Raw genomic sequence first — 144,179 nt, forward strand, 5'->3', positions numbered from 1 at the left:
TTTCCTCTATTTCTTTGTATTGATCACTAATGAAGCCTTTCTTATCACTCCTTGTTATTCTTTGGAGCTCTGCATTCAGATGGGTATATCTTTCCTTTTCTCCTTTGCCTTTAACTTCTCTTCTTTTGGAACTTCTCTTCATTAAGCACTTGCTATGTGCCAAATACTGTCTTAAGCACTCAGGATACAGCAGAAAACAACAACAACAACAAAAAAGACAAAAAATCCCCATGATGTTTGTTGAAGTTCAAATTTTCAGAGGTAAAGAAAGTGCATATGTTGCCATGGGTATGGGTGACAAGTATTGTGAAGGTATGGGAGTTTAGGATAACGTGAAACTGTAAGGAGAATGTATTCCTCAAGTCATAAACATGGGTAGGCAATTAGTCAAGGCATTTGTTAGCGCTTGGGTGGTAAGACAAAAAGCCAGGTGCAAGTCTTCAATCAATGTGAAGGAGTAAATAGGAGGTTGCTATGTTGTTGAGATGAAAATGGGCAAAGGAAGGTGGGGTCAGATGCAAACGTTTCACTGGAGTAGGAATGTTTAACTTAAAAGGAGATGGAGAGAAGCTGTAGCTGAGAGGAAAAAAAAAAAAAAAGGCATGCCCTACCTTCTACCCCAGTGGTATATACATAAAATGAGAAGCATTAGGTTTTAGTTAAGGTAGTGGGAAAGGTGTTATATGAACGCATTAAGGACTGTGTTTACCATGGAGTGAGTGTTCCACAATCCTGGTAAAAAGGGCAAAGAGAAAGATTATCAGTTGGAAGTTGGTTCAGAAAAGAAAAAGCACAGAAAATTATGAGGATGAATATATGGTAGGTGATAAATGATTTGAGGAAATTACATTTTGGGCAGCAATCAAGAAATGGAGTTGGCTGACTCGAATGTTACAAAAAAGTATAGGTGCATCAGGTTGAGTCCAGATTCTAGAGAGGCCTCCTAAGTTAGAGGCTCTATGACTTTGGAATTTATATAAATTACTTCATGTAGAGCTTGCACATACCAGCTCTTAGTTATAAGCTGAGAGTCCCTTGGACTGCAAGGCGATCAAACCAGTCCATCCTAAAGGAACTCAGTCCTGAATATTCTTGGAAGGACTTATGCTGAAGCTGAAACTCCAATAACTTTGGCCACCTGATGCGGAGAGCTGACTCATTTGAAAAAACCCTGATGCTGGGGAAGATTGAGGGCAGGAGAAGAAGGGATGACAGAGGATGAGATGGTTGGATGGTATCACCAACTCAATGGACATGGGTTTGGGTGGACTCCGGGAGTTGGTGATGGACAGAGAGGCCTGGCGTGCTGCGGTTCATGGGGTTGCAAAGAGTTGGACATGACTGAGTGACTGAACTGAACTGAAAGTCCAGGGGAGTGCTGCCAAGTTGAATGGAGCCAGTTACCAATTATAGGCTGATATCCTGGGAGGTCTAATCTGTGGATATTGAAGCCAGGGCAAGAGTAGGTCCCTGGTGGAAATGGAGGCCAGTGTACTGAGAAAGTCAGAATGGATTGAGGTCTCAGTGCATTAATGTCAATAAAAACAGAAATGCCCAACTTAAAAGACTCAATAGCAAAGAATACCCTCACCTGCTGTCTGATAACACACCTCCACCAGAAAGTGAGGCTAGTTTTGTTTGTCTCATCACTTGGCTCTAAAGCCTAGAGGCTGGGGTAGGCAGGAAGAACGGATAAAGAACATTCCAGTCAAAAGAAAACTATGCATTTTTATGGAGGTATCTGATAAAATGTTATCTCTAAAGGTCTGTGGGCTGAAATGATAGTGGGATTAGTTTTTAAAGCATGGGCTCAGGCTTTGCTGTGTACCATGCAACTTTGGTAGTAACACCTCCTGAGCCTCGTTCTCTAGTATGGAAATAATGTGTGCCTCACACTGTTGCTAGGCTTCCCGGGTAGTGCTAGTGATGAACAACCAGCCTACCAATTCAGGACACATAAAAGACACGGTTTGATCCCTGGTTCAGGAAGATCCCCTGGAGGAGAGCATGGCAACCTACTCCAGTATTCTTGCCTGGAGAATTCCATGGACAGAGGAGCCTGGCAGGCTGTGGTCCATAAGGTCACAAAGAGTTGGACACAACTGAAGTGACTGAGTCTGCACATACTCTGTTGCCACAGGAATTAAGTATGTAACTGTATACAAGATTCAGCATTGTGTTACTATCAAATGCTCTTCAAGTTCTAGCTATTATAATACATAATACAGGACCACAACTGTAAATCCAGACCCATAGGACATGAGATTTGTGTTTCCTGTTGTCACTGCTCCAACATGTGTCATTTCCTAAAGCTTTATTAAAACCACACACCCCCACCCCACCCCCACTATATGAAAAAGGAGACAAGATGTTTTCATGATCATCCTTCCTTTAGGAGAAAGATGGAATACAGCAGGAAGTTCTGGCTTTCCTGTGCAAAAATGCACTAAAAAGATATGATAAAAATGTACAAGCTTTACATCGAAAGGACAGAAGAAATGTTACATATGTAAAATTACAGGGATAAAAGTTCTATAGAGAAGCAACCAGGACCAAGAATAAAAAAAGATCTTTTATTCATCTTCCTTTGACTGAAGGGCGTGGATAGTTTGCTTTTAGTACTGGTTGCATAGACAAATTAAAGGAATGTGTCTCCTTCAGCACTGCAAATCTAACAAAGCTAGATTAGGTCCATGATTGATTTTGATCACGTCTTTATCTGTCAAAAAGCATTTAACAGGAGGCTCCCTGTGTACTGTTTTGGATCTGTCAGGAATCCTCTGTTCCTTACTAATTCCTGAATATTCAGGAATTAAGAGGAGAGGCAAGCCTCTCCCAGGGCTGAGGAATCCAGGCATTTCCTTCCTTAGTTTTTCAATACCATGATAAGTACCCTCTTCCTTTTTGTGAACCATACAGTAAAAGTGATTGTTTACAACTCTCTCTCTATTAAATATGGCTCACCTATGTTTTGTAAGTCTGGAATTTTAATATTTATTTTTGCTGAGAATAACTACCTTGTAATAGTCAACATGGGAAATAGATGGGGAAACAGTGGAAACAGTGTCAGACTTTATTTTGGGGGGCTCCAAAATCACTGCAGATGGTGACTGCAGCCATGAAATTAAAAGACACTTACTCCTTGGAAACAAAGTTATGACCAACCCAGATAGCATATTCAAAAGCAGAGACATTACTTTGCCAACAAAGGTCCGTCTAGTCAAGGCTATGGTTTTTCCAGTGGTCATGTATGGATGTGAGATACATGCTTTTGATGCTTTTGAAGAATTGATGCTTTTGAACTGTGGTGTTGGAGAAGACTCTTGAGAGTCCCTTGGACTGCAAGGAGATCCAAGCAGTCCATTCTAAAGGAGATTAGCCCTGGGTGTTCTTTGGAAGGACTGATGCTAAAGCTGAAACTCCAATACTTGGGCCACTTCATGAGAAGAGTTGACTCATTGGAAAAGACTCTGATGCTGGGAGGGATTGGGGGCAGGAGGAGAAGGGGACGACAGAGGATGAGTTGGCTGAATGGCATCACTGACTCGATGGACGTGAGTTTGAGTGAACTCCAGGAGATGGTGATGGACAGGGAGGCCTGATGTGCTGCAATTCATGGGGTTGCAAAGAGTTGGACATGACTGAGCAGCTGAACTGAACTGAAGTGAACTGAATGGTCAACACGGAAATCAGACTGATTACATTCTTTGCAGCCAAAGATGGAGAAGCTCTATACAGGCAGCAAAAACGAGATCAGGAACTGACTGTGGCTCAGATAATGAACTCCTTATTGCCAGACTTAAATTGAAGAAAGTAGAGAAAACCACTAGACCATTCAGGTATGACCTAAATGAAATTCCTTATGATTATACAGTGGAAGTAAGAAACAGATTTAATGGACTAGATCTGATAGATAGAGTGCCTGATGAACTATGGAATGAGGTTCGTGACATTGTACAGGAGACAGGGATCAAGACCATCCCCATGGAAAAGAAATGCAAAAAAGCAAAATGGCTGTCTGGGAAGGCCTTACAAGTAGCTGTGAAAAGAAGAGAAGCGAAAAGCAAAGCAGAAAAGGAAAGATATAAGCATCTGAATGCAGAGTTCCAAAGAATAGCAAGGAGGGATAAGAAAGCCTTCCTCAGTGATTAATGCAAAGAAATAGAGGAAAACAACAGAATGGGAAAGACTAGAGATCTCTTCAAGAAAATCAGAGATACCAAGGGAACATTTCATGCAAAGATGGGCTCTATAAAGGTCAGAAATGGTATGGACTAACAGAAGCAGAAGATATTAAGAAGAGGTGGCAAGAATACGCAGAAGAACTTTACAAAAAAGAGCTTCACAACCCTGATAATCACGATGGTGTGATCACTCACCTAGAGCCAGACATCCTGGAATGTGAAGTCAAATGGGCCTTAGAAAGCATCACTACGAACAAAGCTAGTGGAGGTGATGGAATTCCAGTTGAGCTATTTCAAATCCTGGAAGATGATGCTGTGAAAGTGCTACACTCAATATGCCAGCCAATTTGGAAAACTCAGCAGTGGCCACAGGACTGGAAAAGGTCAGTTTTCATTCCAATCCCAAAGCAAGGCAATGCCAAGGAATGCTCAAACTACCGCACAATTGCACTCATCTCACATGCTAGTAAAGTGAAGCTTGAAATTCTCCAAGCCAGGTTTCAGCTATACGTGAACCATGAACTTCCAGATGTTCAAGCTGGTTTTAGAAAAGGCAGAGGACCCAGAGATCAAATTGCCAACATCCGCTGGATCATGGAAAAAGCAAGAGAGTTCCAGAAAAACATCTATTTCTGCTTTATTGACTATGCCAAAGCCTTTGACCGTGTGGATCACAATAAACTGTGGAAGATTCTGAAAGATGGGCATACCAGACCACCTGACCTGCCTCTTGAGAAACCTATATGCAGGTCAGGAAGCAACAGTTAGAACTGACCGTGGAACAAAAGACTGGTTCCAAATAGGAAAAGGAGTACATCAAGGCTGTATATTGTCACCCTGCTTATTTAACTTATATGCAGAGTACATCATGAGAAACGCTGGACTGGAAGAAACACAAGCTGGAATCAAGATTGCCAGGAGAAATATCAATCACCTCAGATATGCAGATGACACCACCCTTATGGCAGAAAGTGAAGAGGAACTAAAAGGCCTCTTGATGAAACTGAAAGTGGAGGGTGAAAAAGTTGGCTTAAAGCTCAACATTCAGAAAACTAAGACCATGGCATCTGGTCCCATCACTTCATGGGTAATAGATGAGGAAACAGTGTCATTTTGGGGGGCTCCAAAATCACTGCAGATGATGACTGCAGCCATGAAATTAAAAGACACTTACTCCTTGGAAGAAAAGTTATGACCAACCTAGATAGCATATTGAAAAGCAGACATTTCTTTGCCAACAAAGGTCTATCTAGTCAAAGCTATGGTTTTTCCAGTGGTCATGTATGGATTTGAGAGTTGGACTGTGAAGAAAGCTGAGTGCCGAAGAACTGATGCTTTTGAACTGTGGTGTTGGAGAAGATTCTTGTGAGTCCCTTGGACTGCAAGGAGATCCAACCAGTCCATTCTAAAGATCAGTCCTGGGTGTTTTTTGGAAGGACTGATGCTAAAGCTGAAACTCTAATACTTTGGCCACCTCATGCGAAGAGTTGACTCATTGGAAAAGACTGATGCTGGAAGGGATTGGGGGCAGGAGAAGTGAACAACAGAGGATGAGATGGCAGGATGGCATCCCCGACTCAATGCATGTGAGTTTGAGTGAACTCCAGGAGTTGGTGATGGACAGGGAGGCCTGGCGTGCTGCAATTCATGGGGTCACAGAGTTGGGCACGACTGAGCGACTGAACTGAACTGAAGACAGTATATATGCCCATAGCATGTTGATTAAAACACCTTTGCTCCATCAGCACTTTGGTCCCCGTGTCTTGTCTCTCCCACTCTTTCTTTCTCTCTCTCTCAGGCTATTTCTTTGGAGTGCGGAGGCCCTCTGGGTTCACTTTCCTGCCTGGGCTTCTAAGACCCTCTTGAGAAGGTGCTCTGTGCCTTCACCCCATCGAGAGGGCACCTGAGGCCTTCGTGAACAGAGCAAGCCCCGTGTCAAGGAGTTTATTGGTTTTCTGCATAAACCAAGGAATATCAGCTTCTTTCTCTCTCCTTTACTTACTTATCGTCAACTCCAGACCACCAGGTTCTGGTCCATTAAAGGGCCTCAATATTTATCATAGCAAATAAAACTATAAATTTAGGTTTTTAGAGAACACATAATACTTTCCCCCCACTCAGACAGGGAAAGAAAGGGTACACCTGACTCCAGACCTCTATATTCAAAAATGGTGTAGAGTATAAATACAAAGAAGAAAAGGATGCATCTAACCTCGCGTTCTTTCAAAAATCCTGTTACAATATTGTATGACTGCTGCTTTCTGTGTCTTGTTCAAATCATCTGAATTGTCTCTTATCTCTTGCTTCAACAAATCTACAAGGAACCACATACTTAAGCTCTCCTTCCCTAATAGAAAAAAACTCTTTTTAACTGGTATACCAGTACTTGTGTATACATGTTCAGATTAAGAATTCATTAAAAATAGACGGCAAATGAAAACAAAATTTGGATTAATTTTGCCAAGTATTTTGCATTTATTACACCATGAGTTAGACCAAGATGGTATGGAATTTATGAAATAAATACATTAAATATAGACCAATGAGTCCTTTGATCTCCTTAGGCCAAACACTATTAAACTAATTAAAACTTTTCAAAAAATTGACAGCCTTTAGAATTTTTAAAGTGGGTTTTGACCTAAAAACAAATACGAGACACAGAAAGAAAATATAGAGGGAGACAATATATTGGTAAGGAACTTCTAGAATTCTAGTGATTTAGTGATCAGACAGAAAGCAAATGCCCATAAATATTGTTGGCAATTCTATTTATTATAAAAACTCAATATTCCCAAAGCCATCTTATTTGACTTCAAGTGTCAGTAATTCTCATTAAACTCAAATATATCTGGCTTTTGTGTACAGAATGATAAGCTGAGGTAAAGAGCAAATTTAGAATCTCAGATGGTGAAGAAAACTATGTTGAATTTTCAGTCAAGCTGGTTATGAGTGTGACTGTAAACTCAAGAATACATTGCATGTGTGATTCTGCTTGAATCAAACTAAAAATATGGTTGATATATTTATTTGGCAAGTAATATTTAAACTTATGGTGGGACTTGAAACTATTTTTAAAGGTTAAAACATTTTTATGGAGGGGGTCTTTGCTCTTTTACATTAATCCTTTTGACTCAACAAAATAATTATTTCAGATTTAAAATTTCTGTGTTATGTAAAAACAGTGATTCTATTGTAGAATTCTCAAGCCAAAAGAGTACCATGAACTGCTTAGGAGGGCAAACCAATATTCCTAGGGAAATCTGAGGCAGTCTAAAATGGTCCTAAAAGTACAGTGACTAAAATGGGTCTGAAATTTCATTTTAAATTGTTTGTTGTAATTGCTTTGTTTCCCATTCTTCCCATGTCTATGTTTTAGTGGGAAAATATTCTTAAATTACCATATAAAAAGACAATCCAAAATCATGTATCATGTTTTGTTTCATGAATTTCTCTAATCCTTTTCATATAATTAGAATAGGATGGCAATGGCATTTAAATCATCCGAGGATAATGCAGCCTTAGAGTAAGGGTCTTCCTTTTAATGGCACCCAACAGGGTATTTTTAGAAGTCTTAATTTTATATTTGTTAAAATAATTTAAAATCAAGTTGAGTTTCTTGTAACGACAGGTTTAAATAAATTTAATACTTGTTTGATATTTTACAATTAGGAACAAAGAGCTTTACATTTAAGAGAGAGATTTTAATAAGCAGGATAAATTGATCAGTTTTGTCACTCCAACTCAGACCCTTCTCTTAAAGGGTCATTTTACTCATAATTGTTTGAAAACACTGATCTTGAGCCCAAATGCTTTAGCCTGGCCCATAATTTGAACTTTTCATACCAAAATACATTTCTCTACTGCTTCCTTGTGTCATCTCTGTATGACCTAGCAATGTTGAACTTTTAGTTTCTCCAGGGTGCCATCATCTTGATTCAGTACTATTTTTTTTTTAACAAACTATTCAGTCTTCAACACTTCCCTTCCTCACCCCTCCCTCTAACCCAGCTTTCAATTATAACTAGTTTACCCTTGGACAACACAGGTTTGGCCTACACGGGTCCACTTATACATGGGTTTTTTTCAATAAATTCATATTGTAGTACTACAGGATCCTCAGTTGAATCCCCACATGCAGAACCAAGGGTACAGAGGAAGGACTATAAAACTTGATAAGCACCTGACCCCCACGTTGTTCAAGTTTCAATGTACCTGTGGGAATCCTAACAGATAAAAAAGATACATATATTCTAATAGCACCCTACTGTTCTTTAACTGTTGTGTCCAACTCCTTTGCAATCCCATAAACTGTAGTCCACCAGGCTCCTCTGTCCACGATGTCCCAGGCAAGAATACTGGAGTAGGTTGCCATCTCTCAGGGGATCTTCCCTACCCAGGGATCGAACCCAGGTCTCCTGCAGTGGCTGTCAGATTCTTTATCACAGAGCCACCTGGGAAGCCAATAGTACCCAGTCATTTCTCCATAAAACTTTTTCAACTATACAACTGCTATTATTTCACACCAGACTGAAAGCCCCTTGATAAGAATGAACTGTGTTTCATGCTTATTCACAGCATCTAGTTAGCATGTAATATTATTTGTTCAAGCAGATGTTAACAGGTCAGTATGGTTTATGTTTCTGGTTAGAAATTCAGGTTTAGAAGTTAGTGGTTCATCCATAATACTGGATGTTTTATACTGACAATCTTTTAAAACTGAAATCTACTTCTTCAGGTGCTCTCCTGTAATTTTATAAATGTGGACAAATAATTAAACTCAATTACTATCTAACAAAAAAAGAAAAGGAAAAAACTAACAATAAATAATCTATATCATTGTGGTGGACAGAGGAAACAGCCATGGACTTTGAGGTTAAAAAAAAACCTCCATTTGTTCAGAAAAATATTACAACCGTCTCACCCTAAAATTGATTCAAAAGGTGATTTTTAAAAATATTACTAGATATTTCCAAAGCTGTGTTTCTACAGAAGTTGATATTTTTAAAAGTGCTTGTATGAATTATTGTTTAAAACTAAAAATAATCCTTTTTATTTTGAAAATATTTTAACATTTGCCATGTTTTATTGCCGGTGCTGTTAATCTATATATAGATTTAGCAATAAATACACCACTGTTACATAGAGTGTAATATTTTTAGTATTCATGACTGGTTGAAATTAATGCTGCTATTATTTCAAGAAAGATAAATACCATGCCAAAATTCGAAACTCATGCTCAAAAGAGTAAGATTAACAAAAACTATAAAATAAACTATTGGGCATTATCTTTTTAAGCATGATTCCTTTGAAACTCCATGGACGGTAGTCTGCCAAGGCTCCACTGCCCATGGGATTTCCCAGATAAGAATACTGGAGTGGGTTGCCATTTCCTTTTCCAGGGGATCTTTCTATAATGAGGTAGATATTATCTCTATTTTACAGATGAGAAAATCAAGGCTTTGAAAGGTCTTGTAACTACTGGGTGGCAGAGAAAGGTCTTTGAATAGTCTAATGTCAATGCCTATGCTTTTTCCAGAAGAAAAAAGTTATAATTTAATGCGTTTATAATTATAAAACGCCAAACTTAGGCAAGAGACAACTACTGCAATGTAACTATGCTCTTCATGGAGCCGTTTTACTTATATCTTTGAGAAACAACAGTAATTATTCCTTTGAACATATGTAGTTTTAACTTCTATGAATTGTGATTCAATGAATTGGAACCACCATTTAGAACTTTACAAGTGTACTTATAGGGAGCTCTTTAACCCCAATTCTTTGACAAATTCTCCTCCACTAGAACTGAACACACTAGTGATAAATACATTAATACTTGAGATTTCCGGATATTTTGGTGGTTTCTACCACCTGGAATTGTTATAATACCACAAGTTAAAAAACAAAATTTTTAAAAAGGATTTTAAGCTGAACTAGACAAAAACAGCACATTTGAATATTACATACAATGCATTATCATTTATCAGTTCATTAACCAGTTGAAAAGACTTTAATTGGTTATGGTTATAAAAATATAAGTCACAGGAGCAAGAAATTAGCTGCAAGGAAGACAGATGAAAGGTGAAGAGAAAGATAAATGTAAGTGACAGCTGAAGTGGTACCAAGGTTTAGAGAGCAATGGGAGTGGTTAAGCAGGAAATACTCAGCAAGACAATAGAGAAAACTGTTAGTCACAAGAACATGAAAAATTATGTTAAGGGTGTGGGTAATAGCCCCTGAAGGCATAGTATGGCACAGCTGAATCTATATATCACAGCTCTAACTCAGAGTATCAGCAGCATCACTCAATAAAGCTTAGGTATTCCAACTATAAAACTGTGCTATTCATTGGAGTGGAGAAAGGAACTGAAGCAGTACTCAATGAATCCAGGGAAGCCCAATGAATAGGCAAGTTGTCCATTTACCAAAATGACTCAAGGGTCATTTTATTATACCATATGATGTAACAGATGGAATCAAGATAGCTGGGAGAATTATCAATGACCTCAGATATGCAGATGACACCACCCTTATGGCAGAAAGTAAAGAACTAAAGAGTCTCTTGATGAGTGAGTGAAAAAGTTGGCTTAAAGCTCAACATTCAGAAAATTAAGATCATAGCATCCAGTCCTATCACTTCATGTCAAATAGATGGGGAAACAGTGGCTGACTTTATTTTTCTGGGCTCCAAAATCACTGCAGATGGAGATTGCAGCCATGAAATTAAAAGACGCTTACTCGTTCAAAGGAAACTTATGACCTAGACAGCATATTCAAAAGCAGAGACATTACTTTGCCAACAAAGGTCCGTCTAGTCAAGGCTATGGTTTTTCCAGTGGTCATGTATGGATGTGAGATACATGCTTTTGAAGAATTGATGCTTTTGAACTGTGGTATTGGAGAAGACTCTTGAGAGTCCCTTGGACTCCAATAAGATCCAACCAGTCCATCCCAAAGGAGATCAGTCCTGGGTGTTCATTGGAAGGACTGATGTTGAAGTTGAAACTCCAATACTTTGGCTACCTGCTGCGAAGAGCTGACTCATTTGAAAAGACCCTGATGCTGGGAAAGATTGATGGCAGGAGGAGAAGGGGACAACAGAGGATGAGATGGTTGGATGGCATCACTGACTCAATGGACACGGGTTTGGTTAGACTCCAGCAGCTGGTGGACAGGGAGGCCTGGCATGCTGCAATTGATGGGGTAGCAAAGAGTCGGACATGACTGAGTGACTGAACTGAACTGAATGATGTAATAGGGGCTTTCAACGTGGCTCAGTGGTAAAGAATCCACTGGCCCATGCAGGAGAGAGAGAAGACTCAGCTTCGATCCCTGGGTCAGGAAGATCCCCTGGAGAAAGAAATGGCAACCAACTCCAGTATTTTTGCCTGGGAAATCCATGGATAGAGATGCCTGGCAGGCTGCAGTCCACAGGGTTACACAGAGTCGGACACGACTGAGGGAGCACACACATATGCAAGCATGATGTAATACAGACAGGGCTGAAGAGTGTTAATTTCAAATCATTCAACAAAATCAATTCATGTGGACGATCTTTCATGAACTTGGTATTTATTACTAAATAAAAAAAATCACTGATTACTATTATTAGCTATTTACCTATTAACTTGCACACTGAATTCCAGTAGTTTTAATTTATGAATAACAGCAGGTCTCTATTTGCTTTACACATTACAGGTCTGAACTGGAAACCCAGGGACCTGTATTCTAATTACAGATAAGTCAATACAAATGTGTTGCTAAACTATTCCTTTGACCTACCTCAACTACAGGTTAAAACCATATACCTAGGGTCCTTTTCAGCTCTACAGTTATTCCTTAGTGCTATTAACAGTACAGATCTTTCAAATAACTTGTTACATTTTCTTGGTAATTTTTTCACAAGAAGGAAAAAAGCTGATTTTCACTGAACTGAAAAGAACGTTCTACTAGCATAGAACTTTAATGTCCAGATGGGTCACACCTGCCAATCTTGTAAAAATGAAAATTCAGTAAGTCACAGACAAGGCTGGAGCATTTGAGTTTCTAATAAGCTCCCAAGTGATACTAACTGCCCTCGGTACGGGGACACCATTTTGAGTAGCAAAGTTCTAAGATCTGAAGAAATTGTAATGCTGACGAGCTTGGCTAGCCCCGATATTCTTATACAATTGCAACTATGAGCAGGAGTAAAACATGACATGGAAAATATCCCAGAAAGTCTGATGATGTTATGTGTCTGGGATTTGTGCTAATATGGGCAGTAAGTAGACAGAAGAACAAGAAAGATTAAGTTGGTAACCGAAGCTGAATGATGGAGCACTAACTAAGCACTAACACCAATTAAGGGGAATACTCTTTCTGTTCACTGAAATGAGAGGGAGGCATTAAGTTGCACCAAGGGTGGCTATAATCTAAAACTAGAAAGGGTAATGTCTGTATTTGAGGATCTCACACATAAAAATTTCTCATTTACTTTTCACAACTTTGCCTTAGAAGAAACTTGAGACTCAAAAAACTTAAACAATATTCACTGAAAAGGAATTGATTTAAAAACCTTAAAACTGGTTAAATGTCATGAGATTTGGTAAGGAGCCATTAATGTTCAGACACCCTAATCTTCAAACAATTACAAAGTGTGTTGAACAAAATATTCTACCATTTAAACATAAATTTTGCAGTATTTTTTTTAAAGCCATAGACTATAGCACAAATTCCCTTTGAAAAACAACCAGTGAGTTTAAAACATACTAAATTCAAGGCAATGATTACCTGTAGAAGGGGTATACAGGGGTTCAGATCAGGGAGAGTACAAAAATGTCAGTTCAATCTGTTTTAAGTCATATATTAAAATTACACAAAGTATGGAAAGTATTAGGCAGCGAGAGTAAATGTGTACAGGTGTTTATTATATGCTCTTCATATTTTTCTGCATATTTGAATACTTCATTTTGTCTTTAATGTGGGGCAACCTCTTTTTGTCTTTAACATTTATACTTTATTTGTAAAATATAAAACAAAAAAAAAGATAAAGGGAATAAGTGTATTTAGGAAAATAAAGAATAACTCCAAAATTAAAGGTTTTGATAACTGGTACACATACTCTAATCCTGTGGCTTAAAATTGAGATTTTTCTCCTGAATATGTCTTGAAACAGATATTTAGCCAAAATAGAAACCCATGTATGTTCAATTTCCCTAAACAGTTCCATATCCTTGTCTCCTGAATGAAAAACATGTTTTCAGATTTATGCTATTTAAAAATATTAAGGCAGTGAGGAAATCTTGATGTCCCAGGCTGTTCATGAGACAATCTTTTCTTTTCATAGCATTCCAGGACTTTAAGTGTTAGAATTATCTCCAAGTTGCACTGCAACCTTAAAAGGTATGTATATATAAAATTTTTAATGAAGTTCATAATTATGTATCTATGTTTTATTACTGGGCTATCAAATAATTCAAACAGAAAATCTAAGGCTAAATCCAGTCTTTTATTTGGCTTTGGGATGCATTATAGACTTGCTTTCTACATCTTTTTGCTTTACCAGATGCAACACTTTTTAAAAACATGAAAAGAAAATATTCCTCTGTAGCAAAAAGACATGAGGGTGTTATTTATTGCTGATAACTAAGATCTGGCAGACATGAAACTGGCATTGCAACTTTTCCTCCTACACAGCAATTTATCAATTGCATAGCATTTCTTCATTCGTACTATTTGAGCTTCACAGTACCTTGTGAGGTGGAAGAGCAGAATTTATTGCTTACATTTTGTATAAATACATAAGGGATACTGAGGCTTAGAAAAGTTAACATGTCCTTTCCCTTCAAACTGTATGGTGATCCAAAATAGAACTAATGAACCAATTAACCACCACATAATTAATAAAATTAATAAGGTTAATATTAAAATTATATTTTGAAGTTAAAATACCTCTAAAGTATTAATATATCTCTAATGTTATCTAAATATAATGATTCCTTATTATCCCTTGTTAAGCTAGGGTGTTCTTAGCTGCTTTCAAATACTGAATTAGATTTCTAACATTAAGTATACATGAATCCATTCCTTAAGTAGGTATTTAAAAAATTTTTGATGTCAAAAAAATCAGTTTTTCTCTGTTGAAGAAAAAAAAAAAGTTATCTCTTAACATTCAAGGTAAGGCCTCTACAAACAAGCAGCTGTGTCTTAAGAACACGTCACTGTTAGCTAGTTCACTCCTCTTATCTTAGAGATATCTAAGAGAGAAGACAGAGGCATCTAAGTGCTAATAATGACATAGACAAAGTTGTTTTCACATTAACACTTAAAACAATTTACTATATGCTGAAGGACTGAGTAAATGTATGAAAATATTCTAGAATGTCAAAACTCCCACTTCATGGGCTTGAACTTTGGAAGGAAGGTTGCACTGGAGTGCACTGCAGAAAAGTGAAGAATCTGTTACTCCTAGGCAGGAAAAACTTGGGTTTCTGGTCACTCCCCCAACAGAGACACTGGGAACTCTTCTCAGCTCAGTAACGAAGCAACCTCAGTTCCCACACATATTTCAGGACCTCTGTTTTCTTCTTACAAGCCAATCCCCGCCATAAGGGACTATCTGAAAAGGGATAGCACCCACTTGATTCCTGGTGGTTCAGATGCTAAAGAATCTGTCTGCAATGCACGAGACCAGGGTTCGATCCCTAGGTTGGGAAGATTCCCTAGAGAAGGGAATGGCAGCTCACTCCAGTATTTTTGCCTGGAAAATTCCATGGACAGAGGAGTCTGGAGGGGTACAGTCCAGGGGGTTGCAAAGAGTCGGACACAACAGATCAACTTTCACTTCACTTCAGATATTTCAACTACCCCCCAATCATCCTGAGAAAAACTTCACTTGAAGAAACTGCTCAGTTACTAGTCATTCATGGTACAGGTTTTTTTTTTTTAAATAGATATTAGGCACATCTGCTGTTGCTAGAGTTCTTCTGTACTACAGTGATACTTAAAAAAAAAATTGAGATTACTTACCTTTAAAATCACCCTCATGTTAACTCAAACGTACACAATTATTTTTATTTACTAGACTCTTTCTTTTCTGGAGATTACTAATTATTGCATTAATATAGCACACTGAAAGGTATTGCATACTCCTTCATTTGTTTTTAATTTCCCTAATGTGTGAGTTCTGCATACTTGTCAGTTATAACAGAACAAACTTCAGGAACATGAGTAACTGCAAAGTTATCTGACACCAATATGCCTAAATGCTGACAAAAGTGAACCCCCCCTCAAAAAATGTTTTAATACAAACAGTACTCTAACTGAAACCATTTAAAAAGTGAAAACTGTAATTACCCTTAAGTTTTTAAATACCCTAATGTGCATCTTCCCTCCCACCCAAAGCAAAAGCAGATGGTGTGATTCTGTTTCTTCCCAGTAACATCAAGTATCCTTTGTTAAAACTCACAAAGTAGGAAATCTTTAGCAGACACAAAAGATGAAAGATGAAACTGCAGCAAGAGAGCATGGCAAATCCAAAAGATCTATTAGTGCAGAAGTCTACTGGAAAAAAAACAACAACAACGAAAGAGATAGATAGAATTAACAAGATACAATAAAAGTTATGTCTTTAAAGCAGTAGATTGTAACAGGGTGGGAAATGTTTAATATGTGTCCTCCTGAAAAGCAGTTACCATCTTTCAAATTAAAAAAAAAAAAAAAAAAAAAACAGCTGGTATATTTTCACAGCATCTAGATTTATTTATGGTATAAAGTCATAGAATTGTATTATTATTATTCCTTTCCCACCCTGGCAGAGAATAAACATGAATTCAGAAGCACAGTGGAGTGAAAACAAAGGAGAGAGAGAAAAGGCAGCAGAGAAAGACAGAAAAGGTGAATACAGAGCTACAGAAGTGTTTATTGAGCATGCTACAGAGGTAAGCAGAGTACACACAAAAGGAAATTAAACAACCATCAAACCTCCCAACTTTGTTAGAAAATTAATTTTTAATTGTGCCGCTTTCAAACTATACTGAATTTTACATTTCTAAAGATGTAAAAACTCAACTAATAGAAAATATACATGACCATTCTGTCTACATAGATAACAGAATCTATGAATCTTGAAACTAAGTACATCAATTTCAAAAAAGTATTGGTCATTTAAACAGAATCAACAATTCAGATTGACAAGAACTGTTCAAATTAATTTGACCTGTAGATTCTGAGCCATGTTTTTATTAAAGTCAGATCTATTCCTAAATACAAAATATTTTGAAGATTTATTAAAACTGAATATTACAATGCAAGGTAAATTAAGACTAAAGGCACATAAACTTTGGTCCCACCTGGTTGTCAGTTTTAGAAAACTGCCACAAAATTAATCTTCCTGCAAATTTTCGCAGTACACTTTCTTTTATCTTTGAAAAATACATGCACCAGTTCCTGAACTAGCTAGACCGGTCTGCACATGCTCAGAAATCCACAACCATATTCCAAATCTTAATTACAAACTAAGGATGGCAATATATATTTAAATGCACATAAGTCATGTCAACTTCAAAACATCTACGAAAAATATTCAGCCACAAACAAGACATTACTTAGTGCTGACATTTATATGATACGTCCCACAAGAGTGTGTACAAAAAGGTTAAGATTCCACAATGCTTTTCCACATAGGGCTCAAACTTACAGAAATCACTTTGTTGTCTTAAGAAAGTAATACTCTGCATCTTGTTAATTTTAACTAATGCCTACATTCATAACTGAATCTAGACCAGAATTGTGAGATACAAAAGGCCAATGTTTTTTTTAAAGCAATAAAGCCTAAGGTAGTAAAAACTGGAAAAAAAAAAAAAAAAAAAAAAGCTGCTTTATTCTTTCAGTATCATGTATCTTATTTGATTAAATAAAAAAATATGACAAGCCGATAATTCAAAATAAGTTCCAAGCAGGAGGAAAAAAAAACTTAACCTTTTTACACACCCCTGCCTAAACATATTGTTAATTCCCATTTAACAATGTGCCCTAGACAACCAATTCCTTTTTTCTAGTAAATGCACAATAGCAACACTAGTTTCCTTTTTAAGGCACGTATGTCAACTAAGTTGAAAAAGGAAAGTAAAATTAAACTAAAAGTTCAAACAGACAAAAATGGCTTCCCTACAGAACAGATGAAAGAGAGCAGTTAATAACTCTGCCTTTACATACGCCATTTCATTTTATAACCAAGGAATGATAACAGCATGGAAAAAAACAAAAACAAAAACAAAAAATCAAACTCTGGTCCCCACTTTTCTGAACAGTCAATAGGTGATGACACCAAACAATGTGATTCACCCTCAATCTTCATCTCCCCCCTTTTTTAAATTGTTGACTTGGAGAAAGACACTCTCAGATGATGGTTTTCACCAAGGTTATAATTATGAAGATCAATCAAGGCCTGAATAGCTTCTTCCACTGTTGCCATCTGAAGAAGGGCCATTTTGTGATCTCTTCTGAAACAAAATTATGAAATTAGATACTTCATAAAAATCAGAATGGCTTAAATACTTTTGCTCATTTCAGGATCAAAAGATATCTAGAAACGAAAACAACTATTTGGAGAAAACTTTTACTTCTATCAAGTCACTAATTTAAAGACAAGAAAGCTTGCTTACTGAAAAAACTTAAATGCTTTCACAGTGCCCCCAGTGTTAGCAAACAGTGTTCGGAGATCTTCTTCTGCTACTGAAGGACTGGGAAATTAGATGGAAAAAAAAGAGTAAAAACATTATTAAAAAAATTTTATATTTTATTCCTAAAATGTATATCCTTAATAAACTACTCCATCTTTAATACTTACGGGATATTGGATAGGTGAAGGGTTGCAGAAGGAGGGAAAATATTCTGAAAATTTTTGGATCCAGGTTTCTTAAAACGATGCAATGGGGAATTACCAAAATCTTTTGTTAGCCCTTGATCATCAAGTCCCTCTCGAGGTAGTTGTACAGTCTGATGTTTAGACAGAGTAACACGAATAATTTTTCCATACATCTTCTGTCCATTAAGATGATTCATGGCTATAAAGAGGAAGAATGCCTATTAATAAACAATATCAACATCCAAAGCAAAAATATTACAATAACTCTTAGAATAGTTGAAATACCTAATTTTGCTATGGTTTTAAAATAAATCATGAATTTACAATAGCCACTGGTGACAAAACAAATTCATTTGCACTCAACAAGGCACTGAGGCAAAGAAGCCAGCTTCTTTCATAGAATGAAAACCCAGAATGAGTTTCTTGACAGTCCTGCTGATAATGCCCAAGAAACTTTAGAAACTTTAACTTTTTCTCCCTTCTGCTCCACATCCTAATTACCAAGTCCTATGTAACCCTTTCTCCTAATTATCCCTCAAATTCATCTATTTCTACACTTTTCACTGCCATTACTTTTTATCTGTATAACTCAAATCAGTTTCCCAATTCATCTTGCTAGATTGTTCTCTATGTTCCTCCGTTCTATACAAATCTATGTCACTACCTGCTTAAAATCCTTAGGGATGAAGCCTCAACTTATTCTTCAACATGTCTTCTACATTTCTCAGTCTGACCCTAACATCTTTCTCAAGCCTCCCTGAATAAATATTTTATTGATGATTTATAATACTAGTAACTTTGTTAGTGTTGAGAATCAAATGGTAATATAAAAACCATCCTGACCCTCATGGAACTTACATTATCTTAGTACTATCCTCCTTGTACTTAAGTTTTCAGGTGTACAAAACATTTTTTTTTTAAACAAATGCTAGTATTTAACCTTTAGCCTGGTGCATGCTTTTCTATTTATAACAATTTCCTCTCTCCTTCACAATCTTTCCTAAGCTATTTGTCAGTGTTATTTCCTAAAGAGGACCCTTTCTGCACTCTTCAGAAAAGGTTCAGAACCTTAGTAGATAGTCCCCATACAGTTCTATTTCTTTTTATAAATTCATCACTTTTTAATTATCATCCTCCTTCAGACTGTAAAATACATGAAAGCAGGAACCAGTGTCTCTACCCCAGCACACAGCACAGTGCCTAAACACAGAACATCACATGCCTACTTCTTGAGGCAGCAGTTGGGTTACTTTTGAACTAAATGAACTGGTCTGAGATTAGAGAACAGTTATACAGTTTTATGTTTTATTCAAGTAGTCACAACTGAAGAAAACCATGTCATAAGTCATATAGTTTAGCTAAACTGAACGTCTATTTGACTACTCAAATCAAAGTATTAGAGTATTAACAACAGAGAGGTAAAGACAATATGGAAGAGCAGGGAACTGAGAACAAAATCCCTACTCTCAAATGTTTTTAATTTGATTAGTACACTACAGTACACAGTCTGACACAGGAGATACCCAGAACTTGTTAAATCCATGCATCTTGTCATACTTACTTGTATAGAACAAACCAGTTAAATATAAAACAGGTCTGAAAAGGAAAATGCTATAAAAGTATAAGGTACCATTCTGAAAAATCTTTTTCATTTATAGCTTCCCTAATTTGTAAAATCAAATTTACTCTTCCAGTTATAAGATAAAGAGGTACTAAGGATGTAATGTACAACATAACAAATATATTTAACACTGCTGCATGTTATAAATACTCCCTCTACAGCACATTTTGCTAGAGAGTAGGTAAAGATCTATTATGAAAAACTATACTTTTAAGATGGCAGCTACATATGAAATAAAAACAGTTGAGGCTCTTTTGTAAGTAGTTCTTGAAAATACAAATTGGAGAAATAAGATAATTATTTTAACAAAGAACTACTCTTTGGTACTTCCTGAGAATTCATTTAATCACTGAAGATCAGTACACTATTTCAAACATAATTTACAAATTCTGTTATTCCTAAACTACCTAATTTAAGAAAATTCTAGTATATTAATTAAATAGGCTATAGTAGAAATGGAAACATCTTTAATGTCTGCAAATTTAAAAATTCTGGTCTAAAATAATTTAACATGGCCTCTAAGATTTGCAATAATTCCATTCACACTTGACTACTACTGACTATACCTTGCCATTTATTTCTCCCATACTACTTTCTGAACAAAAAAATATTTGCTTATACAACAACTGAGTATTTCCCAAATAGAGTCCCATGAAAACCAAGAAGAACAGAGTTCATAAACAAAGTATATTAAAAAAAGTTTCACTTATTTTTTTCAATAGCACATCCTAGTTTTGCATAGGATTTGTGTGTGTTTTAAAGGCATTAATGCTGTGAGTCCATATTTTTATGGAGATATACTTCAAGAAAGCAAAATCTAACCTATCAGCAATGAGAAATTTGCCACTACATATAGTCCAAAAACTACGTCATGCTACGTAAGCAAAGCTTTAGTGAAAAGATAAAAATTTTATCTTTTTAATTTATAAAAATTAGGGATAAAACATTTTAAAATGTAAATAAATACTGTTAGGCAGTGAATTGCATTATCCCAAACTTCATATACTGAAGCTTTAACCTCTCAATGTGACTATTTGGAGGCAGGGCCTTTACGGAGGGAATTTAGGTTAAAAGAGGTCATAAGGGTGAGGCCCTAATCCAGTAAGACTGATGTCCTTGTAAGTACAGGAAAAGCTATCAGCACCTTAGAGGCTGAGGAAGGCTCCCAGGAAAGGCAGTGTGAGGACATATGGAGAAGGGAGCTGGTCTGCAAGCCAGGAAGAAAGTCCTCTCCAGAAACCAAATCTGTTGTCACCTAACTACTAGTCTCCAGAACTTAAGAAAATAAATTTCTGTTGTTTTAGTCGCTCAGTTTGTTGTATTTTGCTATGGCAGCCCAAGCAGACTAATACAAGTATAGTAAAAATTAAAGCATCATTTAAACAGTCCATATATAAGAAACCAAAAAGCATCCAGAAGAATTTGATTGAACAGGTACTTTCAACCATAATGACTGTGTATCCCTTATTTATAAGGGTAATGTGGAAAGACTGAAAGCAAAAGGAGAAGGGGGTGACAGAGGATGAGATCATTAGATAGCATCACTGATTTAAAGGATGTGAATTTGAGCAAACTCTGGTAGATAGTGGAAGACAGAGGAGCCTGGCATGCAGAGAATCGAACATGACTTAGCGACTGAACAACAGACACCACCCACAGTTCACACAATGAGAAAAAAGAAATCAAACATTTGAGACTGCTTTGTCAACTATGAAACACTGTAAAAGGCTTCTTATAAAGTACATAAAAATAATGACAATGACTATCCCTAACCAGAGTACAGAAGGGTACATAAGCAGAAAAAGAAAAGAATAATGAGCATCTATGACATAATCAAGGAGCTTCCCTGGTGGCTCAGATGGTAAAAAATCTGCCTGCAATGCAGGAGGAGACCTGCCTTTGATCCCCGGGTCAGAAATATCCCTTGAGAAGGGAATGGTAACCCACTCTAGTATTCTTGCCTGGAACATTTCATGGACAGAGGAGCCTGTCAGGCTATAGTCCATGGAGCTGCAAAGAGTCATATAGGACTGAATGACTAACACACACACAAACACACAATGACACAATCAGCACTTTTATATAACTTCCACTAAAGACAGACATCTCCATTTTTTAAAATGGAAAGCCAGATATATAAAATTTTACACATTGCCTGATGCTGCTAAGTCCCTTCAGTTGTGTCCGACTCTGTGCGACCCCACAGACGGCAGCCCACCAGGCTCCTCCGTCCCTGAGTTTCTCCAGGCAAGAATAGTGGAGTGGGTTGCCATTTCCTTCTCCGATGCATGAAAGTGAAAAGTGAAAATGAAGTCACTCAGTCATGTCTGACTCTTAGCAACACCATGGACCATAGCCTACCAGGTTCCTCCGTCCACGGGATTTCCCAGGCAAGAGTACTGGTGTGGGCTGCCGACAATACATTGCCTGGGCTACCCTAATAGCTGGTAAGAAACTGAATTTCAAACTTCTATCTGATGCCAAAGGCTAAAAGGTCTGGTTTATCATGTTGTTAGTCTGTGAATCTCACTGGATATAATAGCACAAATACACTAGTTTTTACACCAAAAATGGCAAATTTCAAAATTAATGATGTGAGTACACACGGTCTGGGGTACCATCATCCCCACATCTTAATGAACAGAATTATAAGCTAACATCATACTGACATTTACAGTCAATCACACTGTGAATATGCAACTACCTTCTGGATTTATGTGATTTGACTTTATGCATGAAGTTGAATGAGACGCTAATTAAGTGATCATTTATCTAATAATGTAAGTGCAACTTGTTGAAGTACATTTTAAGGTTCCAAAAAGGATTAAAGTGGGGCATTTGGTTTAAGTTTTTCATTTTATAGTAACCTGCTATCTCTAAAATACATTCATGTAACTCTTTACTAAGTTCAAATACTTTCAAATGACCTTAGAAGAATTAAATTAACATGGCGTTAATCAGGATCCCATGGACTATATGAACAGTTAACTTCAATTATAGGGAGTAACCAAAAATGAAAAATGCTAAGAATCTTTTAATATATATATCATAATTCTTAGGTGAAACTGTTATTTCAATCTTGAAGCCAAAACCTTTTTCCATTAAACTCTGAGCAAGAAATGGTAAGAGAATAGCACAAAAATACAAATATGTTCATCATGTACAACTATACACATGAAAATATGAAAATTAACAAGACACTGTGAACCCTGGCTATTAATAAACAGTTTCTTACTGATATAAAGGAATTTGTTTTTATTCACAGGTTTACATTATACATTTGAAATCAGATTGAAGCCGTATAGATGACACATAGTTTATTCTTACCCAGTTGTGACTGGTTTCCATCAGCCATCTGTATTAGAGCACTGTCTTTCTTATTGTACAAAATCTTCACACGCTGCACATCTCCATAAACACCTTTTTTGGAGCCACAGAGAGGTAATCCAAAAATGGAATTAATTTTTATGTGCAAGTCAGCTAAAGATTATCTTTCTGACATATTAATGAAACATTCAGACATCAACATGATCACTCATTCAAACTCATCATTCTCACAAATGAATAAAGAAGATCAAGATTTTGAACAGTGAATTTTGAAAAGAATAATTTCTGATAAACCCTCAAAGCTATGTGAATGATATTAAATTAAAGACCATGCAAAATAAATCAGCATGCATTAAAACAAATTTTGTGTCTATGGAAAGTTTTAAATAGCAAAGAAAAATAGCAAAAGATTTACTATTCAACTTTAAGCCAAAGTGCTAGCTACAAATAAGAATTAAGGTGAAACAAAAAATCAAATCAATAATAAAAGTATAGTGCTAACAATAACATACCGAAGAGGGTAAACAGACTTTGGGGCGTAACCATCTTTAGAAGGAGAGAAGAGCAAGCAGCGTAAGACAAGAAGAGAGAAGAGTCGAGGAAGAGCGGAGATGAACAGATCATCCATAACGAAGGGTGGTTCCCGCAGAATGGTGAGGTGGTCATGGATCATGGTTCAAGGCGGTTAATTGGGGCAAGTTGGTCCGAGGAACATTTGTTCAAGCACAGAAGCATGAACATAGGGAATGGAGACAGGGAATGAAGACAAGGACAAGGAAAATAAAGGATAAGACAGGGAAGGGAATGGGCATTTGGGAAAAGACAAGGAAAGGGAAGGTGAACACACAGGGAAAAGGATGAAATGGGGAAGGGAAACAGCAATGCAGAAGAAAAAAATAAGGAATCGGGGAACAAAAAAAAAAATAAAATATAGGTCAGTACATAGGAAATGCAGGATTTGGTCAGAAAATGGTTGGTTTATGTACTGTACAAGAAAAACTGAGTAAAATGTAGTCATCCAAGACAAATATGGGTAAAGTACATCTATATCAAAGAGTAAATTACAGCATTTCATCTCAACATAGGGAAGGAAAGCATGCATAGGAATTTTAAACTTTGAACTTTTAACTGCATAAGCATGGCTGGTTATGAAATGCAGGCAAAATTCTTAAAAGAAAATCAAAGGCACTCTGATTCAAACATTTTAGCATGCACAACTGTGAATGACTATAGTATTAAATGATAAAATAGCTTAATGTTCGTATTAACAGAGGCCAATTAAAAATGAAATATTCAAATTAGACATCATAAACTGATACACTGAGCTTCCCACATTTCATACCAGCTTCCATAGCAATCAAAATAAAATATACCAGACATAAAATGTACAACTAAAGAAAATAACTCAGCAATAAATTTTATTTAACAGGGTGGGAGGGGTTTGGGGAGAGGTAAAGTTGAAAAATATTTTTAGAAGACAATGACTAATAACTGCAAAGAAAAAATTACTAAGAAAGACTGGAAGAGTGCCTCGTCAAGATCTTTGGAAGAACCTTCAAAGAAAAATGTATTAGAGTAGTTCACATAAAATAAGATTTAAAAAAATGCAATGACACATAAGCATGAAATGAACAAGCAAATAATTAGAAAAGGCAAAGAGCAAAATTGTTTTACAGTTACATCTGCAAATTAGATATTTGCCTTTGAGAACAACAAAAAGATAAAAAGCCAAACTATAGTACTTCACCATATTTTTCTTAGGAAAAATAGGTAGTTAGGTTAAAAATATATATATATATATATTAAAAGAGATATGACTAGCTACAGAAATAAAGTATTACCTAAACAAGTACATAGATTTTATTTGGAAGTAGAAACACACAGAAAATACTTTGACTAATGAATGTACATAAAAAGAAAGGCAAGTGCAAAATGAAATAAACATGAAAAACTTTCACAAATGAAATGGAGTTAAAAAATAGACATTAGAAAATTATTTTACTAACCTCTTCATTTAAATTGCTAACCAACAGGACTGTATTGCCACCAGCTGAGACTCCAGGCATACCCACTCGGCCAGCAGCAGCTGCAGCAGCTGCTGCAGCAGCGTTTGGAATGGCCAAAGGACTCAGAGCTCCTGGAACAGCTGCAACAGGAAGCCCTAATTTTAAAATAAAGCATATTTTACGAAACACACACAAGTCGTTTACAAAAACCAATTTAAGCACGATGGCTGATGGCTTGGGGCCGACCGTTCCAAATGGTTCCTGAAAGTTAATTTTTGTAACATTTAGAAAAATTGTTTGTTGTAAGTAGCAGAGAAAATTCACTGGTTTCAATGAAATCATTAAGTATTAGAACCAAGGTACATACCTGTATTATGTCACAAATTAAATATATAACATTCCATTTCCTATGGAAAAGCAAACAAAGCAAAAACAATGTACTTCCAAGTCAGAGACTTATAAAATTCACTTCCATGGTTCACATAGTGAGGAGTCAAATCTAAAAAAAAATAACAAGTGCTATCTTCTTCAGAAACTTACTTGAAATGAGACAATTATAGCTCACAAAACATATATAGCAAATCCTTCATTCTTAGAAACAAATCACCCTGAACATACATTATATAATGTATTCAACTGACCTAAAGAAAATCTTACCAAAATTTGTTTTCCTTAATTCCATACTCAGGTAGGTGTAATATAAGTCTTTCAAACACAACATTTGCCCCACAGAAAGAATAAGAGAAAGTCAATATAGCACACTAGTATTTTCCTATCCTTTACCTACCAGTTTGAACATTTCCTTCTTATTTCTACTGTTCTACTTTCCAGTCTTACTATTGCTCTGTCATCTTCAGGATTCTTCATTTATTCCACAGAATTCCCTTTGTCTCAGCATCTTTAATCTACTTTTCAACAATTAATAAACTTTGATTCCTTTCATTCCTTATATTCTTACATACTAACTTATTTCTTAATAAATATTAGTTCACTAAAAAAAAAAAAAATTACGTGTTTTTTTTTTCTTCCCATGATAAAGGAGATAAACATTCAACCTATATAAAATTAATTCATGACATACCTGGGTAGAACTGGCCCTTAGTACTGTTGTCCCATAAGTTCATGTTTTATTTCTTCTTTTCAGCTTTCTTGTACATGTCATAAGGATGTACTGTTAACTCTGGTGTCAGATCTTACTCTTTTAGCCACGTTTATGTTTTTACTTTACAGAAACTACTATGACCTTTTATTGGCAGGCTGAAGCTTCTTCAGGATTGACAATTCTTAACCTCTTTAGTTTTCGACTTGTAAAAATTTTCCCTCAGATTTCCTTTGATCTTTACTGAGTACCTTTCATCAGTGGAATGGTGTTTCTCATATATGTTCAAGCTCTGGGTGAGTTTACAGGTTTTTCTCCCCCAATACAATATTTTGGGAGTCCCCCCCTTTTTATTATTTCTTCACTTTTATTTTTTATATTTTTCAGTCTTTGTTTTGGAAAATTTCCAACATATACACAAGTACAGAGACTAGAATAATGAGCCCCATGTATCCATCATAACTGTTTAACAATTACTAACTCAAGGCCAATCTTGTTTCATCTATTCATCAATTTCATTTTTAAAGTAAGTGCAGAAATAAGGATCTAATTTTAACACAGAAACTCCTCATGTCTAATCATTACTATACATACTAAGTCATCTTTAGCTCCTTTTAGGATCTACCACTTTATTCTATGGTATTACTAACTTCTCCACGTTAAATGCCATAGATCCCGTTATACTTCATAGGTTGTTTCCATTTAACATTCAATGGATATCTTAAAATGCTGCCAATGTAAAGATACATTCCTAATTCCTAGGTATGTACTCACAGTCACTTTGTTCCTGCATATTCTGAGATATGTAGGTTCCCAAATTATAGTTCTAAGTAATTTATCATTTTTCTTTGTTGCCAATTCAAGAAAAACTAGTAATTCATGAAACACGTATAAAACATCAATACATTTGCTATATCAGTCTACAAACAACAGTCTAGGTAAACAAACGCTTCATTTCTATAGAAAATGGTTTCTTCTAAAATACATCTCTACCATGCCAATACACAATTAAACAATCATAAAACTTCACCAAAATATTCAAAGATGATGGAAATTTTGTTCAAAGAAACTTTAAGTCTAGGATTTATAATGGAGATACCTTGGTAGTACAATATTACTTAAATCATCAAGCCTTATCATGGAAAAATAATCAGAGAATTAAAAGAATAAGTAAAATTAATTTAAAATAGTAATTAAGAATTAAAGTCTAGGCTAAAAGCCCCCTTTTAAGTGTGAAAAAACCTGACTTAATGCCAGATTTTAATAAACATTACACTTGAGTAAAAACGAGACTAATAATTTTCTCATGAAATTTTGTGACTCAAAGCAGATACAATTTACCTCCTTCTAGTAAAGCAGCAATGGAAAGCTTAGCAAAAAGCGGAATGTAAGCTGTGACGTCCCCAATGTTGTTGCTACTACCCAAATGCTACTTCACAGTCTCCATATTTCTCCATTTATTCTTACCATGCTGGATCACTTGCTACTAAGCCAGATGATCTATCATCTTGCCAAATGATCTTCCTTCCTTTTAGGCAGTCCAGAGCATGGTGCAAAATACTTTCAGAGATGAGGGGAGTCACTGTCCTTAGTGCCACTAGCGTGTACTTCTCCTTCACTATTCCTTCTCCCAAGCGGGTAACTTAGAAAAACTATTTCAGTCATCTTTTGCAGTTCTAAGTCACTAGAATAGTCTTGCAGTTTTTACTGGACCTTTAAAAGCCTCTGAAGATAGATCCCACAATTTCTTTCAGTATATTCTTCTCTAAAAATTCTGTCAACCAGTAAATTTCAACGTCTGCTACATAAAAACAAAAACCTACAAAGTATTTCATGATGCACTATTTATACTGTAATAATAAACTCTGGAAAGAAATTCTGTATTGTATTTTTCATAGTAATGTTAACTTTTAGCCACGAGAGAAAACAATACATTTACTATCTTCTCTTTGTAAAAAAAACATATAGAACATGGTATACACATTGCCTCTAATGAATTACTTTTAGCTGTAAAAACAATTTGAATGATTAACATCTTTAAGGTAGCAAATATGCTGTAAAAAACACTATCTATGCATACTGATGATGGGGGATAAAAGCACTTGTTTTACTTCTAGAACTGCTATTGCTGTAAGAATCAAGTAACATCAAAGAGCTTCATATACTACCAGATGCTAAAGAAAAGGAAGATGTGACAGGGATCCTTTCTATGTGAAATGATCTTCATTAGCTGGGCCACGCAGCATTTTGAGTAATTCAGCCATTTTATAAATTTCCTGTAATAGTTCTGACACATTACTAGCCACTCCCCCACTGAAACTGATGGCCACACTGCCACATATCTATCTGATAGAGACTCAAAGTCCATGGGGATAAAGTGATTTTAAGTTATACATCTATCCCTCTATCCCCTCAGGTCACATTCTGCTGAGGCACACAGACATTCCTTGTCCATCACAACAGAACAAAGAATTAAACTGTTTTTGGTAACTTCTCTTAAACCACTTGCCAATTTTATCTGTAATTTTTAATAAGCTTACTTTAGAACAGTTTTAGATTTGTAGAAAAATTAAACACTCTCCAAAATTCCCATAACCTGGGCACCCCTGTGCCCCCATTATTAACATCTTGCAGTAGTATGATATACTTGCTACAATTCATCAGCCAGTATTAATGTTATTATTAAAGTCCATAAAATATTCATACTTCCTTAATTTGCATCTAATGTCCTCTTTTCTTGGCTTCCCAGGTGGTGCAGTGGTAAAGAATCTGCCTGCCAAAGCAGGAGACACGGGTTCGATCTCTGGGTTGGGAAGATCCCCTGGAGAAGGAAATGGCAAACCCTCTCCAGTATTCTTGCCTGGAAAATTCCATGGAGAGAGGAGCCTGGTGGGCTACAGTCCATGGGGTTGCAAAGAGTCAGACATGACAGCACAGAATGCATTCATGTTTTTTATTTCAGGATGCTATTATTAAATTTAGTCATGTCTCCTTAAGGCTCCTCTTGACTATGGCAGTTTTGTCTACGCTTTTTAAAGATGCATAACTTGTTTTATCCTTTCATTTCCTATTCTAAAACTTCCATCCAATGTCAATTATACCATTATTTTTTCATCTTATACTTCTTTTCCCTGTTCAAGACATCTATCTGTTGATTGTTATTCTCATATATGACTCAACAGAGGATTTGGTGGTGGGACTTTTGAGGTTTATCCTAATTCATGTAGTATAGGGTCCTGGGTGGGGAGGGCAGTTTTTACAATATATCTCCTGATTTGAAAATAAAAATTTTACCTTTGACAAGAATGACAACTGCTATTCTTTCCTGAAACAACCCATTCCTCCTCTCCCACCAACTTTCCCTTCAATTTCTATTTTAGCCTCCAGAACCCATTTTTCTTTTGTCATTAACAATTTCACTTTTGTTCAATGTGTTCCTTAGAGAAAACATTTAACTAAAAGCTTGCTTGATCCTAATGAAACTTCTCTTATAACTCTCATTTTTATCTCCCTCAACTCTTCCCGAAAGGGAAATAAGGGATGCCTTATTCATCCTACTATCCCACCATCCAATGTTACTTTCCAACTGCTGTTCTTCTATCACCAATTAGAATGCCTTTGAGGTTAATATCATGTAAACATCTCTCATCAAAACAGTCACTGGGACATTGTCTCTCCTGACATAAAAACTTTCACACCTTATTTCCTTCTCCTCGCTCAGCTCTTGTCATCCTGCAATCTGTCCGACATGCTGGTCTCATGATTCCTTAACTTCTACCTTGATTTTACTGTATCAATCTATTTTGTCAACTTCTTCTGCTACATCTTTCTTTCTTCTTTCGCCATTCATTGCTAACATTTAAATCCTCTTTCCTGACTTCATTCTTCCATCTTCTTGATTCTACTTCTATACCAACCACTTAAGCCATTTTTAGACTATATGACAAATCCACTTCCCTTTCTATTCTCCCTTGATTAGACTTTACTATGTAGCTGGAGCATTTTGGCTTGCTTGCTACTAATCTGTTAATGCTCTACTGTGCCAGGCTTGGATAAATTAAATCTTATATTGTGGACATGTCTTCATCTGGGTTTGTAAAATATTAAAGTGAAAACACACACACACACACACTCAAAAAGCACATGAGTCCACATTTTGTTATTCAACATTAGCTGATTTACTAGTCTGTTTTCAAGAATTCCCTAAAAATCCACTAGACTCCTGTACCCGACCCTCCTTCTTATGTTCAGCAAATATCTTGGAAGACTGAGATGAGAATTCCCTCAAAATGTTCAACCAACTTCAAAAGTTCTCCCTTCTTTCATCTGTTCCCCTTTCTTTATGAAGATACAAATGGTGAGAAGAAAGAATACAGACTGTAAAAAACTGACAACTTCAGTTCTGGCTCCAACTCTGCTCCTAAATTTCTATGTGAGCTTGACGGAAGTTCCTTTTAGTTCTCACAATGGTCCTAAAAATTTTCTATATATTTTGCCTCAACACTTCCATTATTCTCAATCCAATCCACTACAGTCAACTCTAGGATTTAAGCTAGCCTTCAAAACAAATACTAGCTAATATGAAATTTCCACTCATTATATATAGTCAGGCATTGTGAAAAGTTCTCTGTATGCATTAACACATTCAATCCTCACAACACTAGCTTTAGAACATGGGGATTACTATCATATCCATGACAAATGTGAAATCTAAGACAGCAAAGCTGAGCCAGATTTTGAATTGAGGATGTCTGGATTTTGAGCCTACACTCAAAATGATTATGCATACTTCCTTGCTTTTCAACTACCATCCCATTTTTCCTTCCTTCCAAGAGTGCATTACTTCAAAGAGGAGTAAATATTTTATCATATTTATATTCCTAATTCATTATAATTTGATTTATACCCATTCTTATGAATAAGAATAAACTTTATGGTCACTACTAAACTGAAAAAGCACTTCTAATTTTAATCTTATTTTATCCCTTGATCTCTTGCTTCTTTTCCCACAACATAAATGTACACTGCTTAAAGTTTCAAGACTTTAGCCCTCCTGCTCTTCTACACTTGGGAATCTTAAAGTTTTTTTTTTTTCTTTCAGTTTTATTGAGAGATAATGGACATACAGCACTGTATAAATTTAAGGTGTACAGACAGGCTAATGATTTGACTCATACACCATGAGATGATCACCACAGTTAAGTACAGTGAACATCCATCACCTCACAGATAACAAGAAGAAACAGGAAAAAAATTTTTCTCCTGTAATGAGAACTCTTAGGATTTACTCTAACTTTCATATATAACATACAGCAGTGTAAATTATATTTATCATGTAATACTTTATAACCCTAGTACTATTTATTCTATAACCGGACGTTTGTATTTTTTTGTCCACCTTTATCCCATTTCTCCCCATCCTCAAGCCCTCTGTCTGATCTGATCTCTTTAAACCAAAGTTTTAGGTATGAATCCTCTGGCCTTTCAAATTCTCAACCCCAAAGAACTCTTGCCTAAGTCTTAGGAATGAATATCCTACTGTCTAGGTCGACTTCTCAAGTTTAATTCCTCATGAGTCATCATATCATAAATTCCAAGTCTTACTACTTTTATGTTTAATTTTCTCCATGTTTCTTTCTTTCCACTCTCATTTCTATCCCTAGTATAGATTCACAATTTTATCTTACTTAGACTAATAGTCTCCAGTATACTCCTTAGGATAGCATCCATTCTAAAATCCTGACCCAAACTTAATTCTTTTTCTCCTCACTGCCTTTCATGTTTTCCTTTGCCCCTATGCCTCATTCACAACTGAATACTTGTCACTTCCTAAATATGCAAGATATATTTTTCTTCACATCTGCTCATGCAATGTTTTCAAAATCCTTTCTTCTGGACTTCCCTGGTGGTCCAGTGGTTACGAATCTGCCTGCCAATACAGGGGACATGGGTTCAATCTCTGGTCCAGGAAGATCCCACACGCTGCAGAGCAACTAAGTCCGTGAACCCCAACTATTGAGCCTGAACTCCACAACAAGAGAAGCCACCACAAGGAGAAGTCGCACACTACGATGAAGAGCAGCCCTCGCTCGCTGCAAACTGGAGAAAGCCCTCACACAGCAATGAAGACTCGACATAGCTAAAAACAAACAAAAAGTAAGTAAAAAGAAATAAATCCTGTCCTTTTATCCCAATCAAATGGCTTTTGGCCTACAATGCCCTTCAACTTTCTCTTTTGGATGATAAAGTGCCTGTTTAATTATGCTCTAATACTATAATAACTATTACATATTTCAGTTTGCCTCATAATAGATATATATTCAGATGCTTGCTGCCAGATTACAAGCACAGAAATTGTGTAATTTCTCTGAGACCCTACAGTACCCAGCACAGTGCTAAAACCATCAAAAAATGCAATGAATGAATAAAGCAGGATGCCACTGAGTTGAGGCAGAATCCTTCAAGGAATGTGAAAAGCTCAGTGCAATTACTTAAGGGTAAGAAAAATTCACAAGGGGGCAAAAAAGGAAAGGAAGACTCAGAGATAAAATACCATTTTAAAATTAAGATTAACAGGAAAAAGAAATATTGACAAATGAAAAGAGAAATATGAAGCTAGGAAGAACTCACACAAAAAAATCTATATGAAATTTCCTATATGTATCTATTGCTTTCTTGGTGCATCTTTAGAGACTCAAAACCTTCTGTATAATATTTACCTCCTTCAGATAAGAGGCGCATTTCATATTTGGTCACAATACATACTTTTTATTCTACTAATTGCAGAGACAGTAGTAATATACTTTAGAAGGCTTTTCTTTGTTTTAGTTGTACCACATATACATAAGTGTCAACTCTTAAAAACAAAATTTTTTTAAGATTAAATTTACCATCTGATTTGATTTAGAATTATCTTCTATATCTAAAGGCGGAAGTTGATTACCACTGAACTCAGGCTGTTTAGCTTTAAAAATACGAAGCCAGAATAAATAGGAAAAATGTTTTCAAATATGTGACAGGCTATCATGGAAAAGGAGAAGGTAAATACGGGATTAGTAAAAGAAATTCCTTAAAGCTACAGCTGAGAACAACATAATCAATGACCATAACAAAATCAGTTAAGCAAAGACTGTATTATCACCCATTAGGAACTCGGGAATGAAAATTTGCATCCAAGATAGTTAAAAAGCGGCCTATGAATTTACATTTTAGTACTACAGTTACAAGTTTATTCCATTTGAGAATGCTGGTGTATAAGTAAATGCAAACTCATGCATTAATGTTTTTCTCCTAATGTTTATCGCCCATTGTATCTTCAAAGTATGCTATTACCATTTCATTTGCTCAGAAGTCAAAAAAAAAAAAATTTCCGATTTAAAATGTTAATTCAAATATTATTTAAAATATACTAACAGAATTAAATAAACTCTTTAAAAGGTCACTGCTTCAAGTTAATTTGTGATTCACAAGTGAAAATTTTATCCAAATTTAAAAATGAACAATTCAACTTCAGCTCTTGCAACTTCCTTTTTAGAAGAGATATTTTGAAAACTGGAAAAACCCAGTATTTTTAAAATTCAGCCATAGAAAAATAGAGGATAGTTTAATAATCCAAAGAACTCAACGTTTTCTAAAAATGCACACATGGAAAAGTAGGCAAGCTCAACTACAGTTTCTAAACTCTTAGATGTTAAAACAGAAACAAAATGAGAAAATCAAAGTTATTGGACAGGTATTTTCATGAACTTTGGATGAAAAAAATTCTGATTTATGTTGAAAATGATAAAATACTGGCTTTTAAATTATGTAGTTTTTAAAAACTTTTGTTAGTTTTGAGACTCAGTGATATACTTTAAAATGGGTGTGGTTCAGTACTTCCAGGAAATATTTCTAGGATGTTTTCATATTTGTGAGTAATTATTTTGGTCTCTTGGAGCTTTCAAACGTGACTGCAATAGATGAATTATTTGGTGTGATTTTCTGGCCACAACTGTCTTTGCTATAGTCTTAGAATATTATAGATTAGGATTCTGCTAAGTTTAAGACTTTGGTATGTAAGTTTTAATGTATATTTTGTGAAAAAATAAAAATATAAATTCAGTTTACTATCATATAATATACACATGTATATGAATGACCATATATAATTGGTTTACATATATCATATATATATGAATGATCATATATATATAAATACACAGGCACACAGCTCCTATTCTGGATCCAATTATAGAGTAGGTATATGAGTAATACTCATATTTGGTTTTGTAATCATGAAATAACCAGGTTAAACACTGCATGGACTTGGCAACAAAAAATCTGTCATGGCAACAGAAAACATCTCACTATATAAAAAAAGAAGGAAATTAAAACTACAGGCTTACCAATTTACTATATGCATGACATTATTCTACATGAACTCCACAGGGGGAAAAAAGGCAGGCTAAAAGGCTTAGCTAATCTGTAGCACATTTCATTTTAATGTTTATTAGAAGGACAGATTGTTGGAGCCATACTGCCTGGCTGGCTCAGGCCCTCACTAATGATGGGAATTTGAGCAAACTGCTAATCAATTTGTGTTCCAGGCTGTAAATCTGTAAAATGGGGGCAATAAGGATAAATTCATTTAAGAATGGTGAGGATTAACTCACAAGAGGGTTAAGAATGATGTATTGACATATACTCAATAAATGATAGACTATTATCAATATCCATATGCATCTACCTTTTGGTTTCTGGGATTGGGACAATTCCATTCTAAAGCACAATATTTTAAATGTTTTTGCCTCAAAATATATGAAATGAAGAATTGTAAGCAACAAAGGTGAAATCTAAATAATTACTTTTAAACTACTTTTCTGAAAAGATATTCCTGTGGTAGGAACTATCCCAAAAAGGATCTCCCTAAGGCACTTTGATAGTGGAGCCAAACTTTTATAGGGAGAGAAAACAGTGGTAGAAAAAAAGCTAACCCCCTTCTATCAATACCAATTATCCCAAAAATCTCACTCCTTAGAAACTGGTACATGTGTATTTTTAAGACTCCTTTTTCACCACCATTTCTTTCTAGAAAGTGTGAGTCCTTCAGTTGTGTCAGACTTTTTGCAACCCTGTGGACTGTAGCCCGCCAGGCTTCTCTGTCCATGGAATTCTCCAGGCAAGAATACTGGAGTGGAATGCCATTTCCTTCTCAAAAGTATTTACCTACCTGTATCATAAAGATGAACTTTAAGTGGCCTTACAATATACCAAGTGGCAATTTTATTCTTTCTAAGCTCTGGTGCTACTGAATGGTTCAGCAAAAACACTGAAACAAGAATTTCCAAATAACATTCATCTTTGGAGGATACAGAAACCATGAACAGCTTAAATTTATTACAAAGTATCTACAAACAACACCAAATGTATTTTATTTTCTAAAACATATACAAAAGGAAAATCACAGGCAGCACTTAAATATATTTGTTAAGACAATATTCGATTACTGCTCTATTAGCTCAATACTAATTTCCAACTTTGTAGTTCCCTGCCCCCACTGCTCTATTGTAATGGGATACATGAGACAGAAATGTTTCACAGAAGATATTTTTTACTGCACACCTACAGAGTCATATTAAAAAAAATAAAAAGACACAGAACAAACATACATATGGATACAAGGAAAAAGATGCTAACTTTTTGACTGAATTAGTAACACACTGGTGGAGGGGGCCCCCCACCCCCGCCACAGTTAGTTTTAATAGAGAAGTGATTTTAGTCCACTAGGTTTTACAAAAAAAGTTTTTATGCTTCCTGGTTATTTCATGGGATGAATTCTTGTTTGAGATAAATATACCTAAATTTGATTAGCTCCCTTTAGTCCTTTAATCACCCCCCTCTTCCTTTTTGGGGCCATTAAGACCAGGTGTTCTTTGGAAGGAATGATGCTAAAGCTGAAACTCCAGTACTTTGGCCACCTCATGCAAAGAGTTGAGTCACTGGAAAAGACTGATGCTGGGAGGGATTGGGGGCAGGAGGAGAAGGGAACGACAGAGGATGAGATGGCTGGATGGCATCACTGACTCGATGGACATGAGTTTGAGTGAACTCTGGGAGATGGTGATGGACAGAGAGGCCTGGCGTGCTGCGATTCATGGGGTCGCAAAGAGTCGGACACGACTGAGCGACTGAACTGAAGACCAAATAATAATAACAACATAAATAAATTAAAAAACAGTCACTTCTAGGGTAAGGTCACCATCTCAAACCACTCTAGGGCTATCAAAGCCTGGAAGTAACTAAGAGTTTCAAGTTTAAAGCAGAAGTAGGGAAGAATCTAGTCTGTACCCACTCACACATAATAAACTAAAAGCAAAATCTGGACATAACTTCTTCCACTAAAAACTAGCAAATAAATTCAAGAACTTAACGAACTGTCCTGCACAAACTGTAAATAGCCCTAGTTGACAAAGGAACACTAAACACTTTCAACCAATTATTGTAGAAGAAATGTTTAAATCAGAAGAAAAATCCAAAATTTGCAACCTCCAAATGAAATAAAGGTAGCAGCCATTAGTTGATACTAAAACCATTAATAGAAAAATAAAATGGAAGGATCAGAATGTCACCACCTGAAACCACAATCTTAAAGTATCACTAAAATCACTAAAAGTGACTCAACCATATATTTTACGCTTCCAACTGAGATCACAAGGAACATCATATTCCATATTCTTGTTTTAAAAATGTAAATAACAGAATCTGAATCTAATCAAGCTTTTGGAGCTAATTTCTTATTTATATAAAAGATGCAGTGGATTGAAGAACAAGTTAATGCTACTATAGCCAGACCAATCCAGACTGTGGCATTTTCTAAAAGGATATAACTAGGTTTCTATAATAAATAAGTCAATGAACCTGAGGGTTGGGTGGAAGAAGATGACTTTAATAACCTCTATATAAAAATAACCTCTATATCACTAATCTTCAGAATAATAGACACTCAGGAGACACAGCTACCAAATGCAGTATGTGGCTCTTGAAAAGATCCTATTCTGAACAAATCAACCCTTAAAAAACATTTTTTGAGACAATTGGGGAAATTCAAGATGAACTGGGTATTCAACATTAAGAGACCATTCTCAATTTTGGTAAGTTTTATGATCAGGTTTTAATCAACTTCCATCAGGTATGGTTGGTAAGAAAATGTCATTATTTTAGAGAAATTATGGAAATGTTTGAGATGACATAATGTTGAGGATTTGCTTTAAAATATAACAGAAAAAATGAATAGATACAACAAGTGTGGAAACTCGTGAATGGAGATGATGAATATATAGGGTTTATTACATCAGTATATGATAAAAAAAACTTTAATAAAAGCTTTTAAAAAATCACCATGTAAATAACCCATTCAAAAAAAAAAAGTTCACAAGTCATTTAAAGTTGTTTTAAAATATTAATTAAAAAACAAGTTTGCTTGTTAATTTTATACATCATAAACACATAGAAAAGAAAACCAAAGTAAAGTCAATATAACAGTTAAACTGAACATCTATCCAGTGGAACTGTATCAAGGCAGAGTTACAAGGCATGAATAAAAGAAAAGTATTAAAATACTGGGTCAACAGGTATGAGAATATTTTTATGAGAACACTAATAACTGTGCTAAAAAGCTAAAATAAAGCATCTTAAAATATTACATACTTTCTCTATAGTAGTAATGCTCAACTCCCACTACATAGTAAAACTATCTTGGAATCTTAAACAATTACAAATGCATGGAACCCCACTTGTAGTGATTTTCAGTCTAGGCTAGGGCCTGGTGACTTTGATGTGCAGGAAAACTGAGAAGCACAGATCTATAAGGATTACAGATTTATCTAGATGGTTGTTACATCTATTCTCAATCATCAATTATTTTAACATCAAAATATCTTATACAAAGTTTGCTTTTCTTTTAAAACTATATGATGAGAAAGGCTGCCACACAGAAGGCTCTAAAGTATTCTTGGAATGTATTAACTGCATTAATTTTAAAAATGTAGATAGCATGATCATGAAAAATTACTTTTAGCAATTTTCTAAAAGTGATCCACCCCTTAATAAATTAACTACACTTCTTAAACATGATAAAATGATCATTTTAACGACATCTCAATTTATAATCTCAAGGATTTTTGATCACCTTGTTCTTTGATGTAGAATATGAATAACTAATAGTCTGCCAGGTTTGTGATTATGGATTTAAACATCAGATTTCTAACTAATTACAAAGCACTCATCTCCATTCTTAAATAAACTGCATTTGTGAAGACACAGTGATTCCTAACTCTGAAAGAAGTAGAGAAGCCACATAAAAACTTACTGTGTAAAATCAACCAATTAAAATTTATAATATTGATTCCAAAATGACTAAACTCAGTCAACTGCTTAGATACATGATACAAAATAAAGTGAATATCCCTAAGTATTTGGCAGAAAAGAATTATCACCTAGTTATCTGTTTCCCTGGTGGCTCAGACGGTAAAGTGGCTGCCTACAATGTGGGAGACCCGGGTTCGATCCCTGGGTCGGGAAGATTCCCCTGGAAAAGGAAATGGCAACCCACTACAGTACTCTAGCCTGGAAAATCCCACGGATAGAGGAGCCTGGTTGGGCTACAGTCCATGGGGTCGCAAAGAGTTGGATACTACTGAGCAACTTCACTTACTTTCTTTTCTGTGTTCTTACAGAATTTTTGAAACACAGGGATACCTATAAATTATTTCACTTTGAACAAGTACAGCTTAAGAAAGACTCAAGCTGAAAATGGATCTTATCAATATTAGTTTGTTGTAATCTGAAGTCACCTGATTAGATATCAATGGAAGCAAATAAACAGAGACAAAAATTTAGTCACCATTCCAGAAGGTATGACCTTACTAAAGCATTACTGCATGTCACTAGTCACTAGAAACAGTGTCTGATGACTACTTTAAAAAGTAAAATAGTAAGTGATTCTTCATAAAGATTATACTATCCACCAAAGGCGAGTGAAGGGGGTGAGGGTGCAAAAAAAGTTACCTTAATGTCCTATAAATGGAAATGTTTGGATTATGATGAATTATTTTAAAACATTTTTTTCCATAACTGGCCAATCTATAGTAACAGTATAAAGTTGAATGCTTAGCTCATAAAATATGAGCAAAATATCCTTAATATACATTTAACATGTGTTATATACTCCAAAAGAAAGAATCCACACAACCAATTCAGATTTGTAAATATCTCATGAGCATTTAGAAATTATAAACTAGTTCATAAAATGATAAAAATTAAAATAATCTGACATCCTTATTAATACCCTAGCAAATAAAAATACTAATACTCAATGCTGAACAGGAAAAAGTAGAATAGCCAGCCTCACATACCATGTATGTTAAATTAATTATCACCATTCTGGAAAGAAATTTCAAACAAGAATCACAAGGCTTTAACATTTCTCTGACACAATGATTCTAGTTCTATAGTCTAAGTAAATAAAGGACAAAAATGTTACATACAGGTATTGGTGGTCACAATGCCATTTATATTAATGAAAAGTATGAAGGGAAACTAAACGTTCAACATAAATACAAAAGTATTATATATCCATTAGCAGTCTATCTTGCTATTACATATTACCATTTTTCAAAAAAAAAAAAAACCCTCAATAAAATGACAAACACAAAACTGCAAAGTGTGATTTTAATTTTTTACAAATATGTATTTACATAGAAAATAAGAAAAAATATATCAAAATATAGGTAGTTATCTTATAAATTATAAACATACTCCTCTATTTGATTTTTAAAATTTATAACTCACCTTTCAAAAACTATTTGAGGATATTTAAAATTTTAAAAATCCCAGTTAAAACCATTAAAACATGTAAACAATGAAGTCATTTAGTAAAGGAAGATGAATTCACATATTTTCACCCCAAAATATTTTTCTATGTTGACACTATATGGTAGTTTAAGTGTGCAAATAGTATTATGTTTTAAGAAAGTATATACCGTTATTACAAAATACTTTATTGCTAAAAAATGCTAACTATCATCTGACAATGCTGGGCTGCCACAAACCTTCAATCTGTAAAAGAACACAGTTATCTGTGAAGCACATTGAAACAAGGTATGCCAGAATATTATACTGAAATCTTCAAGACAGAGCAGCGACACCAAATTAATTTACTAAAAACTGAGCAACTTTACTCACATTCTTTTAATGCAAAAATGTAGAACACTTGAGAAATGATAAAAGCACTGAATAAGACAAAATTAAGTTATGCCAGGACTGTATAATCTTTTATGAGAAAGATTTCTTATTTATTATTACTCTAAAAAAGAATTCCACCAAGGCCATTACAAGAAAAATGATAAACTCCATAGACAAATCCATGACTCCAACCAGAATCCAAAAAACATACACATATTCATCAACTACCCCCCCAATAGGCAAATACACATAGCTCTTAGGGTCCCAGGAAGTGATTACGGGTCTAAGGAAGTACTATGTTTGAAACTAGCTGAAATTTCTCGGTCTTTTACCATTGTTTCTTTAATGAGTTGAATGTAAAATTTTATAAACTCCTTAGAAACGACTATAAAATCTTCGTATCATCTTCTACTTTGGTTACTTTAAGAATTAAATAATGTATCTGCCAAGTACCTTGCAGAACCCCTAGGATCTAGAAGCTATTCAATAAATGTTGATTTTTGTCTTTTCTATAAGTTCCATCAGTAAAAAATTAAGAATTCATAGTAACAATTACAAGCAAAGGCCATGATTCATTCATTACTGTCTCATTCTTGACTTTAAAAAAATGGTACACCATAAAACTGTTAATATTATTTACTTACAAGCCAAGTTGAGGAAATAAAGCTTTAAACTAAGCCCACAGAGTGATGGAGATTCTCTCAGGAAAGAATGTTATCGACCTAAAGAATTCATTATGATAAATTTATCATGATAAATTTATTATGACAAACTGCTATAATTTCTGCAAGTTGTTATTAGACAATCAGAATAAGGTTAAGTTTTGTCTAAAATTATCAGAATTAATTTCAAATATCAAATGCTTCTCTTGTGCATTAGTGTCTCTCTGTTCATAGATGATGTATCACTTATATAACATATTTATAAATGGATAACACATGTTACATATCCATACTAAATAAGTGATGCTTTTTCTTTTTAAATTGATGAATGTAAGCTCAACTTATGTTCATCAAACTCTGGGAGACAGTGGAGGACAGAGGAGCCTGGCATGCTACAGTCCATGGCGACACAAAGAGTTGGATAATACTTTGCAACTGAATAATAGCAATAAGCTAAACTGTAAGAACAAGTTTGCGATTCATCAATCTTGGGTTCCATATGTCCAGAAACATTCATTTAATGATAATCTTACAAACTTCAGAAAACAAGAATTTCCTGAATTCATCAAAAGGAAACTAAAATTTCATCTGAAGTTATAAATCACTTATTTTACTTACAAAATAACATTTTCTGTTATTTTTTCTTCATCTTGACTCTGTCAACTATTAGTTGCAAATATTTGTGTTTTTTTATTAGGTGGGTCAAACCCATTGCTGAATGAGGTGAAATATAATAACTAAGACAAAATGCAAATAAATACCAAAATAAATTTTATATAAAATTCTTCCTAGTTAAACCTGTGTTTTAAGACTACGATATGTTTTGAAAAATCCATATAACTACGCCCATTATATGCGGCCTCTGTTAACTTTCTGGGTTTTTTTTGTGCAGGGCTAAACTGAAACAATCAGACTGGTTTTCCAATCTAACTGAAACAATTAAGACTGAATATGCACAATGGCCTCCAGATAGCATGACTTTAAAGTGTAAATGTTTTATTAGGAACTCCAATTTTTTCATTAGAGCCTTTCCTCTTCTATTTTGGGAGAGAAGATGAGATAGGTAAAAGGAATGTGACACAACTTTAATTATACTTATGAATTTAGGTTTTTCTTCCAACAGTATTCATATACATTCTTACCTGAGGCGGGGGGGGGGGGGGGGGGGGCGGCGGAATCTAACGTAATTTCTTAAATTTCAAAATGGGAGAGTCATTATACTTACTGGAGTTTAACAGGCACTTGCCCATTTGGCAGAAGTGGTACAGACAATAAAAATCATACCTAAGAGAGATGTTTCCTTGGCAAATGCTGCAGCTATAGCTGGGTCCAATGCAGGTTGTCCATCCCCAGATGGAAGATCAGGTCGAGTATAATCCCTACTTTTATCATTGTTGTATTTTACATTCAAATTCACAAGTTTGGAAAAATCAATCCTTAGGGTACAGCAAGCATTATAAATATTCTGACCATCTAGGGCCTGTAAAAGTGAATAAAGTATATCAGCAATTTTAAGAGATAAAAATTAGAAAAAGTAAGACTCTGACAAAAAACTCAACAATGAAAAGCTGTACATGATAAAAGTTACCAGGAAAGGGATCAAATTCCATACTCTTTTCTTTGCTACACTAGCTGTATGTATATTGTTTTCCACAAATACTACTGTCTTTAAATAGAAAGCGCTACTTAAATATAAAATATAACCAGTTAAATATATGTGCTAATATATTTTCAATTTCAAAAACCTGCAAATATTTTAATTAAAAAAAACAAAGGTCACAAATATAGTTCATCCTGCCAAAATAGTACTGTAATATCAATAGTTTGCACAATAGTTAAAAGTTAATTTTATTACACATATAGTTTTTGCTGGATGGTAATACTTATGCTCTAGAGTTGAAAGACCACTCAATTAGGTCACCTTGAACAAGTTATTTAATATTTTCTAATCTCAGAATCTGGAAGACAGATGACAATGGCTGCCATGCTTCCTTGCAGGATTATTGTAAGGATTAGATAAAAGACCACATGTGTGCAAGTATCATGAATTATAAAGCACAGAAAAACGCATATAAAGCATATAAAAAAATATGCTGCTGTTATGTTTTTTTCTCTTCCTATATCATCGCCATTTATACTCCAGCTAGACAGAAGCTTGGAACAAACTAGAGAACAGGAGAATATATTGTTGATTTTTTATTAGAAGAACAAACATTTTCTTTATAAAGTAACAGTTCAGAAATGAAGAACATGTTTAGCTCTAATTCACTTCAAAAATAAAACAACAATTCTTCTGGTAACAATACATAAATAGATCAAGACTGATATCTATGTAGACCAAGATCTACTAGGTGTGTAAATATAGAACTATATTAATAGTAGACAAACATATTTTTCATACTTGGTGTTTGAAAGAGAATTTTTATATTACTTCAGTATGACTATTTTAATGGCTATATTATTGGAGAAGGAACATTAACTGAAACAGACTTAAAAATAGTCAAGAGTGTTCTGTTATGGAAAAAGGAAACCTCAATAGCTGCTTTGCATATAAAGTTTATAGTTAAAATATTATATTTAAAATACTCCCACTCTGTGAAAAGAGGAAAACCCTTTCCTTTAACATACAAAATTAAGATTTAAGTGAATATATTTACCAAGCTAAAAGCTAACTTAAAAACACAATTCAACACAAGTTTCCCCATTTCTATATTCACATAAAGGGACTACATGCACATCAGGATTTGAATTCTATTTGAATTAGGGAAAGCACCTATCATCACATGAGAATGGGAAGTATCAACTCTCTCAGGCAGAGTAATATAAGTATTAATTCAATACTTCATAAGTAATTAATTCTTATTCAATACCTAATAAGTAATTAATTCAATACTCTGCTGTAAAAGCAAACAAAGCACTGAAAATAGGTCTTCATTTACTCATTCCTATAGGGGAAATGGCTAGCCATGTAATAGAATCTACGTCTCTACCTTATACATGAATGTCAAAATTCACTTTAGGTGACTATTTCAATAATATATAAAAAATCTGATATACTATAAGAAAAGACCTGACTTTGGATCATAGTACGTCTATTAATGCAAGAAGTAACATACTGATACAAAATGACTAACTTCAAAACAAGCAGTTTCTTTGGGGCCAAGTTCTATCAAAGAGGTTGACTGCCAAATATCTTAATGAATATGCTAACTGCTTGAAAGCTGTCTAGAAACCTTTAACCAAAAAAAAAAAAAAACCAACCTTTATGTAGGTATTATACACAGGTATACCTAAGATACACACAAAGTATACACATAAGGCACACACAAAACTGTACCTTAGATACAAGAGCTAGAGAAATCAGGAAACAATATGTATATTAGCAACAGGGGAGAGGAAAAAGAGCTAAGGATACATGATAACAGAAATCCAGGCATTTTCAATAGCTGGCTGAGGTAAAATGACAAGTGAAGTAAGAAGAAAAATTAAAGTAAACTATATATGCAAGCTCACTTTAAGCTCATTGTTATTTGCCAACTTCCAGTAAATAACAGTAGCACACAAGTCAGTCAGTGTTCGGCAATCAAGATTGTAGTGATCTTGCTGGAGCAAAGATTTCTGACAGTAAAAGCCCAAGTTAATTTGCAAAAAAGCCTCTCAAATGTATCTATGCAAAGGGAAAGTTTGGAGAGTACATGAAAACAATCAGGAAAAAATATCTTCATAGTAAATATAAGATTTATGTCAAAAACATGATAAACTCAGTAAAGATGTTAAATATAGAATGCTTAATTAACAACACAATGAAACACTGCATATGGCTTAAAAATAGGAAAAACCACTAATGAAACTTAATGAAATATATTCTCCTGGAAGGAAATCATTAATGATAGGATTTCCAAAAGACACAGTGTCACTGTGCAGTGTCAACTGCACATATTCCTAATAAAAGTAGATAATACCCCTAAAAGCTGTGTTACAATTTTCTACCAAGTGTGTTACAATTTCAGGGTTGTATAAATTAAATAATTTTAAAAGATCCAGGTGAAAAGGAGTCTACTTCTATACCCTGAGGGCATCCCTGGTGATTCAGAGGTTAAAGCATCTGCCTGCAATGCAGTAGACCTGGGTTTGATCCCTGGGTCGGGAAGATCCCTTGGAGAAGGAAATGGCAACTCACTCCAGTATTCTTGCCTGGAGAATCCCATGGATGGAGGAGCCCGGTAGGCTACAGTCCACGGGGTGACAAAGAGTCGGACATGACTAAGCGACTTCACATTCTATACCTTGAAAATACAGAAACTGAACTAGAAAGCCACAGTAAGTGAATAATATTTTTGTTTGCCAATAAACTGAAAAAGATTTCTGAAAAAGGCATTAGGGCCTTTTCATTAATAAATGTGAGGATCATTTAAAATAATTTACTTTTTATTTGATAATCATTATTTTTACAATGATTGGTGATTACTGGTGGTGACTACCACCCTAAATGCCAACCTCAATATACATAACATTACCTTTTTGGTTGACTTAGGAGGGTTTTTATTTTTAATTAACTAATTAAACGATCACTACTTTACAATATTGTAATGTTTTTTGCCATACATAGACATGAATTAGCCATGGGTGTACATGTGTCCCCCTGACTTCAGAGGTTTTAAAAGAGACTGGACTGCAATATACACGAACCTCAGAACAAATTCAGGAGATGGTTAAATTTTTCCCCTCCAACCCTCACTAATACAACTCCATTTTTAAGATTTTTTTTCCTGAGTTACTATTCTCTTATAAAATAAAATGCTAGGGGGAAATAATTCCAATTAACTGAAAGTAATTGCCAAAGATCGTAACTAATACATGGCAAGAGTCTGGTTGGCAATGTCACTCAAGCTGCCTTTACACGGCAGTGATTCCCAGGGCTTGAAAAACTAAACAGAGCAGTGGGCTCCCAACCCCAAAGATTATAACTGTTAGCTCAGAGGAGCCTAAGAGTCCCATTTTTTATAAGCAATCTATATGAAAAGAAGGTTCTGAACCATACTTTAAAAGAACACTCTAAGTTCTCTTCCCCTCCAAACCTAAAGATATACCATGCCTGCTAAATGAATTCCCAAGGCACAGGTGATATTTTTTTCATTCTCTCAATCATCTGAACAACTATCACTATAGAAGTAGAGAAGCAGGCTTGAAATTCTCTTCCCAAACTATTATTCCTTACCTGTAAATTTTACATGATTTCTACTGTTTTAACAAGCATAAAAATGTAACACCTGAATTACAAAGTTTAGATCTAACTCATTTTATTACACACTGAGATGTACATGGATGGTTGAAAGGTAGGAAGAGATCTACAGCACACCAGCTGTCGGGTAAGTTGTGTCATGTTGAAAAAAAAGCCCTCATACCTATGTGTTAGGTACTAAGAACACAGCAGAGAACAAAACAGACATGACAACCACTCTTATACAGCTTATAGTCCAACAGATAACACAGACACTTTTTTGTTTAGTTGCTCAGTCATGCCCAACTCTTTTGCAACCCTATGGACTACAGCTCACCAGGTCTTCTGTCCATGGGATTTCCCAGGCAAGAATACTGGAGTGGGCTGCCATTTCCTCCTCCAGAATTCAGACACTTAATAAGTAATTATAAATTTGATCCGTGGTGGTGAGAACTAAGAAAAGAAGGGATCAAATCTAGTTGAAAGGTTATAGAAGACCTCTCTGGAGAAGAGATTTCTAAACTGAAACTTGAAAGACAGAAATGAGTTGGTCATAAAGAGATGAAGAGAAAAGTATTTTAGCACATAGAATATAGCAAGTTGTAAGCCCAAGAGATCAAATACACAAGAATTTAAAGAAGTTCAATACACATTAGATGCAAATACTGTTTGATTCCATTTATGAGATACCTAGAATACTCCAATTCATAGTCAGAAAGTACACTGGTAGATGCCAGGGGACTGGGAGTGGAAGTTGGGGAGGGGAACTGGGGAGTTAGTGTTTAATGGAGACAGAGTTTCAGTTTAGGAAGGTGGAAAATTCAGACATGGATGATGGTGAAAGTTGCACAACAATATGAATGTGCTTAGTGCCACTGAACTGTACAGTTAAATATGGTTAAAATAGTATTTTTTACGTGACTTTTTACCATAATAAAAATCATAAAAAAAAAAAAAAAGCCCAATATGGTTACAGAGGTGTAAAATAAGACTGGAGAGGCAAGATTTAAGAGTTTTATATAAGTATGTTAAAGAAAGAGCATTTTTATACCAAGGACACAAATCAGTCATTGAAGGGTACAGAGAAAGGAAGAAATATGACTTTAAGTTGAGATCATTCTTAAAACTCGCAGTGGTGGATTTAGACTAGAAGGCCAATGAGGCACAGATTTAAGAGATGGCTTGATGGTTTAGATCAGTGCTAATCAAACTGTGGTTCATGGACTAGCAGCCCAGTTCACCTTGCATGAAAAGAAGTTTGTATCAGAATTTATGATCAATATTGACACTAAACAAACTATAGCTTAAAGTAAGCTAATTTGAATGTTGGCACAAGCTTCTTATAGCACTGGAGACTAGCACTTTGTAAAACACTAGCTTAGGCTACGGTGACGACAAGAAGAGTTGGAGGCAAAAGGATAGACTGAACAAAAATTTAGGATCTAAAATCAGTTAAGATTTGGTGATAGGCTGAAAGGAGGAAGAAGAAAGAATGATTCAATGTTTTGTCTTGTTTCTTAGATTGATGGTACTTTGTCCTGATCAATACCTAGAGAATGGTATATGAAATACAGATTTTAGTATTTTTGGTGGTGGTGGGGTGGGGGGTGACAGGAGTTTAATTGAACACACTAAGTCTGAAGGTGCTCCACAGTCCTAGCCTGGGTCTCTCAGAAGATGTGTGACCTAGAAATAAAGTTATGTGAGTACGTACTGTCAGAATCACAAAGTGTAACTAAGCTGTGTATAACAGGTGAGGTCCCCCTAGAAGAAGGGGAGGGATACAACAAATAATGAACAGAGAGGTGGGATATATCTAGGTGAGAAGTGTTCAAGACCAGGAGAAAAAAGGATTTTAAGAAAGGGAAAGACAGATTCAATGTCAAAGGTTACCTAGAGGTTAGGTAAGATAAGGACTGAACAATTCTGATGAGATTTAGCTACTCCAGTGATCCCTGGTGAGGATTTAGCTACTCCAGTGATCCCTTGTTGAGTAAATGGGTGCTGAAACCAAATTACAATAAGTAGAGAAATAAGAAGGGAATAAGTATAATAAGCAAACAAAGACAACTTATTTAAGAAGTCTGGTTATAAACGAAAAGAAAGGGAGATAAGGTGTTAGATGGATAAATATATGAAATATGGAGTTAAGGGTAATAAACCCATTAAAAAAAAAGAGAGACACATTTAAGCACACTTGAAAAACTGGTGAGAAGTAACTAACATGGAGAAAAATACACAAGAAAGGGGAGATAAAAGTACAAAGACTCCTAAGAGGCAGAAGAGGGTGGTGTCTGGTGTTTACTGGTCTTAGAAATATCTATGCCTTATATCTAGAAGAAAGAAATGTGTGGGTATAAGTATATTTTGTGAGAAAAGCTGATAAGAGTTTCCATCTGATAGTTTCTATTTTTTTCTGAGAAGCAGTAGGCAAGGTCATAAGAGTGAAAAGCGACTTGGTAGAAAGACAAATTTCCATCTGATACAGACAATTGTGGAAAATGGGAGAACATGCTGACTGAAGAAACGTGGTAAGATTTTGCAGGCAGAGTAGAGGGCCTATTTGTAGTTAATGCTGATGAGTTTAAACTGCTATCAACTGGTTAGATTATGTGATATTCTCTGGCTACACTCAATAGTCCAGATAAGGTATGAAGAAAAAATACTGGAGTCGTCAAAAGTATAGGTTTTAAGAGGAGTCTGGATTACAAGATAATGGGACAAGCAAGATTAGAAAATAGATTCCTTTTTTCCTTCACCAATAAGTGCAATATAGTAAGCTCAGATACCAGAATAAAAGCTTAATAAAGTAATTATCTCTGTAGATTTTTGTAGAAAAGACCTGAGTGTATGTAAACATTCACAAACACTAGTTTAATGCTTATTTTCTGTGCAGAAGATCGGTTAAATGAAAACCTATTAAATACTGAAAAATATATATAAACTACTTTCCCCATTGAACCACATAGCCCAAATGAGGTACAATTCTGAAACAAATTCCATTTCACTGGTCCTTTACTAAACAGTGTTCCTCTGGATCAGAAGGGAATGACAAAAAGAAAATATTCCACATTAAGAAAAATGTGCACTATATTTAAATTTGTTTGAAGTTGTGAAAAATGCCATCAAGAACATGGCTTCTAGATTGTCTGCTATTGATCAAACCTCATAACACAATTATTTTGGTATCTATTTTTATCTCTAAAGTTGGAGGGCCGAAGCATGTTAGGAAAGTTAATTATTTTTGAAAAAACAACTCTATAATTGCTAATTTATTCCTGAAAAGGGAAATATGATTAGATCATGCAATTGGGAACCACTGAGTAGAAACATACTGGAGAAGAGTAGACTGAAAAAATGTCTACTTTACAGATGTGTACATTATAAATCATTTACCTCTTTGAATCTTAGCATCTGCTAACAGGAAAAATTTCTGTTCAGTTTACAATACAGAGTAGTCAGAAAAAGAATGAGATAACAGCACTTGGTAAATCATTTCAATTGTGCTATTATTACTAGTAAAGCCTTTCTGCTACCTGAAGCTACTTCTGCTCCCCAAATGAGATTCTAAGAATGGAAATGAAACAGTAGTTAAAAATGGCCTGGTTTCAAACAAGTTATCTTGATCTGGAGGTAGCACTGAAGTAATATACCATAATCAGTCTGAAAGTAAAAGAGTGAAAGAGAGAAAAAAGAGGTAAGACCATTTTAAGTGGAGACAGCTGATTTAATGGTTTAACCACTCCAGTATTCTTGCCAGGAGAATTCCATGGACAGAGAAGCCTGGGGCAGGCTATTATAGTCCGCGGGGTTGCAAACAGTCAGACACGACTAAGTGACTAACACTTTACACACACTTAATAAATATTTAATTTTTTAATAGTGGAATAAAAATAACAATATTATACTACAGCACAAGAAGTTAAAGAGACAAAGGAAGATTTAAATAAGACAAAGACTGGTATGCAGTTTTCAATGGTAGCTGTAACATGAGTAAATTTTGCTGCTTTGAATAGTTTCTTACCCTCCATATACAACAACAACAACAACAAGGTAAGTGATTGGAATAAAAAGGAGACCAAGAGCGTATCGAAAAAACCTATTTTTAAAAAATACTTAAAAAGAATATCGGAAATCAACTGAGAGCTTATTACAGCATTTGAGCCACATGAGCACTGATATATTTCAGCCGAAGTACCTTACAGCTAATTAAGTACTTTGAAACTCCCACTGGAAAATGTAAAATCTTAAACAGGTATGCATGCATAATATAATCCTGCTATATCCTCAAGAGCACAAAATATTTGGACCTAGATAAAACAAAAATGCAGAATATAAGCCTATATTATAGATAACTACAAATATGACAATTGTTAAAAATAAACATTTCTTTTTATCACAAATACTAAGCTTTCTAATACTATCTCTATGACATTAATCTGTGTCATCTAAAATGCTATATGGTACTGCTAAGTTATGTCAGTATTAGTTACTGACATAATATTAATATGTAAAATAATAATATTAATGATATTAGTTACATATATATGTGTGTGTATATATATCTGCCACTGAAAATTATTGCTCTCAAAAAAACCTAGACTTACTAGTTTTGCTTGCTGAGCGTTTACTGGATCGCCATACTGGAGAAGAGCTTGAAACTGGTTATTTTTTGTAAATGTGATTATCTTCAATACAGCACCAAACTTAGAAAATATCTGTTAAAATATTAAAAATCAAAACAAATTATATCTACTGTATTATTATTTCTCCATTTTATAGATAAAATGCAAATGAAATTAAACTTACTTGGTGAAGAACATCAAGTGTTACAGGATAATACATATTGTCAATAATTATTCTAAGCACTGGACTCTGGGCTGGAGTCACTGCACTCTCACTAACTGTGGTGCCACTAAGAGGAGTATTTGCCGTCTGGACAGCAGTCACAGCTTGAAGAACTGCTTGAGCACGCTAAAAATCAAAACATAAGCACTTCAGAAACATTCCTGGTATATTCACTTATACTTTGCTACATGCTACAGTATTAAATTCTTTTCTAGAACACATATGGATTAAATAAAATTTAACACTCACTCAGTAAATACACTTTTAAGCACCTGCCATCAGCATATATTGCCTGTTTACAATTCAAGTATCATACTAGTATTTACCTCAAAACAGTTATTGAGGGTTTGGGACCAATGCTGAACAAGATAGATAAGTCATGTAATTTACTCTCAAAACAACATGATGTAGTCTGACAGATTCAGAAAATGTTTTACACAGAAACTTTTAGAGAACAATGAAACTTTAACATTATTCATTCCATAAAAAAGGCAAATGGCAAACCTTAAGAGGAAATTACTAGATTATCCAAAAGAACACCTATAAAGCTTATTATTTCTAATAAATCCTAAAAGAGAAACATTCAGATACAAAATTTTTTTTTGATACTAGTGTAACTTTTGAAACCAAAATTTTTACAACAGAAACTGATGTATACCACAGTACACAGCCACAAAATTTTCAGGAATACTTCAAGATAAAATATAAAGAATCTTTCCCATCCATGTTATTGTTTCTAATATATCATTAATGGTAAAATGCACTATCCTTTTATGTAGGACTAATAAGATATTGCTAATTGAACCATGAAAGATCAACTTATAAGACACATCTTGATTTCTGAGATTTTAAAAAGTGAAAAAAATATATTCAGAATTGAGAAAATACAGTATTTTTAGGAAATATGTCAACTAAATCTATGTTAAATGCTCCAAAAACACTGCCTTTATTACCATTATGTCTTTTCTATTATTTCTCTGACAGATTCACTGATAAGGAAATAATTGTTTTCTACCTTATTTGGGGGCCAAAAAACCTATATAAAGGCAAATAACTGTTAAATATAATAGTAACTAACACCTCTATGCTGCTTTACAGTTTGAAGAAGTTGTACTGGCAGATGAATAGGCATATATATATAAACAAAGCACAGCGATAAATGAAAAGGAAGACAAACACAAAAGAATAAGAACACTTATGTATAAGGAAGGATCCGTGCTCCCTTTACCAGCACACATACAATACTGAAACAATACAGAGTTTAGCATGGTCCTATGCAAATATGACCCCCAAATTCATGAAGTGTCACATTTTTTTCTGGACCTGTTAGCTAAAGTGGTGTTGGTAATCATTTTGCAAAACATAAATAAATCATATAAATAAGTTGTATATCTTAAAACTTACACAATGTATATGTCTATTATCTCAACAAAGGTGAGGGGATGCTCATTTCACTGAGCTCAGCCTTGGGATTTCTTTGGAAGGAATGATGCTAAAGCTGAAACTCCAGTACTTTGGCCACCTCATGCGAAGAGTTGACTCATTGGAAAAGACTCTGATGCTGGGAGGGATTGGGGGCAGGAGGAGAAGGGGACGACAGAGGATGAGATGGCTGGATGGCATCACTGACTCAATGGACGTGAGTCTGGGTGAACTCCGGGAGTTGGTGATGGACAGGGAGGCCTGGCATGCTGCGACTCATGGGGTCACAAAGAGTCGGACACGACTGAGTGACTGATCTGATCTGATCTGATAACTAGGAAATCACACAGCATAATCTCAAAGAGATCACACACTCATCTAGTCAAACTTCGTCATCTAAATGGTAATTAAATACAACATGACCTATAAATTTATGTTAGCTAAAGTGACTAAAATCCAACATTTTGAAATATATGATAAATATTTAATACAATGGACACATTTACACGACTATTATAGATATTATAAAAGAGGGATGAAAGTATTCTAGAACAATGTTTGTTAAATATTTGAACATATTTAGTCCAATACAAATTTCAATAAAGTATTTTAAGTAGCTCATTGCAATATCACTTTCTTCATTAGTCAACATGTCTACATACATTTATTATTAATAAGCATGGAAATATTACAACTTAGAACAACCCTTCTGCTGCTATTTCAAATAACTGAATCAAATAATCAAATACCTTTCTAAACAGGAATCACATGATCATGGTATACTATCCAAACAGTATAAAAAGTTAACTTTCCTCTGCAACTCACTCATCCTGTATGCTTTCCCCTACGAACCCTCACAATAATCTTGGGTATTCTTCCAGAGACATCACCTACATATTCAAGCATGTATGTACATATATACTCCATACAAGCATATAAGCACTTATCTACTGCATATCTTTCTTTCCAATACTATACTCACTCTCTACATCTTCCTTTTTTTACCTTAACAATTATGTTCTCTATTAACAAATAACTTCATTCATGTTTCATATATGTTTTAAAAATATTCATGGAGCAGAGGTGACCTGCCAATCTAGATTTTAATTAAACTTTGTATTGAAACAATCATACACATAAAAGGACACAAATCATGAGTATACACAGCTTAATAAAATATCAAATAAACCGTATCGTGAAAGCACTATCGAGATAAAAAATAGAACATTACCAACATGCCAAAAGCCACACACATGTTTTCTCCCAGTTATGTAAATGGAATGTACTACTCTGGTCTGGCTTCTTCCAATAAACATAATTTTTATGATGTCCATTCAAGTTTTGGATGCACCAGTAGCTTGTTCATTCTTTTTGCCAGGGAGTATTCCAACAAATAAATATACCACAACACATTCTACTGCTGCTCAACATTTAGATCATTTCCAGCCTTGGGTAATTACATATAGTGTGCGATGAACTTTCCCATACATATCTTTTGATGCACATATATATAAATTTTCTCAGATATATGACTAGCAAAATTACTATGTCAAAGAACAGGAATATGCTCAGCTTTAGTTGATAAATGAAGATTTAAAAAACTATTCTACCAACTTACATTCCCATCACTTATTTATAAGAGTTCAAGCTTTTCTACATTGTTTCAACACTTGGAATTACCTCATTGTATCCAATACGGTAGCACATGGCAGTATCTCACAGTGATTTTAAATTGCATTAAAGGTTCTTAATCCAAACCTAATCCACTGTGTAGATCAGAGGATGGCTTTCAAGGAAACTGGCTTATGGAAACTTGAAGATGTCTAACAACTGGTCATATGAAGTATGGGATGGAAACTTGGCACAAACATAGGCAGGTCACAATATTTCAGGCAAAAGTTACATCACAGCAACAGTGGCCTCCAAAGACAAAATAAGAGAAGGTATGCCAAGTTATAGGATCCATCATTACTACTGAGATAGAAACACAGGAAAATGGAGTGGGGAGCAGCCACAGACAGAAACAGCAGTCATCTCAGAAAGGACCTTTATCCTGAGCATGAAAAGAAACTGCTGCAGGGGAGCAAGTTAGATCTGTGCATTTTAGAAAGAGATACACACACATTTGTACTAGGGAGAAAGTATTCAAGACAAAAATTAAAGATCAGTAAGAGAGTTACTAACTTTCCTAGTGGCTCAGATGGTAAAGCGTCTGCCTACAACGCAGGAGACCTGGGTTTGATCCCTGGGTCGGGAAGATCCCCTGGAGAAGGAAATGGCAACCAATCCAGTAATCTTGCTTGGAAAATCCCATGGACGGAGGAGCCTGGTAGGTTAAAATCCATGGGTCGCCAAAGAGTCAGACACAACTGAGCAGCTTCACTTCAAGAGAGTTATTAGGTAAGATTATTATATAGCTAAGAAATGGCTGTGTCTGGGCAACTGAAGTAGAAAAAAAGAAATGAAAGCTGGGCAGATATTGAGATGAGTGAATTTATAGGACTTGTGACTTGATAAAAGGTTGTGGAAGAATTCATGGTTGATGTACATATTCGTCTTTCGTTATAAAACACTATTAAAATGCCTATAAATAAATAAAAAATGGAATAAATGCAGACACTGAAGAGAGGTCATCACTGGCCAAGAATAATTTTATCAGATTCCTGGAACACAGAAACTGCATGGACTGAAGACACAGTGAACACACAGCAAACAGCATTTGCATTGGTAGCAGCCATAGGAATCAAATTAGAAACTGGCAGGTACACAAGAGGTGAAATGGAATGTGAAAATAAAAGGATTAACAGAAAGCCTGGCTAACAAACAGCTAAACTCTTCTTCCTCCTCACCATCAACCAACTTAATAAAAACAAAATCAACAACTAAACACCCCCTTAAAAGAACAGAAACTCTAAAAGAGGGTTTTAAAGGCCTAAGTAAAGACCTCTTTGGCATTTGGGGGGATCCCAGCTTAAAGCTGTATCCAACTCATTACTTTACTCTAGAGGAAAGCATGTAAAGTCCAATAAAACCTAACTGCCCATTCTGAAATATAAAACAAGCAATGAGAGCGGGTGGGATGAAGAAGGAGAGCAAGATAAACAGCTAATACTAAGCAAAGTAAAAGATAGCGGAGTGTTTAAAAATACCATTAATTAGTATCCATAGACAATGACCAGGTGTAATACAAAAAGGCTATCAAAGAAGAACTTTTGTAAGTCAAAAATATGGCTGTAACCTTTTTTTCAACAGAAGGAACGTTGCACTGATTATTCCCTATGTCAAAAATAACCAAAACTGTAATAAGTGTTTTACTCTTTAATTTCTGAGGTTACTCAAATGTCACTTGTCAATCAGGCTTCCACTGGTTATCCTATTTGAAATTACAAGGCCCCCTCCACACCCCACCACAGACATCCATCTACAGATGTTTTATCTTTGTCCTTTCAACATCCTTTTCATTTCAATCTTTTAAAATGAGAATGTATTCACTAATTACTTTACTGAAAATATTAATATGTTAAACCCAACTGGGATATTAAATGCCACTTTAAGTAAAAAGAATAGAGAACAGGTATTTTCTTTTGATAAATTTTAAGAAGTACAACTTCTGGTTCAAAAGTAACGAAAATTACCAAACTTAAAAAAAAACCAAAAAACTGAAATGTTAGCCTATCTTTTAGGCAAAAAGTTTTACAAGCTTATTGTTCATATACTATCAAAATGATCTTAAGTTATTTTTTACAAAGGTTAAATTTTGTGAGGATTATTTTCCATTTGCTAAGGCAGAAGTCAAACACAGCTTTATATTTTACTAAAACAGATATAATTAGCTAAAAGCTACATTAAAAGAGCTAAAGTTTCTATATCACTGTTTACTGCAATCCTAAGTGTTTATATCTAAAACCACTCTTCTATGATATTTTTTCTAAAGAAACATTAATTTTAAATAACTAGAAACTACCTTGCATTTTTTAAAGATAACACATTCATATATTCTCAATTCTTTTATTTCCCTCCAAGAAAATCATTAATTCATCTTTAATAGGAATTTATCCATAAGAAATTAAAACCTATAAAAAGTCAAATAACCAAAGGTACTGAATTTCACACATTAAATCTAATCAAAGTTGTATAAACAGTTTATAGTTAAGTCCTACCTCAGACAGTTTCTGTACAAGTTTTAATTTGTACAAAGAAAAAGAACTTTGACCAGAACCTTAAAAAAACTGAAAAGATACTATTTAATTTATCCAGTACTAATTTAAAATATGAAAATAAAAGACTGCACATATGTTCTGTAAAGTAATATAAAATTTAATACTTAGGGACATACTGTAAGAAAATATAGCAACAACAACAAAAAATTAAAAAGATCATACAAAAATCTTCTCAATGGTTAAAAATTTTCTCCTAATATGAGTCTTAATACGCTCTAGGACATTTTGTTTATGAACCTACACATACTCACTTGGTTTAATGTATTATCTGTTTTTAGTTCCTTGTGATTGGAGTACTGGATATAAATCGGTTGGTTACGAAGGTGAGGTGTCACAGCAGAATAATAATTAACCATGGTAATAGCTGCTTCCTCTGTTGCTAGTTCCAAAAATGCCTGAAAATTTAAATAGCAAAAATTATAATACTATGAATTAAATTCAAATAAACTTCCATATCTGTGTAGCCTATTTGTCTCATTAAAAAAATCACTATCAAGAATTGCCCTAATAGGTAGAATCCGAAATCCTTATTGAAGCTTAGAAATACAATTAAAGCTAACCTCAGTAGAAAGCTCTTAGCATACACAGTATTTCTGCCTTCCATCTCTGATTTCCATACATTACAAATGTAACTCCTCAAAAAAAGGCTAGAGAAAATAAAATCCAAACATTTTCTAGAACCAGAATTTTACCATGCCTAACCTAGAAAACATGAGATCCCCAAGTCATTTTTAAAGCATTTATAATCTAGTAGAAAAAAAAATTAAATGCCATCTTATTAGTGATATTAACTATATTTAAGAGAGCATTAAATTTCTCTAAATTCTTTTAAATGGTATTAGGAACTTTAAAACAAAATTTGATTTTTAATACACCTGGACCCTACTGCTACAGATATATCTATTCAGTATAGAATATCTGGGACTAACACTATTTTTTTCTAATGCTATCAGATAAATATTTCCCTGGGATAAGCTTAAAAGGTAAGATGATACTAACGTCCCTACTGATTTCTGATATTACAAAGAGCAAAGCCACAACAAAAAAAAATATTTCATCTGTATTTCCCACAATCTCCTTGAACAATAGTTCAACTACAGTCCTAAAGTGAATTTACGAAGCAAAATTGGAAAACTATGGTGACTTACTCATTTTAATTCCCTAGCATTAATTTCTTATACACAGCTACCAGGAAAAGTCATAGTAAAACTTCCGTCATGTTCTTTAAGAAAAGTAACCTTATGTATAATTATATAAACTATCATTTCATCAGGCCACAGCTAAATCCACTTGCTGGATAGTTTGGAGCTTAACATGGTATAAGTCCAGAAGTAAGTATACCTGATTTTTTCCTTTCAGCATAAGGATGTTGGTCACCTTACCAAAAGGTAAGCCTAAAGCAATAACTTCAGTTTCTGTCACTTCACCAGGCAATTTTCGAATATGAAGTACACGAGAAGGAGCACCATCCATTTTATCTTCTCCTTTGAATTTTTTACTATCATTACCATTGGCTGAAAGAAAGTAAAGAAACAGTTGTGTTTATCTTATGTGCGTAAAAAAAAAAAAATCACAAAACAAACTTCAATAGAGAACTTAAAAACATAGCTAAGCATACCTGTGATACTAAAAATTTACAAACACGGTTTTCAGAGTAATGGAAAAAACTCTTATCCACCAATTACTACTAAATGATCTCATCAATTAAGATTATTATTGGGTAGAGACATTTCTGGATAGCATATGTAGAGTAACAACTGACAATCAAAAACATTAAAATGAAATTTCATAAAGAAATGGTCAGTGGCTATACAAAACAATTATCTTACAATTCAATCATCTTAACAGACTAAGGAATATACAAAAACAGTGAAAATTTTGACTTAGCAAAAATTAGGGACACTATATTTTACCAAAAATTCTAAGTTGCTCAAATTGGAAAATGTACTAAAAAAATGGAATCAGATAATGCTTTAAAAATTATTATGCAGTCAATCCACAGTATGGCTTATATTCCTCTACCTAAATATTTTATCACTATCAACATCTACCTACTATATTATCACTCATGGACTTGATTATCTTTTCTGTTACTCTGTGCTTTAGAGTGATATATTCTGAACAACAAATTAGTTGCCTACCTTTATCCAAAACTATACCAAAACACAAAAAAACAAAAAAACAAAAACAAAACTTATGAAAGACGCAATAAACAGAACATCATCTAAGACTCAAGGATAGTTCTAAGAATCTATTAAAATGAAAAACTCTTACACACAGAGAAAAATACATGTATTCTCCATTTTTGTATACAAATTTTGGTACTTCACAGTACATACCCCCAAACACTCAATACAATAAAACTAAGACCATCTTGATCTTCTAAAAGTGTCCTTAAAATTTATTCAAACATCAACTCTTTAAACAGTTACTTTCTTGAGTATCAAGAAAATGTCTGGCCTTTTAGATTCTGGAGTACATCAATGACAGCAAGCAATAAGAGCCCTGATGTTCTCTTGTTGTCTAGTGAGACAGATGGCCTACCTAGTACTTGAACCAGATCACTTCTACAAGTAGTAGTGCTATGGAGAAAGTAAAGCACAGTACTGAGATTAAAAGTAACATAACAGAGGATTGGAAGAGGGTGATATTGTAGTGATTTTACTGGATGATCAGAGATATGTGAACTCATCTGATAACTTGAAGTGTCAATTAAGTCACAGTTTAAGAGTTGCATTCAAGTTTATACAGACAACGCATTTAAAAATTGCGTTGGTTGACTTTGAACATAAAACTAGTAAGTTCTACTTCAGTCAGTTCAGTTCAGTCGCTCAGTCATGTTCGACTCTTTGCGACCTCATGAATTGCAGCACGCCAGGCCTCCCTGCCCATCAACAACTCCTGGAGTTCACTCAAATTCATGTCCATTGAGTCACTGATGTCATCCAGCCATCTCATCCTCTGTCGTCCCCTTCTCCTCCTGTCCCCAATCCCTCCCAGCATCAGAGTCTTTTCCAATGAGTCAACTCTTCGCATGAGGTGGCCAAAGTACTGGAGTTTCAGCTTTAGCATCATTCCTTCCAAAGAACACCCAAGACTGATCTCCTTTAGAATGGACTGGTTGGATCTCCTTGCAGTCCAAGGGACCCTCCCAACACCACAGTTCAAAAGTATTAATTCTTCAGCACTCAGCTTTCTTCACAGTCCAACTCTCACATCCATACGTGACTACTGGAAAAACTATAGCCTTGACTAGACAGACCTCTGTTGGCAAAGTAATGTCTCTGCTTTTGAATATGCTATCTAGGTTGGTCATAACCTTCCTTCCAAGGAGTAAGCATCTTTTAATTTCATGGCTGCAATCACCATCTGCAGTGTTTTTGGAGCCCATAAAAATAAAGTCTGACACTATTTCCAGTTTCCCCATCTATTTCCCATGAAGTGATGGGACCAGATGCCATGATCTTCGTTTTCTGAATGTTGAGCTTTAAGCCAACTTTTTCACTCTCCTCTTTCACTTTCATCAAGAGGCTTTTTATAGTTCCTCTTCACTTTCTGCTATAGGGGTGGTGTCATCTGCATATCTGAGGTTACTGATATTTCTCCCAGCAATCTTGATTCCAGCTTGTGCTTCCTCCAGCCCAGTGTTTCTCATGATGTACTCTGCATATAAGTTATATAAGCAGGGTGACAATATACAGCCTTGATGTATTCCTTTTCCTATTTGGAACCAGTCTGTTGTTCCATGTCCAGTTCTAACTGTTGCTTCCTGACCTGCATATAGGTTTCTCAAGAGGCAGGTCAGATGGTCTGGTATTCCCATCTCTTTCAGAATTTTCCACAGTTTATTGTGATCCACACAGTCAAAGGCTTTGGCATAGTCAATAAAGTTCACTCAAACTCATGTCCATTGACTCGGTGATGTCATCCAACCATCTCATCCTCTGTCATCCCCTTCTCGTCCTGCCTTCGCTCTTTTCCAGCATCAGGGTCTTTTCCAATGAGTCAGTTCTTCCCATCATGTGGCCAAAGTATTAGTTTCAGCCTTAACATCAGTCCTTCCAATGAATATTCAGGACTGATTTCCTTCAGGATGGACTGGTTGGATCTCCTTGCAGTCCAAGGGACTCTTAAAGAGTCTTCTCCAACACCACAGTTCAAAAGATTCAATTCTTCTGTGCTCAGCTTTCTTTATGGTCCAACTCTCATATCCATACATGACTAATGGAAAAACCATATCTTTGACTAGACAGACCTTTGCTGGCAAAATAATGTCTCTGCTTTTTAATATGTTGTCTAGGTTGGTCATAACTTGTCTTCCAAGGGGCCATCATCTTTTAACTTCATGGCTGCAGTCACCATCTGCAGTGATTTTTGGAGCTCAGAAAAATTAAGTCAGCCACTGTTTGCCCATCTATTTCCTATGAAGTGATGGGACTGAATGACATGATCTTAGTTTTCTGAATGTTGAGATTTAACTTTTTCACTCTCCTCTTTCACTTTCATCAAGAGGCTCTTTAGTTCTTCTTCGCTTTCTGCCATAAGGGTGGTGTCATCTGCATGTATGAGGTTATTGATATTTCTCCCATCAATCTTGATTCCAGCTTGTGCTTCATCCAGCCCAGCATTTCTCATGATGTACTCTGCATATAAATTAAATAAGCAGGATGACAATATACAGCCTTGACGTACTCCTTTTCTTGTTTGGAACCAGTCTGTTGTTCCATGTCCAGTTCTAACTGTTGCTTCTTGACCTGCATACAGATTTCTCAAGAGGCAGGTCAGGTGATCTGGTATTCCCAACTCTCTCAGAATTTTCCACAGTTTATTTTCTAGTGGCTTATATGTAGTTTTAACACAAAAAAGTCTCACCAAGATTCTGGGTTATTTGTTAAATCCATATGGGTCAAAGAGCCATGTGCCCTCTCATCTTATCAAATCTCTTTTCTCACAGCACCCCAATACTCATTTTCAGTTTCTTTAATTCCTAGTTCATTTGATACCTGTTTGGACCCCTCTGCTACTTCCCAGGTGGTGCAGTGGTAAAGAATCTGCCTGCCAATACAGGAGGTGCAAGAGACTGGGTTTGATCCCAGGGTCAGGATGATCCCCTGGAGTAGGAAATGGCAACCCATTCCAGTATTCTTGCCTGGAAAATTCTGTGGATAGAGGAGCTTGGCGGGCTACAGCCCATGGGGTCACAAAAGTTGGACATGACTGAGTGCACACAACAAGCAGGCATACACACACACACTGACCCCTCTGCTAATTCATTTACGTCTCAAAATGGTTACAGTGACACCCCCCCACACCCCCCCCCCCCACATACCTCCACCTGCTAACTCATTTACGTCTCAAAATGGTTAGAGTGCCCCCAAGTTGTTCTGGTCTCCATGTCCTTCCTATCCTTATTTGCTCATATAAACACTCCAGTAAAAGGTTTTTTATATGCCCATTATTTTAATCTCACTCATTGACCAATATTCTAATTGTATACTTCCAACTGTATATACCAACTTGAAGTGCAAAATCTCAAAAAAAACTACTTCCATCTATTCAGTGAAAATTATTTAACAAAACTTAAGTATACTCTCCTTATTTTCGTTTTCCAAGTCTTTCATATACAAGCACTTATAAAAAAGCACTAGTAACTTTGTTTATCAAATATGATAACTGAAAGGCAATGGAGTTTTAATCCTAAAAATGTTTGAAATTTATTTTCCCAAATAGTTTTATTTTTTTAATTAATTTAATTTTTATTGAAGGATAATTGCTTTACAGAATTTTGCTGTTTCCTGTCAAATCTGAACATGAATCAGCTATAGGTGAATACATATATGTCCCCTCCCTTTGTAACCTCCTTCCATCTCCCTCTGCATCCAACCCTTCTAGGTTGGTGCAGGGCCCATTTGAGTTTCCTAAGCCATACAGCAAATTCCCATTGGCTATCTATTTTACAATTGGTAGTGTAAGTTTCCATGTTAACTCTTTCCATACATCTCACCCTCCGCTCCCCTCTCCCCATGTCCGTAAGTTTATTCTCTATGTCTACTTCTCCACTTTTGCCCTGTACATAAATTCTTCAGTATCACTTTTCTAGATTCCGTATATATGCATTAGAATAAGATATTTATCTCTCTGTGACTTACTTTGTGCTGTATAATAGTTTCTAGGTTCATCCCACCTCATTAGAACTGACTCAAATGTGTTCCTTTTCATGGCCGAGTAATATTCCATTGTACCACAACAACTTTATCCATTCCTCTGTTGATGAACATCTAGGTTGCTTCCATGTTCTAGCTATTGTAAATAGTGCTGCAATCAACAATGGAATACATGTGTCTCTTTCAATTTTGGTTTCCTCATGATATATGCCTAGGAGTGGGATTATATGGTGCTTTTATTCCTAGTGTTTTAAGGAATCTCCATACCGTATTCCATAGTAGCTGTATCAATTTACATTCCCACAAACAGTGCAGGAGTGTTCCCTTTTCCCCACACCCTCTCCAGCATTTATTTTTTTGTAGATTTTTTGATTATGGCCATTCTGACTGGTGTGAGGTGATATCTCATTGTAGTTTTGATTTGCATTTCTCTAATAATGAGTGATGTTGAGCATCTTTTCAAGTGTTTGTTAGCCATCTGTATGTCTTCTTTGGAGAAATGTCTGTTTAGGTCTTTTTCCCACTTTGATTGGGTTGTTTGTTTCTCTGGTATTGAGTTGTATGACTAAAAGTTTTAGTTAGACTTCAAGGCAAAGCATAGTGTTACACAAGCTGCTAGCTTTAAAAAAACAATCTGAGCTAAGGAAAATGAATGATCATACTCATCTTTCTTATCTTTCCATCCCTACATGGGAAAATAAATTTCAAAGAACAGTTAACCAGAAATGTAGGTATATACTGATAGAGAATACTTTTTAGCTGTTAGTTAATTCCAACAGATGTCAAACAAAAAAAAAATCTTACTAGGTTTACTGTAAAACCTGCCTGTAACTCTATTTTTGAGTAGCTGCACAGCCTAGCTGCCAAATGTAAGTTATGCATGACTTGGAAAATAATAGAAGGCTAGGGGCTTCCCCAAGAAAAAGAAATGCAAAAAGGCAAAATGTTTATCTGAGGAGGCCTTACAAATAGCTGAGAAAAGAAGAGAAGTGAAAGGCAAAAGAGAAAAGGGAAGATTTACCTATGTAAATGCAGAGTACCAAAGAATAGCAAGGAGAAATAAGAAAGCCTTTTTAAGTGAACAATGCAAAGAAATAGAGGAAAACAGAAGGGGAAAGACTAGAGATCTCTGCAAGAAAATTAGAGATACCAAGGGAACATTTCATGGGAAGATGGGCACAATAAAGGACCTAACAGAAGCATAAGATATTAAGAGGAGATGGCAAGAATACACAGAAGAGCTATACAAAAAAGATTTTCATGACCCAGATAACCACGATGGTGGGATCACTCACCTAAAGCCAGACATCCTGGAGTGCGAAGTCAAGTGGGCCTTAGGAAGCATTACTACGAACAAAGCTAATGGAGGTGATAGAATTCCAGCTGAGCTATTTCACATCCTAAAAGATGATGCTGTGCAAGTGCTGCACTCAATGTGCCAACAAATTTAGAAAACTCAGCAGTGGCCACAAGACTAGAAAAGGTCAGTTTTCATTCCAATTCCAAAGAAAGGTAATGCCAAACAATGTTCAAACTACTGCACAATTGCACTCATTTCACATGCAAGCTAAGTAATGCTCAAAATTCTCCAAGCTAGGCTTCAATAGTACGTGGAACGTTCAAGTTGGATTTAGAAAACGTAAGAGGAACCAGGGATCAAACCGCCAACATTCTTTGGATCACAGAAAAAGCAAGAGAATGCTAGAAAAACATCTGCTTCACTGACTACACTAAAGGCTTTGGCTATGTGGATCACAACAAACTGTGGAAAATTCTTAAAGAGAATGGAATACCAGACTACCTTACCTGCCTCTGCAAACCCTGTATGCAGGTCAAGAAGCAACAGTTAGAACCAGACATGGAACAACGGACTGGTTCAAAATTGGGCCAAGGAGTATGTCAATGCTGTATACTGTCACCCTGTTTATTTAACTTATATGCAGAATACATCATGAGAAATGCGGACTGGATGGAGCACAAGCTGGAATAAAGACTGCAGGAAGAAATACCAATAACCTCAGATATGCAGATGACACCAACCATATGGCAGAAAATGAGGAGGAACAAAAGAGCCTCTTGATGGAGAGTGAAAAAGCTGGCTTAAAACTCAACATTCAAAATCAAAGATCATGGCATCCGGTCCTATCACTTCATGGCAAATAAATGGGGCAACAATGAAAACAGTGATAGACTTTATCTTTTTGGGCTCCAACATCAATGCAGATGGTGCCTGGAGCAATGAAATTAAAAGATGCTTGCTCCTTGGAAGAAAAGCAATGACAAGCTTAGTGTATTAAAAAGTAGAGATGTTACTTTGCTGACAAAGGTCGGTATCGTCAAGGCTATGGATGTTTTTCCAGGAGTCATGTACAGATATGAGAGTTGGACCATAAAGAAGGCTGAGCACCAAAGAATTCATGCTTTTGAATTGTGATGTTGGAAAAGGCTCCTGAGAGTCCCTTGGACTGCAAGGAGATAAAACCAGTCAATGCTAAAGGAAATCAATCCTGAATATTCACTGGAAGGACTGATTCTGAAGCTCCAGTACTATGGCTTCAGAATCAGTCCTTCCAATGAATATTCCTGATGCGAGGAGCCAACTTATTAGAAAAGACCCTAATGCTGGGAAAGGAGAAGGGGATGACAGAGGATGAGATGCTTGGATGATATCACCAACTCAACGGGCATGAGTTTGAGCAAACTCTGCAAGTCGGTGAAGGACAGGGAAGCCTGGCGTGCTGCAAACAGTCGGACGTGACTGAGCAACTGGCCAACAAAGGGGATTCCCAGGTGGCTCAGTTGTAAAGAATCCACCTGCCAATACAGGAGAAAATGTGGGTTCAACCCTGGGTCAGGAAGATACCCTGGAGGAGCAAATGGCAACCCACTCCAGTATTCTTGCCTGTAGAATCCCAAGGACAGAAGAGCCTGGCAGGCTACATTCCACGGGGTCACAAATAGTCAGACATGACTGACGACTGACCGACTAAGCATGCGGACTATATTAGAGGAAGGCTCTCATCACCTCTATGCAGGAGGACATGTTGTTAGGACCCTCATAGAGATTCAACCTGAAACAACATGCTGGAATATTTTCAAAACATTACAATAAAATAAAATGACATCATATCAAAAACGTCTGTATATAAAAGTTAAAACAGACATATCTCAAACGGTTCTGAGTAACATGTAACAGAATCTGTAAAATGATTCACATAATGAAATAAAAAGTCATACTTTCAGCAATAATAAATCCTGATGCTACAGATTAACTGCAGCACTGGCAGAAATATACCTAACTTAAAGAGGTATCTCATTTCTGTACCTATATAAAATGGACTCAAGAAAGACCCTATCTTACCACTGTCAAGCCTCCTCCCCACTTTCAAATAATTACACATTCCTTCCAATAAAATCCAATTCCAATCCATTAGAGCTGTGTCTTTGAAAAGGAACTAGTTTAATACAAAATAGTTTTGAGTAAGATCATTTCCCCAAGACTAAGTTTCTAATAACATTAACTTCCCCCACTTACAAAATTCTTTTTTTCTTTGACAGAAATACAGCTATAGAGGAAGACAGTCTAGACAGGGAAAGGCTGCTGAGACATGCTATTGGAAACAAGAATTCTATATAGTAAAGTCAATTACAACAGACATGGAAAAAGCTGGAACATAAAAATGAAATACTATTTTGCATCTGCAATCATAAAAATGTCCTAGTAATATTTGTCTGTAAAGTCTGTTTTTTAGACATTTGGATGACAACTGTGTATTTTTCCAGCTAAGTACAGCTACTGGTTTTCAAAGGTCTTAATGATTCAAATTGGCATCTGTCTGCATATACACAGACCCTACCCTCATCTATGTTAGGAAAAACACAGAAATTTTAAAACTCGATGTTTCCTCTGTTCAGAAAAGGTAAAATAAACTGCATCCATGTAAATTTCTTCTGTTAAAAACAGGCTTTAAGAAACTCTATTCCATCATGACAAAAAGACTTGATTCATTCTTTAGTCATAAAGTATTGTTATTCTAAACATACTTTAAAAAAAGGAAGACAATTAACAGATTGTTCTTTCTTTTCAACAAAATCAAATCACTTTCTCTACTTTGTTCCTTTTGTTAATGGAACTACTGTACTATCCATTACCCAGTGATTCCAGGCCAAAACTCTTAATACTTCTATCAAAGTCTACTTCCCAACTCAGAAATTCTTCTAATTTCTTGATACATCATTTTCTCCATATTCTACTTCTCAGACTCTAAAATTAAGGACACTGATATCTCCAATTTGCCTCTGCCTTCTAAAAAAAAAACAAAAAACCACACACCAAACAGAACAAAAATCCTTTCTAAAGTGTAAATCTTTTCTAAAAAAGTTCAGTCTCCTTAGTATAACACATGCAACTTTTTGTTAAATTTCTTCTTGGATATTTTTTCTTTCTAAAGTTTCCATAAATGGATTTTTTAAAAGTTCATTGTCCAAAAATCTGCTAAGACTATCAGAAAAAACTATCTTTGTATGTTGAACTGTATCCTGTATCTGTTCTAAAAAATCACCTGGATTCCTTTGAGTTTTCTATTTTAAAAATCATGTTGACTGCGAATAAGACAGTTTTACTTCTTCCCTTCTAAACTTTATGCTTTTTATTTATTTTACTTGCCTTAAAGAAAGTAAAAGCTAGAAATATTCAGGGAAGACACATCCTTACTTCATTCCTAATTTTAAGAAGAAAATATTCAGTGTTCCATTATCACGAATGAAATCTGTTGTAGGCTCTTAGTAGATCCCTCTGTGTATCCTGCAGAAGGTCCCTTTTCTTGTTAGCTTTCTGAGAACTTTTTATCATGAGTAGATGCTGTATTTTTTGCCAAATGCTTTTTCTGCTTCTATTAACTGGATGATTTTTTTCCCTCTATTATTCTATTACTGTGATTATGTAGAGTTCATTTGCCACTGATAAACCCTACAATCAAGGGGTAAATTTCAATTAGTCATCACGAATTATCTTTTACATACTGCTGAATGTGATTTGCTAATATCTTGTGAAGAATGTCCACATTTATGTAAATGAAAAGTATTAGTGTGAAATCTGTATTTCTTATATTATCTTTGTTAGATTTTTTTTTTCAGTAGCTTCATAAAGTGAATTAAGGAGCATTCTTCTCTTTGTCTAAAAGGTTAAAAGATGGCTATTATTTCTTTCTTTGACATTTCATACAATTCAACAGTGAAATCACCTATACCCAAGTAAAACCACCTTCAGGAGAAAACCACTGACCAGTGAAATCACCTATGCCTGAGTAATCTTTGTGGAAAAATAACTTAGGGCTTTCCTGGTGGCTCAGACAGTAAAGAATCTGCCTTCAATGCAGGAAACCCAGGTTTGATCCCTGGGCTGGGAAGATCCCACAGAGAAGGGAACAGCTACCCACTACAGTATTCTTGCCTGTAGAATTCCAAGGACTGTGGAGCCTGGCAGGCTATAGTCCACAGGGTCACAAAGCAAAGACTCAGAGACAACTGAGTGACTAACACTTTAATTAAAAATTCAATTTTGATAATAGATATAAAGATAACCTATATCTATAATAATATATAAGAGGTAATCTACTATATCAGTTTTTTAAACTAGATTTGTAAGGGAATTTGTCTAGTTCATTTGTTGAATTTATTGGCATTACTGATGCCTACAATACTATCTATTAACATATAGAGAGGTAATCTAAAATATCGGTTTTTTAAACTAGATTTATAAAGGAAACTCTCTATTTCATTTGTTGAATTTATTGGCATTACTGATGCCTGTAATACTTATTTTCCTATAACAAGGATCTATAGATCACGGTATAGGATCTATAGTAATACCGCCACTTCCACTACTGCTACCAGTAATTTATGTTTTCTTTTTCTTAAATTGCAACCCACTCCAGTACTCTTGCCTGGAGAATCCCATGGACATAGGAGGCTGGTAGGCTGCAGTCCATGGTGTCACTAAGGGTCAGACACAACTGAGCGACTTCACTTTCACTTTTCACTTTCATGCACTGGAGAAGGAAATGGCACCCCACTCCATTACTCTTGCCTGGAGAATCCCATGGACACAGGAGCCTGGTAGGCTGAAGTCCATGGGGTTGTTAAGGGTGGGACATGACTGAGCGACTTCACTTTCACTTTTCTTTCTCGAAAGGAATTTTAAACCATTATTTTTTTTAATATTTTTAAGCTCATAGAGCCAACAAAGGTAGATAAGAGATAAGTATCTAATATAGGTACAAAACTATTTCCCACCATGCACTTCTTGGAGGTGATGTGGGGAATATTTCTATATTTTCTTCTATATTCCAAGGAAATACAATTTTGTTATGTTTTCACTTTCACTAAGTCAGAAATATCCTATGAATCATGTGCTGTATAGAATTATGGAAATTTCTAAATATTTGGTAATTTGCTAGATTTCTTACTGTTTTTTATTTCTAGTTAAATCCCAGGATAATCAGACACAGCTTTCTATCATTTGAAATTTACTGTAAGTTATTTTAAAATCATGTTGAATATCCTATATTGGCTTTAAAAGTTATTCTGCAGTTACTGCATGTTTTATAAATTAAGTTAAGCCAAGCCGACAGCACTGTTCAAATCTTCTATGTATTTTTTAAGATTGATTTGTCTTATTGATTACTATGAACAATATTAAAATGCCCAGTTTTAAATTTAAAATTGTAGATTTCTCTGCTTTTTGTCATTTTTAAAATGTTCTTGAACTGTTATTACTAATATACAGATTAAGGAACGTTATGTTTTCCAATATATTGACCCTTTTGACACTAAAAAATATGTTTTTTTATATCAATACAACTGATACTGCTTGTCTTGAATTCTAATTCATCTGATGTCAATACAATTACACAAACTTTCCTGTGCTTACTATTTGCATGAAATCTTTTCCAACCTGTATCTCTGTATTTTAACCTGACTTCAGCAGTAGACAGTACAGTTAGGTAGTACTTTTTAATCCACTATGATTTTGTCTTTTAATTGAACTTTAGACCACTAATATTCAAAAAAAATATATAAGTCACATACTTTTAAGTTTCTAGTAACCGTATGGAGAAGTTAAAGAAAGTGAAATTAACTTTAATATATATTTTAACTCAATATATCTGAAATATTACTGTGAAAGTGAAGTGTTAGTAACTCAGTCATGTTTGACTCTTTGCAACCCCATGGACTATAGCCCACCAGGTTTCTCTCCTCTGTCCATGGAATTCTCCAGGCAAGAACACTGGATTGGTTTGCCATTTCCTTCTCCAGGGGATCTTGCCAACCCAGGGATCGAACCTGGGTCTCTTGCATTGCAGGCAGATTCTTTACAATCTGAGCCACCACATCAACATATAATCAGTAGTTTTAAAATTTTTTGAGATGTTTTACATCCTTATTTTTTCAGTACTACGTCTTTGAAGCACACACCCATTCACTTATCAATTAAGAGTAGTCACATTTTGCATGCTCTACAGCCTTATATAACCAATGGTTACTATGAGACTATGTTAGTTTAGCCAATTTACATTTAGAGATTTATGACTGGGTTTAACATCTAGCCATTAATTTTCTAACTGTCCAGTGTTTTGTTGTTCTTCTCTTGCAATATTTGACAGTATTCCATTTTAATTCCTCTATGCGTTTTTCATTTTAAACAGTGTCTCTGAGGTATGACTCACGTAAAATAAGCTTCATATAAAGCTACAATCGTCTGACAAGTTTTGACATGTTTACATCTATGAAACCTTCAGCATAAAAGAATATACATATCCATCATCTCCAAATTCCTTATGTCCTTTACAATCCCCCCCTCCCCCACCCCGCCCCATGCCCTTTGCTTTGTTGTTGTTTAGTTGCTAAGTTGGGTCTGACTCTCTTGCAACACCACAGACCGTAGCCCATCAGACTCCTCTGTCCATGGGATTTCCCAAGCAAGAATACTGGAGTAGGTTGCCACTTCATTCTCCAGGGGATCTTCTCAACCCAGGAATGGAACCCACACCTCCTGTATTGGCAGGTGGATTCTTTACCACTGAGCCACTAGGGAAGCTCATAGAACAATAGGTCACTCTATATGGCTGAGCAGCATTTCACTGTATTCATGAAATTCAATGCCAAAAGAGTCCTTCATTTACCCATTCACCACTGATGGACCCTTGGGTTGTTCTAGGCTTTAGATATTACAAATAAAACTACTATAAACATTTACATGCGTGATGAGTATATGCTATCATTTTTCTTGGGTTAAGTACCTAGGAAGAAACAAAGTTGGATCATACAGTAAATGTTTAACATTTTTAAGAAACTGCCAACTTGTTTTCCAAAATAGTTCTAAATTTTACATTCCCATCAACAGTATATGAGTGTTACAGTACCCTCACATCTTTTTCAACACTTAGTATGGTCATTCTTTAAAATATTAGCTGTTGTAGAGATAGGCAATGTTGTCTCACTTTAATTTTTATTCTGGATAAAAATCCTTTATCAACTGCATGCTTTGTAAAGATGTCTGCCACTTTATGGCTTGTCTTTTCATTCTCTTAACTGCATTTTGAATAATGTTAAGTTTTTAAAACTGATCAAATCCCATTTGTTCTCTCATAGACCATGCTTTTGGGGTCAAATTAACAACTAAACAAAACGTAGATCCAAGAAGTTTGCTGATGCTGTTGCTGTTGGCAGCATATGGATATCCTACTGTTATACAACTCTCTGCTGAAAAATCTATTTTTTCCCCTCTACTGAACTGCCTTTGTACTTTTGTCAAAAACCAGTTGTCCATAATTGTGTGGCTTTTTTCTTGGACTCTCTATTCTGTTCTACTCATCTATGTACCTTTATGTTAATATGATATTGTTTTGATTACTTTAGGGTTTACAATAACTTGAAAACAGGAGTCAGTCCTCCAAATTTGTACTAGCTTTTAACTATGCATCTTTGTTGAAGCTTCAATACGCTGGTCACCTGATGTCTAGAACCTACTGATTGGAAAAGATTCTGATGCTGGCAAGGACTGAGGGCAGAAGAAGGGGGCGACAAGAGGATGAGACAGTTGGATGGCATCACCGACTCAATGGACATGAGTTTGAGCAAACTCTGGGAGATGGTGAAGGACAGGGATGCCTGGAGTAATGCAGTCCACGGAGTCGCAAAGAGGCTGACATGACTTAGTGACTGAACAACAAAATGTTTCTTTTTTCTTATCCTACCTGGCATTTTTCTTCAGATTTTAGACATTTTCAGTTATTACTGCTTCAATTACATACATATTTGGCAACATTCTCTTTGTTCCCTCTCTGAAAACTCCAACGACACATACGTTAGACTGCCTGATCATCCAAAGACATACTTTTATTCTCTCTGGAAACTGAATAATTTCTGTCAATCTGTACTCAAGTTCACTAACCTTTCTTCAGTTGTCTCCAAACTTCTGTTAGTCTCAATCAGTGAATTTTCCATTCCAAATATGGTGTGAATATTGTATTTTTCAGTTACAGCATTTCTATATGCTTTCTTTATAGCTTTCTCAACACATTCTTCCATGTTCATTCTCTCAATATTTTCTTTTACAGCTTTAAAAATACTTATAGTCTCTGTCTGCAAATTCCAGTATTTAGGTCATTTTGAGGTCTATTCTTATTGAATGGTTCTTTACATGATTGTAACATCTGATGTAGGTAGGGTATTGTGGCTAATTGTGGGAAGACTGAATCATGTTGTCTCCCTTAGGGGATACTGTTTTATTTAGGCAGGCAATTAAATTACTGGTGAATTCTTCACGTCTTGTCAGACTGGACTATCACAGTCCCTTAGTCCTATGATTGTCACTTACTATTAGTATTAGTGTATGATCCTTTCTCTGAAAGCCTGAGCATTCTGCAGCCTAAACAGAATGTTTGAGGTAATCCACAAGACGTATAACATTCTAACTTCCCAGAACTCCAATGTCTCAGAGCACTGTACAATCTATGGAATCACCATTCTAACTCTCAGCCCCACAGTAGGTCATTCCTGACAGACCATGAGTGTGTTAACCTTCACATATGCAGTCCAGTCATTCTGGACTGCATTCAAAATTCTGATTTTGAATCCCTACACTGAATTCTGCCCTCTGACCTATGCCCAAACCCTTGGACAAATTACTTTTTCAGGATCCTCCTCCATAAATTCCAAATATCTCAGAAGCTCTGAATACCAATCTTACTCTCTTTAGCACAGTGAAACCTTCATGCTCTGCTTGGGTTCTACCTCCATGTGCTACAACAGTAGGGTACCTCAAAGGAGAAAAGCCAAACTATGAGGTTCATTTCACATGTTTCCTTTATCTCAAGGATCACCATCTTATACTATTTACTCATTAATTCCAGACAACAGCTGTCCTACATATTTCACTCTATTTTATAGTTTTTCATTTTGAGGGAAGATGGAAAGAAGGAAAGGCTGCTACCAGTAGTCTGTCACAGCCCTACGAATCAGTTTTTAAAACATTTCCATTATCCATCATTAAATGTAGTTTCAAAAAAACGAAACTGGTAGATATACAGACATCTGAGCCTGTTTGATCAATTATTTGCACATGGTACCCTGACTTCCAAAATCATGGCCTAGTAATTTTGCTTTGTAATTGTGACATGGAAAACTCAGTAATGACAATGTGAAGAAAAATTCATCTTATCATTATTATAACTATATTTGGAGAATACTTCATTGTAATTTGTATTTAACTTGCAGGGTCTGTGTGTGTGCAATGAGGTGTACATATACATGGGTGTGATTATCTAAAGAAAATCAAAATGCTTTCATTCCTTTACAATCTTTACATTGCCCAATTTGATTCCTCAAACAAGTAATTCAGGAAAGGGTTTAGTAAAAAGAAACCTTGGTTAAGGTAAATAACATAAAATGTACAGTTATAAAGCAAACTAATTCATTCATCATCAGATTCAAATTTGGTCCAGTGGCCAAAAATCTAAGATCTAAATATTGGTCCACATATTTACAGACAGACAATACAACCAACCAATTATTTCAAACATATAAAGTTTAAATACCCCGTGAAGATTAAACAAATCTTACATTTTCAAGTAAATAAAGGAAGTCAATTCAAAGAATTAAAATACTGTTACAGCAAAGAAACATACAGAAACCACATAAAAAAGACAACTATGCAACTGAATCTTGTACTTGGGGCTGTAGGATTTGTGGGACTGAGAAGAAACACTTACAGTAAAAATATTTTATGACAAAGAAACATGAAAGCTAAACACTTAAGTACAAAAGTGAGAGTGAGGAAACTTGTAATTCAAAGAAAAAAAAGGTTACATTTGTCATTAAAAAAAAAAAAAGCTATAAGATTTAATTACTTGACCACAAGACACCCACTTCAGTTTTTTTTCCCACTTGATACATATCTACTGTAGCAAAATTTCCTCTAAAATGTTTCAACACAAAGCATTTAAAAACAAAGGCTATTCTGGTAAAGCACACCGAACTTGTAACATTCTGCCCTGCAAAATGGCAAATAATGAGACTGTTAGGAGAGTAACACTTACCTGTAACCACCATGCTGGTCATGTTAGAGTTTGGACTACTGAGAACACTGCCTGAGAGTAGTTCGTCAGATCCTCTCTATAAAAACAAGAACAAATTAGCCTAAGACCCCTTAAAATTTAAAAATGTTAATCTGAAAGTCACTTTTCAAATAGTGTCACTGAAACATGTCAGGTGTTACACTACTGGGAATAAAAAAAAATTTAATTCCTGAAACAATAAGTTAACTCCACTCTCCTATCCATAACTTCCTTTCTCACAAAGCCAACAGTAGGTCCTTCCTTCCATTAACCCAAGTCCAAAAGGCAATAAACAAGAAAAATGACCAGGTTTCATAATTAAAAGCTTTGGAAAACTACATCAATTTTTTAATAAGCAAATACCAAAGCAGCTGAACTTTCTCACAGACACTCCAAATCCTTCAACCTCATATCCTTTACTCATCCAGATAACTTAGGTCTTCAGAAAATGAGAACTTCACACTAATGATCTGGACAACTCATCTTCATAATCATTGAAATTAAATAGGTATATGTTTCAATGGCTAGAACACTGTAAGCAAAGGCAAAATCTATGGAATGAGAAATTTCTTTCTGCCAATATAAGAAGAGACAATCATGTTTTCAAATCCTTTACACATGCATCGTATGTTCATATGTTCTTAGAACTACACAATTTGTTCAAACCAAGCAATGTCGTTTCAGCTGTTTTTAAGTGTACGTACGTAATGTGCGTACTTACAAAAGTACATATGAGCACACTAATATTTAAAATAGCTAAATCAACTGTTTTGCCTATTTGAATATGTGTATACTTACATACATTGGTAAGCAATATTTAAAATAACTAAATCAATACTCGCTGATTTAGACAAACAGTACAAAGTTGAATGCAACCACCAAAACGGGAAAAAAAATATACAAAGGAGATAATTTATCAGAGCATTTCAGAAAGTCCAAAACAATTCTAATTAACCATAAACTTCATGCTAATCAGTGTTAAACTCATTCTTTAATAAGCTGTATTACAATATAATGATAAATATTCATATGTCATTGTCCTCATTGTTTTAAAATCGAACTATTTATTAACATCAAGCTCAGAGAAATACAAGAAGAAAAATAAAAACAGTATCAAGTCACATTAATGCCACATTTACATCATCTTTAATTTTTTAATCAAGATATGGAAGATGCAGCATGGCACTGTTTTATAAGGACATGACATACAGAATTAGATACTTAAGAGATCCTTAAACCGTGGTCCTTAGAGCAATATAAAAAACCTGGAAATTTCCTTAGCAAAATACGTTCTCAGATCCCTTCTAGACCTACTGAAGAAAACAATGGAGACAGGATCCAACAACCTGAGTTCATTAACAAGCCCTCCAGGTGCTTCTAATGAATGCTAAAGTTTAAGAACTGCTAATAAACATTACTGGTTAACTATCAACAACAAAAATGTTTCCTAGTTTGTTTTCTTTTTAATTTTTGTAGAACACTGTTAAATTTAAAATAAAATTGAGAAGGAACAGATTTCTCATATACTCCCTGCCACCACACATGCACAGCCTCCTCCATTATCAGCATCCTCCACCAGACTGGTACATTTATTACCAAAGATTATTAATGCATCATAATCACCAAGTCCAGTTTAATACTTTAATTAAGGTTTAATACTGTACATTCAGTCAGTTTGGACAAATGTGTAGCAACATATATCCATCTTTTAACATTTTTTTTTAACATTATTTTTACTACCCCCAAAATCCTCTGTGCTCTGGCTATTATTCATCCAAACTCCTTCCAACCCCCTGAATTTTGTTGTCTCCATAGTTTTGCCTTTTTCAGAATACAGGTGGAATCTTACAGTATGCAGCATTCTGAATTGGCTTCTTCCATTTAGTAATCTGCATTTATGCTACCAGGTACCCCCATGCCTTTTCATCGCTTGAAAATTCATTTTGTTTTACTGCTGATAAATACCACATTGTTATGTACCACAGTTTACTAATCAGTTCACCTACTGAAGGACATCTTGATTGATTTCATGTTTTGGCAATTATGAATAAAGCTGCTGTTAAGATCCATGTGCAGGTTTCTGTGTATACGTAAGTTTTCAACACCTCTGAATAAATATCAAGAAGTTATGGGATCATATAGTACAAGTATGTTCAGCTTTGTAAAAACAGCTAATTTGTTTTCCAAAGTGGCTATATAATTCTGCATTCCCACCAGGAATCTATGAGATTTCCTGACACTCAATATCCTCCCCGGCCTTTACGGGTGCCAGTGTTTTGACTATTTGAAACAGTATTTTGGCTATTCTGATAGTGCAGCAGTATTTCACTGTTGTTTCCGTTTGCATTTACTTAATGACATATGATGTGGAGCATCTTTTCATGTGTGTATCTGCTATCTGTATATCTTCTTTGGTGAGGTGTCAAATTTTTTGGTCCACTTTCTAACCAGGTTGCTTTCTTACTGCTGAGTTTGAAAGTTCTGGGTATTTTAGATAACAGCCCTTTGCCCCGTGTATTATCTGCAAGTATTTTCTCCAAGTCTGTGGCTTGTCTTCTAGATATCTTTCACAGAGAAAAAAATTACTGATTTTAATCAAGTCCAGCTAATCATTTCTTTCTTGGGTTATGTCTTTGGTGTTGTACCTGAAAAGATACCTTTGTACCTAATTATCGAGATTTTTCTCCCACATTATTTTCTAAGAGTTTTATAGTTTAGCATTTTACATTTAGGTCTATGATCCACCTTGAGTTAATTTTTGTGAAAAGTTTAACGTCTGTCTCAATTCATTTTTTTGCACATGGATTTCAGTTGTTCCACTAGCACCTGTCAGAAAGACTATCTTTGCTCCACTGTTTTGCCTTTGCCTCTTTGTCAAAAATAGGTTTGACTATATTTATAGGGGGCTGTTTCTCTATTCTGTTTCTATTCTGTTTGCTCCACTGTTTTGCCTTTGCCTCTTTGTCAAAAATAGGTTTGACTATATTTATAGGGGGCTCTATGCTGGGCTCTCTATTCTGTTTCACGAAAACCACGCTGCCTTGATTACTGTAGCTTCATATTAAATCTTGAAGTTGAGTAGTATCAGTCCTCCAACTTTGTTATTCTCCTTCAATACTGTGTTGGCTATTCCGGAGTTCTTGCTTCTCCATTTAAACTTCACAATCAGTATGTTGATACCCATATAATAACTTGCTGGAATTTTGACTGGGATTGCACTGACTCTATAGATCATTTTGGGAAGAAGTGACATCCTGACAATATTGAGTATTTCTATACATGAATATGGACTTCCCAGGTGATGCAAGTGGTAAAGAATCCACCTGCCAATACAGGAGATGTAAGAGATGCAGGTTCAATCCCTGGATTGGGAAGATCCCCTGGAGAAGGAAATGGCAACCCACTCCAGTATTTCTCACTTGGAAGATTACACGGAGAGAGGAATCAACCTGCTAAACACCATGAGAGCACAAACACACACAATCAATAAAAATACAAAATAAATTTAACAATGACACACAAAAGAGGATCAATAAAATCAAGCTTTTGATTTTTCAAAAACAAGACAACAAAAGAGACAAAACAAAAAAAGATAGCTACTTATACCTCATTAATCCATGCACATAAGAATAAAAGCTCAGGGAAACAACTGAAAGCAACCAGATGAAAAAAACTTAGCTCAGTGAATAATCTCATGGAGCATAATGATACCATTTTCTTACAGTTGCAGGACTTTTATGAAAAATAAACTTCTAGGCTATTTATGCCACTATGTTCTTCACTTGCATTTTGTTACAGTGGCTTAGACTTTACACTAACATATACATATCCCTATCGCACAATTGCACTCATCTCACATGCTAGTAAAGTAATGCTCAAAATTCTCTAAGCCAGGTTTCAGCTATACGTGAACCATGAACTTCCAGATGTTCAAGCTGGTTTTAGAAAAGGCAGAGGAACGAGAGACCAAATTGCCAACATCTGCTGGATCATGGAAAAAGTAAGAGAGTTCCAGAAAAGCATCTATTTCTGCTTTATTGACTATGCCAAAGCCTCTGACTGTGTGGATCACAAGAAACTGTGGAAAGTTCTGAAAGAGATGGGATTACCAGACCACCTGACCTGTCTCTTGAGAAATTTGTATGCAGGTCAGGAAGCAACAGTTAGAACTGGACATGGAACAACAGACTGGTTCCAAATAGGAAAAGGAGTACATCAAGGCTGTATACTGTCACCCTGCTTCTTTAACTTCTATGCAGAGTACATCATGAGAAACACTGGGCTGGAAGAAGCACAAGCTGGAATCAAGATTGGCGGGAGAAATATCAATAACCTCAGATATGCAGATGACACCACCCTTATGGCAGAAAGTAAAGAAGAACTAAAAAGCCTCTTGATGAAGGTTAAAGAGAAGAGTGAAAAAGTTGGCTTAAAACTCAACTTTCAGAAAACGAAGATCTGGTCCCATCACTTCATGGGAAATAGATGGGTAAACAGTGGAAACAGTGTAAGACATTATTTTGGGGGGCTCCAAAATCACTGCAGATGGTGACTGCAGCCCTGAAATTAAAAAACGCTTACTCCTTGGAAGACAAGTTATGACCAACCTAGATAGCATATCAAAAGCAGAGACATTACTTTGCCAACAAAGGTCCGTCTAGTCAAGGCTATGGTTTTTCCTGTGGTCATGTATGATGTGAGAGTTGGACTGTGAAGAAAGCTGAGTGCCGAAGAACTGATGCTTTTGAACTGTGGTGTTGGAGAAGACTCTTGAGAGTCCCTTGGACTGCAAGGAGATCCAACCAGTCCATTCTGAAGGAGATCAGCCCTGGGTGTTCTTTGGAAGGAATGATGCTAAAGCTGAAACTCCAGTACTTTGGCCACCTCATGTGAAGAGTTGACTCATTGGAAAAGACTCATGCTGGGAGGGATTGAGGGCAGGAGGAGAAGGGGACGACAGAGGATGAGATGGCTGGATGGCATCACCAACTCGATGGACTTGAGTCTGAGTGAACTCCGGGAGTTGGTGATGGACAGGGAGGCCTGGCGTGCTGCAATTCATGGGGTCGCAAAGATACGGACACGACTGAGTGACTGAACTGAACTGAACTGATACATACCCCTGTAATATGGGAAATAGAAAAAAAAGACACTGCATATTTCAACTGACTAGCTCTATATAAGCAAAAAGAAATAAAACTGGATCCCCACCTAATACAGTGTAGTAACTAAAATATTTTTTGATGAATTAGAGACAAACAGAATAGGTAAGACTTTAAAATTTTTCAGAAAAAAATATCTTTTTATCTATGAGTGTAAGTCACAAAAGTGGATCACATACTATGTAATGAATACCTCAATAAGTTTAAAAAATAAGAAATTGTACAGATCGTAATATTTGATCAAACATGATATTTTAATGAAAGTAAGAGAAAAGAAAAACAGAACAAAATCTAATTGTTATAGTTTATTCAGATAAGATTTTGGAACAGTTTTTAAAAATTTGAGCCAAAAAATTACTCTAAACCTCACAGAGTAATAAGAAACTTTAAAAGACAAGTTACTCATAAATTAAGCAGCAAGAGATTAATTTTCAGTACATGAAATGAAAATTACCCTTAATCTTGATCACAGTTAAAAAAAAAAAAGGAAAAGAAAAAAAATTAATACTAGACATATATGCCATCTCACTTCTCAGACTAGCAATATCCCAAGCATTTCAATATGCTGGGCAGGCTATGGGGAACTGAGGAACCTGCATTCTAACCAGCAGTATAAAGAAATGAGAAGATTTTCCATATATAGCCATGGAGTGATTTCCAGGGTATATTTACCTTCTAGGATATGTTTTTCATTATGTTAAAAAGTCAAGATATTAAACCCTGTGTATTCTGTGCTATCTTTTCTCTAAGATGCTAGGAGGGAGCATGCAGAAAAAACTCACATTTGCTTCTATTAAATAAAAGAATAAACCAAAAATTAATGAAAGTAGAAACCCTTTGTAAGGGAATACAATAAGCAAAGTAGAAGGAACAGGACTAGAAGACATCTATGAATGTAGCTTGTTTTGCAACTCTGGAAAATTTATTCAAAGTGAAAAACTATTCCCTAAAAATGAAAATCAAAATGTAACAAACAAATCTAACTATCAGGGTGATGGCAGAACCACACACAAACTTATTTCAATAAACTTTCAAAAATCCTGTAATTGTATTGGTCTAACCAAAAAATTCGTTTTTAAGTAAAAATAAAAGACACGTTTTTCATTTTTACCAAGAACTTTACTGAACACATTCACTGTTTTGTTCCACTATTTTCTGCCATTTTTCAGGCATAACTTCATAATTCTATCATCTAAAAACTTGTTTTGAGTAAAGAACTGTTCCAGGTGCTTTTTACAGTCTTCTAGGGAATTGAAATCTTTTCCATTAGGTGAATTTTGTAAAGACCAAAATAAATGGAAATCGAAAGGTGCAATATCTGGTGAATACAGCTGATGAATCAGAACTTCCCAGATAAGTTGTAATAGTTTTTTTTTTTTTTTTTTGGCCTGGTCATCAAATAAACATGCGGTATTGCACTATCCTGATAGTAGATTATGCATTTTCTGTTGAATAAATCCACACACTTTTTATTGGGTGCTCCTTTCAGTTGGTCTAATTGGTAGCAATATTTATTGAAATTAATCATTTGGTTCCCCAGAGGGAGCTCTTATTAGAGAACTGCTTTCCAATCCCACCATATATACAACATCACTTTCTTTGGATGAAGACTGGTGTTTGGCTGGTGGTACTTCAACTCTCTTGTCCCACAATCTCTTCCATTCCACCTGATTGTACAGTATCCACTTTTCACTGCTTGTCACAGTTTGTTTTAAAAACAGAACGTTTTCACTATGTTCAAGTAGAAAACAGCATCAAGAAGGTTTTTTTCATTTATGTAGAACCCAGACATCAAAACAATTAACATAACCAAGCTGGTGCCAACGATTTTCAAGGCTTGATCTGACTATTTTGAGTATGTCAGCTATCTCCCACGTGGTGTAACATCAACTGTTCTCAATGAATGTCTCAATTTGATCACTATGGACTTCAACTGGTCTACCCAACCTTGAAGAATCATCCAGCAAAAAATCCCCAGCATGAATCCTTCAATTAACCACTTTTGACACATTTGACCAGTCACAGCACCTTCTCCATACACTACACAAGTCCTTTTTTGTGTTTCAGTTGCATTTTACCTTCCTTGAAATAATAAAGCACAATATGCCGAAAATGTTGCTTTCCCCTCCATCCTCAACTGTAAAATGGCCGCACAAAAATTCACCAATTTTAATGTTTTTTAAATGCATGCTGATATGACAGCTGTCACAATACAATCTAACAAAATTGTTTCAAGTGAACAAAGTTAAAAAAAAAACAACTACCAAAATTGTTTCGACTGAAGTTAATACAAAGATAACTAAGCAATACTAGAGTCATCTTATGGAAAAAAACAAATGAACCTGTTGGCAAACCCAATACTATACATTTTTCATGAAATACACTTTGAGGACAAAAATAATTGCAAAACAAATCTTAAAATTATATTACAAAAAATATACTACAATGTTAGCAGTGATGTTGCTTTTTAAAGAAATATATATGCAATTATGTTAACATTAGCAAGAATTTTCAACCTACAAGAGATACCAACAAAAAAATTGGAAAAGGAAAAATAGTAAAATTATGTACGAATTGGAAATGAACACAGATATATATGTCTTATTTTATTAGCTTTGTCAAGTGAAAAAATTTGGAAACAATAACAAACCTAAAAGACATTGGCACCTTTGCACCCACATTATTATTGTCTCTAAGGACCAGGTCCCACTAAAGGACCCATGATTTCCAGCTAACAAAAATTTTGGAGAAAAAATTATACTTTAGGTATATAGTAAAACTAGTGATATTATGAGCTGCTGATGGCCCAAGATGAGAAAATTCAAACATTTTTAAAGAAATGATCACTGCAATAAGACTAAATGTAAAAATCTTTGCCTTCACAATAACACTTTCATCAACAATAAAGAATTCACGTTGTACTGGAGTTTAGGCTAGAGTTAGCTCATAAGGAAAATTTTTAGCAAAAATCTCTCCTGTTTTTCCTTTAATAAGGGTGTTTTGGTATAACCAAATATTTGAGAGGAAAAGTTCTTCTGGATAGAAAAATACTAAGTAACATATGCAGGAGAAGAGTATCACCACTTTTGCAATACCCAGTGGAATTATGCAATTATTAGCTACTAAAACCCACTAGTACAGACAGATAATGGAGCACTCTATACTGGATGCATCAAGCAGAGAACACCTGAACCTACTAATAAATATCAACATCACAAAAAGATAACTAGGCATGTTCCTTCTAGGGTGATACATTAGAAATTACACTGTACATTTACAAAGTATTCTTGCTGAAAATTAAACTTGAATCTGATCAAGTCTTATTACCTAACTACAAGTACACAAGAGATAAAGGATATGAGAAACAGAAAAAAATGACAACATAGAGGTAAAATCAGCAAAAGCATAATTTTCAATAAATTGTACAGAACAGATGACCCAGTTTCTCTAAAAGAAAATTAATAAAGGGGGAGAGAGAAAAAAAAAAACTGTCCTATTAATAGACTTGCTTGTATGCATGCTATGTCGCTTCAGTTGTGTCTGACTCTTTTCCACCCTATGAATTGTAGCCCGCCAGGCTCCTCTGTCCATGAGGATTCTCCAAGCAAGAATACTGGAGTGGGTTGTCATGCCCCTCCAGCAGGGATACAGACCGTAAAGTACGAAATCAGTAAGCTGACTTTCCTTGATCCCTGATTTAAAAAGAAAATACACAAGATTTCTTTAAAGTGATCAGGAAATTCTGATTACTACTGTTGGAGATTACATGGCATTGGGAAATTATTTTAGGGACTTCCCTAGTTGTAACAGTGGATAAGACTCCACCTGCTAATGTAGGGCACACGGGTTTGATCCCTGGTCCGGGAAGATTCCACATGCAGAAGAGGAACTGAGTTTATGCGCCAGAACAACTGAGCCCATTATAGAGTCCCTGCTCCACAACGAGAGGCCACCACAATGAGAAGCCCGCGCACCGCAACTAGAGAAAGCCTAAGATAGCAACGAAAACCCAGCGTAACAAAAAAAAAGTAACTTAAAAAAATTATTTTAGTGGTGGGGTGGGATGGGCAAAGTAAGTGAAAATTAAGTGATACAAACTTTCAGTTATAAGTAAGTTACTGGGATGTAATGCACAGCATGGGGAATGTAATAATATTGTAATAATTTTATATGGTCACAAATGGCTACTAGATTTACAGTGACCAATTTGTAATATGTATAAATGTTGAATCATTATGTTGTACTCCTAAATCATAATACAGTATGTCAACTACACTTAAACAACAACAAAAAAATTCTTTAAAATTTTATTATGTATAAAAATATCTTCAAGAGACTGTATCTGTTAGAGATACACATTGAAATATTTAGGAATGATATAAAATTATCGCTAAGATTTGCTTTAATATTCTTCCAAAGGAAGGCAAAGAAGTGTACTATTATACCATTCACCCCAACTTTTTACATTTTGAAGCTTTCACAAAACTTAAAAAAGTGAAAAAGGTAAAAGACACTGATGGAAGAAATTGAAGAAGATGCAAATGGAAAGATATTCTTTCTATTTATGCTCACGGATGCTCATGGATTGGAAGTATACTGTTAAAATGCCCATACAACTCAGAGCAATCTACAGATTCAATGCAATCATCAAAATTCCAATGACATTTTTCATAAAATAGAAAAAAAAAAATCCTAAAGTCTATACGAAACAACAAAAAATCCTTAAGAACCAAAGCAATCTTGAGAAAGAACGAAAGTGGAGGCAGCACACCTCTTGGTCTTAAACTGTAATATAAAGAGTAACTCAAAACAGTACAATATCGGCATAAAAGCAGACTATTATAGATTAATTGTACTGAGTTCAGAAATAATCCATGGTCAATCCGTTTACACAGAAGGAGCCAACATACACAGTGGAGAAAAACAGTCTCTTCAAAATGATGCTGAGAAACCTGGACAGTCTCATGCAGAAGAAAGAAACTGGACCACCATCTTTCATCACACATAAAAGTTAACTCAAAATATATTAAAAATTTGAACATAAGGGCTGAAACTATAAAACTCCCAGAAGAAAACATAAGTAGTAAGCTCCTTGAAATCAATCTTAGCAGTGACTTTTTGGATTTGACACCAAAAGCAAAGGCAACAAAAGCAAAAGTAATTAGGACTATGTCAAACTTTAGCTTCTGTAGGGTGAAGAAAACCATCAACAAGATGGATGGAAGGAAAAATCTGCATATCATACATGAAATGTCAATATCAAAAATATATAAGAAACTCATAGAACTCAGAAAAAATAAACATTCAAGATTAGAGAATGGGCAGAGGACATAAATTGACATACAAATGACCAATAAGTACACGAAAAGGTACTCAATCATGAATCAGTGAAATGCCAATCAAAATCACAATGAAGTATCACCTCACACCTGTTAGGTGGATGGATGCTATCAAAAAGAAATAGCAAGCACTGGCAGGGATTTGGAGAAATGGGAACACCTGCGCAATGACGATGGAACTGTAAACTGATGCACCCACTAAGGAAAACACTATGCAAGTTTCTCAAAAAATTTTACAAAGTAAAACTGCATGCTCCAGTAATGCCATTTCTGGATATTTATCTAAAGGAAATAAAATCACTATCTAGACATTTGCACCCCCATGTTCACTGTGGCACTATTTCCCTGTCAAGACCGGGAAACAACTTAGGTCTCTATCAATGGATGAAGAAAATGTGGTTAATCTACACATTCATAACAGCCATAAACAGAAGAATTTACCATTTGCAACAACATGCAAATGAGGTCATAGGGCTAAGTGAAATAAGTCAGAGAGAGAGAGAGACAAACACTGTATGATCTCATTTACCTGTAAACTCTTAAAAAACAAAAACGCAAAACACTGAATTCCGGAAGCACAGTCTGGGGCAGTAGGAGATGGGGGAAGGCAGTAAAGATGGTGGCCAAAAGGTACGAACTTGGAATTCTGACATAAAGTGGAAAAGTGAAAGTGGAAGTCGCTCAGTCGTGTCCAACTCTTTGCGACCCCATGGACTGTAGCCTGCCAGACCCCTCTGTCCATGAAATTTTCCAGGCCAGAATACTGGAGTGGGTAGCCGCTCCCTCATCTGGGGGATCTTGCCAACCGAGGGAACGAACCCAGATCTCCCACACTTCAGGCAGATTGTTTACCAGCGGAGCTACCAAGGAAGCCCATAAATTAGCCCTGACCATGTAACACGTGCTGATATAGTTAACAATATTTGAAAGTTGCCTAACGCTACGCTACGCTACGCTAAGTCACTTCAGTCGTGTCCGACTCTGTGTGACCCCATAGACGGTAGCCTACCAGGCTCCCCCGTCCCTGCGATTCTCCAGGCAAGAACACTGGAGTGGGTTGCCATTTCCTTCTCCAATGCATGAAAGTGAAAAGTGAAAGTGAAGTCGCTCAGTCGTGTCTGACTCTCAGCGACCCCATGGACTGTAGCCTACCAGGCTCCTCCGTCCATGGGATTTTCCAGGCAAGAAGAGTACTGGAGAGGGGTGCCATTGCCTTCTCCAAAAGTTTCCTAAAGTAAATCTTAAAAGTTCTCAGCACAAGGAAAAAAATTTAACTATGTGTGGCAATGGATGTTTACTATACTTATTCTGGTAATTGTTTCACAATTTATACATACATCAAATCATGCTGTATACCTGAAAATAATACAATGTTATATATCAATTATATCGCAATCTCAAAAAAAAACAGGAAAAAGAGAACTCTACAAATCAAAGCTTACTGCCAAACGTATCAACTGATTTTTCTTGATCTTAAATGCATTTTTAAATAAGAAAATAAACATGTTCAGCATGTAAAGTGACAAAAAATAATAAAACAAATCTAGCTGGGTGGAAAGAGATAAAAACAGAAATTAGTGAAATAAGAAAAAAATTACAGAAGGTGGTACTTTGAAAAAACCAGTAAAATAAGGCCTCTGACAAGAAAAATAAAGGATAAAATATGAATATGTGCTTTTAGCAAAAATAAAAAAGAGGAGAATTAAAAAATGCTGTAAAATTCTGAAAATAGCAAAGTACTGAATAACCGAATAAATCAGTAAACTCTGATGAGAGGTGGGAGCATGGATCAAGAGGGAGGGGACATGTATACCTATGACTGATTCATGTTGTTGTATTGCAGAAGCCAATACTATATTGAGAGGCAATTCTCCTCCAATTAAAAAGAAATAAATCTGAAAAATAACTTTGGAAGAAACCAAACTATTTGTCAAAAAAAAGGCTCTCTCTTTCCTCATGCCTTACACATAAGATGTTTAAAATCCTTGCAACATGTAGGACAAATGATGGGAAATACAATGCATTAGCTTTGGTAAAATTGCCAGTGACTTATTTTCCTTTTTGCCTAAAGCATCAAGTTTCTGCATTGAGCATGTCTTTTACAAATAAAGAAAATATCATGGAGAAGAAATATGCTCTCCAATTAATTTATAAATTTAGTGCAACTACAATCAAAATTCAAAAGTCTTCATGGAACCCAGCCATCTTATATATATTTGTACATATAAATAAATGAAAAAAAAATGCCAAGGACAGTCTTTAAGAAAAGTTGTGAAATTTACTCACCAAAATTCCAAGACTTATCATGATGCTACATTAAATTAAGACATGTATTGATAGCAATAGGATAGTCACAAACAATGAAACAGAAGAGATAGCCCAGGGAAGTTTCTCACATATATGGCAACACGACAACTAATACTGCAGATCAGTAGGAAAAACATGAAATCAATCAAGTTTGCAGCAAATTTGTTAGCCATAAGGGGAAAAAAATCATATAACCTTTGTAACACACTAAAATTAAATTTCAAGTAGACTGAGGCCCTAAATGTGAAAATCAAAATTTTAAAATGTTCAAAATAAAATCTGGAAGACTATATAAAAGACCAATTTAATACAAATTTCTTAAAGCTAAAACAATTTAATGTTAGTATTTCCAAATCTAACCATCAATTAAAAAAAAAAATAGCCACAGACAGGAAGTTTATCTGTACCTTGTACAACAAAGCTTTAGTACCCACAATTCATAAAAACTCCTAAGAATCAATAAAAGGAAAAGTTCCATAAATCAATATATAAAAACTCCAAGAAAATAAATGAAAACTTTGAAGCTGACTTCTAATAAAGTGCTCCTTCTTAGGATTTACAGATTTACAGGACTTCCCTGGTGGCTCAGACGGTAAAGCGTCTGCCTACAATGCAGGAGACCTCGGTTCGATCCCTGGGTCGGGAAGATCTTTTGGAGAAAGAAATGGCAACCACTCCAGTATTCTTGCCTGGAAATTCCCATGGAAGGAGGAGCCTGGTAGGCTACAGTCCATGGGATCACAAAGAGTCGGACACGACTGAGCAACTTCACTTACTCGCTCACTTACAGATTAAAGAACTATAATAAAAAGCATCACCATCATTTGAGTAGTTATGTACCATGTTGTGCTAATTCTTTTACATATTGTTCAATCAAGACAACTTTTGAAATAGGTCCCGTTAAACCCATTTTAAAAGTTGTAAAACTGAAACTCAGGTTACCTTGTTCAATGTTAACTCGTCTGTTAATTCTAAATCATGTGTTTTTAATTTGACAAGACCTACACTGACAAAACATTTCTTTTTCATTGTCAATAACTCCAACCTATATTATATTTTAATACTGCTGCTGCTGCTTCTGCTAAGTCGTTTCAGTCATGTTCGACTCTGCTTTATTATAAAAATTTTATTTGGACTTTCAAGATATACATCTTTGCATATATCCTTTAAGAATACTGATGAACAAAAAAAAAAGAATACTGATGAACAGATACTTATCGAGAAGACTATGCTGAGCATAAACAGGTTTAACAAAGTTATTTAAACAAATGTTCTTGAAAAAAGTATCACACAGACGTATGCAAAAAAAAAATCAGCTATCATGTATCTTTTAACGGAAAAACATTCCACCACTTACAAAATATTACTAAAAATCAAGAGAATGTGATGGCCTCTAGATCCATCCACCAACTGACACATATGGAGAACATAATAATTGTAACATCAGAATACAATCAGTAGATGCAGACTATGGATAACTCTGTACCACCAACAACCAGTTTTCTTCAAAAATAAAATGTAATTATAAAAGCCTCACAAGGATAAAAGGATAATTTGCAGATCCAAAGAAATTTATTTACTGAATGTGTTGATCTTTGATCCTGAACCTTCCATACCACTAAAAATAAAGACAGTAAACGTACTACAACTTTTACAAGACAAATAGAAATCTTAACACAAATTTGGCACTTAAGAACATTAAGCAATTGCTGCTTTTTTTTTTCTTTTGGAGGGAGTGCACTGTGGTTGTATTTCTTTAAATCAGAGAGGGAGGGGGGTAGACAGAGAGAGAGAACTGACTCTATCTTTAAAAGAGACACAATAAAGTACTTTCGAATGAAAACAAATACCCAGAATTTTTCTCAAAATAACAGGAGGAGAAAAGTAGAGTGTGGATAGCCTAAATTTTAGCAATGGGTTGTTTGTTGATGATTGTTTGGACTGAGTAACAAATAACAGTTTATAATACCACTATGTCTTTTTTCTAGGTTCAAAATTCACAATAGCTATAACAAGAATCATTTCTCAAAAACACATTTCTTCCATAAATTTTTGATTATATTTTATTACTTTTCAAGTAAAAAAAATTACCTAACCACCTTAGTCCTTCATGAATAGCTAAAACTAAATTAGGAAACCTATTTAACTTTCAATTTAGCAACACAAATGAACCAAATAAGATATCTAAACAGTTAACTACAGAGGCTCATGATTCTAAATCATAGTGCTCCATATAATACCAAAGCTAAGGACTTTGCCGCTCAGTTGAGACATTCTAAAAATAGAATAATGAGCTACTTTCATATATGGAAGCTTACAGGTATATGGTTTTCCAGTAGTCATGTATGGATGTGAGAGTTGGACTATAAACAAAGATGAGCAGAGAAGAATTGATGCTTTTGAACTGTGGTGTTGGAGAAGCCTCTTGAGAGTCTCTTGGACTGCAAGGAGATTCAACCAGTCCATCCTAAAGGAAATGAGGCCTGAATACTCATTGGAAGGACTAATGCTGAAGCTGTAACTCCAATACTTTGGCCACCTGATGAGAAGAGCTGACTCATTTGAAAAGACCCTGATGCTGGGAAAGATTGAAGGTAGGAGGAGAAGGGGACAACAGAGGATGAGATGGTTGGACAGCATCACGGACTCAATGGACATGAGTTTGAGTAGACTCCAGGAGTTGGCGATGGACAGGGAAGCCTGGCGTGCTGTAGTCCATGGGGTCGCAAAGAGCCAGACACGACTGAGCAACCGAACTGAACTGAACAGGTATATGGAATACTGCCTACCACATGAAGTACAATCTTTCTGCCTACCTATCTGACATCCTATATTTTCTCTCCCTCCCACAGACAAACTCTGCAGTAAAATTCAAACGATTCAGCTGATTGTTCAATGGTTATGAATCTGTGCCAGCCTATTGACACAACTTTAGACATGTCTTTCCCTCAACATATATTGCTCAGTTCTGCACCCAAACATTCACATGTACTGGTCACAATCCACTAGTTTCATGAAATCTACTCTGATTCTACCAATTAATGTTCCCTACTGTAGCCTTAGGGCATTTTCGTAAACCTTGAATTAGTATATTTATGTCTTTAACTAGATGAGGTCCTAGAAGATATAGCTCTTTTGGATCTCCAGGGAAAAGGAAGAAGGTTAAGCAATAAAATTGGCATTGACCTTTTTACTGATAAGTAGCTCATGAGATTATGAGCATATTGAAGCCAGAGACCTTTCAAGAGTCATTAAGTATACTATGTACTATGTAATATGTACTACCAATGATGGAAAATCAACAAAATAAGTAAGGTCTCTGCTCTCAAGACACACATATTCTATTCTTAGTGTCTTTGAATCACCAGTTTTTAACATAGTGCTGTCATTTAGTAGACACACTATGCTGCTGCTGCTAAGTCACTTCAGTCGTGTCCGACTCCGTGTGACCCCATAGAAGGCAGCCCACCAGGCTCCCCCGTCCCTCAGATTCTCCAAGCAAGAACACTGGAGTGGGTTGCCATTTCCTTCGCCAATGCATAAAAGTAAAAAGTGAAAGCGAAGTCCCTCAGTCGTGTCCGACTCTTAGCAACCCCATGGACTGTAGCCTACGAGGCTCCCCTGTCCATGGGATTCTCCAGGCAAGAGTACAAATGTCTTTAATTTGAAATTCTAATATAAATACCCTAGCAAGAATTATGTAACATTTTAAGAAAACTCAAAACCTAAAAACCCGAGTTAACACAGTTTTTGGTTAAAATACTGGTCATCAATCAGTTATATTCAACTACTATTAAAAGGTTATGTTTAGTACTATTTTATTGCAATTATCTAGGAAAGCCAATGATGCTGAATAAAGTACCCATATTACAACTTAAACTGTCTTTGCATTCAACAGTTTACAACTGGTGCTTTCAAAATTTTAGTGAAATTTAACCCAAAAAAAGCTAACTATTTGGGCCCATTATTCTGCAAGAATTTCAGAGGCAAAATGGTTAAGAGTATAGAAATAAACCTCTGAAACAAATTACAAAGAATTAAAAAAAAATGTTTTTTAAGGAATGCAACAAACTTTGTATTAAAATCTACCAATTTCCTTTCTGTTTCACAGTCTCACTGACCTAACCAAATAAAAAGGGGTCTATAAAGAAGGCTAAGTGCCGAAGAATTTATACTTTTGAACTGTGGTGTTGGAGAAGGCTCTTGAGAGTCCCTTGGACTGCAAAGAGATTCAACCAGTCCATCCTAAAGAAAATGAGGCCTGAATACTCATTGGAAGGACTGATGCTGAAGCTGAAACTCCAATACTTTGGCCACCTGATGAGAAGAGCTGACTCATTTGAAAAGACCCTGATGCTGGGAAAGATTGAAGGTGGGAGGAGAAGGGGTCGGCAGAGGATGAGATGGTTGGATGGCATCACCGACTCAATGGACATGAGTTTGAGTAAACTCCAGGAGTTGGTGATGGACAGGGAGGCCTGATGTGCTACAGTCCGTGGGGGTCACAAAGAGTTGAACACAACTGAGGTACTGAACTAACTGAACTAAAATTAATGAAAACATTCATAGGGATAATGAAAAATGAGATTTCAACATACCCCAGAGCTACAAAAACTGGATATTCTATATGCAGTATAAATTGGTTAACATTAATAAAGGACTTAGTTCATGGAAAATACTTTTTATGTACAATCACATTTAATATTCAAAGTTTGTCATCTCAATTCTAAAGAAACTTAAGTTTAAAATGTTTTAAAATGTTTAAGTATCAAACAGGAAAAAAAGCTGAATTATACTACTTAATAATTCAAATGGGCTTCCCTGGTGGCTCAGATGGTAAAGAATATGCCTGCAATGCAGGAGACACAGGTTCGATTCCTGGGTTAGGAGAATCCCCCAGAGAAGGGAATGACTACCCACTCCAGTATTCTTGCCTGGAGAACCCCATGGACCAGCGAGCCTGGTGGGCAACATCATCTAAATGCCCAAAACTGTATCAAAAAAGTAATAAAACTGTAGGAAAAAGTACCTATAATGCATATGAATCAATTATCTTTTTATAGAGTTGGACAAACAAGATAATCATTAAAATAGATCCCATATTCAAAGAGGCAGTTCACAGAAAGCCAAAGTTTTAAAATCTCACCTATTTTAAAATATAAATTACAAAGCTTTTTTTACCCTAAAATTAGCTAATATTCTAAATTTTCATTAAAACTCAGAATTGGTAAGGGTGCAGAAAAACAAGCACTCCCATACACAATTGTAGAAAACAAATGAGTAAGAATCCTCTTGGCATTGTGGTTTTAATAAACTCTTTAGCTGTAATTTAATTTGACACAGTATTTTTACTTTTACTTTTAATATTCTCACTTGTTAACTGCAAAAATAATTAAATCAAAATATTAGTCGATGTGGAACTCAACTGTGATGTGTAAAGCAACTACACTGTGAGGTAGTTGTAACAAGACAAAACTGTAATTGCAGAGACCATATTAAGTAAAATTTTTAAGTGAACTTCTACTTCTGGCCAAGAAGGTGTAACAATGGACCAATATGGCCTACTTAGGAAAACAAAAAAGTCACACATAATATATACAACACTGGTTTTCAAGACCACTGGACACCAGACAACGATGCACCATGGGATAAGCCATGATTGTCCCAGCTTACTGGCTTGAGAAAGTCCAGGTCAAGGCCCAGCTCCAATAAGGAAACCAGGTTGAACTTCAGAAATTCCCTGAGAGTTAAAAGTCAAAAATTCAAGATCAAAGCAGCTCAAGTTTGTTTGGCAGAGTTCAACAGACAGCTGCACAAAGAGAACTCTGGAAAGTCAGCAGAGAATCCTCCCTGAGTATTCAATGCACGTGCTTAACTGTGTAAAGTAGAAGGTTATTTCTCTTGTTGTTTAAGTCTTTTAAAAAGATAAATGGCTACTTAAAGAATGCACTATAGAATTTATAACATGTAGAAGTACAATGTTATAATAACAATAGTACACAGGCCAAAAGGGGAGAAGTATTCTAATACTTTAATGGCAAAGAGCCACTGCTGCTGCTGCTGCTAAGTTACTTCAGTCGTGTCCGACTCTGTGCGACCCCATAGACGGCAGCCCACCAGGCTCCGCCGTCCCTGGGATTCTCCAGGCAAAAACACTGGAGTGGGTTGCCATTTCCTCCTCCAGTGCATGAAAGTGAAAAGTGAAAGTGAAGTCGCTCAGTTGTGTCCGACTCTAGCGACCCCATGGGCTGCAGCCTACCAGGCTCCTCCGTCCATGGGATTTTCCAGGCAAGAGTACTGGAGTGGAGGGCCATTGCCTTCTCCTGATGAGGGTGAAAATGAAGAGTGAAAAAGTTGGCCTGAAACTCAAAATTAAAAAAACTAAGATCATATCATCCGGTCCCATCACTTAACAGCAAATAGAAGGGGAAAAAGTGGAAACAAGTGCCAGATTTTATTTTCCTGGGCTCCAAAATAACTGCAGACAAAGACTGCAGCCATGAAATTAAAAGACACTCGCTCCTTGGAAGAAAAGCTATGACAAAACTAGACAGCACATTAAAAAGCAGAGACATCACTTGGTCAACAAAGGTTCATATAGTCAAAGCTATGGTTTTTCCAGTAATCATGTACAGATGCGAGAGTTGGACTGTGAAGAAGGCTGAGCGCTTAAAAAATGATATTTTTGAACTGTGGTGCTGGAGAAAACTGTTCAGAGTTCCCTGGACAGCAAGGAGATCAAACCAGTCAATCCTAAAGAAAATGAACCCTGAATTTTCATTGGAAGGACTGATGCTGAAGCTGAAGCTCCAATACTCTGACCACCTGTAGTCTACAAGAACTACACTTTAAACTGAAGGATACAAATAGTCTGAAAGTAACACAATGGAAAAAGATATACCATGTGAACTCTACTCAAAACAAAGCCAAGATGAGTATATTAATATTAGAAAAAGTATACCTTAAAGCAAAGAAGATTACCATGAATAAAAATGGTCACTGTATAATAATAAAGAGGTGAATATATCAAGAGGACATAGTAATCTTAAACATTTATGTACTAATTGTAATTTCAAAAATATAAAGTGAAAATGATAGAAACACAAGGCAAAACAAACGAACGCACAATATAGATTTCAATGTCATTTTTTCAGTAAGTGACAGCAATAGAAAGACATCACTTGAACAACATTACCAATAAGCATGACCTAATTGACATATACAGAACACATCGCCCAATAACAGAATACACCTCTCTATAAAGCACTTAAAACTAACAGGATATATGATATCTAAACCATAAAATAAGAAAAAATTACAAAGATTCAAGTCTTCCAAAATATGTTCTCCAGGCACAATGAATTAAATTAGAAACAAACAAAAAGTATATGGAAAATTCCAAATACCTGGAAATTAAATAACATACCTCTCAATAACCCATGGGTCAAAGAAATAAACATGGTCGATGTACTCTGAACTGAATGAAAAGAAGCTTACATGTCAAAACTTGAGGGATGCCATGAAAGCAATATTTGTATGAAAATACATAACATTAATCCTCTGTATTAGAAAAGATACCATGTCAACTACATCAACTTTAATATTAAATAGGAAAAAAGCAAACTAAATACAAAGCAGAACATTCAAACAGCAGAAATCAATAAAATGGGAAATGGAAAACATAGAAAATTCAATGAAGCCAAAAGCTGATTATTTAAATTAATAAAATCAATGTATTTCTAAATTAATAAAATCAATGTATTTCTAGACAGACTGATAAGGGAAAAGACACTAATTATCAATATCAGGAATGAGAGAGATGACATCACTATAGATTCTAGTTATTAAAAATATAAAAATGTAATACAACAAACAACCCTACAAATAAGTTTAGCAACTATGATGAAAAGTTTAGCAACTTTGATGAAACAGACTAATTCTATGAAAACAAAATTGCCAAAGCTCACTCAAAAGGATAATCTGAATAATCCTACAGCTATTCAATAAATTGAATGTGTAGTTTAAAATCTTCCCACAAAAACAGCAAACCCATACAGCTTCACTGGTGAACTGTACCAAACATTTAGGAAAAAAATAACGTCATTTAAGGTATTTAATTTCAGGAACAAAGAATGCTTGCTCTCCCTATTTAAACATTGCACTAGATGCTTTTTCATACTTAGTGACTGAACAACTAAATGCCATAGGTAAGAAAAAGAAAAGACATTCAGATAGAAAATATGATAAACAGTGTACACAGAAAATCTGATGGCATCTAACAAAAAGCTGTATACTGTAATAAAAATGTCTGGCAAATGTGCTAAATACAAAAGCAATGGGCAAAAATAATCTTTATTTCTATATATTAATAACAAATGGACATTTGTTTTAAATATTACTTAGAATAGCACCAAAAAAACCCCAAAATAAGGATAAATCTGAGTAAAAAAAACAAAAAATCTGTACAGTGAAAATATAACTGCTCCAAAAAGTAAAAGATTGAATTAAATGTTAAGATAATTTGTGTTCATGGGTGGAAAAACTCAACATTAAGATGTTAATTTTCCCCAAATTGCTCTATTGATTCAAGTTAATTTCAATTAAATTCCAGCAGGCCTTTCTGTAGAAACTGACTCATAGGAAAATGTAAAAGACCCAGAAGAGCCAAAACAACTTTGAAAACAAACACAGTTCTACTTTATCTCAAGATGTGATATAAAACTAAAGTAATTAAGATAGTACATTTTTGGCTACTAAATAGACAAAAACGGGTCAATGAAAAAGAATACAGTACAAAGAATCATATGTAGATACATAATTGTTTTTGACCAAGATGCACAGCCAATTCAATAGAAAAAAAAGTCTTTTCAACAAATCATGCTAAAAAAAGTGAATTTCCATATCCAAATCCAAAAAATCTTGATTCATACATTGCATCATATTAAAAAAAGTTAAAAAGAACTTAAATGTAAAACTAAAAACTAAAAAATCGATCAGAAAACAAAGGAGAAATCTTTGTGACCCTGGGTTTCACAATGACCTGTTTTTGTTACTTAGTCACTAAGTCACTTCAGACTCTTTTGTGACTCCATGGACTGCAACCCACCAGGCTCCTCTGTCCATGGTATTTACCAAGGAAAAATACTAGAGTGGGTTGCCATTTCCTTCTCCAGGGAATCTTCCTAACCCAGGGATCAAACCTGTATCTTCTGCATTGCAGGTGGTTTCTTTACCCCTGATCCACTGAGAAGCCCTCAATGAGCCACCAGAGAAGCCCTAAAGATGATGAGTGAGTGAGTGAAGTCACTCAGTCGTGTCCGACTCTTTGCGACCCCATGGACTGTAGCCTACCAGGTTCCACAATCCATGGGATTTTCCAGGCAAGAATACTGGAGTGGGTTGCCATTTCCTTCTCCAGGAGATCTTCCGACCCAGGGATTGAACCCGGGTCTCCCACATGGTAGGCATTGTAGGCAGACGCTTTACCGTCTGAGCCACCAGGGAAGATCCTAAAGATGACTTAGATATGACCAAAAGCATGAGCCACACTAACAAACACCTGGTGAACTTAAATTCATCAGAATTAAAAAATGCTATTTTTCAAAACACCATTGAGAGAATCAAAACAAAAAAGGCAGAAAATACTGTAAACCATATATCTGATAAAGAACCTGTAACCAGAATGTAGACTTCTCAAAACTTAAAGAACTAAATCAATTTGAAAAGTAGACATTTAAATAGACTTAACCAATGACATATAGCTTGCAAAAAAGTCCATGAAGAGATGTTCAACACCAAAGACACTAGAAAAATGAAAAATAAAACCACAAAGAGATTACCAGTTCACATCCATGAGACTGTCTATAATTAAGAAAAAACAGTAACAAGCACTAGAGAGGATGTAGATGGGGGATGCCACCGGCAGTAAACTGGTAGCAATGTAAAAATTTAACCACTTTAGAAAATTGCAATTTGTTAAAAAGTTAAACATTTGCCTAACTATATCATCTAGCCATTCTAATTATAGGTATTTCCCCAAGAGAAATGAAAGCATTTGTTCACAAAAAGACCTGCACAGAAACTTTATTTATAATAGACCCAAATTGGAAACAATCCAAATGTCCATCAAGAGCTGTGTGGATAAACAAACTGCTTTATGTCTGTACAATGTAGTACTACTAAGCAATAAAAAGGAATGAACTACTGATACACAACATGGCTGAAATTCCAATAATGCTGAGTGGAATGATCCAGGGAAAAAGAGGATACATACTGTCCGACTCTTTGCTTAAAATTCTAAAAACTGCAAACTAATCTACAGTGACAAAAAACAGATCAGTGGTTGGTTGGGGAAAGAAAGGCAGAAGGGAGGAATTACAAAGGAGCAAAATGATACTCCTGGGGTTCATTATCCTAATAGTAGTGGTTCATAGGTGTATATATGTAAAAACACTGTATACCTTAAATATAGGTGGTTTATCTCAAATTATATCCCAATAAAGCTTCTTTTTAAGGCACAATATGGGCCAGTACCCATGGCATGAATCCATTTGTGTAACTAAACAAGGATGTTTATATGTGTGGTAATACGTAAACTAATAATTTCAGGAAAAAAAATGCACCAAAAAAATTTTAACATAATCACCTACACCTAAGAAAAAGGACTGGAAATCAGGGAGAAATATTTTTCACTTGAATTTTTTTTAACTACACACATGTATTACTTTTTTAAATTTCATGAAAGCTTAATTACTTGGCACATAAATCTGACACCAAAGAAAAAATTCTTAACCCTTATCCTAGCAAATTATAAGCACCCCACTCCAGTACTCTTGCCTGGAAAATCCCATGGACAGAGGAGCCTGGTAGGCTGTAGTCCATGGGGGTCACGAACACTCGGACACGACTGAGTGACTTCACTTTCACTTTTCACTTTCATGCATTGGAGAAGGAAATGGCAGCCCACTCCAGTGTTCTTGCCTGGAGAATCCCAGGGCTGGGGGAGCCTGGTGGGCTGCCATTTACGGGGTTGCACACAGTCAGACACGACTGAAGCGACTTAGCAGCAGCAGCAGATTATAAAAATACAACTTCAGCTATCAAAACTTTTATATTAAACAACAGACAAAAAAAGGCTAGCAACCACTTTAACATAATTCTCTAACAACATTCCCTCTTCAAACTACTAATGTAGAAAACTGCCAATAAACCACATCTGAACACCCTCTTCCAAGCATCTTCATTTCTTTCTGCTTGTTCTAGGTTTTGTGAATTCCTTTTCTCCTTATCCAGTAATTGACAACTCAGACTTGCATCATTTATATTCTTTTTAAAAATTCACTTCCAGAAGATATGCTTGGATGGTTAACTACATCTGACCCTCTTAGAAAATACCATTGCTGAATAAAAAAAAATACACCTTCCCACAAAAAGCTCATTACTTCTCCCTCAATCTACATTATATGAACTTAACAGGTAAGGCAAAATAGTACAGCGTGGATAAGTGCTTAATTTACTAGAAAGAGAGGACAGAAAATAAGCAAGAAAACACAAAATATCTCCAAGTGTTCTAAAGAATATCACATTGTTATTGATGAAATTTTAAGAATTCCAAAAATTATTTAGAATGGTCAAGAATAACTGGACTCTCAAGAGCAAACTGCCTCTCGTGACCACTCATACTTGAAGGAGGTAAATGTCTTGTATCCAACAAGTATTTGAGATCTAGGCCTGAAAGACATTTCCCCAGGCTTGGAAAATTAAAGATTTAAGAATCGTGCCCTAACAGGGCAAAGGTTTACAAACAGAAATTTGTAATACATCCCAATGTTAAAATGTACAAGGATTCAAGGAAATGAAAGGCCTAAGCACTAGATCTAAGGTTTAAAGTATGAATAGTTTTTCCGGCCAAAGTGAGTGACGAAAGATTCTAAACAATCTCTACTATAAGGACTAACTTTAATAGACGCACAAACCAACTCTATAACTTCTGACTCAAATTTGAAGCTAACTGCCTGAACAAGTTTCCTTATTCTCTTTAAAAATCAGGGTAAACTGATTTCTAATGAAGCTTATTACTAGTGAAAATATCTCAGACTTCATAACAGAAAAGCAGAGTGAAAAAAATCTCATATTACTATAATTATATCATTTAGGTCAAATCACTTTATCTGTCCATTTAGAACCATAAGTTCCCCTCAGAAAATTGGGTTATCGTTTTATATTTACAAGAAGCCATGTCTGAAAGCTTTTTCAATTCCTTGAACACCATTCATACTTTAAAATGTTATTCTCAGAGACTGCTTTTCTAGAAAAATTTATGGTTGTCTATTTAGGTTAAAACTATTTATATAAACCAATGTTAAAAATTCAACAAGTACTTTTCACTGGAATTTTTGTAAGCTATATTATAGTTTTCAAAAGTCAACAGAAAGTTTCCTTTAATGATAATACACTCAGTAGATGGAGGAACCCAGCTTTCTTTAGTTTTAAACACTGTTTTCCTACCTTTACGCCAACTGCAACATCAGTGACAATTCTGTAAAACAAACAAACAAAAAGCTTCAACCTCTAGTTATTCAAATGGTCACTGTTTGAAACTTTTTAGGGTAGTTCATCATTCATAAATCTTCCACTCAAAATGCAGATGGAAAACACACACAAAGATGGTCAGTGGAACATTATCAACTTGGCTTTCTAGAAATGCCTTTCAAACATGTGAGGAAACTCACAGTTTCGGTGTTTTTTGTTTTTTGTTTGTTTTTTAAATTTCAAATAGCAAAAAGAACAAAACCCCAAAGCCTACATAATGTCCCGCTACACTTAGGTTAATAATTTAAAACTTAATTCAACTCTTTAGTAATCTTAATTGGATGAAGAAACATGAAATTCAATACAAAAATTTTGCCATCTATTTCCATGCTGATCTGGGGAAAACAGTGAAATCTGGATTTGTTTCATCTAGAAAATAATCTTTAGAGAACCTCTAGGATGAGTCAAATTTCGTTAGTCTGTTAACTTTTACTAGATCTGCACTTGGTATCCTTAAAAAACATCGAAATCCAGATGCTTAAAAAAACCTCGTATTTTACTTCTGACCCTTCAAATACAGGCACTGATTCCAATAAAAAATACTGTTTTCCTATGCTCCCAAACGGGCTGAATATGGCTATATTTCGCCCTAAAGGGTGCCTCCTTTAACAATGAGTTAAATTATTAGTCTTTTCAGGTGTGGAGCGTTAAGTACAGGGAAACCCTGGTCCCGTATCGTTTCCCAAAGCCTTTGCCTCACCTCACTTAGCATTCTATCGCCAGCCTCAAAGATGCAGATGGTTCTGGCTTTTTCAGAGTTGTTTTTGTTTTTCCAGAAACTGGTCAAAGTAGCTGAAAAGATGGCCCTGTGTTGACTATCTGCTCTTCTTTCTGCCACAGCTCTTAGCCTTTGCCCATGTGACTGATGTCCACCACAAACACTTCGTTTTTGAGATGATTTAATTTCTGGGCCCTTCTGCCAAGCCTTCAACGTTCTTAGGCCGCACAGAAAGGCATTTTTCAGCCTCCCGCCCCCCCTAGCAGACTCCAGTGAAAACAAAGGAGTGTGACATCTGCCCTCCCCCTTCCTCCCGCCGCCGCACGCCTCCCCGCCCCCCTTCCCCCGCGGCTCCCACTTAGCTTTCCCCGGAGCTCCCGCCACCGGCATCTCCCCCAGCCAGGGCGGGCCAGGCGGGGCCAAGAAGGCCTGGGACTTCTAGGGAGGGGCTCCGGGGGGGGGGGGGGCCTCTGTTCTCTCAGCGGGGAGCCGCCCCCCTCCCCCCAACGTAGGCCTCGCTCTCCGGCCGCTACACTCGCTTCCACCGGAACCGCTCGTCCGGGGTCCGGGTCCCCGGTTACGGATCGAAATGGCTCCTAGAGGGGGGGAGGGCCGGGCGAGACATTTTGGGGCCCCCACCGCATCCCTCGCCGCCCCTCCAAGACCCGCTGCTTCTCCGGGATCGTCGCCCCAATGCCGGCCAAGCCTACGAGTCCGCTTTCTTCCCGTTTTCTCGACCAGAGCCCGCCGGGGGAAGCCTAGGGAGGGGTGTGTGCGATGGGACGGGGGTTGGGTAACGGCAGCCCAGCCCTGGGAGGGGCCGCCAGAGGGTTTCTGCCCGACCCCAGACGGGGCCACAGGCGGGCCCCACTCCCCTCTCACACACCACCTCGCCAAACCCGTTACCTACCCGTCCATTGCCGAACCGAACAAAGCTTCGCTCACAAGAACCGAGCCACGCAGCCGGCGAGACACACTAGCGGAGAGAAAATGGCGGCTAGAGCCCGACGGAAATTGCCGAAGGTGCCGGAGCGCACGGGGCAGCGCGTGGCAGCGGCGGCGGCGGAAAGAGCCGAGCGCGGCGGCGCCCGGCTGCAGGCGGCGAGCGGCGGGGCGCAGGGACGGCGGGGAGGGGGCGCCGCCGCAGTGGCCTCCTACGCGCCGCCGCGCGCCTGGGGCCCTCCGCCCTTTGCGCTCTGGGCCTCGGCCTGTTGCTGAGCAGAGTGGCTTGCTTGGTTTCTATTGTACGTTCCTCCTCGAAGTCCCTGTTGCCGTCTCAGGGCGGTGTGGGTGGACTAGCACCCAGCCCTCCACACCCACTGCCCTGGACCTCGGGAGGGTGTCCCCTGGACCGCAGGACTGCCCAAAGACCTCCTCCACTTTTCCCTCCAAAGCAGGTCCCAACTTGGCTACCGTCGACTTAGATGGGCAAAGAAAAAAACTATTTCATAGCTTTTTTCTTTTTTTACTATGCCATCTTTTATTAACAGACCCCTCCATCCTCTCAAAACCAAAAACCAGAAGAAACTTTATCCCATTAACCAAGACCACTGCTTAGTGAAAACTGTGCTTCTGAAGCAAGTAGACATCAGATTGAAACATACGGCTTTTGCTTCCCGACGCTTGAAGTTCCAAGTGGAGGAATAACGATTCTCACCTCACTCAGCTGATGATTAGTCTGCACCTGTAGGAAATACAATACCTAGATGCAAAAGAACACAGGTTGAGAGATGTATTAAAAAGTTGGTAAGAAATCTGCTACCAACAGTCAGATCTACCGTTTGGAGGCTTGAAAGAGCAAGTGGGGATGGAAGTACTAGCTCCATCTTTACCGTTGGTTAAAGATGGAAACACGAAGATGGGCTACTCAAATCGACTCCCTTTTCTATATCTCTCACCGGTTTCCTTTTACGTTTTAAAAGCATATTGGACAATTCCTTTAAAGTGTTTTTATCAGAGGCTCAACGTTTGAAAAGGCATCCGTTTTTGAAAAATTTGCTCAGTGGGCGACTTTTCTCTATCCTCCATCCTTCCCCCGCAGCCACAACACACACATACGCACACTTCTAATCCTGGAAATGAAAAATATTCTCTTTGTCTCTCCAATTACTCTCAATGACTACTCTGGGTTTTCTGATATCTCCTTCATACAAATCTCTTATCCATTTACTATTTGGAATTTCACTGTACTAAATATACTTTATGATTCATAAAATTACATTGTTTTTAACTTGAACAAAACTTATAGAACATCTGGTCCAAATAGAACTCTTCAGAGCACTCAAGTGTTAAGAATTCTTGATTTGCTTCAGGGATTAGAATTTCTTAAAAAACAAACCAAAAAAACATTATTTCCTACATTGTCTTCCCTTTGCCGTTAACATTAACATGTGATACATAGAGGACCCATTATCAGTGCCATTAATAATCACTTTTCAAACGTTTGTGGTTTTGAACAGGTATTTTCACTCAACAATTAAATATGTAAGCTCCAAAGGCCAGGAACTCTATCATAATTCTCTGTATTCCACCACAGTGACTCAATCAATGTTGATTCATTAGCTCTTGTTTTATCTTGGCAAAGACAAACTGCTCCACCAAAGGAAACCTGTCCTTAGGTGGCAAAACAAACAAAAAAAACTTATCCTGTTAACCAAGACCAAACTATAATATTCACAAAAACGTGTTTTTCTTTTTTTCTCCTAATAAAATACAAGACTACGGACAGACAATAATCAGTGTGCTTGCTTATTTAGACCCATCACTTTCTAGAAAAAATTTAAGTTTCTTTATAAGTTAAGACACAAAATGTAGTAGGTAAAATATATAAAGCGAAATAAATAAAAGAGTGATACAACATAGAACCAGAAGTGAGACTAATGCAACAACTATATCACAAAAGCATGGTGATTAAAGATTGGATTCAAATCAGAGCTCTTTTCATTTAGTAGATGTGTGACACTAGACATGTTCATTAACCTCTCCAGGAAAAAGTTTCATTAACTGATGTTAATGGGATTTCCTCTACTGTAAGTAAAAATGGGATTAAAAATAAGACCTTCATCCCAGATGACTGACCTTAAAAGTCCTAATGTATGTAAAACAGAACTCTAACTCACTGATGGGATACAGTAAATGCTCAATAAAGGAATAAAGGGTGCTATCATCATTCTATTTTTTTGTTGTTGTTGTTACTAAGTATTATTATTCACTTGAGAAGGAACAGGTTGCAATTTTTTGGCCCTTGGATTTTTTAGCACCAATAATATTCATATAAATAAACCTATATATAGACTTTCACAAAGGTTAAACACATCACTAACATAATTAGATTGGCTGATATCTAGTGGAATAAATCTGAGGAAATGTCATAGATAAATTTCTAAAACCTCATCCAAATCGAGATTTGTGTGATTTTATGAGTTAACCATGGTGGAGATTATTAATCTCAACATTAGCAGATGATCAACCTTTGTAATATATGAGAAGACTATATTAGTGTTTATGACTTCCTAACAAAATAAGGCAATAAAAATTAAAGTGCCTGTACAGTATTATTTTCATTTCAATATCTTTTTTCAGTATAATGATTTGTTCTTTCTCCTCTGAGTGGTAAATGTTTTGACCTTTTACAGAGATTTACACTTATGTGAACAATGATTAAATCTAAATTTCAGTGTATGTTAAGTCAAAATGAGGTCTAATATTGATGCAATAAAAATAGGAGATAGGATCTTTTCATAATATTCTGATTTTATTCCTAGCTTTACATCTTTCCTGCCTATATTACTAAAGAATTCCTTTAACTTTTTTATGCTACTTTTCTTCTTATGAAAAGAGGAAATAATCATAGGATCAATTAGATAATTCCAGGGGAGTATGTATTTTTATGCTAATGGAAATATTCTAAAAGTAAATTGTGGTGATAGTTATACAATATACTGCTGCTGCTGCTGCTAAGTCACTTCAGTCGTGTCTGACTCTGTGCGACCCCATAGACGGCAGCCCACCAGGCTCCCCCGTCCCTGGGATTCTCCAGGCAAGAACACTGGAGTGGGTTGCCATTTCCTTCTCCAATGCAGGAAAGTGAAAAGTGAAAGTGAAGTCACTCAGTCGTGTCCGACTCTTAGCGACCCCATGAGCTACAGCCTACCAGGCTCCTCCATCCATGGGATTTTCCAGGCAAGAGTACTGGAGTGGGGTGCCATTGCCTTCTCTGATACAATATACTAAATATAAAAAAATTCATTGAATTATACACTTAATACTGATGTTTTCATAAATGTAAATTGTATATCAATAAATCTGTCAACCAGAAAAAGCATATATCTTTAACTCTAGCTACTGAGGAAACCCATCCTACCAGTTTACTGGTATATTCTCCACATATAAAATGTATAAATTGATTACATACAGAGTTAAATAGGTTTTATTACAAAGTAGTAACCACAGTACACATTGTCCTGTAACTTATTTTTTAATTTAAAAATATATGTTAGAGATCTGTCCTTATCAGTAACCACATTAAGAACTATCTTATTCTTTATATATGTCAATGTGCAGGCTCAGTCACTCAGTCGTGTCTGACTCTTTGCAACCCTATGGACTATAGCCCACCAGGTTCCTCTGGCCATGGGATTTCCCAGGCAAGAATACTGGGGTAGGTTGCCATTTCCTTCTCCAGGGAACCTTCCCAACCCAGGGATCAAACACATGTCTCCTGCCTTAGCAGGCAGTTTTTCTTTACCACTGAGCCACCAGGAAAGCACCCATTCTTTATATATAGCTGCATAATATTCCATCAAATAAGAATCATGATTTATTTAACTAGAACTCATAGATAATACTTATGTTGCCTCCAATCTTGCTATTTACAAACAATTTTGTGATGAATATTCTTATTTCTAGGTCATTTTTCACATGTATGAATATATCTTCTGGATAGATACTACAAATTTCTGGGTAGAATTCACTTTTTATTTTAAAAGATGCTATCAAATTACCTTCCAGGTGCTTGAGTCCTTGCAAGAAAATATTACCAATTCTTATCATTAAAAAGGGCTGATATCTCTAATATATAAGGAGTTCCTAAAAATAAAAAAATCAAAGTCCAACAACCAAATTTTAAAAATGGGAAAGCATATGAATGAAATATTAGCAAACTTCATAGGAAAGTAAAAGCAAAAATTATAAATCCTCAGCCTCACTTATAATAAGAAACATCCAAAGTAAAACTGTACTAATGTACTAATTTCACCTGTCAATGCCCACCTCCCTCCTCCACCTCAGGCAAATATCATACAAAGTTCAGTACTGAAAGGATTCCTTTCCAAAGTATCAATTGTGAAAGTAGAATAAAGATACCTCTAGATATCAGTTTAGTTCAGTCGCTCAGTCCAACTCTGCAACCCATGGACTACAGCATGCCAGGCTTCCCTGTTCATCACCAACTCCCAGAGCTTGCTCAAACTCATGTCCGTCAAGTCACTGATGCCATCTAACCATCTCATCCTCTGTTGTCCCCTTTTCTTCCTGCCTTCAATCTTTCCCAGCATCAGGGTCTTTCCAATGAGTCATTTCTTTGCATCAGGTGGCCAAAGTATTGGAGTTTCAGCTTCAGCATCAGTCCTTCCAATGAATGCTCAGGACTGATTTCCTTTAGGATGGACTGGTTGGATCTCCTTACAGTCCAAGGGACTCTCAAGAGTCTTCTCCAACACCACAGTTCAAAAGCATCAATTCTTAAGGGCTCAGCTTTCTTTATAGTCCAACTCTCACATCCATACATGACTAACCATAGCTTTGACTAGATGCACCTCTGTTGGCAAAGTAATGTCTTTGCTTTTTAATATGCTTTCTAGGTTAGTCATAGCTTCTTTTTCAAGGAGCAAGCATCTTTTAATTTCATGGCTGCAGTCACCATCTGCAGTGATTTTGGAGGTCAAGAAAATAAAGTCTGACACTGTTTCCATTGTTTCCTCTTCTGTTTGCCATGAAATGATGAAACTGGATACCATGATCTTCATTTTTTAAATGTTGAGTTTTAAGCCAGTTTTTCACTCTCTTCTTTCACTTTCATCAAAAGCCTTTTTAGTTCTTCTTCATTTTCTGCCATAAGGGTGGTGTCATCTGTGTATCTGAGGTTATTGATATTTCTTCTGGCAATCTTGATTCCAGCTTATGCTTCGTCCAGCCTGGCATTTCTCATGATGTACTCTGCATGTAAGTTAAAAAGCAGCATGACAATATACAGCCTTGACGTACTCCTTTCCCAATTTGGAACCAGTCTGGTGTTCCATGTCCGGTTCTAACTCTTTCTTCTTGACCTGCAGCCTTTCCCTTCTCCAGGGGATCTTCCCAACCCAAGGGTCAAACCCAGGTCTCCAAAATTGCAGGTGGATTCTTTACCAGCTGAGCCACCAGGGAAACCCACCTCTGGATATACTAAATGTCAAAATGTCTATTCCCTACACACTTTTTATTTGGCAGTCTTCTGGAAGATGTATTTCACAATAAAGCAATGTATCAGTAAAGAAGACTTGGTACCCAGGAAACCAGAGAGCCAACAAATAAGAGAAGAAAATTAGGTATCAATGAAAGAAGGCCCAGGCCAATAGCTATACAGTCATATAGCAGTCGTAAGGTTCCAATACAGTATGAGACCAGAGAGCTCCAGAAAACATGTCTCCAAGGAAAAACATGGAACTTATAGACTGAAAATGTATGAATATATTGAGCAGAGTTTTATAGCACTGTTGGCAAGCTTAGGGGTAAAATTAATAAAAGATACATGGAAATTTTTTAAAAGTTAGCTTCAGGATAAACAAAAAGTTGTAAGGAGATATGATCACGTACACTGTGAACAGTTATAAAAATAGTTACATCTCCATAAAAATGTAAGCATTGAATATTAATAAAATTAAGACTGTGAAGCAATTTCATGGGAGGATGGAAGAGAAGTATAGATGTATGCATATGTATATGTGATGGGAATGCAAATTCTCATATTCCAAAGTAGGAAGCCAATAGATAGTGTCTAGCCTTGATAGGTAAGAAAATGGCAGATGAACATACTGTTCAGAAGCATGGAGGTAAATACCAGGAAAATCAGGAAGAAGACTTGAATGCAGTTGTTTCTGGGGTATAATACTTGGGGATAAGAAAAGGGTGAGACAAAAGAGTATAGTTTGGATTTTGTTTATTTCATGATAACTCTTCCAAAACTATTTACTTTTTAAGTTTTGTGCATGTGTTACTTTGGTAAAAATAAATTTTACATGAAAAAAAGAAAGGATTAGATGGCAGCGAGCAAAGGACTGTCTTAGCACAACCATTACCTCTTTTGTATTCTGCAAAAGTGACTGCTTATCTACATGTTCACTGAAAAAAGCTCAACATAGCTGGCTGTCCTTCCTATATTGTGCATATAATAAAGATTATTCTTGGAAGAGAACACAATAGTTTAAGCGGATCAGCAGTTTTTAGAATGTTCATGCATAAAGAACTAAACTAGGGGAGTGAATGTGAAAAATAAAGAAAAATGCACAGAAAAGTAAAAGATGAAAAATATGCTAAATACAAAAGAAACAACATCATTTTTGCTTTATAATATTATAAACTATGAAATAGTATAAATGTATTATAAAATCCACATTATAATTTACTTACCTTTACGCAAATAACCACACAAATGATGAGTGACAAGTGGTCTGCAAATAAAACTACAGATTTGAAGCTCATTCCTGGAATGAGTAACTCTTCCAAACTAACTTTCTTTGTTAACTTCACACAGAAAGGAACCAAATAACAAATGGAAACCTTCGGCCTTTTCAAAATCTATTTTAATAATCTAGAGTGTTCAAAGTAATTTGAATACATTTGCTCCTTAACACCGGCAATGAAAAGCTGAGAAATGAGAGCTGAAAATTGTTCAGATTTGGTTAAATCTCTTAATTATCTTACAATAGATATTTCTGTTGGAGCATTGTTACTTCAAGTCTGATCTCTTACCCTCTACACCCATTTTCTATTAGAGAAAATAAGGTATGTTTTAAAGGAAGAAGAAACGAATATGATTTTGTTCTTATTTAATATATTTAATATTTATGGTGAAGTATTTTTTCCAAATTTGCAAGTGACAGGTACTTTATATTAGGAAGATAGAATCAGTATTCAAAATGATATTGGAAGGAATTCAATAGGAATATAAATGTAAATTGTCCTATTTAGATTTTTAAAAAATCAACTGTAAAAGGTTCTGCATATTAAGGGGTATGTGGTTTGATGATACATTCTGTACAGAAAATATGAAGCATTGACCCAAAGCAATTAGGATTCTTAATAAAATAAAAGTATTCAATTAAGAAGGTAATAGTTCCATTATATTCGACTCAGATTTTTCCCATGGACTTTGTTTAGTTGGAATGTGTTTAAAAAAAAATAATAGTTGTACCAGCATAATTGTAGAGAACAATATTGTTGGCAGCCCTATTCTCTTTATGGATAGCCATGCAATTTGGTGAAGGGTAAGCCAATTGAAAAGCAGAGACATTACTTTGCCAACAAAGGTCCATCTAGTCAAGGCTATGGTTTTTCCTATGGTCATGTATGGATGTGAGAGTTGGACTGTGAAGAAGGCTGAGCGCTGAAGAATTGATGTTTTTGAACTGTGGTGTTGGAGAAGACTCTTGAGAGTCCCTTGGACTGCAAGGAGATCCAACCAGTCCATTCTGAAGGAGATCAGCCCTGGGATTTCTTTGGAAGGAATGATGCTAAAGCTGAAACTCCAGTACTTTGGCCACCTCATGCAAAGAGTTGACTCATTGGAAAAGACTCTGATGCTGGGAGGGATTGAGGGCAGGAGGAGAAGGGGACGACAGAGGATGAGATGGCTGGATGGCATCACTGACTCGATGGACGTGAGTCTGAGTGAACTCCGGGAGTTGGTGATGGACAGGGAGGCCTGGCGTGCTGCGATTCATGGGGTCTCAAAGAGTCGAACATGACAGAGGGACTGAACTGAACTGAAGCCAATCAAAGTAATCATCCCCCTCCTTCCATAGTGATAATTTCAGGTCATCCAGACCTAAGGCTAATCAGAGCATGTCATTCCATTGAAAACAGAGGTTGGGTCAAGGATGGGTCAGTCAGCATGAAATCTCATAGACACAAACATGGAAGCATGTAGTTCTGATCAGTGCTGGTAACCACACTAGAATCACAACAGGAGACTGCCTAAACATAAACCTTACAGAAAGACAGAAAGAAATCTATTTTTAATAGGAGCCAGGCAGTTTCTTTTGTAAGCAAAATCTTGTCACTACTCTGCCCAGAAGCTGGAAATGGAGCTTGATTTCACTTTGAGTAAAAGGCAAGGTCCTTACAAAGGTTTATAAATCTGACATGATCTGGTCCCCCATCCTCTTTCTGTCCTCATCTGTAGTGACTCTCCTTTTTTATACTCATTCCTTACAGATGTACTGGCCTTTGCTGTTAGAATATTCCAGGTACTGTCTCACCTTAATATCTTCTCTAAATCTGTTTCTCTGCTCTTCCTTCAAATATCCCCTGCCCACCTCCTATGTACACCCCCAATAAAGTCATCATCTTTAAGTCTTCATTCAAATCTCAAAGAAAATTACCCTGATATAGCCTTTGTACCCCACTCTCAACAATTTCAGCCCCCTTTCCTTGTTCTACTTTTTCATTTTACTAAAAGCACCTGCCACATTCTAACTTACTATTCAATTTGTTTATATTCTTACATTTATTGTTTACCATCAGTCTTTCTCCACTAGAATATAAGCTCTAGAATGGTGGTTTATTTGGGGCCTGACATACCTCGAGTGCCTAGTACAAATGCCTGGCACACAGTAGGTGCTCCTCAATCCTTTGTTAAAGGATGAATGAGCAACCTAGCTGCTGGATCACCCACTTGCAGAAAACTGACTCTGGACTTGCCGATGATGTGAGCCAAGGTGAGTCCTTCAGGGCTTTATACACTTGAAACAAAAATATCTTTTTTAGGCACCTGAAAGCAAACTAATTATTGAAGTACTGAAGGATAGGAGATTTCATACCAGAGAAAAAAATGAAGGACTTGGAGATGTTTTTACCCTGGGGAACATCAGTGAAGAACGTGTTAGCTATCTTCTAATAAATAAAGGGCTTCCAGGAAGAATTTAGGTATATATTGTCCCATAAAGCAGAATGGATTGAAGTTATAGAGATCTCAGCTCTGTGTACAAATGGACCTTCTAACAATGAAACTGCCTCACTCTGGAATGAGCTGCCTCAGGCTTTAGCCAGCTTTCTGCTATCCAAGCAGATACTGAATACATCCATGGGTCAGAGAGAGGATAGCAGAGGTCACTGCATTTGGCAGTAGATTGAACTCTGATTTTTGGAGTCATTTGCTACTCTAGAATCAGATCTGAAGTATTTTGATGTGAGCACTTATAAGATATTTGCTTTACCCATAAAAACATCTACCTCTTTCTTCATTCCTTGACTCTTTTTACTTGGATGGGCTTCCAGCAGTCAGATTTGTATTGTGAGAGCCCAGCTCCTTTGGACATAGGTAATTAGACTAGGGATGGGCATCTTAGGAAACTGAATCAGTCAGATTCTTCCACCTAGAAATTTAGAGATAGGAGAAAAATCTTTCAATTCGTCTTCTTATGTGATTAGAAAGGTAACATCTGAATCCAGAAGTAATGAACAATCATATTCTAGCATATGAATTCTACCATATGAGCTAATGAGTGAAGATAAGTGGTCTGTAGAAGGATTAAAAGAATGTAGCTGATGCAAAGAAATAAAACTGAATGAATGTTTATGCTGTTTGACTGTCAGGCTTTCCAGTTCCTATTTCAGTCCTTCCCAATGCCCAATGGTTTTCCTGTACTTGAGTCTCTCTCTTTCTCATTTTCGCTCTCGCTCTATTTGTCCCCTTAAGTTAGTAAGCTAGTCAATTTCTTTGTATTACTTGCATTTAATAAATATTTTATTTCACTTTTAACCCCTGTTTATCTGCATTTTTAGGATCTGGATTAATACATGAAATCTATCATTTATATACAAAGGGTAAAGGTAATATTCTCTCTACACATTAATTGGGATGCATACTCTGCCAATTGAAAAAAGTAAATGTAGTGTGGGGAAATTGTAGGGATACATAAGAAAACAAGCATAAGCTCTTGGCCAGATCTCCACCATGTGAATCTATCTCAAGGAAGTCAGATCTGCCCCCTGAGATAATCTCACCACTGCTACTATCCTCTCCCTCAGTGCATGGGAACAGAGGCAGAACACTGGAAAATGTTTCACAACTGGGAGAAAAGCTCTGATTGGTCATGTTTGCTGATTTGCATGCAGGTCAGATGGTAAAGCATCTGCCTACAATGCGGGAGACCCGGGTTCAATCCCTGGGTCAAGAAGATCTCCTGGAGAGGGAAATGACAACCCACTCCAGTCTTCATGCCTGGAAAATTCCATGGACGGAGGAGCCTCCTGGGCTACAGTCCATGGGGTTGCAAAGAGTCGGACACAACTGAGCGACTTCACTTTCTTTCACTTTCACTTTCAAATACTTCCTCCATGGTTGATTTCAAGCCACAAACATGAATTTGGGAAGATGTGAGCCTAGTTGGTTCTCAAGCCTGTGTACAAGCCAGTTCCAGCATACCACTGATACAGGCCACCTTACTGAATCCAGAATCTACTTCCAAGGATGTTAGCCTCAGGCTGGGCTCGTCTGTCTTGAATGCTTTTCTCCCTTTGCATGTTTTTCTGCCTTCCTTCTAGTCTTGTTCAGAAGTGACCCCACCTCAGAGAGGCCTTCCCAAACAGTTCTGCTTAAAATAACAACTCTCTTCCATTATTCTCTGCCTTACTTCTTTTTTTCTCCTTAAGAATTAACAGCCTAAGAGTATACTGTATGTCTAAATGTTTAATTGATTATTATTTGTCTCATCGCCCAAAATGCAAACTACAGGAGAGTAATAAATTTGCATTTTTGGTCCTTTGTTGCTCTTCAAACACTTAGAACAATGCCTGGCACAAAGCAAACAGTCAATAAATCATTATGAAATGAATTAATGAATAGACTTTGCTAAATCAAGTGGTAATCATCTCTCTATTGTACGTGCTTAGCACAATGCCTGGACCAGAATTGACACTCAATAAAAATGTTTGAATATATGAATAAGTGATTAGATATATAAGACAAATGAGCTAAAGTGGAAAGTTAGAAGAAAGTTTACTTAGAAATTATTTCTAGTGATCTGCCTGGACAATAGATGGCATATCTTTTCCTCTTTATCCTATTTCATAGTTTGGAAGATTGAAATACAGAAAAACAAATGACTTTACCTATTGATGTAAAGTGTATTGCATTTATATAAGGCTAGTAATTTGATTCAGAAAAGACTGTCTGAATTAGAAATGGAAAGAGCAAAGGATAAGTAGTTCAGGAGAGCTGGCTCTTGTGTCAGTTGCCTAAACTGGGTGGCACTAAATGATTTTTTGCTGAAAGAAATATTGTGAAATGGCATGATTAGAGGTTTCCTTCCAACTCAAAGAGTCTATGATCAGGTTATTTTACTTGAGAATATAAATTTTTCAATTCCTTTTTACATGAGGCGAAATATCCAGTTCAAACAAAAATAAGTTTCCGTTCTAGAAGTTACCATTCATGTTGTTGTTGGTGAGCCAAAGATATTTAACTAATGCAAGTTTAAATATGTATAAAATAGTTGACCACATACAATAAGAGATATTCATTCATTCATTAGACAAGTATATATTCACACAATACATATTTGTATAATCAATAAATGTTTATTTATTCATAAATATTTATTTGACTGTCCTATTTAATAGTACAAATTGTCCCTGTAGCAAATCTGATCCTCTTCACCCTACTTTCACTTCTTCATAACATCTTTCAATATAGTAAACAATTTCCTTTTGTATTAAATTTAATTTTTGTTTCCTTTCTTTCCTTCAACAATCTTTCACCATGGACACTCACAAGGGAAAGCTCTTTGCTCATCAATGTACCCCAAGCCTTTAGAACGGTGCCTGGATCTATAAAATACTAATCTTATTAACAATAAATATTTGTTAAATGAAAGAATTTACACTTTCTATGTTTCAGACTCTATTTTAGGGACTAGGAATATGATCACACTATATGCGTGTGTATATATATATATTCATGTATGCATACACACATATATGTCCATATATATGTCAGAAGATGATAACTGCTAGATAGAAAAATAGCAAGGCAGGGTAGAAAAAGGCAATAAATGAGAACTGAGTGATGTGTTTTAATAGGGAGATTAGGGAAACCAATTCTGATAAAGTAATATTTAAGCAGAAACTTAAAAGAAGGTAAAACAGTATGAGACTGCACTTTAACACTCTCTGTGTAAGTATGGAAATATATTGACTGTGGCTGTTCAAAATTTTTGAAAATTAAGTTATTTAACACATAATTTATTGGAAATGTACCATATTTTAAATCTCCGTGTGAGGTACTGAAGCCATAAGGATGAAAACAAGCAAAGAAACAAAACAGTCCAACAATCCTCAGCCTCGTGTAATTTGACTTCTGGTAGAAGGAGGAGCCATTCCCTTCTCCAGTGGACCACGTTTTGTCAAAAACTCTCCACCATGACCCATCCATCTTGGGTGGCCCTACACAGCATGGCTCATAGGTTCATTGAGTTAGACAAGGCTGTGGTCCATGTGATAGGATTAATTTTTTTGTGATTGTGGTTTTCAGTCTATCTGCCCTCTGATGGAAACAGATAAAAGGCTTATGGAAGCTTCTTGACAGGAGAGACTCACTGAGGGGGAAACTGGGTTTTGTTCTGATGGGCAGGGCTTTGCTCAGTAAAACGTTAATCCAATTTTCTGTTGATGGGTGGGGCTGTGTGCCCTCCCTGTTATTTACCTGGGGCCAAACTATGGTGGAGGTTATAAAGATAATGGTGACCTCCTTCAAAAGGTCCCATGTACTGCTGCACACAGTGCCTCCAACCCTGCAGCAGGCCGTCGTCAACACACGCCTCCGCTGGAGACTCTTGCACATTCACGGGCAATTCTGGATCAGTCTCTTGTGGGGACACTGCCCCTTTCTCCTGGGTCCTGGTGCACAAAAGATTCTGTCTGTGCCCTCCAAGAGGCACAAACATGGTCCACTGGAGAAGGGAATGGCAAACCACTTCAGTAATCTTGCCTTGAGAACCCTATGAACAGTATGAAAAGGAAAAAAGATAGGACACTGAAAGATGAACTCCCCAGCTCAGTAGATGCCCAATATGCTCCTGGAGATCAGTAGAGAAATTACTCCAGAAAGAATGAAGAGATGGAGCCAAAAAAAAAAACAACCACCAGCTGTGGATGTGATGGGTAATAGAAGTAAAGTGCAATGCTATAAAAAGCAATATTGCATAGGAACTTGGAATGGTATGTTCATGAATCAAGGCAAATTGGAAGTGGTCAAACAGGAGATGACAAGAGTGAACATCAAAATTTTAGGAATCAGTGGACTAAAATGGACAGCGATGGGTGAATTAACTCAGATGACCATTATATCTACTACTGTGGGCAGGAATCCCTTAGAAGAAATGGAGTGGCCATCATAATCAACAAAAGGGTCCAAAATGCAGTACTTCGATGCATTCTCAAAAATGACAGAACGATCTCTGTTTGTTTCCAAGGCAAAGCATTCAATATCATGGTAATCCAAGTCTATGCCCCAATCAAAAATGCTGAAGAAGCTGAAGTTAAACGGTTCTATGAAGACCTACAAGACCTTCTAGAACTAACACCAAAAAAAAGATGTTCTTTACATTATAGGGGAGTAGAAGGCAAAAGTAGGAAGTCAAGAGATACCTGGAGTAACAGGCAAATTTGGCCTTGTAGTACAGAATGAAGTAGGGAAAAGGCTAATAGAGTTTTGCCAAGAGAACTCACTGGTCATAGCAAACACCCTCTTCCAAAAACACAAGAGAAGACTCTACACATGGACATCACGAGATAGTCAACACTGAAATCAGATTGATTATATTCTTTGTAGCCAAAGATGGAGAAGCTCTATACACTCAGCAAAAACAATACCAGGAGCTGACTATGGCTCAGATCATGACCACTTTATTACCAAATTCAGACTTAAATTTAAGAAAGTAGGGAAAATGAAAACCCTTATGATTATACAGTGGAAGTGACAAATAGATTCAAGTGATTAGATCTGATAGACAGAGAGCCTGAAGAATTATGGACAGAGTTTGTGACATTGTACAGGAGGCAGGGATCAAGATCATCCCTAAGAAAAAGAAATGCAAAAAGGCAAAATGTTTGTCTGAGGAAGCCTTACAAATAGCTGTGAAAAGAAGAAAAATGAAACATAAAGGAGAAAAGGAAAGATATACTCATTTGAATGCAGAGTTCCAAAGAATAACAAGGAGAGATAAGAAAGACTTCCTCAGTGATCAATGCAAAGAAATGGAGGAAAACAATAGAATGGGAAAGACTAGGAATCTCTTCAAGAAAATTAAAGATACCAATGGGTCATTTAACGCAAAGATGGGCACAATAAAGGACAGAAATGGGACGGACCTAACAGAAGCAGAAGATAGTAAGAAGAGGTGGCAAGAATACACAGAACTATACAAAAAAGATCTTCATGACCCAGATAATCATGATGGTGTGATCACTCACCTAGAGCCAGACATCCTGGAATGTGAAGTCAAGTGGGCCTTAGGAAGCATCACTATGAACAAAGCTAGTGGAGGTGATGGAATTCCAGTTGAGCTATTTTAAATCCTAAAAGATGATGCTATGAAAGTGCTGTTGCACTCAATATGTCAGCAAATTTGGAAAACTCAGCAGTGGCCACAGGACTGGAAAAGGTCGGTTTTCATTTCAATCCCAAAGAAAGGCAATGCCAAAGAATGCTCAAACTACCACACAATTGCACTCATCTCACATGCTAGCAAAGTAATGCTCAAAATTCTCCAAGCCAGGCTTCAACAGTATGTGAACCAAGAATTTCCAGATGTTCAAGCTGGATTTAGAAAAGGCAGAGGAACCAGAGATTCAACTGCCAATATCCATTGGATCATCAAAAACGCAAGAGAGTTCCAGAAAAACATCTATTTCTGCTTTATTGACTATGCCAAAGCCTTTGACCATGTGGACCACAACAAACTGGAAAATTCTTGAAGAGATGGTAATACCAGACTACCTGATCTGCCTCCTGAGAAATCTGTATGCAGGTCAGGAAGCAACAGTTAGAACTGGACATGGAACAGACTGGTTCCAAATTGGGAAAGGAGTACATCAAAGCTGTGTATTGTCACCCTGCTTATTTAACTTATATGCAGAGTACATTAGGCGAAATGTATTTCATTGGGCTGGATGAAGCACAAGGTGGAATTAAGTTTGCCAGGAGAAATATCAATAATCTCAGATACACAGATGACACCACCCTTATGGCAGAAAGTGAAGAACAACTAAAGAGCCTCTTGATGAAAATGAAAGAGGAGAGTGAAAAAGTTGGCATAAAACTCAACATTTAGAGAATTAAGATCATGGCATCTGGTCCCATCACTTCATGGTAAACAGATGGGGAAACAATGGAAACAGTGTCAGACTTTATTTTGGGGGGGCTCCAAAATCACTGCAGATGGTTACTACAGCCATGAAATCAAAAGATGCTTGCTCCTTTGAAGAAATGCTATGACCAACCTAGACAGCATATTGAAAAGCAGAGAGACATTACTTTGCCAACAAAGGTCCTTCTAGTCAAAGCTATGGTTTTCCAGTAGTCATGTATGGATGTGAGAATTGGGCTATAAAGAAAGGTGAGTGCCAAAGAATTAATGCTTTTAAACTGTGGTGTTGGAGAAGACTCTGGAGAGTCACTTGGCTGCAAGGAGATCCAACCAGTCCATCCTAAAGGAAATCAGTCCTGAGTATTCATTGGAAGGGCTAATGCTGAAGCTGAAACTCCAGTACTTTGGGCCCCTGATGCAAAGAGCTGCTTCTTTGGAAAAGACCCTGATGCTGGGAACAACTGAAGGTGGGAGGAGAAGGGGACAACAGAGGATGAGATGGTGGATGGCATCACCAACTCAATGGACATGAGTTTGAGTAAACTCCTGGAGTTGGTGATGGAAAGGGAGGCTTGGCATGCTGCAGTCCATGGGATCACAAAGAGTTGGACATGACTGAGTAACTGACCTGAACTGCACTGTTAAGGAGGAGCTAGGAAAATCAATTATTAAAACTCAGTTCAAAAAAAAAATTCAATACAGCTCTAGTAAAACCAGAAGCATAAAGAAGGGCCCACTGTATTGGGGAATATGTGAATTGGAGAGAGTTCTCTGGGTGATTGAAGCTTCAGGCCTCAGGTTGCCAATAAATGAGACAGGCAAGAGCATTTCAGATAAGAGGAAACAGCACATGCAAAAAAGGGCATCAGGAGAAAGAATGAAGTGCTTAGAACCTGTGGTGGTGGTGGTTTAGTCACTAAGTCATGTCTGACTCTTGAGATCACATGGACTGTAGCCCGCCAGGCTCCTCTGTCCATGGGATTCTCCTGGCAAGAATACTGGAGTGGGTTGCCATTTCCTTTTCCATGGAAGATGTACAGAGAGGTAATAATGGTGTTGAAGATTTTGTTGTAAGGAATGGAGTGTGAGGAGAGAACCTGGTAATGAAATGTCTGTATATGCCTACCTATGGAGTTTGACTCTTGAGAGTCCCTTGTGCAGCAAGGAGATCAAACCAGTCAATCCTAAGGGAAATCTACCCTGAATTTTCATTGGAAGGACTGATGCTGAAGCTGAACCTTCAATACTTTGGTCACCTGATGTAAATAGCCGACTCTTTGGAAAAGACCCTGATGCTGGGAACGATTGAGGGCTGGAGGAGAAGTGGAGCGACAGAGGATGCTATGGTTGGATGGCATCACCGACTCAATGGACATAAGTTTGAGCTAACTCTGGGAAATAGTGAAGAACAGGGAATCCTGGCGTGCTGCAGTTCATGGAGTCACAAAGAGTCAGACATAACTTAGCAACTGAACAACAAAAAGTAAGGATTTGAACATTATCCTAAAGGCAATGCAACAAGAAGCTGTTGGAAGATTTTAAGCAGCAGAATATGTGAGGTTCCTATAAGATGTTTTGGTAGGAACTCAGGGTAGATATTTCCACTTTAAAATTTTTGGAAGTTACAAGACTGTTTCATAAAACTGCTACCCATTGGAGACTCTTGATATCTCAGAAGAGGGGGAAAGGCCAGATAAAGAGTTCATAGTTTCTCTATAATACTGAAATACATAAAGCACCAAGATATTTATGTCACTAACTTTTTCATGACACTTAGTATAGCCTGGAGATTGTCTTTGATTTGAAGCTTCTATAAAAGGAGAATTGGATATTTTCCCACTGATATTGAAAGCAGCTTTTTTGCCCCTTTCCTGTTTGCCAATTTCTATTCTCCTCTAACCTTAAAAGAATCTAATTATAGGAAAGAGATCACTAAGCTGTCAAAACTAACACCTGACTTATGCCCTCCTGAATGCACACCAGCCTTGTCTAACTTGTTGCTTTTTTTCCTATCTATAAAGAAGAATGAAGAATTAAGTAAAGAATAATTTGCTCTCTACTCCTAACAGTTCCCAGAGGACTCCTCCAGGCAGATCACTCTGGAAATAACATTTGAAGAGAGAGTCAGCCAGTCAGCACTCAATGGAGAGTGACTAGAACCCATCCTCCTGACCTGATGACTTACTGATATTCTTCCCCCTTTTAAAACTTTAAAAACTGTCATGACTCAGCAGAATCTTTGGAGTTGGTCTCTGGGCACACATCCACCATCTCTCCAGATTGCCTGCCTTTCTGAATAAAGCACCTTTCCTTTCTACTGACACTTTTGTCTCAAATTACTGGCTTTTGAGTAGTGAAAGCTGAACCTGAGATCAGTAACAATGTTAATGCTAGTAATCTGATGATATTATTTAGATTTTACCTTGATTAAGGTCAGGAGGGGCGGCCATGAGGAGATACCCCTCGTCCAAGGTAAGGAACAGTGGCTGCACTTTGCTGGAACAGCCATGAAGAGATACCTCATGTCCAAGGTAAGAGAAACCCAAGTAAGATGGTAGGTGTTGCGAGAGGACATCAGAGGGCAGGCACACTGAAACCATAATCACAGAAAACTAGTCAATCTGATCACGTGGACCTTGTCTAACTCAATGAAACTAAGCCATGCCCTCTGGGGCCACCTAAGATGAATGGGTCATGATGGAGAGGTCTGACAGAATGTGGTTCACTGGAGAAGGGAATGGCAAACCACTTCAATATTCTTGCCTTGAGAACCCCATGAACAGTATGAAAGGGCAAAATTATAGGATACTGAAAGAGGAACTCCCCAGGTCAGTAGGTCCCCAAAATGCTCCTGGAGATCAGTGGAGAAATAACTCCAGAAAGAATGAAGGGGTGGAGCCAAAGCAAAAACAATACCCAGTTGTGGATGTGACTGGTGATAGAAGCAAGGTCCAATGCTGTAAAGAGCAATATTGCATAGGAACCTGGAATGTTAGGTCCATGAATCAAGGCAAATTGGAAGTGGTCAAACAGGAGATGACAAGACTGAACTTCAACATTCTAGGAATCAGCAAACTAAAATGGACTGGAATGGGTGAATTTAACTCAGATGACCATTATATCTACTACTGTGGGCAGGAATCCCTTAGAAGAAATGGAGTAGCCATCATGGTCAACAAAAGAGTCTGAAATGCAGTACTTGGATGCAATTTCAAAAATGACAGAAAGATCTCTGTTTGTTTCCAAGGCAAACCATTCAATATCATGGTAATCCAAGTCTATGCCCCAACCAGTAATGCTGAAGAAGCTGAAGTTGAATGGTTCTATGAAGACCTACAAGACCTTTTAGAACTAACACCCAAAGAAGATGTCCTTTTCATTATAGGGCACTGGAATGCAAACGTAGGAAGTCAAGAAACACCTGGAGTAACAGGCAAATTTGGCCTTGGAGTATGGAATGAAGCAGGGCAAAGGCTAATAGCGTTTTGCCAAGAGAACGCACTGGTCATACCAAACACCCTCTTCCAACAACACAAGAGAAGACTACTCATGGACATCACCAGATGGTCAACACCGAAAACAGATTGATTATATTCTTTGCAGCCAAAGATGGAGAAGCTCTACACAGTCAGCAAAAACAAGACCAGGAGCTGACTGTGGCTCAGATCATGAACTCCTTATTGCCAAATTCAGACATAAATTGAAGAAAGTAGGGAAAACCACTAGACCATTCAGGTATGACCTAAATCAAATCCCTTATGATTATCCAGTGGAAGTGACAAATAGATTTAAGGGACTAGATCTGATAGATAGAGTGCCTGATGAACTATGGATGGAGGTGCGTGACATTGTATAGGAGGCAGGGATCAAGAACATCCCCATGGAAAAGAAATGCAAAAAGCAAAATGGCTGTCTGAGGAGGCCTTACAAATAGCTGTGAAAAGAAGAGAAGTGAAAAGCAAAGGAGAAAAGGAAAGATACACTCATTTGAATGCAGAGCTCCAAAGAATAGCAAGGAGAGATAAGAAAGCCTTCCTCAGCGATCAATGCAAAGAAATAGAGGAAACAACAGAATGAGAAAGACTAGAGATCTCTTCAAGAAAATTAGATATACCAAGGGATCATTTCATGCAAAGATGGGCACAATAAAGGACAGAAATGGGATTGACCTATCAGAAGCAGAAGATACTAGGAAGAGGTGGCAAGAATACACAGAAGAACTGTACAAAAAAGAGCTTCATGACCCAGATTATCACAATGGTGTGATTACTCACCTAGAGCCAGATATCCTGGAATGTGAAGTCAAGTGGGCCTTAGAAAGCATCACTATGAACAAAGCTAGTGGAGGTGATGGAATTCCAGTTGAACTATTTCAAATCCTGGAAGAAGATGCTGTGAAAGTGCTGCACTGAATATGCCAGCAAATTTGGAAAACTCAGCAGTGGCCACAGGACTGGAAAAGGTCAGTTTTCATTCCAATCCCAAAGAAAGGCAATGCCAAAGAATGCTCAAACTACTGCACAATTGCACTCATCTCACACGCTAGAAAAGTAATGCTCAAAATTCTCCAAGCCAGGCTTCAGCAATATGTGAACCATGAACTTCCAGATGTTCAAGCCTGTTCAAGGAAAGGCAGAGGAACCAGAGGCCAAAGTGCCAACATCTGCTGGATCATCAAAAAAGCAAGAGAGTTCCAGAAAAACATCTATTTCTGCTTAATTGACTATGCCAAAGCATTTGACTGTGTGGATCACAAAAAACTGTGGAAAATTCTTAAAGAGATGGGAATACCAGACCACCTGACCTGCCTCTTGGAAAATCTGTAGCAGGTCAGGAAGCAACAGTTAGAACTGGCCATGGAACAACAGACTGGTTCCAAATAGGAAAAGGAGTACTTCAAGGCTGTATATTGTCACCCTGCTTATATGCAGAGTACATCATGAAAAATGCTGGGCTGGAGGAAGCACAAGCTGGAATCAAGATTGGCGGGAGAAATATCAATAACCTCAGATATGCAGATGACACCACCCTTATGGCAGAAAGTGAAGAGGAACTAAAAAGCCTCTTGATGAAAGTGAAAGAGGATAGTGAAAAAAGTTGGCTTAAAGCTCAACATTCAGAAAACTAAAATCATGGCATCTGGTCCCATCACTTCATGGGAAATAGATGAGGAAACAGTGGAAAGAGTGTCAGACATATTTTTGGAGGGCTCCAAAATCACTTCAGATGGTGATTGCAGCCATGAAATTAAAAAACACTTACTCCTTGGAAGGAAAGTTATGACCAACCTAGATAGCATATTGAAAAGCAGAGACATTACTCTGCCAACAAAGGTCCGTCTAGTCAAAGCTGTTGTTTTTCCAGTGGTTGTGAATGGATGTGAGAGTTGGACTGTTAAAAAAGCTGAGTGCTGAAGAGTTGATGCTTTTGATGTGTTGGAGAAGACTCTTGAGAGTCCTTTGGACTGCAAGGAGATCCAACCAGTCCATCCTAAAGGAGATCAGTCCTGGGATTTCTTTGGAAGGAATGATGCTAAAGCTGAAACTCCAGTACTTTTGCCACCTCATGAGAAGAATTGACTCCTTGGAAAAGATCTGTTGCTGGGAGGGATTGGGGGCAGAAGGAGAAGGGGACAACAGAGGATGAGATGGCTGGATGGCATCACCGACTCGATGGACATGAGTTTGAGTGAACTCTGGGAGTTGGTGATGGACATGGATTCATGGGGTCACAGAGTGGGACATGGCTGAGTGACTGAACTGAACTGAACTGAGAGCAGTGGGCAAATATTTTCTTTTGTTATTAACATGCAACGTAGCTTATTTATATATCATCAAAAGCTATCCCTTTTTCATATTGTCTACCAATATAGGGGTTTTCTGAGTTTTAACAGCAACAAACAAATCTTATCCCTGAGAGTAGAAGAATTTGCCACCCCAAATATGCCACTTTGGCATAAGAATGATTTCGAGCTGAAGGCAATTAAGAAGCAGATGAAAGAAAAGTCCTCTGTTCTCCTCCTAATTTGTTTAAAAGGAGCACAAACATTTACAAAGATGTCCCCCATTGGAGACAAATTCAGAAATTTAGATCCTTATCAGCTTGGAGACAGCACCAGAGGAATCAGCATAATAAAGTTTACTAACTAGCCTTTACTAACCATGGATATGCAGATATTTATCTTCTAACAATTTGAGACCTAGAGGCTTCTCTTCTTTTGTCTTGTTACTTCTTTAAAAATGTTTTATTCCTTTGTTTAAATACTATATGAACAGAAGGTCTAGCCATCCCTTTGAGTTACTAATCCCTGAGTCTCTCCTTTCATACATGGGATATACATGTTAATAAACTTCCGTTTCCTTTTCTCTTGTTAATCTGTCTTTTGTCAGTCTAATTTACAGGCCCAAGTTGGAGAACCTAAAATAAGCAGAGGAAGAGATTATTCCCTCCCTACATTCCATCGGACACATGAATATAGTAGAATAGAAGATGGCAGCCTGGCTACTCTGATGTTATATGTGCTTTGGAATGCAAAGTGACCAATTAGGGTATATTTTAAGCCAAGGTTTTAATAATTTATGAAATATATCTTTGGACCTTTTTTAATACTTGTCAAGTGTGGGCATATCTTCTGGATCTCCTTCCCAAAATCTCTTTAAAAAAAGAAAAAAGAGAAGATTTAGAAGCTACAATAAAACCTTTAAAAGAAAACTCCACAATATCCAGATTTTTGTGGCTTTTAGAACTTTAGAGATTGAGTCAGACTTATATAAAGTTCATCTTCCCCCAAAGAATTCCTTACTTACAAATAACACGACTTAATTGTCTAAGTGTAAGCAGAATGTTTAAAATAACATTAACTATAAACTATTTCTAAGCACCTTCAACACCCTCAAGTACTTCAGAACTAATTAATTTACATACAATTGATATGACAACTATGGTTAATTTATGAATAATTCTTATCTATTTGTTCAATCAGTCCCTTAGGATTTTTATTAGTCAGCATATTGTTAGCTGGAAGAGTTTGAGTTACTTCAGACTTGACAGCAAATGAATAAGACGAAATGGTGAAATAGTTGCTGCCTTTCATCTTTGTCAAGTGAACTTAGACATTTATTTCCCCTTTCTTCAGTGACTATCTCATCTTGTTTGGTACTTTTTTGCTTAGGACCCAATACCATTATGTCTGTTGAAATGTGAAAGTGTTTGTCACTCGGTCGTGACTGACTCTTGCAACCCCAAGGACTGTAGTCCGCTAGGCTCCTCTGTCCATAGAATTCTCCAGGCAAGAATACTGGAGTGGGTATCCACTCCCTTCTACAGGGGATCTTCCTGACTTAGGGATCGAAACTGGGTCTCCTGTATTGCAGGTGGATTCTTTACCATCTGAGCCACCAAGCTGGATATGTCTGCTGAAAGCACCAGAGCCACCAGATATTTTATCAGCCAGAGTGGTTTTTTGAAGACATAATTAGGTACAAAATTAAAGTTTCCATCATATGGGGTCTGGACTCACTAAAATATGTAACCTTAGTACAGTTAATATCTTATTTTTCGAAAAGGGCAGAAGCAGGAAGGTCACTCTGATCTCCCATCACCCCCCACACCCTTCTTCTCTGAAGAAGAAGAAAAATATGTGAAAGATTCACTCCCTGTGCCAGAACGAAAGACAACATTCTTATTACCAGAGCTGGGGAAATCTGCACAAACAAACCTTGTTAAACACACCCTTACCTTCCTAGTTATTTCTTCACCACCCATACCTCAAACTGCTTTGGTCAATTCTTCACAAACTTACTATTTCTTTTTCTAAGAGGAGTAAAATAACAGTTTCCTGTTCTAGTCACTTCTTCAAGTCTTTGTTCTCTTGTGAAGGCTCCCGTACATGTAAAAATTCAATAAAATTTGTATGCTTTTCTCTTGTTAATCTTTGTCAATTTGACTTTCAGACCCATCCAGGGACTCTAAAGAGGCCTAAGAACACTCCTCCTCCCCCCAAATCTCTCCAGCTCACAATTTAATCCAAAATTTAGGGCAGGGAAAAATCCCTAAACCTTGCCCAATACATTTTCCTCTAGTGACTATTTGGAAGCTTTTCACTCAAAACAAAACAAAACAAAACAAAACACGTGGTGCTCCTATCTTGCTAGAATCCTAAGCATGAATTTAGCTTGATTATCGGTTAAACTGGTATTAGGCACTTTAGTGGCCAACATGATAAGTTTTTGGCAGATAATGTCCTGAACCAGCCAGAGGAGAACAGAGAGCCAGCATTTAAACTTTAGAAATAGATACCTATGGCTTTGGGTATAGATTGCTATAAGGGTGGCTTTACCTACAGCCCAGCCACATAAATTTACAGTAGATACTGAATGCAAGCGTGTTTCTGTTAGTCCAGTCTCTCTTAGAAAATTTACCTGTGCTTTCCTAGTACTTCAGTGTTTGAAAATGTTGTGCCCTTGTTATATGAAAATGACAATGCTGAACTGTGCTTTGAGTTGTTTATTTGAAGGCAATGAAAGGTTACAGATCCAGTCACTCTTTCCTTTCCTGTTCCTCTTATAAAAGGTAGCATGCATCCTTGAGACAGATGACTCAGAATGGAGTTTATCAATTGAATGCTCCCCATGTGTAAGGCATATGCCAGGCAGTCAGGAGATATGGAGGGACTGGTTTGAATTCAGCCCCTGAAAAGCTATTGTGGAGGCTTTCCTGCCACTAAAGATAAAGTTGGTGTGAATCATCAGTGTCCACTCCTGGGAGCTTCGATTCTCATGATCTACTTTGCCTCCAGCTCCTGTGTCTATATTTCCTACATCCTTACACCTTGCACTAACATATATGTGGAATTCAATCCCTTGTTTAGTTTACATAATAAATCAGCTTCCACCATGAATCCATGAGATTCATCCTGAATATTTGGAGGTGAAAATGAAGTTATATTGTACTGAGGTTAGACTTTTACAACAACTTTCTTTTTCTTCTCTCTTCTTGATTTTGTACTCTCCTCTCCGTTGAAGCAAAACAAAATGTCCTTCCTCTCTCATGGGTACAGTTTTAGCGACCATCATCTATTGCTACAACTTGTCTTTGAGAGTCTCATTCAAAACATCAGAAAATAATTCTTCCTTGTAATACTGTTCTTCCCTAGAGGAATTCTGATGACTACATTTCTCTCCCCTCCATTATAGGAGTATGAGAGAGAAATTTTAAAAGGATTTAAAATTTAGAAATTTTAAAAGGATTTAAAATTTAGATTTGATTATTTAGAGAAAGCTTTTAACTACTGCTCAAAAAACAAAAACAAAACTCCCAAGTGCTATAGTCCCAACTCCTCCTAATAGCATTCCAATCAAGCCTCTAATTTATCACCTTCTCTTTCCTCCACCTGAACAGTTAAGTGCCACTTGTGAAACATCTCCCAGTCTTACAGATGTTGCCTCCATAAAATCACATTTTCAAAACTCAGTTGGATCCTCAGCTTCTCCTATTAATCCCTTGAGTTGTACTCAGCCTCCTCTCCCTCAACTACGAATCCAAATCGGCACAAATCTTATCAAACTCTCCATTCAGTTTCAGGCCACTTCCACTGAGAAAACTGAGGCCATGATATATAATTTCTCTTAACTGGACGTCCATCTCTCACCTATGAGGTAATTTAGATAAACCATTCACACTTACTCTTTTTCTCTAATTTTGAGGATGAAGTGTACCTCTTGTAGTTCCTGGATATTATATCATCCAGGTCTTTAATCTTTCAATGACTCCCACTATCACTTAATTCTGTTTGGGACAAGCATCTTCTCTTAACTCAATTACTATAATAACTTCTGACTCTTCTAACCACTATTCTTATTCATATTAACTCTACACGCCACAGGATCTCTGTAAAACCAGATCTGAATATGGAATCATCCTTCTCAAAAAAGTTTAATGACTCCCTTTCACTGTAGATAAAGTCCAAGCTTATTTACATGGTATGCAAACTCTTCATGGTGTTGAATCTCACTTTTGGACACTCCCAGTCTCCCACTTTATGCCCCAGACAAATAGGACACCAATAGTTCCTGCACCTAGCATGTCATTCTTGTCTCAATGCCCTTGTTTACACCTGTTTATGACCTTGCCAACTTTCGCACAGTACGCTACACTGAATAACACATTTCCTTTGCCTAATTAATTTCTGCTTACTTTACTGAAGTCATTTAATATGTCACACTAAAACTTTTTCTTTTTTTGCTCTGATAATATCCCGTGGCTCTCCATCACCTATTTTTATCTGTTATTTTCTAATTCCCTCTTTAAGTCTGAGCCACACATACCTTACAGGTTCTTGAGGGTAGAAGCTAGATTATTTTTCAACCTTGATCTACCAAATCCTTTATTGTATTGCAATGTGAAACTCTGAATTTTTACTGTGAAATATTTCATCCATACCAGACACAAGTGCTCATAAACAAAGAATACTAATGGAATTAATACCACCTGGGTTAAGAAATAGTGGCCAAGACTTGAGTGAATCCCTGGTAGCAATAAAGTTCACCAATCTGGACATCTGGCCCAGCTGCTATGTGGAAAAGGTCCTTGCCCTAAAGCAGAAATTATGTCCACAGGGAGTAGGCCACTCTATATACTTTTTCTTCTAAGATTGCTCTGTTCTATTTCTAGCTCTCAGGAGTAATCAACCTGAACATATTTCTATATAGTGAGATCAGAGTTCTTGGCTAATACAGCAGGGAAAAATGGAAACTTCGCTTGTAAATAGCCAAGACAAGTCAATCACAGATAAGAATCTGGGCTAGGCTCATTAGTATCCTTGGCCATAAAAAGTAATTGGGACCTGACATGCCCTCCTACCATTAAAATGATAAGAAACACTATAAAACTTGAAAAATGTAAACAAATGTTTTCATACACTGGACAACAAACAGTGCAAAACTGAGAAAAGGAAAAAAATGAAGTGAGCCCTATGATCTCTCCAACTTGTCCCTGAAGGCACTTTCTGAAATACGGTGAGGAGAGAATTAAACAAAGCACAATATGACAGTCTCACTAAGTTGAGGTGACAGATATCAGATGTAGAAGAGGCTAAATCACTTGAAATTTGAACTGATGAGAAACTGAAACAGAAGGAAAGCAGAGGAATTGCTCCAGAAATCTGTAAGAGTTACCCTAGAGTCTATTGGCGAATACTGAGCTACACATGCATAGAATAAACCCTCTGTAAAGCTGGTCAAAGAATGACTGATGATCTGTAAGCTGAGTAATGATCATTGCTCTCACAGGGCCGGGAGATATTTGAGCTCCAGTATCTTTGTCTGGGTATAGTCTTGGTGGCTCAGATGGTAAAGAATCGGCCTGCAATGCAAGAGAACCAGGTTCGATCCCTGGGTCGGGAAAGTTCCCTGGCGAAGGAAATGGCACCCCATTCTGGTATTTTTGCCTGGAGAATCCCATGGACAGAGTAGCCTGGAGGGCTACCGTCCATGGAGTCACACAGAATCAGACACAACTGAGCGACTAAACACACACACAAACCATGGTAGACAGTCTTCATTGAATGTCCGTATATTCAGTGGAAACCCCAGAAATGTCATCCTTTAATAGTGGAGCTAAACAACCCTTAGCAGTGTTAAGATTACTCTTTACCTTCCCTGACCAAGCACCTCCCCCTCAAAAAAAAATGAGTTAACTTGATCTGAAAGTAGCTAAATTGATCTGAAAGTCAGTATTAGTCACTCAGTCTTGTCCAGCTCTTTGCAACCCCATGGATTGTACCCCACTGGGCTCCTCTGTCCATGGAATTCTCCAGGCAAGAACTGAAGTGGGTTGTCGTTTCTTTCTCCAGGGGATTTTCCTGATCCAGGGCTCGAACCAGGGTCTCCTGCATTGCGGTCAGATTCTTTATCACCATCTGAGTTGTCAGGGAAGCCCAAAACTAACTTAAATGTCTACCAAAATAATTCAACTCTCTTTAAAAGACAGTGAAACACGACACAGAACAAAGTAAACTTTGCTATGTCCAGAACTCAATACAAGTTTAAAAGACATATAAGTGAAAGTGAAGTCGCTCAGTCGTGTCCAACTCTTAGCGACCCCATGGATTGCAGCCTACCAGGCTCCTCCGTCCATGGGATTTTCTAGGCAGGAGTACTGGAGTGGGGTGCCAGCAGAAAAAGAGACTCATGCAAGAAAAATGTCAATTAATAGAAATATACCTTGAAATTATAGGGATGATGGGTTTTAGCAGAAGTTTTAAAAGTGATTATACATATGCTTATAAATATAATGATAAATATAAATATTATGACAGAAATAAAAGATATAAAAAGATTATTTTATATAAAATCATTTTTATATAACATATATAACTAAGAAATTAAAAAATCACATGGAACTTCTACAGCTGAAAAAGATAATAGGTGAAATAAAATATTTTGTGGATAGGTTTAATGGAGCTTTTAAACACTGCTGAAGAAAAGATCAATGAACTTGAAGACATAAAAATCAATGTCCATATATATCCAAACTGATATATAAGAAGGAAGAAAAGACTGAAAAAAATGAACAGAATTTCAATGTCCCATGGTACAATAGTAAATAGTCTAAAACATGGATAATTGAAGTTCTGAATAGGGAAGGGAAGACTGGAAATACTTGACAAATTAATGAATGAAAAATTTCCAAATTTGATAAAACTCTTAACTCACAGATTCAAGAATTCAAGAAAAACCAAGCATAAGCACACAAAAACCCCTAAATATGCCACATCATAATCAAATTGTTGAAAATCAGTGACAAAGAGAGAGTCTTAAAACCAGACAGAAGAAATAAAATATGATTGCAGATCTCTTTCCAGAAAAAATTGCAATCCAGATGATGTGCAATGACATCTTTAAAGTGTTGAAAAATTTTCCTTTCAAACTAGAATTCTGTATTCAGAGGAAATATCTTTCTGAAGTTAAGGAAAATGAAATCCTATTCCAGACAGACAAAGTTGAGAAAATTATCAGCATACTGGTACTATAGTTTCCTCAGATAAAAGGAAAATTATAGTAGAGAGGGAATTGAATCCTGATGAAGGAATGAAAATGCTGGAAAAGGTGAATATGTGGTATATTTGAAGTTTTTTTTTTTTCATTTTAAAAATTTCTTCAAAACATAATTGATTTCTTAAAGCAAAAATAAATGCAATTTATTAGACCCAGGGAACTGAGGAGGGTACCCAAGACAGTTTTCACATAGCATAATTCTTAGTTCAAAGGAGGGTGTTAATCACTGTAAGATGGGATGAGGGTCATGATAGACAAGCATGGGCGTCGTGGTTGATCCATCTAGCACAGAAACAAAAGGAGACTTCAGAATATCTCTCTGCATTTTCAAGGTGGGGACAAAAAAAAAAAAAGAAAGCCACTATTATCTTCCAATGATCTCTAAAATTTAGCCCTTTGCCCTTTAAAGCTCAAACATGAATTACTTGATATTTACATTGAATAGCTCCTTAGCAACCATCTCATATATATGGAGAATGGTACAAAACTGCTTTAATAGAGCTGAAAATTAAACAAATCTCAGCTATATCAAAATATTAGTATACAAACATATGTCAAAGATTTTTAAAAATTAAATTTATAGTCACCACACATCATTTCAAAATGGCCAGTGACGTATTAGTGATTGTAAATTTTTCAAAATAATAACAAAGAATACAACTTACACTAACAAATATTTGTTATGGTTGCTAACTGAACATATTGTTACAGGTTATTGCGCCAGTACAGAGTAGCAGTTGGGAAGAAGGCTTTGTTAGGGATCCATGGTCAGACAATGTGTCAGGGGTTCAGGGTTCCAGTTATGCTGTTGCTGTTGTTAAGTCACTAAGTAATGTTGAACTCCTTTGCGACCCCATGGACTGTAGCCCTCTAGGCTCCTCTGTCCAGGGAATTTCCCAGGCAAGAATAATGCTGTGGGTTGCCATTTCGTTCTCTAGGGGATCTTCCTGACCCAGGGATTGAATCCGTGTCTCCTATATTGTAGGCGGATTCTATACCACTGAGCCACCCGGGAAGCCCACTCCAGTTATATGAGAGACTTTAAATAGACAAATTCATAGAGACAAAAGGTAGAATAGTGTGTGCACGGGTACAGAGTTTCAGTCTGGGATGGTGAAAAATCTGGAGGCTGATCATGGTGATGGTAGCACAACAACATGAATGAACTAAATGCCCCTGAATTGTGCGCCTAAAGTGGTTAAAATTATACATTTTATATTATGTCTATTTTGCCACGGTAAAAAAAAAACACATATAAGCATTCATTTTTAAATTTAATATTAATGAATATTAGAGATGGCCAATAAAAATATGAGACTGAAATTTGAATGTCAGAAAAACAAATTTTTTTTTAGTGTAAATGTGTAACTTGAATATTTGGGACCTACTTATAGTAAAAAAGTATTTGTTTTCTGAAATGAAGCATATTTATACTGAAAATATTATTCTTTATATGAAATTCAAATTTCACTGGGAATCCTGTAGTTCTACATGCTAAGCATAGGAAAATTCAGTTCAGTTCAGTCAAACAGTCGTGTCCAACTCTTTGTGACCTCATGGACTGCAGAGCACCAGGCTTCCCTGTCTATCACCATCTCCCAGAGCTTCCTCAAACTCACGTCCATGAAGTCGGTGATGTCATCCATCCTGTGAACTCATCCTCTGATGTCAACTCACACTCTGTCATCCCCTTCTCCTCCTGCCTTCAATCTTTCCCAGCATCAGGGTCTTTTCAAATGAGTCAGTTCTTCACATCAGGTATTGGAACTTCAGATTCAACATCAGTCCTTCCAATGAATATTCAGGACTGATTTCCTTTAGGATGGACTGGTTGGATCTCCTTGCAGTCCAAGACTTGCAAGAGTCTTCTCCAACACTACAGTTCAAAAGCATTAATTATTTAATGCTCAGCTTTCCTTATGGTCCAACTCTCACCTCTATACATGACTACTGGAAACACCATGGCTTTGACTATATGGACCTTTGCGGGTAAAATAATGTCTCTGCTTTTTAATATGCTGTTTAAGTTGGTCATAGCTTTTCTTCCAAAGAGCAAGCATCTTTTAATTTCATGGCTGCAGTCACTGTCTCTTTGATTTTGGAGCCCAGGAAAACCAAGTCTGTCACTGTTTCCAATGTTTCCCCTTCCATTTGCCATGAAGTAATGGGACCAGATGCCATGATCTTCATTTTTTGAATGTTTAGTGTTAAACCAGCTTTTTCACTCTCCTCTCTCACTTTCATCAAGAGGCTCTTTAGTTCCTCTTCACTTTCTGCCATAAGGGTGGTGTCATCTGCATATCTGAGGTTATTGATATTTCTCCCTGAAACTTTGATTCCAGCTTGTGCTTCATCCAGCCTGGCATTTCTCATGATGTAGTCTGCATATAAGTTAAATAAGCAAGGTGACAATATACAGCCTTGACATACTCCTTTCTCAATATGGAACCAGTCTGCTCTTCCATGTCCAGTTCTAACTGTTTCTTCTTGACTTGCATACAGATTTCCCAGGAGACAAGTAAGGTAGTCTGATATTTCCATTTCTTTAAGACTTTTCCATGGTTTGTTGTGATCTATACAGTCATCATGGAAAAAGCAAGAGAGTTCCAGAAAAGCATCTATTTCTGCTTTATTGACTATGCCAAAGCCTTTGACTGTGTGGATCACAATAAACTGTGGAAAATTCTGAAAGAGATGGGAATACCAGACCATCTGATCTGCCTCTTGAGAAATCTGTATGCAGGTCAGGAAGCAACAGTTAGAACTGAACATGAAACAACAGACTGGTTCCAAATAGGAAAAGGAGTTCGTCAAGGCTGTATATTGTCACCCTGTTTATTTAACTTCTATGCAGAGTACATCATGAGAAACGCTGCACTGGAAGAAACACAAGCTGGAATCAAGATTGCCAGGAGAAATATCAATAACCTCAGATATGCAGATGACACCACCCTTATAGCAGAAAGTGAAGAGGAACTCAAAAGCCTCTTGATGAAAGTGAAAGTGGAGAGTGAAAAAGTTGCCTTAAAGCTCAACATTCAGAAAACGAAGATCATGGCATCTGTTCCCACCACTTCATGGGAAATAGATGGGGAAACAGTGGAAACAGTGTCAGACTTTATTTTTCTGGGCTCCAAAATCACTACAGATGGTGACTGCAGCCATGAAATTAAAAGACGCTTACTCCTTGGAAGGAAAGTTATGACCAACCTAGATAGCATATTCAAAAGCAGAGACATTACTTTGCCAACAGTGGTTCATCTAGTCAAGGCTATGGTTTTTCCTGTGGTCATGTATGGATGTGAGAGTTGGACTGTGAAGAAGGCTGAGCACCGAAGAATCAATGCTTTTGAACTGTGGTGTTGGAGAAGACTCTTGAGAGTCCCTTGGACTGCAAGGAGATCCAACCAGTCCATTCTGAAGGAGATCAGCCCTGGGATTTCTTTGGAAGGAATGATGCTAAAGCTGAAACTCCAGTACTTTGGCCACCTCATGTGAAGAGTTGACTCATTGGAAAAGACTCTGATGCTGGGAAGGATTGGGGGCAGGAGGAGAAGGGGACGACAGAGGATGAGATGGCTGGATGGCATCACTGACTCGATGGACGTGAGTCTGAGTGAACTCCGGGAGTTGGTGATGGACAGGGAGGCCTGGCGTGCTGCAATTCATGGGGTCGAAAAGAGTCGGACACGACTGAGCGACTGATCTGATCTGATCTGATACAGTCCCTGGCAATTCAGCTGGTAAAGAATCCACCTGCAATGCGGGAGACCTGGGTTTGATCCCTGGGTTGGTAAGATCCCCTGGAGAAGGGAAAGGCTACCCACTCTAGTATTGTGGCCTGGGAAGTTCATGGGGTAGCAGTCCTATACAGTCCATGGGGTAGCAAAGAGTTGGACGCAACTGAGTGACTTTCACACAGTCAAAGGCTTTAGCATAGTCAATGAAGCAGAAGTAGATGTTCTTCTGGAATTCTTTTGCTTTTTCTATGATCCAGCGGATGTTGGCAATTTGATCTCTGGTTCCTCTGCCTTTTCTAAACCTAGCTTGAATATCTGAAAGTTCTCGATTGCTGTACTGCTGAAGACTATCTTGGAGAATTCTGAGCATTACTTTTCTAGTGTGTGAGATGAGTACAATTGTGCAGTAGTTTGAACATTTTTCGGCAATGTCTTTCTTTGGGATTGGAATGAAGACTGACCTTTTCCAGTCCTGTGACCACTCCTGGGTTTTCCAAATTTGCTGGCATATTGAGTGAAGCACTTGCACAGCATTATCTTTTAGGATTTTAAATAGCTCAGCTGGAATTTCATCACTTTCACTAGCTTTGTTTCTAGTGATGCTTCCTAAGGTCCACTTGACTTCACGCTCCAGATGTTTTCCTCTATTTCTTTGCATTGATCACTTAGGAAGACTTTCTTATCTCTCCTTGCTATTCTTTGGAACTCTGCATTCAGATGGATATATTTTTGGAACTCTGCATTCAGGTGGATGGATATATTTTTCCTTTTCTCCCTTGCCTTTTGCTTTTCTTCCTTTCTCAGCTATTTGTAAGTCCTCCTCACGCAACCATTTTGCCTTTTTGCATTTCTTCTTTTTGGGTATGGTTTTGATCACTGCCTTCTGTACAATGCTATGAACGTCTGTCTATAATTCTTTAGGCACTCTGTCTATCAGACCTAATCCCTTGAATCTATTTGTCACTTCTACTGTATAATTATAAGGAATTTGATTTAGGTCATACCTGAATGGTCTAGTCATTTTTCCTACTTTCTTCAATTTAAGTCTGAATTTTGCAATAAGCAGTTCATAATATGAGCCACAGTCAGCTCCTGGTCTTGTTTTTGTTGACTGTAAAGAGCTTCTCCAGCTTTGGATACAAAGAATATAATCAATCTGATTTTGATATTGAATATAATCAATCTGATTTTGATATTGACCATCGGGTGATGTCAATGAACTTACTATGTATCAGATATTATGCTAGAGGCTGAAATATGTGGGGTATGAGATAGAATTCTGGCATTTGAGTAGTTTTCTTAAGTTATGGTGATGCTTAGCCACATTAGCATATGAATTATACCTTTATATAAACGTTATTAAATACAACAGTGACATATCTTCAAAAATTCTTCAAGTTTTTTTTAAGTGATTAGGAAAAAGAAAGCTAATAATAAAAAAGCAAGAAAAGACCTATGAATTCATTCCCAGTTTTTGCAGTGTTTACTTGTAGTATTGCCACAATCTTGTGTCATTTTTTTCATTCTTATTTAAAGAATACAATTAAAAGGAAAAGGTTTTTTAAAGCTTATTTCTTTATAAGAAAAACACAATAAGTTATGCTTCTTAACCCTATTTTAGAATTTTAAAGTCTGTATTTATGATGTTATATATATATTTAGTTAAAAAATGACAGACTCCACTGTTGTTCAGCCAGTATTGCAATATACCACTAATCTCTCTCCCATGTAGAATTTCTACTTCCTGCAACTGATCCCTGATGGATTAATCTTCCTATTATAAACTCTGATATTGTTACTTCCTCCCCCTGATTTTCAGTGGTTCCTCTCTATATTAGAATAATACATGAAGTCTTTGGCTTGGATTTCAAATTTCTCCAAAATTCATTCCCTTCCTCACCTCATTTTACTTTTCCATTCTTTTCTCACTCCTCTAGTGAAGTCTATCTTTAAGATGCTGAGTTATTTTATTCTTCAGTATGTTTCTATATTTTGACCTTTGCCAAAGCTATGTCTATTTTCCTAGCTCATTTTCTTCCTTGAATCCTTTCTGTTTTTAACATAGTGAATTTCAAATGGTTTTTGCTTTGTTTGCTTTGTTTTACTGAGACCTACTGAAAGAAATGTATTTTACTTGCAACCTAATGCACATATATATGTACATTAAAAAACAGAAGCAAAATTCTCCTGAAAGTATATTTCCCTTACTTTGAGTCATAGAAAACTTCTTTTTGATTGTATTGTGTTTTGTTCTCTACCATTCCATATCACTAAAAGAAAATGCTAATCTCATCCCACTAGATCGATTTCTTGACCCAATTATGGGATACTGTTATATTCTCCAGTTGGAAACACTGCCTTAATGCTTATCTAAAATGTCCCCTCCTATATGAAGACGTTTATCCCTCTAATCAGAAACAGCCTTTCTTTTCTCTCTACGCTGATAAGGGCTTTTACTACTGATGCACTTAATTAACACAAAATCTGACATTATAGCTATTTGTGTCCATTTTATGACTTCTTGTAAGATTGTAAACTTCTCAAGAGTAGGCTGATATCTTATTTGTGTCCTATTTGATACAATATTGTAGAGTCTCATAGGAAGTTAGTCAAAAGAAAGAAATCAGATATTAGTCTTTATATGCCTCATCTAATCTACTCTAAAAGATTTGTTTCTTCTTGAGCTGTATCTGATTTAGGGACATGATGATAAAATTCATTAAGGTATTCTCTATTATCTGTAATCACTTAATGCTGCTCTTGAGTAATTCATCCAGACACTGCCAATTCTTACAGAGCTTCCTATGCTAGGTCATATTTCTATGTTGGTTCCTTAAATGGGGTAGTAATTTTTACAGTACTTCTGAATCTGATCTGATGTGGGGTGAGGCTGAGAAATCCAATCCTAGTTTTATAGCAGTTAGGAGGAGTGCTGGTATATTAATAACTTCAATCTCTCTTATTAGAACAAAATAATTAAATGTATGTTAATAATAGGGAAAAATGAAAAGAAAAGCAAACCACTTGAACAGAGAATAACATTTTTCAGAAAAGCAGTACTCAAAAACATGAAAACATTCAAAGGGGGAAATCCTTTAAATATTGTTTAAAAAAAAACTTCAAAGAGGATACCCAAGTCATGCAACTGTTTTTTAACATGAAAATCTTCAAATACATTTCCCATGCAATGCTTAAAATTCTCAAAGGGGGCTCCCTCTGGAGTAAAACTCTTTGAAGGTGAAATCTCTTCAATCATATGAGTTTTTTCAAAGAGAAAACCTTTTCCAAATTTTCTTTAAGCCAGGGACATTCTTTAAGGAGGAATTATTTCTGAAATAGCAAAACTGCCTTTTCAGTGATATGTGCATTTTTAGATTCCTCCAGGTGAAGCCCTTAAAAATAATGAAAATAAAATATGACCAATAATATATTCTGCATTAAGTTTGGCAAAAGAAAGTAAGTTCTTGTCAGCAATGTATGTAATATACTTCATTTTAATGTTATTAAAAATGTAAGTGCCTTGAGATTGTTAGATATATTGATTTAATTAAAATAAGGGAAACAAAAAGATTTTCCCTAGGATCTTCCTTTTGGCTCAAAAAGGCAGCAAGAAGCTTATTATGTGTGGTTAGACTTAATTTCTAACTTTTATACTTAATGTAACCTTTGATGTGATCTTACCATCAGTTTCTCTTTAGCTACCTATTGTAAAGCTAATTTTGCAGGTTACTATGACATCTGAAGAGGAAAACTGCCAGACATCTTGGGTCAGATCCATTGCCCACAGAGCTCAGTATTTTGTTAGTCATACAGATGATGTGGTTTTGTTGTCTGGCCACTTATTTGGTTATTCATCAACAAATACTTATTGCATTTACAGTATACCACTTATTATACTGTCATTACTCATGATATCAATATAAGAAACTTGGATATTTGCCCACCAAATAGTCTCTTTCTCATTTTCTTTTCTCTAGAAGCTTCTGAGATTAGTCACTAGAAGGAACAAAACAGGGGCAGGTGTTTTCACACTCACAATTAATTTAGGCCTTGACGTCCACTCCAGACTAGGCATGCAGCTTATCTTTGTATCTCTAGTGCATGTATTCCACTGCTTTAGTAAACAAAAGAACTACGTACCAGGATTTCTAGGCTTAGCACAACCCAATACTGGCACCAGTTTTGACAGGTGTTGCATGTGATACAAAATGTTCACTTTGTTTTGTAAAATAGCAGCATCATTTGGAATATAAAAATTAATGGACTAGTATACTTCACCTCTGTGAGATTCTTCCTCCAAATCTATAAACAGTCTAATCATGACACAGTAGACATACTCAAATTAAGAGACAGTCTATAGAATTATCGACAACAAATCTTCATAAGTGTCTATTAGTCAAGATCATGAAGAAACAAGGAAAGACCAAGAAATTATAACAGTTTAGAAGGGGACTAAGCATGGCAACCCACTCCAGTACTCTTGCCTGGAAAATCCCATGGACGGAGGGGCCTGGTAGGCTGCAGTCCATGGGGTCGCTAGGAGTCGGACACGACTGAGCGACTTCACTTTCACTTTTCACTTTCATGCATTGGAGAAGGAAATGGCAACCCACTCCATTGTTCTTGCCTGGAGAATCCCAGGGACGGGGAGCCTGGTGGGCTGCCGTCTATGGGGTCACACAGAGTCGGATACGACTGAAGTGACTTAGCAGCAGCAGCAAGGAATCATTATAAATGCAACATGGTATTCTGGGCTGCATTCTGGAACAAAAAATGATGCTAGTAGAAAAACTGGTAAAATACAAGTACAATACAATTAGTGGTGCCGTATCAATGTTAATTTCCATGTGTTGACAAGTGTTTCATGGTTGTATAAGATGTTAGCATTAGGGGAAACTGGGTGAAGGGTATATGGGAATTCTATGTACTATCTTTACAACTCTTCTTTAAATCAAAAATTGTTTTATAATAAATAATTGAAAAATATATCTGCAGCTGTGATGTAGGGGAAGAAGCAAGTTTAAAAGTGATATTTAAATGCTTGAGGTCCAGTAAATGTCACCTTAGTTCATGCTCTCTCCTGAGAATTGAATCAGCTTCTATGTGAATTTCATAGAAAATGAATTGCATTGTCTTACTTGTCTTTGAACCCTACAGCTGACTAGAAAAGCTTGCAGGACACCTGATAAACAAAAGACATATATGCTTGGCCCAAAGGTAGATTCCAATGCACTATCTCTGGATTGGAAAGAAATTTTTTTTTTTTCTACTGGTTCTACTTCCAAATAATTAATTCAACAAATATTCATTGATGCAAAGAGGTCTCAGACAGTGAACTGGATGCTGGATGTACAAAACCCAATTCAATATGGTTCTTATTCCCAAGTGTCTTACAGTCTCCTAGGGGAGGGAGACCTATTCATTCAATACACAGTTATTGTTTGAGTATGTTCTCTATGCTAGCCACTATTCTTGGCGCTTGGGATGCAACAGTTGAACACATCTACAAAGACACCTGCCCCGAAGGATTTTATATTCTCTTAGGAGTGGTTTTGGGGAAGACAGCCGATTTACAATCAGGGAAATATTTGAGTAAATGATGAATCTTCTGATTTAAACCCAAGATTTGTCTTTGTCAGCGGTTTTTGGAGGCAAGTATGGCTGGCCTGTGTCATAATTTCCCCTCACTTGAAGTGGTTGTATTATAACTCATCTCCACTCATACATGGTCAAGCAAAGACACTGAGTGGGCAAATAATGATATAATTATGATTACATATCCTCCAAAGGACACTTTAAAAATTATTTATTTATTTTTGGCTGTGCTGGGTCTTTCTTGCTGTGTGGGCTTTTCTCTAGTTTCAGCAAGAGGGGGCTACTGTCTAGTTGCAGGCTTTTCATTGAGATGGCTTCTCTCATTGCAGAGCACAGTCTCTAGACTGCATGGGCTCAGTAGTTGTGGCTACCAGGCTCTAGAGTACAGACTCAATAGTTGTAGCGCTCAGACTCAGGTGCTCCGCAGCATGTGAGATCTTCCCAGATCAGGGATTGAACCCATGTCTCCTGCTTTGGCAGGTGGATTTTTTACCTTTGAGCCACCAGGGAAGCCCCCAAAGGCATATTTGTTGGGGCAAGGAAAACTAACTTTGTACCTATGAAGTAGAAACTGTAATATGTCTGGGACCAAGGAACTTGTTACCTTAGTGGGTCTTTGTAATGATTTCCTCTATAGGCCAGTGAGTCCCACACCCATTTTAAGCAACACTATCTAGCCTCTCCATTTATTCTTATTTACATTCAATATTTTCAACACCATTTTATTCTTTTTCTAGATGTCTTTAAGGTGTCCCAGTAGTGTCTGTTAAATAGTTCATACTAAGATAATTTTTCTTTGATAGTTGTGTAAGTATACAATTGTAATGACTTCAAGTAACGTTTCCTCTGTTTTGTCAACCAATGCAAGTATTTATGTATTGTAGTTCTAATGTTATATTTTAATATTTCTACAGCTTATGCAATTTATCACTTCTTCCAGGCATTGTTTCAAAATTATCTTCATATTTATAATAAGAAAATAATATTAAAATCCAATAAAACAATGTAAAATTAATGAAAAAAAAAAAGAATTGTTACATTGAATAGGTAAAGTACATCCAAAGCATTGCTGCCAACCTAGGGAAGTTAAATTGGAATAAACTGCTGTTTTAAAAATTAGATTACATATAAGTATGTATTTGAGGGCTCCTTAGACAGACTTTTTTGGCCAAAAAAAAAAAAAAAAAAAAAATCCTGACCTTTTTTTTTACCTGTACTAAAACAGAATAGTTTGATCAGATCTTTTAAGATAAACTTTGCTTTGAATTTCACAAATGAAGCTTGGCTACCCATCAAAAAAAATTTTTTTAATAACATTTTAACTGTGCTAAAAATACTAATTTTTGAGCTCATAATTTTTCACTTTCAAACTGTGCTAAAAAATACTAATTCTTGGGGTCAGAAATAAAGCAGCAATAGCTCTTGGATTTGATTGTGTTCAACAACCATTGTTTTTAGCTACCTGACTTCACTTTGGAAGCATTTTGAATGAATTAGCTAGTGAAACTCTAAGCAGAGACACTCTGGACTAGTGAGAAGTAGGCCATGATTCTCTGTTTTATCTCCTATCTCCATTTCCAACCCAGGGGCGTAATATACCCATGCAGACTTAGCTGAAAGCTATTTTGGGTTTGCCTTGCCCTTCTGCCATTTCTACTGTAAATCAAAGTTTCAAACTGTTGGAATCTATTCATATTTTAATGATTAATACTAATTCACTATCTGTACTGGACAGAGTAAAAGTTTTATAAAAGTCTACATGATTCTCCAACCTGGAGAAGATTTTAAAGAGAAAAAAATAATTTCAACTCAGTTGTTCAGTTCTGTTTGTCTGTGTAGTCTGAGAAACCAACGGAAGATTAGAAGTGCATGAGATTTATTGGGTATAAAAGATAAAGGGATCAGTGCCAAAAAAAATGGGAAGAACATTCAGACTTCCAGGTGGGTTTGACACTTGTGAAGAGGGGAAAAGGATAGACCAATGCGAAGAGTCCTAAACTGAAGCTCAGTTCTGAGAAACTTCTGTTCAGTCTAACAGAGAGTCTTTGAGCCAAAGCCACTCATTAAGAGTACCATGTCTTGTAAGACTAATCTTTTCCCCTTCACCATGTTCAGTTTGTGTCTGGAAGCCCACAACCCTGATGTAATCAGTCCCCAAATGGGGTGGATCTAAAGGAGCATTGGCTGCTGAGGCCTTCAGTGAATTTTGCTCCCCATGAGAGGTATAAGCAGCACATTATCATGACCACATCACCAAACCCCTTAATGGAATATTTACATGTGTATGTAGTTGCTCAGTTGTGTCTGACTCTTTGGGACCCTTTGGACTGTAGCCCACTAGGCTCCTCTGTCCATGGGATTTTTCAGGTAAGAATATTGAAGTGGGTTGCCATTTTCCTCCTCCAAGGGATCTTCCCCCAAACGCACATCTCCTGTGTCTCTTGAATTGCAGGTAAATTCTTTACCCACTGAGTCTTCAGGGAGCCTCATACCCCAAAACTTAAAAAGAACCCTATTTCATGGTTCAGGTCAGTTCAGTTGCTCAGTCTTGTGTAACTCTTTGCAACCCCATGGACTGCAACATGCCAGGCTTCCCTGTCATCAACCAACTCCCGGAGTTTACTCAAACTCATGTCCATTTCATGGTGCTCCTGCTTAAATGACTCTCACTAAACGTTCTTTAAATGTACTCTTGACATATTCTAGTGACTAATCAATAATTTAAAGCAGTCATGATAGTGAAAAAAAAAAGATCATTTAAGAAATATATCCAGGACAAATTCATCTTGTAAATCTGTATTTAAATCTTTGAAGCATTCAGAAGGAATTAATATAGATACCCACATTCTTTTTCACTAAGTGACTTTCCCCATGTTTGGGGGTTAAAGTTTTGTGAAATAAAGAAAAATGAACCAAGTTAGTCTTTCAGTTCTGATTTTATAGAATTCATACATTGAATCATTCAACAAATATTTAGTGAGTACCTATGAAGTGGGTCATCTTTGTTAACTAAGCATTCCACTTTCTCTATTTATGTACCAGGAAGTATCACAAATTTGCCTGGTTTAGGAAGACATGAATTAATTTCAATTAGTGAAAAGTTCAATTTATTTACTTATTTAAAAGTCTGCAATTATAAGAGTGAGATATTTGATTGGTAGAGACCTGAAAGACCATTAAGGACAAAAGTTCAACTCAAAAACACTGGACAAATCACTTACCAAAAGATAAGAATATATGCATATGTCTTACAAAAAAATTAAACAAAATTTATGGTTACCCTGAGATATATTTCTTGGACAATCTGTATGCCCCACTAACACTACTGCTCTAAATTATTGATTTGTTACTAAAGTATAAGTCAGGAAAACATTTAAGGTAGGTTTATTTAGATGTTTTTTATTCAGGAAAATCATGAAAATAGTGTATATTATATTTGCATAAGTTTATTGGGATATATATCTGTACACATACATGCATATATATACATACATATATACACATGTACATGTATGTATACATATGTATACAAAGATACTCATATATGTGTATACATGTCTTCCTCTCTGTCTATAGATAGATAGATATTGGTATCTATACATATGTTTTTTCCAGCAAAAGGCTTTGTTAAATTATTAAATTCAGTTGAAATTTTATTGATTTTTTTCTTTGTTTAATATGTTCTCTACAGTCTGAGGATAATATAAAGTTTTGTAGGGCTTTTATTCTATTCACTACAGATATGTATACTTATTTAAATCATTAAAATATGTGTAGATCTCAACAGTTCAGAAATTTAGGGAAGGGAATATTAGAGGTCCAAGAAAGCAGGACAAGATGGCAATAGATTTTTAACTAGGTTTGCTGGAGGACTGTATTTCCTGAACTGGAAATGAAGAAAGAAGATGAAAAAGAGAAACAGAGATACATGAAGAGAAAGATGACCTGCTTCTCAATCAGCCTTTGTCCCTGCTTGGACTATTATCAGCTAACCTGTATAAATTGAGTCTAAAGTGAACTCATATTGTTGAGCATGTTGGCCAATCAACCAGATCCAAGTGATACTGCTCTATGTCTCTAAGTTTAAATTTAATGCTCTTTTTCAGTTCAGTTCAGTTCAGTTCAGTTGCTCAGTCGTGTCTGACTCTTTGTGACCCCATGAATCGCAGCACACCAGGCCTCCCTGTCCATCACCAACTCCCAGAGTTCCCTCAGACTCACGTCCATCGAGTCAGTGATGCCATCCAGCCATCTCATCCTCTGTCGTCCCCTTCTCCTCCTGCCCCCAATCCCTCCCAACATCAGAGTCTTTTCCAATGAGTCAACTCTTCACAGGAGGTGGCCAAAGTACTGGAGTTTAAGTTTAGCATCATTCCTTCCAAAGAAATCCCAGGGCTGATCTCCTTCAGAATGGACTGGTTGGATCTCCTTGCAGTGCAAGGGACTCTCAAGAGTCTTCTCCAACTTCTCCAGTTCAAAAGCATCAATTCTTTGGCACTCAGCCTTCTTCACAGTCCAACTCTCACATCCATACATGACCACAGGAAAAACCATAGCCTTGACTAGCCGGACTTTTGTTGGCAAAG

General features: G+C 36.4%; 1 protein-coding gene and 1 non-coding gene across 6 annotated transcripts; one reads left to right on the top strand and one right to left on the bottom strand.

The window, feature by feature from the left end:
- Positions 1 to 16,153: 16,153 nt before the first annotated feature.
- On the bottom strand, positions 16,154 to 101,639 carry PTBP2 (polypyrimidine tract binding protein 2). 5 transcript variants are annotated; one of them, XM_006044959.3, is made up of 14 exons: positions 101,486 to 101,639; positions 99,774 to 99,804; positions 74,441 to 74,516; positions 58,018 to 58,190; positions 56,928 to 57,071; positions 50,996 to 51,160; positions 50,794 to 50,904; positions 42,250 to 42,445; positions 24,985 to 25,124; positions 23,491 to 23,524; positions 22,979 to 23,071; positions 18,013 to 18,229; positions 17,828 to 17,905; positions 16,154 to 17,662 (listed from the first exon to the last, which is right to left on the bottom strand). In XM_006044959.3, the coding sequence occupies exons 1-14, from the start codon at positions 101,491 to 101,493 to the stop codon at positions 17,533 to 17,535; spliced, it is 1,596 nt and encodes a 531-aa protein (XP_006045021.1). In that variant the 5' UTR covers positions 101,494 to 101,639; the 3' UTR covers positions 16,154 to 17,532. The 5 variants fall into 5 exon arrangements, with proteins under 5 accessions (XP_006045021.1, XP_006045020.1, XP_006045019.1 ...); XM_006044958.3 differs by having other exon boundaries at positions 16,154 to 17,665; XM_006044957.3 differs by having other exon boundaries at positions 24,985 to 25,139.
- Positions 52,250 to 52,351, top strand: LOC112585843. The gene has a single exon (XR_003110421.1). It is a non-coding gene; the product is annotated as a U6 spliceosomal RNA (small nuclear RNA).
- Positions 101,640 to 144,179: the final 42,540 nt, after the last annotated feature.

The sequence above is a fragment of the Bubalus bubalis genome, chromosome 6 (genome assembly GCF_019923935.1).
Source record: "Bubalus bubalis isolate 160015118507 breed Murrah chromosome 6, NDDB_SH_1, whole genome shotgun sequence".
Taxonomy (NCBI): domain Eukaryota; kingdom Metazoa; phylum Chordata; class Mammalia; order Artiodactyla; family Bovidae; genus Bubalus; species Bubalus bubalis.

What these genes read in the sequence shown, in the direction of transcription:
- PTBP2 (XM_006044956.3), bottom strand. An exon ending in CACTTGATGTTCTTCACCAA is followed by an intron (nt 50,905 to 50,995) that starts GTAAGTTTAATT and finishes ATATTTTAACAG; the next exon opens with ATATTTTCTAAGTTTGGTGC. An exon ending in CAAGGAAACATCTCTCTTAG is followed by an intron (nt 25,140 to 42,249) that starts GTATGATTTTTA and finishes TTTTAAAATTAG; the next exon opens with GGCTTCCTGTTGCAGCTGTT.